Source organism: Heterodontus francisci, unplaced genomic scaffold (assembly GCF_036365525.1).
Source record: "Heterodontus francisci isolate sHetFra1 unplaced genomic scaffold, sHetFra1.hap1 HAP1_SCAFFOLD_674, whole genome shotgun sequence".
NCBI lineage: Eukaryota > Metazoa > Chordata > Chondrichthyes > Heterodontiformes > Heterodontidae > Heterodontus > Heterodontus francisci.
The window spans coordinates 413,177-543,747 of NW_027141531.1; the positions used below are offsets into that span (position 1 = coordinate 413,177).

The following is a 130,571-nucleotide window of genomic DNA, read 5'->3' on the forward strand; positions in this document are numbered from 1 at the left end:
TTTATAATGGCCAATTTACCTATCAACCTGCAAGTCTTTTGGCTTGTGGGAGGAAACCGGAGCACCCGGAGAAAACCCACGCAGACACAGGGAGAACTTGCAAACTCCACACAGGCAGGACCCAGAATTGAACCCGGGTCGCTGGAGCTGTGAGGCTGCGGTGCTAACCACTGCGCCACTGATTATTATTGGCAGGACACCCAGCAGAACTTCCCTGCTCGGCTTCAGATATTGCCAGGGCAGCTTTTACATCCATCTGAGAGAACAGATAAGGTGTCACTTTAATGTCTTATCTAAAAATCGCCCTCTGACAGTGCAGCACTCCCTCAGTACTGACCCTCCGACAGTGCAGCACTCCCTCAGTACTGACCCTCCGACAGTGCAGCACTCCCTCAGTACTGACCCTCCGACAGTGCAGCACTCCCTCAGTACTGTTCCTCTGAGGCAGTGAATGATAAGCAAGTACACGGGAGGGCAGGTCGCCACTTGCAGCCGGGATGATAGACACAACTTGCTGCTTGAAAGGCGATTTATGTGTTTATGCCTTGGGCTCTTGGGGCGGACCGTGCAGAGGCTTGTCAGCTTGAGCAGATATGTAATGAGCGGCAACTTGGTGCTGCTCCAGCGGCTGTCCGGAGCTGGCCGTTCAGGCTGGCATAGGGCAGGGCAGGGCAGGGCAGTGCGGGTGCGAGGGCCGAGCTGGTTGCTGCTTTGCTCTCACGCTCAGACAGCCAGTGTCGCCGCAGTTCCGGGGTACCGGCGAGTAGCACACTAGGAGTGCCCTACATTTCCAGCAGAGCGACAACCAATCCCTTTATCGCTTAAAAACATCCAGCTCTCTCTGTGACTCCTATCTACAGTCAGCAGCAGCCCGGCTCTCTGTGTCTGCACCACCACTTTGTACCTGAACTTGGCCATGCCTAGCATCTATCACCTCCTCATTTCAGTGGCACTCGGCATTTTGGGAGTACTGGGCATCATCCTGCTGTGTGCAACGACCCAGGACCTGGAGCATCCTCCTCCATACAAGGTGAGTCTTTCCACTCCCCTTCCTGTCTCACTCAGTGCGAAGAGCCGGACCCCGCCTGGCTCCGGGCTGTGTTTGCAGCTGAGCGTGAGTCGCCCCGGTTTGTGAAATTAATCCCAGCTGCAAGGTTGACAGTTAGCTCAGAGGCAGGGATTCCCTTTTCTTTCAGCTGATCACAGCTCGGAAGGGTCATTACAGTCTCGAATTGAATTGCGAGGAGCCCATCTCGGACAGCCTAGCATTTGCTAAGCCCGCTGTTTACTGAGCTTAGCGTTTATTGAGTTCTGTATTTACGGAGTCTGGGGTTTACTGAGTCGGTGTTTACGGAATCCAATATTTACTGAGTCCGGTATTTACTGAGTCCAGAATTTATTGAATCCTGTATTTACTGAGTCCGGTATTTACTGAGTCCAGAGTTTATTGAATCCTGTATTTACTGAGTCCAGAGTTTATTGAATCCTGTATTTACTGAGTCCAGAATTTATTGAATCCTGTATTTACTGAGTCCAGAGTTTATTGAATCCTGTATTTACTGAGTCCAGAGTTTATTGAATCCTGTATTTACTGAGTCCAGAGTTTATTGAATCCTGTATTTACTGAGTCCAGAATTTATTGAATCCTGTATTTACTGAGTCCGGTATTTACTGAGTCCGGTATTTACTGAGTCCAGAGTTTATTGAATCCTGTATTTACTGAGTCCAGAGTTTATTGAATCCTGTATTTACTGAGTCCAGAGTTTATTGAATCCTGTATTTACTGAGTCCAGAGTTTATTGAATCCTGTATTTACTGAGTCCAGAGTTTATTGAATCCTGTATTTACTGAGTCCAGAGTTTATTGAATCCTGTATTAACTGAGACCGGGGTTTCCGGAATCCGGGGTTTACTAACGCCGGGCTCCGGGATATTCTGTAGGCGTCTCTCAGGGTTCTCGATTCAGGTTGTCAGAAGGATCCAGCTACCGCTCAGATACTCCTGCAAACGAGGAGTCCGAGCAGGAGCTGCGAATTGCTCCTCATCCAGGAAATGTACCAATAAGCCTCATTCTACCAATGAGAGTGGCTGAGTGTTAAGGGTGTGATACAATAAGGCTCACTCCTGTTCTTAATCAGCAGCTATTGAGGTACAGCCCGGTGGGATGATTTGTTCTGAACCATCCCTTGCTCCACACACCTGGCCATGTGTGCCGCCAGGTTTAGCATAGGATCCTCTCTGCTTATTCCAATCATTTCTCTTGCCTCTTCCCCTCTCCCTGAGGATCAGTTACCCAGGCTCCCATCCACTTGCCCAGTGACTCCCAGCCTCATATTTCACTGATCCTCCCTCGGTGCCTGGACTCCCCCTGCTGTTGCTTCACAAAACAAGTCCTTTGCCAAGCTGCGGCAGCTGGCTATCTCCCTGAGGGGGATTGAGAGACAGCAGTCAGTGTACAGATAACCTCCTGAGAGAGACAGGGGACTGAAAGACACTAGTGCAGATTTCCCCATGAGAGAGAGGGACTGAGAGACATCAGTCAGTGTAGCGATATCACCCTGAGAGAGAGAAAGGGATTGAGAGACATCTGTCAGTGTACAGATAACCCACTGAGAGAGACAGGGGACTGAAAGACACTAGTGCAGATTTCCCCATGAGAGAGAGGGACTGAGAGACATCAGTCAGTGTACGGATATAGAGTCATAGAATCATACAGCATAGTAACAGGCCCTTCAGCCCACCGCATTCATGCTGACCATAAGGCCTATCTATACTAATCCCACCTGCCTGCATTAATTCCATATCCCTCTATGCCTTGCTCATTCAAGTACCTGCTCAGATACCTCTTAAATGTTGCAACTGTTCCTGCCTCCACCACCTCCTCTGGCAGCTCATTCCAGATACCCACTATTATCCGTGTGAAAAATTACTCCTTTGACCCCCTTTAAACTTCCTCCATTTCACCTTAAATCTATGCCGTCTAGTTTTAGTAACCCCTACCATGGAAAACAGACATGGGGTGGCACAGTGGTTAGCACCACAGCCTCACAGCTCCAGCTACCTGAGTTCAGTTCTGGGTACTACCTGTGCGGAGTTTGGAAGTTCTCCCTGTGACTGTGTGGGTTTCCGCCAAGTGCTCCGGTTTCCTCCTACAACCAAAGACATACCTTCCTGCATGGATATTGGTCCCCCTCCAGTTTAGATGCAACCTGTCCCTCTTGTACAGGTCAGCTCTGCACCAGAAGAGATCCCAATGATCCAAGTAGCTGAAGCCCTCCCAGCTCTTTAGCCACGCATTCATTTGCCTTATCCTCGTATTCCTACCATCACTAGCACGTGGCACAGGGAATAATCCTGAGATTACAACCCTTGAGGTCCTGCTTTTTAAACTTCTGCCTAACTCCCTAAATTCACTATCTCCCTGAGAGAGACAGGCTGAGAGACAGCAGTCAGTGTGCAAATATCTCCCTGAAAGAGAGGGGATTGAGAGACACCAGTCAGTGTACAGATATCACCCTGAAAGACAGGGGATTGAGAGACACCAGTCAGTGTGCAGCTATCACCCCATGAGAGAGGGGATTGAGAGTCATCAGTCAGTGTACAGCTATCTCCCTGAGAGAGAGGGGACTGAGAGACACCAGTCACTGTACAGATATCACCCTGAATGAGAGGGGATGGAGAGACACCAGTCAGTGTACAGTTTTTCCACCTGTGAGAGAGGGACTGAGAGACATCAGTCAGTGTACAAATATCCCCCGAGAGAGAGGGGACTGAGAGACACCAGTCAGTGTACCGATATCTCCCTGAGAGAGAGGGGACGGACAGACACCAGTCAGTGTACAAATATCCCCCTGAGAGAGATGGGGGATTGAGAGACACCAGTCCGTGTATAGATATCACCCTGAAAGAGAGGGAGCTGAGAGACACCAGTCAGTGTACAGATATCACCCCGAAAGATGGAACTGAGACACCAGTCAGTGTACAGATATCACCCTGAATGAGAGGGGACTGAGAGACACCAGTCAGTGGACAGATATCACCCTGAAAGAGAGGGACTGAGAGACACCAGTCAGTGTACAGATATCTCCCTGAAATTGACGGGCTGAGGGACTGTGGACAGATATCCACCTGAGAGAGACAGACGACTGAGCGACACCTGTCAGTGTACAGATATCTCCCTGAAAGAGAGGGACTGAGAGACACCAGTTGGTGTACAGATATCACCCTGAGAGAGAGACTGAGTGACAGCAGTCAGTGTACAGATATCTCCCTGAAATTGACGGGCTGAGGGACTGTGCACAGATAACCACCTGAGAGAGACAGGCGACTGAGATACACCAGTCAGTGTACAGATATCCACCTGAGAGAAAGGGACTGGGCGACAGCACATAGTGTAAAGATATCCTCTTGAGAGAGACAGGGGATTGAGAGGCACCAGTCAGTGTATCGATATCACTCTGAAAGAGAGGGATTGAGAGACAGTGTAGAGATATCCCCCTGAGAGAGAAAGTGGATTGAGAGACACCAGTCAGTGTACAGATTTCACCCTGAAAGAGAGGGACTGAGTGACATCAGTCAGTGTACAAATGTCCCCTGAGGAGGGACAGGGGAATTGAGATACACCAGTCAGTGTACAGTTATCACCCTGAAGGAGAGGGGACTGAGAGACACCAGTCAGTGTACAGATATCACCCTGAAAGAGAGGGACTGAGAGATAGTGTAGAGATATCCCCCTGAGAGAGACAGTGGATTGAGAGACACAAGTCAGTGTACAGATATCACCCTGAAAGAGAGGGACTGAGAGACACCAGTCAGTGCACAGATATCACCCTGAATGAGATGGGACTGAGAGACACCAGTCAGTGTACAGATGTCACCCTGAATGAAAAGGGACTGAGAGACATCAGTCAGTGTACCGATATCACCCTGAATGAAAGGGGACTGAGAGACACCAGTCAGTGCACAGATATCACCCTGAATGAGATGGGACTGAGAGACACCAATCAGTGTACAGATGTCACCCTGAATGAAAAGGGACTGAGAGACATCAGTCAGTGTACAGATATCACCCTGAAAGAGAGGGGACTGAGAGACACCAATCAGTGTACAGATATCACCCTGAAAGAGAGGGACTGATAGACACCAGTAAGTGTACAGATATCACCCTGAAAGAGAGGGACTGAGAGACACCAGTCAGTGTACAGATATCACCCTGAATGAGAGGGGACTGAGAGACACCAGTCAGTGTAAAGACATCCACCGGAGAGAGAGGGGACTGAGAGACACCATTCAGTGCACAGATATCACCCTGAAAGAGAGGGACTGAGAGACACCAGTCAGTGTACGGCTATCTCCCTGAAAGAGAGGGGAATGAGAGAGACCAGTCAGTGTGCAGCTATCTCCATGAGAGAGAGGGGATTGAGAGACACCAGTCAGTGAACAGATGTCTCCCTGAAAGAGAGGGACTGAGAGACACCAGTCAGTGAACAGATGTCTCCCTGAAAGAGAGGGACTGAGAGACACCAGTCAGTGTACGGCTATCTCCCTGAAAGAGAGGGGATTGAGAGACACCAGTCAGTATGCAGCTATCTCCCTGAGAGAGGGGATTGAGAGACACCAGTCAGTGAACAGATATCACCCTGAATGAGAGGGGACAGGGAGACAACAGTCAGTGTACAGATATCACCCTGAATGAGAGGGACTGAGATGCACCAGTCAGTGAACAGATATCACCCTGAATGAGAGAGGACTGGGAGACACCAGTCAGTGTACAGATATCACCCTGAATGAGAGGGACTGAGAGACACCAGTCAGTGAAAAGATATCACCCTGACAGAGAGGGACTGAGAGATAGTGTAGAGATATCCCCCTGAGAGAGACAGTGGATTGAGAGACACAAGTCAGTGTACAGATATCACCCTGAAAGAGAGGGACTGAGAGACACTAGTCAGTGTACAGATATCACCCTGACAGAGAGGGACTGAGAGATAGTGTAGAGATATCCCCCTGAGAGAGACAGTGGATTGAGAGACACAAGTCAGTGTACAGATATCACCCTGAAAGAGAGGGGCATGAGAGAGACCAGTCAGTGTGCAGATATCTCCCTGAGATAAAGGGGATTGAGAGACACCAGTCAGTGAACAGATGTCTCCCTGAAAGAGAGGGACTGTGAGACACCAGTCAGTGAACAGATGTCTCCCTGAAAGAGAGGGACTGTGAGACACCAGTCAGTGAACAGATGTCTCCCTGAAAGAGAGGGACTGGGAGACACCAGTCAGTGTACAGATATCACCCTGAAAGAGAGGGACTGAGAGACACCAGTCAGTGAACAGATATCACCCTGAATGAGAGGGGACGAGGAGACACCAGTCAGTGAACAGATGTCTCCCTGAAAGAGAGGGACTGAAAGACACCAGTCAGTGAACAGATATCACCCGGAATGAGAGGGGACTGGGAGACACCAGTCAGTGTACAGATATCACCCTGAATGAGAGGGACTGAGAGACACCAGTCAGTGAAAAGATGTCTCCCTGAAAGAGAGGGACTGAGAGACACCAGTCAGTGAAAAGATGTCTCCCTGAAAGAGAGGGACTGAGAGACAACAGTCAGTGAACAGATATCACCCTGAATGAGAGGGGACTGTGAGACACCAGTCAGTGTACAGATGTCACCCTGAATGAGAAGGGACTGAGAGACATCAGTCAGTGTACAGATATCACCCTGAATGAAAGGGGACTGAGAGACACCAGTCAGTGTACAGATATCACCCTGAAAAAGAGGGGACTGAGAGACACCAATCAGTGTACAGATATCACCCTGAAAGAGAGGGACTGAGAGACACCAGTCAGTGTACAGATATCACCCTGAAAGAGAGGGACTGAGAGACACTAGTCAGTGTACAGATATCACCCTGAATGAGAAGGGACTGAGAGACATCAGTCAGTGTACAGATATCACCCTGAATGAAAGGGGACCGAGAGACACCAGTCAGTGTACAGATATCACCCTGAAAGAGAGGGGACTGAGAGACACCAATCAGTGTACAGATATCTCCCTGAAAGTGAGGGACTGAAAGACACCAGTCAGTGAACAGATATCCGCCTGAGAGAAAGGGACTGGGCGACAGCACACAGTGTACAGAAATCACCCTGAAAGAGAGGGACTGAGATGCACCAGTCAGTGTACAGATATCACCCTGAAAGAGAATGACTGAGAGACACCAGTCAGTGTACAGATATCACCCTGAATGAGAAGGGACTGAGAGACATCAGTCAGTGTACAGATATCACCCTGAATGAAAGGGGACTGAGAGACACCAGTCAGTGTACAGATATCACCCTGAAAGAGAGGGACTGAGAGACACCAGTCAGTGAAGAGATATCACCCTGAATGAGAGGGGACTGGGAGACACCAGTCAGTGTACAGATATCACCCTGAATGAGAGGGACTGAGATGCATCAGTCAGTGTACAGATATCACCCTGAAAGAGAGGGACTGAGAGACACCAGTCACTGTACAGATATCACCCTGAATGAGAGGGACTGAGAGACACCAGTCAGTGTACAGATGTCTCCCTGAAAGTGAGGGACTGAAAGACACCAGTCAGCATACAGATATCACCCTGAAAGAGAGTGACTGAGAGACACCAGTCAGTGAACAGATATCACCCTGAATGAGAGGGGACTGTGAGACACCAGTCAGTGAAAAGATGTCTCCCTGAAAGAGAGTGACTGAGAGACACCAGTCAGTGAACAGATATCACCCTGAAAGAGAGGGACTGAGAGACACCAGTCAGTGTACAGATATCACCCTGAATGAGAGGGGACTGAGAGACACCAGTCAGTGTACAGATATCACCCTGAAAGAGAGGGACTGAGAGACACCAGTCAGTGTACAGATATCTCCCTGAAAGTGAGGGACTGAAAGACACCAGTCAGTGTACAGATATCCGCCTGAGAGAAAGGGACTGGGCGACAGCACACAGTGTACAGATATCACCCTGAAAGAGAGGGATTGAGAGACAGTGTAGAGATATCCCCCTGAGAGAGACAGTGGATTGAGAGACACCAGTCAGTGTACAGTTTTCACCCTGAATGAGATGGGACTGAGAGACACCAGTCAGTGTACAGATATCACCCTGAAAGAGAGGGACTGAGAGACACCAGTCAGTGTACAGATATCACCCTGAATGAGAGGGGACTGAGAGACACCAGTCAGTGTACAGATATCACCCTGAAAGAGAGGGACTGAGAGACACCAGTCAGTGAACAGATATCACCCTGAATGAGAGGGGACTGGGAGACACCAGTCAGTGTACAGATATCACCCTGAATGAGAGGGACTGAGATGCACCAGTCAGTGTACAGATATCACCCTGAATGAGAGGGACTGAGAAGCACCAGTCACTGTACAGATATCACCCTGAAAGAGAGGGACTGAGAGACACCAGTCAGTGAACAGATATCACCCTGAATGAGAGGGGACTGGGAGACACCAGTCAGTGTACAGATATCACCCTGATTGAGAGGGGACTGGGAGACACCAGTCAGTGTACAGATATCACCCTGAATGAGAGGGACTGAGATGCACCAGTCAGTGTACAGATATCACCCTGAAAGAGAGGGACTGAGAGACACCAGTCAGTATACAGATATCACCCTGAATGAGAGGGGACTGAGAGACACCAGTCAGTATACAGATATCACCCTGAATGAGAGGGGACTGAGAGACACCAGTCAGTGTACAGATATCACCCTGAAAGAGAGGGACTGAGAGACACCAGTCAGTATACAGATATCACCCTGAATGAGAGGGGACTGAGAGACACCAGTCAGTATACAGATATCACCCTGAATGAGAGGGGACTGAGAGACACCAGTCAGTGTACAGATATCACCCTGAAAGAGAGGGACTGAGAGACACCAGTCAGTGTACAGATATCTCCCTGAAAGTGAGGGACTGAGAGACGCCAGTCACTGTACAGATATCTCCCTGAAAGTGAGGGACTGAAAGACACCAGTCAGTGTACAGCTATCCGCCTGATAGAAAGGGACTGGGCGACAGCACACAGTGTACAGATATCACCCTGAAAGAGAGGGATTGAGAGACAGTGTAGAGATATCCCCCTGAGAGAGACAGTGGATTGAGAGACACCAGTCAGTGTACAGATTTAACCCTGAATGAGATGGGACTGAGAGACACCAGTCAGTGAACAGATGTCTCCCTGAAGGAGAGGGACTGAGAGACACCAGTCAGTGAACAGATATCACCCTGAATGAGAGGGGACTGGGAGACACCAGTCAGTGAACAGATGTCTCCCTGAAAGAGAGGGACTGAGAGACACCAGTCAGTGAACAGATATTAGCCTGAAGGAGAGGGGACTGGGAGACACCAGTCAGTGTACAGATATCACCCTGATTGAGAGGGACTGAGATGCACCAGTCAGTGAACAGATATCACCCTGAATGAGAGGGACTGAGAGACACCAGTCAGTGAAAAGATGTCTCCCTGAAAGAGAGGGACTGAGAGACACCAGTCAGTGAACAGATATCACCCTGAATGAGAGGGGACTGTGAGAGACCAGTCAGTGTACAGATATCACCCTGAATGAGAGGGGACTGGGAGACACCAGTCAGTGTACAGATATCACCCTGAATGAGAGGGGACTGGGAGACACCAGTCAGTGTACAGATATCACCCTGAATGAGAGGGACTGAGATGCACCAGTCAGTGTACAGATATCACCCTGAAAGAGAGGGACTGAGAGACACCAGTCAGTATACAGATATCACCCTGAATGAGAGGGGACTGAGAGACACCAGTCAGTGTACAGATGTCACCCTGAAAGAGAGGGACTGAGAGACACCAGTCACTGTACAGATATCACCCTGAATGAGAGGGGACTGTGAGAGACCAGTCAGTGTACAGATATCACCCTGAATGAGAGGGACTGAGATGCACCAGTCAGTGTACAGATATCACCCTGAAAGCGAGGGACTGAGAGACACCAGTCAGTATACAGATATCACCCTGAATGGGAGGGGACTGAGAGACACCAGTCAGTGAAAAGATATCTCCCTGAAAGTGAGGGACTGAAAGACACCAGTCAGTGTACAGATATCCGCCTGAGAGAAAGGGACTGGGCGACAGCACATAGTGTACAGATATCACCCTGGAAGTCAGGGACTGAGAGACACCAGTCAGTGTTCAGATATCACCCTGAATGAGAGGGACTGAGATGCACCAGTCAGTGTACAGATATCACCCTGAAAGAGAATGACTGAGAGACACCAGTCAGTATACAGATATCACCCTGAATGAGAGTGGACTGAGAGACACCAGTCAGTGTACAGATATCACCCTGAAAGAGAGGGACTGAGAGACACCAGTCACTGCACAGATATCACCCTGAATGAGAGGGGACTGAGAGACACCTGTCAGTGTACAGATATCTCCCTGAAAGAGAGGGACTGAGAGACACCAGTTGGTGTACAGATATCACCCTGAGAGAGAGGGACTGAGAGAAACCAGTTGGTGGACAGATATCACCCTGAGAGAGAGACTGAGCTACACCAGTCAGTGTACAGATATCTCTCTGAAAGAGAGGGACTGATAGACACCAGTCAGTGTACAGATATCACCCTGAAAGAGAGGGACTGGGAGATAGTGTAGAGATATCCCCCTGAAAGAGACAGTGGATTGAGAGACACAAGTCAGTGTACAGATATCACCCTGAAAGAGAGGGACTGAGAGACACCAGTCAGTGAACATATATCACCCTGAATGAGAGGGGACTGAGAGACACCAGTCAGTGTACAGATATCTCCCTGAAAGTGAGGGACTGAGAGACACCAGTCAGTGTACAGATATCTCCCTGAAAGTGAGGGACTGAGAGACACCAGTCAGTGTACAGGTATCACCCTGAAGGAGAGGGGACTGAGAGACACTAGTCAGTGTACAGATATCACCCTGAAAGAGAGGGACTGGGAGATAGTGTAGAGATATCCCCCTGAGAGAGACAGTGGATTGAGAGACACAAGTCAGTGTACAGATATCACCCTGAAAGAGAGGGACTGAGAGACACCAGTCAGTGAACATATATCACCCTGAATGAGAGGGGACTGAGAGACACCAGTCAGTGTACAGATGTCACCCTGAATGAGAAGGGACTGAGAGACATCAGTCAGTGTACAGATATCACCCTGAATGAAAGGGGACTGAGAGACACCAGTCAGTGTACAGATATCACCCTGAAAGAGAGGGGACTGAGAGACACCAATCAGTGTACAGATATCACCCTGAAAGAGAGGGACTGAGAGACACTAGTCAGTGTACAGATATCACCCTGAATGAGAGGGACTGAGATGCACCAGTCAGTGTACAGATATCACCCTGAAAGAGAGGGACTGAGAGACACCAGTCACTGTACAGATATCACCCTGAATGAGATGGGACTGAGAGACACCAGTCAGTGTACAGATATCTCCCTGAAAGAGAGGGACTGAGAGACACCAATCAGTGTACAGATATCCTCTTGAGAGAGACAGGGGATTGAGAGGCACCAGTCAGTGAACAGATATCACCCTGAATGAGAGGGGACTGTGAGACACCAGTCAGTGTACAGATATCACCCTGAATGAGAGGGACTGAGATGCACCAGTCAGTGAACAGATATCACGCTGAAAGAGAGGGACTGAGAGACACCAGTCACTGTACAGATATCACCCTGAATGAGAGGGGACTGAGAGACACCTGTCAGTGTACAGATATCTCCCTGAAAGTGAGGGACTGAAAGACACCAGTCAGTGTACAGATATCACCCTGAAAGAGAGGGATTGAGAGACAGTGTAGAGATATCCCCCGAGAGAGACAGTGGATTGAGAGACACCAGTCAGTGTACAGATTTCACCCTGAAAGCGAGGGACTGAGAGACACCAGTCAGTGCACAGATATCACCCTGAATGAGATGGGACTGAGAGACACCAGTCAGTATACAGATATCACCCTGAATGAGAGGGGACTGAGAGACACCAGTCAGTGTACAGATGTCACCCTGAAAGAGAGGGACTGAGAGACACCAGTCACTGTACAGATATCACCCTGAATGAGAGGGGACTGTGAGAGACCAGTCAGTGTACAGATATCACCCTGAATGAGAGGGACTGAGATGCACCAGTCAGTGTACAGATATCACCCTGAAAGCGAGGGACTGAGAGACACCAGTCAGTATACAGATATCACCCTGAATGGGAGGGGACTGAGAGACACCAGTCAGTGAAAAGATATCTCCCTGAAAGTGAGGGACTGAAAGACACCAGTCAGTGTACAGATATCCGCCTGAGAGAAAGGGACTGGGCGACAGCACATAGTGTACAGATATCACCCTGGAAGTCAGGGACTGAGAGACACCAGTCAGTGTTCAGATATCACCCTGAATGAGAGGGACTGAGATGCACCAGTCAGTGTACAGATATCACCCTGAAAGAGAATGACTGAGAGACACCAGTCAGTATACAGATATCACCCTGAATGAGAGTGGACTGAGAGACACCAGTCAGTGTACAGATATCACCCTGAAAGAGAGGGACTGAGAGACACCAGTCACTGCACAGATATCACCCTGAATGAGAGGGGACTGAGAGACACCTGTCAGTGTACAGATATCTCCCTGAAAGAGAGGGACTGAGAGACACCAGTTGGTGTACAGATATCACCCTGAGAGAGAGACTGAGCTACACCAGTCAGTGTACAGATATCTCTCTGAAAGAGAGGGACTGATAGACACCAGTCAGTGTACAGATATCACCCTGAAAGAGAGGGACTGGGAGATAGTGTAGAGATATCCCCCTGAAAGAGACAGTGGATTGAGAGACACAAGTCAGTGTACAGATATCACCCTGAAAGAGAGGGACTGAGAGACACCAGTCAGTGAACATATATCACCCTGAATGAGAGGGGACTGAGAGACACCAGTCAGTGTACAGATATCTCCCTGAAAGTGAGGGACTGAGAGACACCAGTCAGTGTACAGATATCTCCCTGAAAGTGAGGGACTGAGAGACACCAGTCAGTGTACAGGTATCACCCTGAAGGAGAGGGGACTGAGAGACACTAGTCAGTGTACAGATATCACCCTGAAAGAGAGGGACTGGGAGATAGTGTAGAGATATCCCCCTGAGAGAGACAGTGGATTGAGAGACACAAGTCAGTGTACAGATATCACCCTGAAAGAGAGGGACTGAGAGACACCAGTCAGTGAACATATATCACCCTGAATGAGAGGGGACTGAGAGACACCAGTCAGTGTACAGATGTCACCCTGAATGAGAAGGGACTGAGAGACATCAGTCAGTGTACAGATATCACCCTGAATGAAAGGGGACTGAGAGACACCAGTCAGTGTACAGATATCACCCTGAAAGAGAGGGGACTGAGAGACACCAATCAGTGTACAGATATCACCCTGAAAGAGAGGGACTGAGAGACACTAGTCAGTGTACAGATATCACCCTGAATGAGAGGGACTGAGATGCACCAGTCAGTGTACAGATATCACCCTGAAAGAGAGGGACTGAGAGACACCAGTCACTGTACAGATATCACCCTGAATGAGATGGGACTGAGAGACACCAGTCAGTGTACAGATATCTCCCTGAAAGAGAGGGACTGAGAGACACCAATCAGTGTACAGATATCCTCTTGAGAGAGACAGGGGATTGAGAGGCACCAGTCAGTGAACAGATATCACCCTGAATGAGAGGGGACTGTGAGACACCAGTCAGTGTACAGATATCACCCTGAATGAGAGGGACTGAGATGCACCAGTCAGTGAACAGATATCACGCTGAAAGAGAGGGACTGAGAGACACCAGTCACTGTACAGATATCACCCTGAATGAGAGGGGACTGAGAGACACCTGTCAGTGTACAGATATCTCCCTGAAAGTGAGGGACTGAAAGACACCAGTCAGTGTACAGATATCACCCTGAAAGAGAGGGATTGAGAGACAGTGTAGAGATATCCCCCGAGAGAGACAGTGGATTGAGAGACACCAGTCAGTGTACAGATTTCACCCTGAAAGCGAGGGACTGAGAGACACCAGTCAGTGCACAGATATCACCCTGAATGAGATGGGACTGAGAGACACCAGTCAGTGTACAGATGTCACCCTGAATGAGAAGGGACTGAGAGACATCAGTCAGTGTACAGATATCACCCTGAAAGAGAGGGACTGAGAGACACCAGTCAGTGTACAGATATCACCCTGAAAGAGAGGGGACTGAGAGACACCAATCAGTGTACAGATATCACCCTGAAAGAGAGGGACTGAGAGACATCAGTCAGTGTGCAGACATCCACTGGAGAGAGAGGGGACTGAGAGATGCCAGTCAGTGTACAGATATCAACCCTAGAGAGAGGGGACTGAGAGACACCATTCAGTGTACAGATATCACCCTGAATGAGAGGGGACTGAGAGACACCAGTCAGTGTAAAGACATCCACCGGAGAGAGACGGGACTGAGAGATGCCAGTCAGTGTACAGATATCAACCCTAGAGAGAGGGGACTGAGATACACCAGTCAGTGTACAGATATCACCCTGAAAGAGAGGGACTGAGAGACACCAGTCAGTGTACGGCTATCTCCCTGAAAGAGAGGGGAATGAGATAGACCAGTCAGTGTGCAGCTATATCTCTGAGAGAGAGGGGATTGAGATACACCAGTCAGTGAACAGATATCACCCTGAATGAGAGGGGACTGGGAGACACCAGTCAGTGAACAGATGTCTCCCTGAAAGAGAGGGGACTGGGAGACACAAGTCAGTGTACAGATATCACCCTGAAAGAGAGGGATTGAGACAGTGTAGAGATATCCCCCTGAGAGAGAAAGTGGATTGAGAGACACCAGTCAATGTACAGGTTTCACCCTGAAAGAGAGGGACTGAGAGACATCAGTCAGTGTACAAATGTCCCCTGAGGAGGGACAGGGGAATTGAGATACACCAGTCAGTGTACCGGTATCACCCTGAAAGAGAGGGGACTGAGAGATAGTGTAGAGATATCCCCCTGAGAGAGAAAGTGGATTGAGAGACACCAGTCAGTGTACAGATATCACCCTGAAAGAGAGGGACTGAGAGACAACAGTCAGTGCACAGATATCACCCTGAATGAGATGGGACTGAGAGACACCAGTCAGTGTACAGATGTCACCCTGAATGAGAAGGGACTGAGAGAGGTCAGTCAGTGTACAGATATCACCCTGAATGAAAGGGGACTGAGAGACATCAATCAGTGTACAGATATCACCCTGAAAGAGAGGGACTGAGAGACAACAGTCAGTGCACAGATATCACCCTGAATGAGATGGGACTGAGAGACACCAGTCAGTGTACAGATGTCACCCTGAATGAGAAGGGACTGAGAGACATCAGTCAGTGTACAGATATCACCCTGAATGAAAGGGGACTGAGAGACATCAATCAGTGTACAGATATCACCCTGAAAGAGAGGGACTGAGAGACACCAGTCAGAATACAGATATCACCCTGAATGAGAGGGGACTGAGAGACACCAGTCAGTGGAAAGACTTCCACCGGAGAGAGAGGGGACTGAGAGATGCCAGTCAGTGTACAGATATCAACCCTAGAGAGAGGGGACTGAGAGACATCAATCAGTGTACAGATATCACCCTGAAAGAGAGGGACTGAGAGACACCATTCAGTGGACAGATATCACCCTGAATGAGAGGGGACTGAGAGACACCAGTCAGTGAACAGATGTCTCCCTGAAAGAGAGGGACTGAGAGACACCAGTCAGTGAACAGATATCACCCTGAAAGAGAGGGACTGAGAGACACCAGTCAGTGTACAGATGTCACCCTGAATGAGAAGGGACTGAGAGACATCAGTCAGTGTACAGATATCACCATGAATGAGAGGGGACTGGGAGACACCAGTCAGTGTACAGATATCACCCTGAATGAGAGGGACTGAGAGACACCAGTCAGTGAAAAGATGTCTCCCTGAAAGAGAGGGACTGAGAGACACCAGTCAGTGAACAGATATCACCCTGAATGAGAGGGGACTGTGAGACCCCAGTCAGTGTACACATGTCACCCTGAATGAGAAGGGACTGAGAGACATCAGTCAGTGTACAGATATCACCCTGAATGAAAGGGGACTGAGAGACACCAGTCAGTGTACAGATATCACCCTGAAAGAGAGGGGACTGAGAGACACCAATCAGTGTACAGTTATCACCCTGAAAGAGAGGGACTGAGAGACACCAGTCAGTGTACAGATATCACCCTGAAAGAGAGGGACTGAGAGACACCAGTCAGTGTACAGATATCACCCTGAATGAGAAGGGACTGAGAGACATCAGTCAGTGTACAGATATCACCCTGAATGAAAGGGGACTGAGAGACACCAGTCAGTGTACAGATATCACCCTGAATGAGAGGGGACTGTGAGACATCAGTCAGTGTACAGATATCACCCCGAATGAGAGGGGACTGAGAGACACCAGTCAGTGTGCAGACATCCACTGGAGAGAGAGGGGACTGAGAGATGCCAGTCAGTGTACAGATATCAACCCTAGAGAGAGGGGACTGAGAGACACCATTCAGTGTACAGATATCACCCTGAATGAGAGGGGACTGAGAGACACCAGTCACTGTAAAGACATCCACCGGAGAGAGACGGGACTGAGAGATGCCAGTCAGTGTACAGATATCAACCCTAGAGAGAGGGGACTGAGAGACACCATTCAGTGTACAGGTATCACCCTGAAAGAGAGGGACTGAGAGACACCAGTCAGTGTACGGCTATCTCCCTGAAAGAGAGGGGAATGAGAGAGACCAGTCAGTGTGCAGCTATCTCTCTGAGAGAGAGGGGATTGAGAGACACCAGTCAGTGAACAGATGTCTCCCTGAAAGAGAGGGACTGAGAGACACCAGTCAGTGAACAGATGTCTCACTGAAAGAGAGGGACTGAGAGACACCAGTCAGTGTACAGATATCTCCCTGAAAGAGAGGGGATTGAGAGAAACCAGTCAGTGAACAGATATCACCCTGAATGAGAGGGGACTGGGAGACACCAGTCAGTGTACAGATATCACCCTGAATGAGAGGGACTGAGAGACACCAGTCAGTGAAAAGATGTCTCCCTGAAAGAAAGGGACTGAGAGACACCAGTCAGTGAACAGATATCACCCTGAATGAGAGGGGACTGTGAGACACCAGTCAGTGTACAGATATCACCCCGAATGAGAGGGGACTGAGAGACACCAGTCAGTGTGCAGACATCCACTGGAGAGAGAGGGGACTGAGAGACACCATTCAGTGTACAGACATCACCCTGAAAGAGAGGGACTGAGAGACACCAGTCAGTGTACGGCTATCTCCCTGAAAGAGAGGGGCATGAGAGAGCCCAGTCAGTGTGCAGATATCTCCCTGAAAGAGAGGGGATTGAGAGACACCAGTCAGTGAACAGATATCACCCTGAAAGAGAGGGACTGAGAGACACCAGTCATTGTACAGATATCACCCTGAATGAGAGGGGACTGAGAGACACCAGTCAGTGTACAGATATCACCCTGAAAGAGAGGGACTGAGAGACACCAGTCATTGTACAGATATCACCCTGAATGAGAGGGGACTGAGAGACACCAGTCAGTGTACAGATATCACCCTGAAAGAGAGGGACTGAGAGACACCTGTCAGTGAACAGATGTCTCCCTGAAAGAGAGGGACTGAGAGACAACAGTCAGTGTACAGATGTCACCCTGAATGAGAGGGGACTGAGAGACACCAGTCATTGTACAGATATCACCCTGAATGAGAGGGGACTGAGAGACACCAGTCAGTGTACAGATATCACCTTGAATGAGAGGGACTGAGAGACACCAGTCAGTGAACAGATATCATCCTGAAAGAGAGGGGACTGAGAGACAACAGTCAGTGTACAGATGTCACCCTGAATGAGAGGGGACTGAGAGACACCAGTCAGTGAACAGATATCACCCTGAATGAGAGGGGACTGAGAGACACAAGTCAGTGTACAGATATCACCCTGAAAGAGAGGGACTGAGAGACACCAGTCAGTGTACTGATATCACCCTGAAAGAGAGGGGACTGAGAGACACCAGTCAGTGTACAGATATCACCCTGAAAGTGAGGGACTGAGAGACACCAGTCAGTGAACAGATGTCTCCCTGAAAGAGAGGGGACTGAGAGACACCAGTCAGTGTACAGATATCACCCTGAAAGAGAGGGGACTGAGAGACACCAGTCAGTGTACAGATATCACCCTGAAAGTGAGGGACTGAGAGACACCAGTCAGTGTACAGATATCACCCTGAAAGAGAGGGGACTGAGAGACACCAGTCAGTGTACAGATGTCACCCTGAAAGAGAGGGGACTGAGAGACACCAGTCAGTGTACAGATATCACCCTGAAAGAGAGGGGACTGAGAGACACCAGTCAGTGTACAGATATCACCCTGAAAGAGAGGGACTGAGAGATAGTGTAGAGATATCCCCCTGAGAGAGACAGTGGATTGAGAGACACAAGTCAGTGTACAGATATCACCCTGAAAGAGAGGGGCATGAGAGAGACCAGTCAGTGTGCAGATATCTCCCTGAGAGAGAGGGGATTGAGAGACACCAGTCAGTGAACAGATGTCTCCCTGAAAGAGAGGGATTGTGAGACACTAGTCAGTGAACAGATGTCTCCCTGAAAGAGAGGGACTGGGAGACACCAGTCAGTGTACAGATATCACCCTGAAAGAGAGGGACTGAGAGACACCAGTCAGTGAACAGATGTCTCCCTGAAAGAGAGGGACTGAGAGACACCAGTCAGTGTACAGATGTCACCCTGAATGAGAAGGGACTGAGAGACATCAGTCAGTGTACAGATATCACCATGAATGAGAGGGGACTGGGAGACACCAGTCAGTGTACAGATATCACCCTGAATGAGAGGGACTGAGAGACACCAGTCAGTGTACAGATATCACCCTGAAAGAGAGGGACTGAGAGATACCTGTCAGTGAACAGATTTCTCCCTGAAAGAGAGGGACTGAGAGACACCAGTCAGTGAACAGATGTCTCCCTGAAAGAGAGGGACTGGGAGACACCAGTCAGTGTACAGATATCACCCTGAATGAGAGGGACTGAGAGATAGTGTAGAGATATCCCCCTGAGAGAGACAGTGGATTGAGAGACACAAGTCAGTGTACAGATATCACCCTGAAAGAGAGGGGCATGAGAGAGACCAGTCAGTGTGCAGATATCTCCCTGAGAGAGAGGGGATTGAGAGACACCAGTCAGTGAACAGATGTCTCCCTGAAAGAGAGGGACTGTGAGACACTAGTCAGTGAACAGATGTCTCCCTGAAAGAGAGGGACTGGGAGACACCAGTCAGTGTACAGATATCACCCTGAAAGAGAGGGACTGAGAGACACCAGTCAGTGAACAGATGTCTCCCTGAAAGAGAGGGACTGAGAGACACCAGTCAGTGTACAGATGTCACCCTGAATGAGAAGGGACTGAGAGACATCAGTCAGTGTACAGATATCACCATGAATGAGAGGGGACTGGGAGACACCAGTCAGTGTACAGATATCACCCTGAATGAGGGGGACTGAGAGACACCAGTCAGTGAAAAGATGTCTCCCTGAAAGAGAGGGACTGAGAGACACCAGTCAGTGAACAGATATCACCCTGAATGAGAGGGGACTGTGAGACACCAGTCAGTGTACACATGTCACCCTGAATGAGAAGGGACTGAGAGACATCAGTCAATGTACAGATATCACCCTGAATGAAAGGGGGCTGAGAGACACCAGTCAGTGTACAGATATCACCCTGAAAGAGAGGGGACTGAGAGACACCAATCAGTGTACAGTTATCACCCTGAAAGAGAGGGACTGAGAGACACCAGTCAGTGTACAGATATCACCCTGAAAGAGAGGGACTGAGAGACACCAGTCAGTGTACAGATATCACCCTGAATGAGAAGGGACTGAGAGACATCAGTCAGTGTACAGATATCACCCTGAATGAAAGGGGACTGAGAGACACCAGTCAGTGTACAGATATCACCCTGAAAGAGAGGGGACTGAGAGACACCAATCAGTGTACAGATAACACCCTGAAAGAGAGGGACTGAGAGACACCAGTCAGTGAACAGATATCACCCTGAATGAGAGGGGACTGTGAGACACCAGTCAGTGTACAGATATCACCCTGAATGAGAGGGACTGAGATGCACCAGTCAGTGTACAGATATCACCCTGAAAGAGAGGGACTGAGAGACACCAGTCAGTGTACAGATATCTCCCTGAAAGTGAGGGACTGAAAGACACCAGTCAGTGTACAGATATCCGCCTGAGAGAAAGGGACTGGGCGACAGCACACAGTGTACAGATATCACCCTGAATGAGAGGGACTGAGATGCACCAGTCAGTGTACAGATATCACCCTGAATGAGAGGGACTGAGATGCACCAGTCAGTGTACAGATATCACCCTGAATGAGAGGGACTGAGATGCACCAGTCAGTGTACAGATATCTCCCTGAAAGAGAGGGACTGAGAGACACCAGTTGGTGTACAGATATCACCCTGAGAGAGAGACTGAGTGACAGCAGTCAGTGTACAGATATCTCCGTGAAATTGACGGGCTGAGGGACTGTGTACAGATAACCACCTGAGAGAGACAGGCGACTGAGATACACCAGTCAGTGTACAGATATCCACCTGAGAGAAAGGGACTGGGCGACAGCACACAGTGCACAGATATCACCCTGACAGAGACTGGGGATTGAGAGGCACCAGTCAGTGTTTTGATATCACCCTAAAAGAGAGGGAACTGAGAGACACCAGTCAGTGTACAGATATCACCCTGAATGAGAGGGATTGAGAGACAGTGTAGAGATATCCCCCTGAGAGAGAAAGTGGATTGAGAGACACCAGTCAGTGTACAGATTTCACACAGAAAGAGAGGGACTGAGAGACATCAGTAAGTGTACAAATGTCCCCTGAGGAGGGACAGGGGAATTGAGATACACCAGTCAGTGTACAGGTATCACCCTGAAGGAGAGGGGACTGAGAGACACAAGTCTGTGTACAGATATCACCCTGAAAGAGAGGGACTGAGAGACAGTGTAGAGATATCCCCCTGAGAGAGACAGTGGATTGAGAGACACAAGTCAGTGTACAGATATCACCCTGAAAGAGAGGGACTGAGAGACACCAGTCAGTGTACAGATATCACCCTGAATGAGATGGGACTGAGAGACATCAGTCAGTGTACAGATATCACCCTGAATGAAAGGGGACTGAGAGACACCAGTCAGTGTACAGATATCACCCTGAAAGAGAGGGGACTGAGAGACACCAATCAGTGTACAGATATCACCCTGAAAGAGAGGGACTGAGAGACACCAGTCAGTGTACAGATATCACCCTGAAAGAGAGGGACTGAGAGACACCAGTCAGTGTACAGATACCACCCTGAATGAGAGGGGACTGAGAGACACCAGTCAGTGTAAAGACATCCACCGGAGAGAGAGGGGACTGAGAGATGCCAGTCAGTGTACAGATATCAACCCTAGAGAGAGGGGACTGAGAGACACCATTCAGTGTACAGATATCACCCTGAATGAGAGGGGACTGAGAGACACCAGTCAGTGTAAAGACATCCACCGGAGAGAGAGGGGACTGAGAGATGCCAGTCAGTGTACAGATATCAACCCTAGAGAGAGGGGACTGAGAGACACCATTCAGTGTACAGATATCACCCTGAATGAGAGGGGACTGAGAGACACCAGTCAGTGTACAGATAGCACCCTGAATGAAAGGGGACTGTGAGACACCAGTCAGTGTACAGATATCACCCTGAAAGAGAGGGACTGAGAAACACCAGTCAGTGAACAGAAATCACCCTGAATGAGAGGGACTGAGATGCACCAGTCAGTGTACAGATATCACGCTGAAAGAGAGGGACTGAGAGACACCGGTCAATATACAGATATCACCCTGAAAGAGAGGGACTGAGAGACACCAGTCAGTGTACAGATATCACCCTGAATGAGAGGGACTGAGAGACACCTGTCAGTGTACAGATATCTCCCTGAAAGAGAGGGACTGAGAGAAACCAGTTGGTGGACAGATATCACCCTGAGAGAGAGACTGAGTGACAGGAGTCAGTGTACAGATATCACCCTGAAAGTGAGGGACTGAAAGACACCAGTCAGTGTACAGATATCCACCTGAGAGAAAGGGACTGGGCGACAGCACACAGTGTACAGATATCACCCTGACAGAGACTGGGGATTGAGAGCCACCAGTCAGTGTACAGATAACCTCTTGAGAGAGACAGGGGATTGAGAGGCACCAGTCAGTGTACAGATATCACCCTAAAAGAGAGGGATTGAGAGACAGTGTAGAGATATCCCCCTGAGAGAGAAAGTGGATTGAGAGACACCAGTCAGTGTACAGATTTCACACTGAAAGAGAGGGACTGAGAGACATCAGTCAGTGTACAAATGTCCCCTGAGGAGGGTCAGGGGAATTGAGATACACCAGTCAGTGTACAGGTATCACCCTGAAGGAGAGGGGACTGAGAGACACAAGTCAGTGTACAGATATCACCCTGAAAGAGAGGGACTGAGAGACAGTGTAGAGATATCCCCCTGAGAGAGACAGTGGATTGAGAGACACCAGTCAGTGTACAGATATCACCCTGAAAGAGAGGGACTGAGAAACACCAGTCAGTGAACAGAAATCACCCTGAATGAGAGGGGACTGTGAGACACCAGTCAGTGTACAGATACCACCCTGAATGAGAGGGACTGAGAGACACCAGTCAGTGTACAGATATCACCCTGAAAGAGAGGGACTGAGAGACATCAGTCAGTGTACAGATATCACCCTGAATGAAAGGGGACTGAGAGACACCAGTCAGTGTACAGATATCAACCTGAAAGAGAGGGGACTGAGAGACACCAATCAGAGTACAGATATCACCCTGAAAGAGAGGGACTGAGAGACACCAGTCAGTGAACAGATATCACCCTGAATGAGAGGGGACTGTGAGACACCAGTCAGTGTACAGATATCACCCTGAATGAGAGGGACTGAGATGCACCAGTCAGTGTACAGATATCACCCTGAAAGAGAGGGACTGAGAGACACCAGTCACTGTACAGATATCACCCTGAATGAGAGGGGACTGAGAGACACCAGTCAGTGTACAGATATCTCCCTGAAAGAGAGGGACTGAAAGACACCAGTCAGTGTACAGATATCCGCCTGAGAGAAAGGGACTGGGCGACACCAGTCACTGTACAGATATCACCCTGAATGAGAGGGGACTGAGAGACACCAGTCAGTGTACAGATATCTCCCTGAAAGAGAGGGACTGAAAGACACCAGTCAGTGTACAGATATCCACCTGAGAGAAAGGGACTGGGCGACAGCACACAGTGTACAGATATCACCCTGACAGAGACTGGGGATTGAGAGCCACCAGTCAGTGTACAGATATCCTCTTGAGAGAGACAGGGGATTGAGAGGCACCAGTCAGTGTTTTGATATCACCCTAAAAGAGAGGGAACTGAGAGACACCAGTCAGTGTACAGATATCACCCTGAAAGAGAGGGATTGAGAGACAGTGTAGAGATATCCCCCTGAGAGAGAAAGTGGATTGAGAGACACCAGTCAGTGTACAGATTTCACACAGAAAGAGAGGGACTGAGAGACATCAGTCAGTGTACAAACGTCCCCTGAGGAGGGACAGGGGAATTGAGATACACCAGTCAGTGTACAGGTATCACCCTGAAGGAGAGGGGACTGAGAGACACAAGTCAGTGTACAGATATCACCCTGAAAGAGAGGGACTGAGAGACAGTGTAGAGATATCCCCCTGAGAGAGACAGTGGATTGAGAGATACAAGTCAGTGTACTGATATCACCCTGAAAGAGAGGGACTGAGAGACACCAGTCAGTGCACAGATATCACCCTGAATGAGATGGGACTGAGAGACACCAGTCAGTGTACAGATGTCACCCTGAATGAGAAGGGACTGAGAGACATCAGTCAGTGTACAGATAGCACCCTGAATGAAAGGGGACTGAGAGACACCAGTCAGTGTACAGATATCACCCTGAAAGAGAGGGACTGAGAAACACCAGTCAGTGAACAGAAATCACCCTGAATGAGAGGGCACTGTGAGACACCAGTCAGTGTACAGATATCACGCTGAAAGAGAGGGACTGAGAGACACCAGTCAGTATACAGATATCACCCTGAATGAGAGGGGACTGAGAGACACCAGTCAGTGTACAGATATCACCCGGAAAGAGAGGGACTGAGAGACACCAGTCAGTGAACAGAAATCACCCTGAATGAGAGGGGACTGTGAGACACCAGTCAGTGTACAGATATCACGCTGAAAGAGAGGGACTGAGAGACACCAGTCAGTATACAGATATCACCCTGAATGAGAGGGGACTGAGAGACACCAGTGTACAGATATCACCCGGAAAGAGAGGGACTGAGAGACACCAGTCACTGTACAGATATCACCCTGAATGAGAGGGACTGAGTGACAGCAGTCAGTGTACAGATATCACCCTGAAAGAGAGGGACTGAGAGACACCAGTCAGTGTACAGATATCCACCTGAGAGAAAGGGACTGGGCAACAGCACACAGTGTACAGATATCACCCTGACAGAGACTGGGGATTGAGAGCCACCAGTCAGTGTACAGATATCCTCTTGAGAGAGACAGGGGATTGAGAGGCACCAGTCAGTGTACAGATATCACCCTGAAAGAGAGGGATTGAGAGACAGTGTAGAGATATCCCCCGAGAGAGACAGTGGATTGAGAGACACCAGTCAGGGTACAGATGTCACCCTGAATGAGAAGGGACTGAGAGACATCAGTCAGTGTACAGATATCACCCTGAATGAAAGGGGACTGAGAGACACCAGTCAGTGTACAGATATCACCCTGAAAGAGAGGGGATTGAGAGACACCAGTCAGTGTACAGATATCACCTTGAATGAGAGGGACTGAGATGCACCAATCAGTGTACAGATATCACCCTGAAAGAGAATGACTGAGAGACACCAGTCAGTATACAGATATCACCCTGAAAGAGCGGGGACTGAGAGACACCAGTCAGTGTAAAGACATCCACCGGAGAGAGAGGGGACTGAGAGATGCCAGTCAGTGTACAGATATCAACCCGAGAGAGAGGGGACTGAGAGACACCATTCAGTGTACAGATATCACCCTGAATGAGAGGGGACTGGGAGACACCAGTCAGTGTACAGATATCACCCTGAATGAGAGGGGACTGGGAGACACCAGTCAGTGTACAGATATCACCCTGAAAGAGAGGGACTGAGAGACACCAGTCAGTGAACAGATATCACCCTGAATGAGAGGGGACTGGGAGACACCAGTCAGTGTACAGATATCACCCTGAAAGAGAGGGGACTGAGAGACACCTGTCCGTGTGCAGATAACTCCCTGAAAGAGAGGGACTGAGAGACACCAGTTGGTGTACAGATATCACCCTGAGAGAGAGGGACTGAGAGAAACCAGTTGGTGGACAGATATCACCCTGAGAGAGAGACTGAGTGACAGCAGTCAGTGTACAGATATCTCCCTGAAATTGACGGGCTGAGGGACTGTGTACAGATAACCACCTGAGAGAGACAGGCGACTGAGATACACCAGTCAGTGTACAGATATCTCCCTGAAAGTGAGGGACTGAAAGACACCAGTCAGTGCACAGATATCACCCTGAATGAGATGGGACTGAGAGACACCAGTCAGTGTACAGATGTCACCCTGAATGAGAAGGGACTGAGAGACATCAGTCAGTGTACAGATATCACCCTGAATGAAAGGGGACTGAGAGACACCAGTCAGTGTACAGATGTCACCCTGAATGAGAAGGGACTGAGAGACATCAGTCAGTGTACAGATATCACCCTGAATGAAAGGGGACTGAGAGACATCAGTCAGTGTACAGATATCACCCTGAATGAAAGGGGACTGAGAGACACCAGTCAGTGTACGGCTATCTCCCTGAAAGAGAGGGGAATGAGAGAGACCAGTCAGTGTGCAGCTATCTCCCTGAGAGAGAGGGGATTGAGAGACACCAGTCAGTGTGCAGATATCACCCTGAATGAGATGGGACTGGGAGACACCAGTCAGTGTCACCCTGAATGAGAGGGACTGAGATGCACCAGTCAGTGTACAGATATCACCCTGAAAGAGAGGGACTGAGAGACACCAGTCAGTGAACAGATGTCTCCCTGAAAGAGAGGGACTGAGAGACACCAGTCAGTGTACGGCTATCTCCCTGAGAGAGAGGGGACTGGGAGACACCAGTCAGTGTCACCCTGAATGAGAGGGACTGAGATGCACCAGTCAGTGTACAGATATCACCCTAAAAGAGAGGGGACTGGGAGACACCAGTCAGTGTCACCCTGAATGAGAGGGACTGAGATGCACCAGTCAGTGTACAGATATCACCCTGAAAGAGAGGGACTGAGAGACACCAGTCAGTGAACAGATGTCTCCCTGAAAGAGAGGGGACTGGGAGACACCAGTCAGTGTCCAGATATCACCCTGAAAGAGAGGGATTGAGAGTCAGTGTACAGATATCACCCTGAAAGAGAGGGACTGAGAGACACCAGTCAGTGTACAGGTTTCACCCTGAAAGAGAGGGATTGAGATACACCAGTCAGTGTACAGGTATCACCCTGAAGGAGAGGGGACTGAGAGACACTAGTCAGTGTACAGATATCACCCTGAAAGAGAGGGACTGAGAGATAGTGTAGAGATATCACCCTGAGAGAGAAAGTGGATTGAGAGACACCAGTCAGTGTACAGATATCACCCTGAAAGAGAGGGACTGAGAGACACCAGTCAGTGTACAGATATCACCCTGAAAGAGAGGGACTGAGAGACACCAGTCAGTGTACAGATGTCACCCTGAATGAAAGGGGACTGAGAGACATCAATCAGTGTACAGATATCACTCTGAAAGAGAGGGACTGAGAGACACCAGTCAGTGTACAGATATCACCCTGAAAGAGAGGGACTGAGAGACACCAGTCATTGTACAGATATCACCCTGAATGAGAGGGGACTGAGAGACACCAGTCAGTGTAAAGACATCCACCGGAGAGAGAGGGGACTGAGAGACACCATTCAGTGTACAGATATCACCCTGAATGAGAGGGGACTGAGAGACACCAGTCAGTGTAAAGACATCCACCGGAGAGAGACGGGACTGAGAGATGCCAGTCAGTGTACAGGTATCAACCCTCGAGAGAGGGGACTGAGAGACACCATTCAGTGTACAGATATCACCCTGAAAGAGAGGGACTGAGAGACACCAGTCAGTGTACGGCTATCTCCCTGAAAGAGAGGGGAATGAGAGAGACCAGTCAGTGTGCAGCTATCTCCCTGAGAGAGAGGGGATTGAGAGACACCAGTCAGTGAACAGATGTCTCCCTGAAAGAGAGGGACTGAGAGACACCAGTCAGTGTACAGATGTCTCCCTGAAAGAGAGGGGACTGAGAGACACCAGTCCGTGTACAGATATCACCCTGAAAGAGAGGGGACTGAGAGACACCAGTCAGTGTACAGATATCACCCTGAAAGTGAGGGACTGAGAGACACCAGTCAGTGTACAGATATCACCCTGAAAGAGAGGGGACTGAGAGACACCAGTCAGTGTACAGATGTCACCCTGAAAGAGAGGGGACTGAGAGACACCAGTCAGTGTACAGATATCACCCTGAAAGAGAGGGACTGAGAGACACCAGTCATTGTACAGATATCACCCTGAATGAGACGGGACTGAGAGACACCAGTCAGTGCACAGATATCACCGTGAAAGAGAGGGACTGAGAGATACCTGTCAGTGAACAGATGTCTCCCTGAAAGAGAGGGACTGAGAGACACCAGTCAGTGAACAGATGTCTCCCTGAAAGAGAGGGACTGGGAGACACCAGTCATTGTACAGATATCACCCTGAATGAGAGGGACTGAGAGATAGTGTAGAGATATCCCCCTGAGAGAGACAGTGGATTGAGAGACACAAGTCAGTGTACAGATATCACCCTGAAAGAGAGGGGCATGAGAGAGACCAGTCAGTGTGCAGATATCTCCCTGAGAGAGAGGGGATTGAGAGACACCAGTCAGTGAACAGATGTCTCCCTGAAAGAGAGGGACTGTGAGACACTAGTCAGTGAACAGATGTCTCCCTGAAAGAGAGGGACTGGGAGACACCAGTCAGTGTACAGATATCACCCTGAAAGAGAGGGACTGAGAGACACCAGTCAGTGAACAGATGTCTCCCTGAAAGAGAGGGACTGAGAGACACCAGTCAGTGTACAGATGTCACCCTGAATGAGAAGGGACTGAGAGACATCAGTCAGTGTACAGATATCACCATGAATGAGAGGGGACTGAGAGACACCAGTCAGTGTACAGATATCACCCTGAATGAGAGGGACTGAGAGACACCAGTCAGTGTCCAGATATCACCCTGAAAGAGAGGGACTGAGAGATACCTGTCAGTGAACAGATGTCTCCCTGAAAGAGAGGGACTGAGAGACACCAGTCAGTGAACAGATGTCTCCCTGAAAGAGAGGGACTGGGAGACACCAGTCAGTGTACAGATATCACCCTGAATGAGAGGGACTGAGAGATAGTGTAGAGATATCCCCCTGAGAGAGATAGTGGATTGAGAGACACAAGTCAGTGTACAGATATCACGCTGAAAGAGAGGGACTGAGAGACACCAGTCAGTATACAGATATCACCCTGAATGAGAGGGGACTGAGAGACACCAGTCAGTGTACAGATATCACCCGGAAAGAGAGGGACTGAGAGACATCAGTCAGTGTACAGATATCACCCTGAATGAAAGGGGACTGAGAGACACCAGTCAGTGTACAGATATCACCCTGAATGAGAAGGGACTGAGAGACATCAGTCAGTGTACAGATATCACCCTGAATGAAAGGGGACTGAGAGACACCAGTCAGTGTACAGATATCACCCTGAAAGAGAGGGGATTGAGAGACACCAGTCAGTGTACAGATATCACCTTGAATGAGAGGGACTGAGATGCACCAATCAGTGTACAGATATCACCCTGAAAGAGAATGACTGAGAGACACCAGTCAGTATACAGATATCACCCTGAAAGAGCGGGGACTGAGAGACACCAGTCAGTGTAAAGACATCCACCGGAGAGAGAGGGGACTGAGAGATGCCAGTCAGTATACAGATATCAACCCGAGAGAGAGGGGACTGAGAGACACCATTCAGTGTACAGATATCACCCTGAATGAGAGGGGACTGGGAGACACCAGTCAGTGTACAGATATCACCCTGAATGAGAGGGGACTGGGAGACACCAGTCAGTGTACAGATATCACCCTGAAAGAGAGGGACTGAGAGACACCAGTCAGTGAACAGATATCACCCTGAATGAGAGGGGACTGGGAGACACCAGTCAGTGTACAGATATCACCCTGAAAGAGAGGGGACTGAGAGACACCTGTCCGTGTGCAGATATCTCCCTGAAAGAGAGGGACTGAGAGACACCAGTTGGTGTACAGATATCACCCTGAGAGAGAGGGACTGAGAGAAACCAGTTGGTGGACAGATATCACCCTGAGAGAGAGACTGAGTGACAGCAGTCAGTGTACAGATATCTCCCTGAAATTGACGGGCTGAGGGACTGTGTACAGATAACCACCTGAGAGAGACAGGCGACTGAGATACACCAGTCAGTGTACAGATATCTCCCTGAAAGTGAGGGACTGAAAGACACCAGTCAGTGCACAGATATCACCCTGAATGAGATGGGACTGAGAGACACCAGTCAGTGTACAGATGTCACCCTGAATGAGAAGGGACTGAGAGACACCAGTCAGTGTACAGATGTCACCCTGAATGAGAAGGGACTGAGAGACATCAGTCAGTGTACAGATATCACCCTGAATGAAAGGGGACTGAGAGACACCAGTCAGTGTACAGATGTCACCCTGAATGAGAAGGGACTGAGAGACATCAGTCAGTGTACAGATATCACCCTGAATGAAAGGGGACTGAGAGACACCAGTCAGTGTACGGCTATCTCCCTGAGAGAGAGGGGATTGAGAGACACCAGTCAGTGTGCAGATATCACCCTGAATGAGATGGGACTGGGAGACACCAGTCAGTGTCACCCTGAATGAGAGGGACTGAGATGCACCAGTCAGTGTACAGATATCACCCTGAAAGAGAGGGACTGAGAGACACCAGTCAGTGAACAGATGTCTCCCTGAAAGAGAGGGACTGAGAGACACCAGTCAGTGTACGGCTATCTCCCTGAGAGAGAGGGGACTGGGAGACACCAGTCAGTGTCACCCTGAATGAGAGGGACTGAGATGCACCAGTCAGTGTACAGATATCACCCTGAAAGAGAGGGGACTGGGAGACACCAGTCAGTGTCACCCTGAATGAGAGGGACTGAGATGCACCAGTCAGTGTACAGATATCACCCTGAAAGAGAGGGACTGAGAGACACCAGTCAGTGAACAGATGTCTCCCTGAAAGAGAGGGGACTGGGAGACACCAGTCAGTGTCCAGATATCACCCTGAAAGAGAGGGATTGAGAGTCAGTGTACAGATATCACCCTGAAAGAGAGGGACTGAGAGACACCAGTCAGTGTACAGGTTTCACCCTGAAAGAGAGGGATTGAGAGACATCAGTCAGTGTACAAATGTCCCCTGAGGAGGGACAGGGGAATTGAGATACACCAGTCAGTGTACAGGTATCACCCTGAAGGAGAGGGGACTGAGAGACACTAGTCAGTGTACAGATATCACCCTGAAAGAGAGGGACTGAGAGATAGTGTAGAGATATCACCCTGAGAGAGAAAGTGGATTGAGAGACACCAGTCAGTGTACAGATATCACCCTGAAAGAGAGGGACTGAGAGACACCAGTCAGTGTACAGATATCACCCTGAAAGAGAGGGACTGAGAGACACCAGTCAGTGTACAGATGTCACCCTGAATGAAAGGGGACTGAGAGACATCAATCAGTGTACAGATATCACTCTGAAAGAGAGGGACTGAGAGACACCAGTCAGTGTACAGATATCACCCTGAAAGAGAGGGACTGAGAGACACCAGTCATTGTACAGATATCACCCTGAATGAGAGGGGACTGAGAGACACCAGTCAGTGTAAAGACATCCACCGGAGAGAGAGGGGACTGAGAGACACCATTCAGTGTACAGATATCACCCTGAATGAGAGGGGACTGAGAGACACCAGTCAGTGTAAAGACATCCACCGGAGAGAGACGGGACTGAGAGATGCCAGTCAGTGTACAGGTATCAACCCTCGAGAGAGGGGACTGAGAGACACCATTCAGTGTACAGATATCACCCTGAAAGAGAGGGACTGAGAGACACCAGTCAGTGTACGGCTATCTCCCTGAAAGAGAGGGGAATGAGAGAGACCAGTCAGTGTGCAGCTATCTCCCTGAGAGAGAGGGGATTGAGAGACACCAGTCAGTGAACAGATGTCTCCCTGAAAGAGAGGGACTGAGAGACACCAGTCAGTGTACAGATGTCTCCCTGAAAGAGAGGGGACTGAGAGACACCAGTCCGTGTACAGATATCACCCTGAAAGAGAGGGGACTGAGAGACACCAGTCAGTGTACAGATATCACCCTGAAAGTGAGGGACTGAGAGACACCAGTCAGTGTACAGATATCACCCTGAAAGAGAGGGGACTGAGAGACACCAGTCAGTGTACAGATGTCACCCTGAAAGAGAGGGGACTGAGAGACACCAGTCAGTGTACAGATATCACCCTGAAAGAGAGGGACTGAGAGACACCAGTCATTGTACAGATATCACCCTGAATGAGACGGGACTGAGAGACACCAGTCAGTGAACAGATATCACCGTGAAAGAGAGGGACTGAGAGATACCTGTCAGTGAACAGATGTCTCCCTGAAAGAGAGGGACTGAGAGACACCAGTCAGTGAACAGATGTCTCCCTGAAAGAGAGGGACTGGGAGACACCAGTCATTGTACAGATATCACCCTGAATGAGAGGGACTGAGAGATAGTGTAGAGATATCCCCCTGAGAGAGACAGTGGATTGAGAGACACAAGTCAGTGTACAGATATCACCCTGAAAGAGAGGGGCATGAGAGAGACCAGTCAGTGTGCAGATATCTCCCTGAGAGAGAGGGGATTGAGAGACACCAGTCAGTGAACAGATGTCTCCCTGAAAGAGAGGGACTGTGAGACACTAGTCAGTGAACAGATGTCTCCCTGAAAGAGAGGGACTGGGAGACACCAGTCAGTGTACAGATATCACCCTGAAAGAGAGGGACTGAGAGACACCAGTCAGTGAACAGATGTCTCCCTGAAAGAGAGGGACTGAGAGACACCAGTCAGTGTACAGATGTCACCCTGAATGAGAAGGGACTGAGAGACATCAGTCAGTGTACAGATATCACCCTGAGAGAGAGGGACTGAGAGAAACCAGTTGGTGGACAGATATCACCCTGAGAGAGAGACTGAGTGACAGGAGTCAGTGTACAGATATCTCCGTGAAATTGACGGGATGAGGGACTGTGTACAGATAACCACCTGAGAGAGACAGGCGACTGAGCTACACCAGTCAGTGTACAGATATCCACCTGAGAGAAAGGGACTGGGCGACAGCACACAGTGCACAGATATCCTCTTGAGAGAGAGGGGACTGAGAGACACCATTCAGTGTATAGATTTCTCCCTGCGAGACAGAGCGGGGACTGAGAGACACTAGTCAGTGGACAGATTTCTCCCTGCGAGACAGAGCGGGGACTGAGAGATCGCAGGCTGGGCAACGCCAGTCCGAGCCTGATTTGTGTTAGTGTGGTTATAAGTGGCTGTAAACACAACTGATATACACATTATATCGCAGTGGTGCAGCATCCTCACCTACCAGTGAGTTCTCGTGAACTGGAATGCACTGCCTGAAAGGCAGATGGAAGCAGGTTCAATAGAACTTTCGAAAGAGCATTGGATATATAATTGAAAGAAAAAAATTACCGGACTCTGGGGAAAGAGCAGACGTGGGGGACTAATTGGATCTACCAAAGGGCTGGCACATGCACAATGAGCTGAAGGGCCTCCTTCTGTGCTGTACATTCTGTGCATGCGGATAGCTAAAAATGAAACTTGATTTATAAAAAAATGCAGATATGGAATTGATGTAATGATTATGCTGACCGACAGAAGACACTGACTCTCACTGGGTCCAGTTCAACAGACACTGACTCTCACTGGGTCCAGTTTAACAGACACTGACTCTCACTGGGTACAGTTCAACAGACACTGACTCTCATTGGGTCCAGTTCAACAGACACTGACTCTCACTGGGTCCAGTTCAACAGACACTGACCCTCACTGGGTCCAGTTCAACAGACACTGACTCTCACTGGGTCCAGTTCAACAGACACTGACTCTCACTGGGTCCAGTTCAACAGACACTGACTCTCACTGGGTCCAGTTCAACAGACACTGACTCTCACTGGGTCCAGTTCAACAGACACTGACTCTCACTGGGTCCAGTTCAACAGACACTGACTCTCACTGGGTCCAGTTCAACAGACACTGACTCTCACTGGGTCCAGTTCAACAGACACTGACTCTCACTGGGTCCAGTTCAACAGATACTGACTCTCACTGGGTCCAGTTCAACAGACACTGACTCTCACTGGGTCCAGTTCAACAGACACTGACTCTCACTGGGTCCAGTTCAACAGACACTGACTCTCACTGGGTCCAGTTCAACAGACACTGACTCCCACTGGGTCCAGTTCAACAGACACTGACTCTCACTGGGTACAGTTCAACAGACACTGACTCCCACTGGGTCCAGTTCAACAGACACTGACTCCCACTGGGTCCAGTTCAACAGACACTGACTCCCACTGGGTCCAGTTCAACAGACACTGACTCTCACTGGGTCCAGTTCCACAGACACTGACTCTCACTGGGTCCAGTTCAACAGACACTGACTCTCACTGGGTCCAGTTCAACAGACACTGACTCTCACTGGGTCCAGTTCCACAGACACTGACTCTCACTGGGTAGAGTTCCACAGACACTGACTCTCACTGGGTACAGTTCCACAGACACTGACTCTCACTGGGTACAGTTCCACAGACACTGACTCTCACTGGGTACAGTTCCACAGACACTGACTCTCACTGGGTGCAGTTCCACAGACACTGACTCTCACTGGGTCCAGTTCAACAGACACTGACTCTCACTGGGTCCAGTTCAACAGACACTGACTCTCACTGGGTCCAGTTCAACAGACACTGACTCTCACTGGGTCCAGTTCAACAGACACTGACTCCCACTGGGTCCAGTTCAACAGACACTGACTCTCACTGGGTACAGTTCAAAAGACACTGACTCCCACTGGGTCCAGTTCAACAGACACTGACTCCCACTGGGTCCAGTTCAACAGACACTGACTCTCACTGGGTCCAGTTCAACAGACACTGACTCTCACTGGGTACAGTTCCACAGACACTGACTCTCACTGGGTCCAGTTCAACAGACACTGACTCTCACTGGGTCCAGTTCAACAGACACTGACTCTCACTGGGTCCAGTTCAACAGACACTGACTCTCACTGGGTCCAGTTCCACAGACACTGACTCTCACTGGGTCCAGTTCCACAGACACTGACTCTCACTGGGTACAGTTCCACAGACACTGACTCTCACTGGGTACAGTTCCACAGACACTGACTCTCACTGGGTACAGTTCCACAGACACTGACTCTCACTGGGTGCAGTTCCACAGACACTGACTCTCACTGGGTGCAGTTCCACAGGCACTGACTCTCACTGGGTCCAGTTCAACAGACACTGACTCTCACTGGGTCCAGTTCAACAGACACTGACTCTCACTGGGTCCAGTTCAACAGACACTGACTCTCACTGGGTCCAGTTCAACAGACACTGACTCTCACTGGGTCCAGTTCAACAGACACTGACTCCCACTGGGTCCAGTTCAACAGACACTGACTCTCACTGGGTACAGTTCAACAGACACTGACTCCCACTGGGTCCAGTTCAACAGACACTGACTCCCACTGGGTCCAGTTCAACAGACACTGACTCTCACTGGGTCCAGTTCAACAGACACTGACTCTCACTGGGTACAGTTCCACAGACACTGACTCTCACTGGGTCCAGTTCAACAGACATTGACTCTCACTGGGTCCAGTTCAACAGACACTGACTCTCACTGGGTCCAGTTCAACAGACACTGACTCTCACTGGGTCCAGTTCAACAGACACTGACTCTCACTGGGTCCAGTTCAACAGACACTGACTCTCACTGGGTCCAGTTCAACAGACACTGACTCTCACTGGGTACAGTTCAACAGACACTGACTCCCACTGGGTCCAGTTCAACAGACACTGACTCCCACTGGGTCCAGTTCAACAGACACTGACTCTCACTGGGTCCAGTTCAACAGACACTGACTCTCACTGGGTACAGTTCAACAGACACTGACTCTCACTGGGTACAGTTCAACAGACACTGACTCTCTCTGGTGTACATTTCCACAGGCACTGACTCTCACTGGGTACAGTTCAACAGACACTGACTCTCACTGGGTACAGTTCAACAGACACTGACTCTCACTGGGTGCAGTTCCACAGACACTGACTCTCTCTGGTGTACTGTTCCACAGACACTGACTCTCTCTGGTGTACAGTTCCACAGGCACTGACTCTCACTGGTGTACATTTCCACAGGCACTGACTCTCTCTGGTGTACTGTTCCACAGACACTGACTCTCTCTGGTGTACAGTTCCACAGGCACTGACTCTCACTGGTGTACATTTCCACAGACACTGACTCTCTCTGGTGTACAGTTCCACAGACACTGACTCTCACTGGTGTACATTTCCACAGACACTGACTCTCACTGGTGTACATTTCCACAGACACTGACTCTCTCTGGTGTACAGTTCCACAGACACTGACTCTCTCTGGTGTACTGTTCCACAGACACTGACTCTCTCTGGTGTACTGTTCCACAGACACTGACTCTCTCTGGTGTACAGTTCCACAGGCACTGACTCTCACTGGTGTACATTTCCACAGACACTGACTCTCTCTGGTGTACAGTTCCACAGACACTGACTCTCACTGGTGTACATTTCCACAGACACTGACTCTCACTGGTGTACATTTCCACAGACACTGACTCTCTCTGGTGTACAGTTCCACAGACACTGACTCTCACTGGTGTACATTTCCACAGACACTGACTCTCACTGGTGTACATTTCCACAGACACTGACTCTCTCTGGTGTACAGTTCCACAGACACTGATTCTCACTGCTGTACAGTTTCACAGGCACTGACTCTCACTGGGGTACAGTTCAGAGGCATTATGGGGTAGGGCTAATATGGAGTTAGTTCAAAGATCGACCGTGTACTCATTGAATGGTGGAACAGGCTCAAGGGGCTAAATGGCCTTCTCCTATTTATTTATTTATATTTAGAGATATAGCACTGAAACAGGCCCTTCGGCCCACCGAGTCTGTGCTGACCAACAACCACCCATTTATATTAATCCTACATTAACCCCATATTCTCTACCACATCCCCTCCATTCTCCTACCGACACTAGGGGCAATTTACAATGGCCAAATAACCTACCTACATCTTTGGCTGTGGGAGGAAACCAGAGAACCCGGCAGAAACCCACACGGTCACAGGGAGAACTTGCAAACTCCACACATGCAGTACCCAGAATTGAACTCGGGTCACTAGAGCTGTGAGGCAGCGGTGCTCACCACTGCACCACTCAATGTTTGTACAAATATTATTAGCCTGTACGTTGGGAAAACTCCTCTACTCATTTCCAAAACAGTGCAACGGAATCTTTTACGTTCAGATGAGAGGGCAGATGGGTCCCAGTTTAATGCTCATCCAAAAGACGGTACCTCTGTCAGTGGAGCGCTCCTTCAGTGCTGTCCCTCCGACAGTGCGACCCGCCCTGAGTACTGTCCCTCCGACAGTGCTCCTCTCCCTGAGTACTGACCCTCGGACAGTGCAGCTGTCCTTGAGTACTGTCCCTCTGATAGTGCGCCTCTCCCTGAGTACTGTCCCTCCGACAGTGCTCCTCTCCCTGAGTACTGTCCCTCCAACAGTGTGGCTTTCCCTGAGTACGTTCCCTCTGACAATGCGGCTCTCCCTGAGTACTGTCCCTCCGACAGTGCGGCTTTCCCTGAGTACGTTCCCTCTGACAATGCGGCTCTCCCTGAGTACTGTCCCTCCGACAGTGCGGCTTTCCCTGAGTACGTTCCCTCTGACAATGCGGCTCTCTCTGAGTACTGTCCCTCCGACAGTGCGACCCGCCCTGAGTACTCTCCCTACGACAGTGCGACCCGCCCTGAGTACTCTCCCTACGACAGTGCGACCCGCCCTGAGTACGTTCCCTCTGACAATGCGGCTCTCCCTGAGTACTGTCCCTCCGACAGTGCGGCTTGCCCTGAGTACTGATCCTCCGACAGTGCGGCTTGCCCTGAGTACTGCCCCTCCGACAGTGTGGCTCTCCCTGAGTACTGTCCCTCCGACTGTGTGCCTCTCCCCGAGTACTGATCCTCCGACAGTGCGGCTCTCCCTGAGTACTGTCCCTCCGACTGTGCGGCTCTCCCTGAGTACTGCCCCTCCGACTGTGTGGCTCTCCCTGAGTACTGTCCCTCCGACTGTGTGGCTCTCCCTGAGTACTGTCCCTCCGACTGTGTGGCTCTCCCTGAGTACTGTCCCTCCGACTGTGTGGCTCTCCCTGAGTACTGTCCCTCCGACTGTGTGGCTCTCCCTGAGTACTGTCCCTCCGACTGTGTGGCTCTCCCTGAGTACTGTCCCTCCGACTGTGTGGCTCTCCCTGAGTACTGACCCTCCGACAGTGTGGCTCTCCCTGAGTACTGTCCCTCCGACTGTGTGGCTCTCCCTGAGTACTGTCCCTCCGACTGTGTGGCTCTCCCTGAGTACTGACCCTCCGACAGTGTGGCTCTCCCTGAGTACTGTCCCTCCGACTGTGTGGCTCTCCCTGAGTACTGTCCCTCCGACTGTGTGGCTCTCCCTGAGTACTGTCCCTCCGACTGTGTGGCTCTCCCTGAGTACTGACCCTCCGACAGTGTGGCATGCCCTGAGTACTGTCCCTCCGACTGTGTGCCTCTCCCTGAGTACTGACCCTCCGACAGTGCGGCATGCCCTGAGTACTGTCCCTCCGACTGTGTGCCTCTCCCTGAGTACTGCCCCCCCGACAGTGCGCCTTCCCCTGAGTAGTGTCCCTTCGACAGTGCGACCCGCCCTGACTACTGTCCCTCTGATAGTGCGGCTTTCCCTGAGTACTCTCCCTCCAACAGTGCGGCTTTCCCTGAGTACTCTCCCTCCAACAGTGCGGCTCTCCCTGAGTACTCTCCCTGCGACATTGCTGCTTTCCCTGAGTACTGTCCCTCCGACATTGTGGCGCTCCCTCAGTAGCACCCCTCCGACAGTATGGCATTCCCTCAGTACTGCTCCTCCATTAATGCAGCCTTCTCTCAGTACTGCTCCTCCATCAGTGTAGCACTGGCTCTCTAACAGTGTAGTACTTCCTCTGTACTGCACTGGAGTGTCAGCCTGGTTTTAGACAGCTGGCAGAAACACTACTAAACAGAAAATCACCTCACAAACAATAACATATTAAACTGTCTTTTGTTCTGTGGGAATAGTTGACAGATGTTGTTCACCAAACAACAGATACAGCAGGCCAACATCAGTGCCAGTTATATGGTCTATGCCTTTACTTTATTATGGCATATGATATCTGTGGCCTGAAGATGTGACCAGCAGTAATGGCCATTTACACAGAATTATGTAGAATTATAAAACAGATATAGGCCATTCGGCTGAACTAGTCTATACAAGTAGTTATGCTCCACTCAAGCCACCTCTTGCCTTTCCTTCCCTAATTCTACCAGCATAACTCGATCTATTCCCTTCTCGTTCATGTGTTTATCTTGCCTCCCCTTAAATGCGTCTATTTTATTTGCCTCAACCACTCCCTACGAACATACAAATTAGGGGCAGGAATAGGCCATTCAGCCCCTTTGAGCCTGCTGATCTGATTGCGACCTCAACTCCACTTTCCCGCCAGCCCCCTATACCCTTTGATTCCCTTGTTTGTCAAGTATCTGTCTACCTCTGCCTTAAAAATATTCAATGACTCTGCCTCCACTGCTCTCCGGGTAAGAGAGTTCCAAAGACTCACAAACCTCTGAGAGAAAAAAATTCTCCTCATCTCCGTATTAAATAGGTGACTCTTATTTTTAAACTGTGTTCCCTAGTTCTAGTCTCTTCCACAAGGGGAAACATCCTTTCAACATCCACCCTGTCAAGTTCTCTCAGGATCATATATGTCTCCAACAAGAGAGAATCTAACTATCTCCCCTTGACATTCAATAGTGTTACAATCACTGAATCCCCCACTATCAACATCCTAGGGGTTACCATTGACCAGAAACTGAACTGGAGAAGTCATATAAATACCGTGGCTACAAGAGCAGGTCAGAGGCTAGGAATCCTGAGGCGAGTAACTCACCTCCTGACTCCCCAAAGACTGTCCACCATCTACAAGGCACAAGTCAGGAGTGTAATGGAATACTCTCCACTTGCCTGGATAGGTGCAACTCCATCAACACTCAAGAAGCTCGACACCATCCAGGACAAAGCAGCCCGCTTGATTGGCACCCCATTCACAAACATTCACTCCCTCCACTACCGACGCACAGCGGCAGCAGTGTGTACCATCTACAAGATTCACTGCAGCAATGCACCAAGGCTCCTCAGACAGCACCTTCCAAACCCGTGACCTCTACCAACTAGAAGGACAGGAGCAGCAAATACATAGGAACACCACCACCTGCAAGGTCCCCTCCAAGCCACACACCATCCTGACTTGGAACTATATTGCCGTTCCTTCACTGTCGCTGGGTAAAAATCCTGGAACTCCCTTCCTAATAGCACTGTGGGTATACCTACCCCACATGGACTGCAGCGGTTCAAGAAGGCAGCTCACCACCACCTTCTCAAGGGTAATTAGGGATGGGTAATAAATGCTGGCCTGGGCAGCGACGCCCACATCCCATGAATGAATAAAAAATAAATAAAAATAAGATCAACTCTCATTCTTCTAAACTCCAATGGATACAGACCCAACCTTTCCAACCTTTCTTCATAAAATAACACCCCCCCCCCCCTGTGGAATGAACCTTCTCTGAACTGCCTCTAATGCATTTATAGCCTTTCTTAAATAAGGAGACCAGAACTGTACACAATACTCCAGTTGTGGTCTTACCAATATCCTATATAACTGTAGCAAAACATCCCTACTTTTATAAAAGCCAATTACTGCAGATGCTGGAAATCTGAAATAAAACAAGAAATGCTGGAAATACTCAGCAGGTCTGCCAGCATTTGTGGAGAGAGAAGCAAAGTTAACATTTCAGGTCTGTGACCTTTCATCAGAACTCCCTACTTTTATATTCCATTCCCCTTGCAATAAACAACAATATTCCATCAACCTTACTAATCACTTGCTGTATCTGCATATTAATGTTTTGTGAATCATGTACCAGGACACCCAGATCCCTCTGCACCTCAGAGTTTTGAAATCTCTCTCCATTTAAATGACATGCTGCTTTTCTATTCTTCCTGCCAAAGTGGATAAGTTCACATTTTCCCACATTATACTCCATTTACCAAATTTTTGCCCACTCACTTAACCTATCAATAACCCTTTGCAGACTCCTGATGTCCTCTTCACAACTTACTTGGTAGTAAGTCCCACATTCTCACTACTTTCTAGGTAACAAATTTTCTTCTGAATTCCCTACTTGATTTAAGCTGCCTCCTATACTAAGACATCGAAATATTTTGGCTCTGGATTTCTGTGGGGCTTCTCCCAACCTCTCACCGCGTCTCCAGTGAATCCCCTGAAAAGCAGCAGAACCTGACTGCTGGTGGCTGTGCAAGCCATTTCTACAGCAGTTCTGCTGATTTTCTGTGTAAATGACAAGCAGCAGACTTTCATGCAATCGGGAGTGACCGAGACTCCCTCTTTTTCACTCCTGCTGCTCTGACTGCTGATTGCAAAGTAGTCTCCCCCACGGCAAACTGTACAGGGATGGGATTGGGCTTGGCTGGGATCTAATACACAGACCACTCATAGGATCATAGAATCATGCAGCACGGAAGGAGGCCAATGGGCCCATCGTGCCTGTGCTGGCTCTTTGGTAGGGCTATCCAGTTAGGCCCACTCCCCTGTTCTTTCCCCAAAGGCCTGCAACTTTCTCCTTTTCAAATAGTCCTGCTTTCATCAACCTGGCAACGCAGTGCCTGCCAGATTGTAATAATTCTCTGTCGTAAAAAAATTCTCCTCATCTTGTCCCCAACTCTTTTTTTCCAATTATCTTAATTCTTTATCCTCTGGTTACCAACCCTCCTGTCAGTTGAAACAGTTTCACCCTGTTTACTCTATTAAAACCATTCATAGTTTTTAACATAATAATAAAAGCAAAATATTGCAGATGCTGGAAATCTGAAATTAAAAAGCAGAAAGTGCTGTCATTAACCTGAAACTTCTCTCTCCACAGATGCTGCCTGACCTGCTGAGTATTTCCAGCATTTTCTGTTTATATGTCATAATTTTTAACACCTTGGTTAAATCTTCACATAACCTACTTTGCTGTAGAGAGAATTCCAGCTTCTCCAGTCTCTCCATATCACCCATAAGGAATGACCACTTGACTGCGGGTGATTGGCAGATGGTCCTGTGTTCAGGAGCATGGGGGGAGGGGGTACGGGGAGGGACTGAAGGAAAAATGAATGGAGGAGAAGAATAATGAAATGCTTTAACACTGAGTAGAAGTTCATTTGGGTGGATGTCGCATAACAGATGTAGAGAAGAGATGTTTAATGAACTGGAGCTCATTGTTTGCACAAACAAAGGATTCTTCTGTAACTGTCGAAAAAGCAATGAGTCAAGTGTAGAGCCCAGGGGGCTACGTTGGCTGAAAATCAAATACTGAGCAGCACCCAGCAATCTAACAAGTCAGTAAGGTGGATGTGCAGAGCTGGGGCCAGAGGACCATGGGAACATATGCAACCTGCAGGAACAAATTGGTCTATTTAAGTTAAAGACAGCCTGCCCGTTCTTCCAGGGTTTATTTATTTTTATTTAGAGATACAGCACTGAAACAGGCCCTTCGGCCCACCGAGTCTGTGCTGACCATCAACCACCCATTTATACTAATCCTACATTAATCCCATTACCCTCTCACATCCCCACAATTCCCCTACCACCTACCTATACTAAACTTACTACCAAGTAAGTTTTTATAATGGCCAATTTACCTATCAACCTGCAAATCTTTGGCATGTGGGAGGAAACCGGAGCACCCGGCGGAAACCCACGCAGTCACAGGGAGAACTTGCAAACTCCACACGGGCAGTACCCAGAATCAAACCCAGGTCGCTGGAGCTGTGAGGCTGTGATGCTAAGTACTGCGCCACTGTGCTGCCCAATATAATAAACCACAGTGAATGTACGGGCTAGGGGATTGATGATTTTTTTTTTTATCATTTCACATTCGTTGCTGCAAAAATACCAAATGATCTCTGAACACATCTATACAAAACTGTCCAATCACACCAATACGAACCCATCCAATCAGACCTATACAAAACCATCTGATCACACTTCTGACAGAAAATCTTATTGAACATGAACAAACCATCCAATCAAAACACTAGTGAAGCATCCAATCACACCTGAGTCAAACCATCCAATAAAACCTCGACCAAACCATCCAATCAGAACCCTTATCAAATCATCCATTCACATCTTTACCAAACCATCCAATGGCACCTGAAACAAATCATGCAATCACATTTGAACCAAACTATCGAATAACATTTGTACCAAACCATCCAATCACGCCAGTAGGAAATCATCTGGTTACAGCCCTGCCAAAATACCGGATCAACCACTTACCGGACCATCCAATCAAACCTCTATCAAGCCATCCAATCACAGCTATCCAAAAACATCCAATCACACCTGAACCAAACCATCTAGTGAACCAACCAATCACAACTCCACCAAACCATCCAATTACGTCTGCCCCAAAACATTCAATCACATCTGTATCAACCTATCAAATCGCCTCTCTATCAAACCATCCAATCACACCTCTATAAAACCATCCAATCATATATGTGCCAGAACACCCAATCACACCTCCATCAAATCCTTCAATCACATCTCTACAAAACCATCCAATTACAGCAGTATGAAATCATCTGATCACACTTCTGCCAAAAAATCCAATTGACCACTTACCGAACCCTGTCAAACCATCCAATCAAAATACTGGTAGAGCATCCGATCACAGCTGAATCAAAACATCCAATCACACATATACCAAACACTCTAATTATACCTACCCAAAATATTCAACCACACCTTGACCAAAAATTCAATCACATCTGCACCAGTCCATCCAATCACAATTAAACCAAACCATACAATCACCCCGTGTCAATCCATCCAATCACCCCTGTGACAAACCGTCCAATCACCTCTGTACCAAAGCATCCAATCAAACCTGTACCCATAAAATCACCCCTGTAGCAACCCATCCCATCACCCCTGCACCAAACCATCCAATCACCCCTGTATCAATCCATCCAATCACCCCTGCACCAAACCATCCAATCACCCCTGTATCAATCCATCCAATCACCTCTGTACCAAACCATCCAATCACATCTTTTGGTGACATAACAGGGAAGCTTGATGAAGGGAATGTGATGAATGGTGTCCATATGGATTTTAAGAAAACATATGATAAAATACCACATAAAAGGCTGGTTAACAAAATTGAGGCTCATGGGAAAGGAGGGTCAGTGGATAAAAATTGGCTTAAAGACAGAAAATAGTGAGTCATGGTAAATGATTATTTTCTAGACTGGAGGATGGTTTTCAGTGGTGTTCCCCAAGGGTCAGTGCTAAGACCACTATTTATAAATGACTTGGATCTTGGAATACAGAGTAGAATTTCAAAATTTGCTGATGACATCAAACATGGAGGATTGACAAACAGTGAGGATGATAAGAATCACCTGCAACAAGACATAGATAGGCTAGCAGAATGGGCAGAGAACTGGCAGATGGAATTTAATACAGAGAAGTGTGAGGTGATGCATTTTGGCAAAAGGGATAGGATGAGACAATATAGACTTAATGGCCCAGTTCTAAAGCGTGTGCTTGAACAGAAGGACCTGGGGGTGCATGTGCATTGATCTTTGAAGGTAGCAGGACATATTGAGAGAGTGGTTAGCAAAGCATATGGGATCTTGGGCTTCATAAGTAGAGGCATTGAGTACAAAAGGAGGGAAGTTATGCTGAACCTTTATAAAGTTCTGGTTCGGCCCTAACTGGAGTATTGCATCCAGTTCTAGTCACCACTCTTTAAGAAGGATGTGAGGGTCCTTGAGAGGGTGCAGAGGAGATTTAGCAGAATGAGGGATTTTAGCTACAAGGTAGGTGGGAGAAGCTGGGGTTGTTCTTGTTGGAGCAAAGGAGACTGTGGGGAGGTTTGATACAGGGATACAAGATTATGACAAGCTTAGAGAAGGTAGGCAAGGAAAATCTGTTCCCATTAACTGATGGTACAAGCACCTGGGTACACCGATTGCAGGTATTGGGCAATGGATGGTAATGACCTGGAAGCCATTGCCCGCAAGGGTGGTGGAAGCGGAGACAATCAAATATTTCAAAAGGAAATTGGATTGGTACTTGAAGGAAGTAAGCTTGCAGGGTTAATAGAATCGAACGGAGGAGTGGGACTGAATGGATTGTTCTGCAGAGAGCCAGCATGGACTCGATGGGCCAAATGGCCTCTTTCGGTGCTGTAAGTGATTCTATGACTCTGTCACACCTATATCAAAACATCCATTCACTCACACTTGTACCAAACCATCCAGACACAACTTCACCAAACCATCCAATCAGACCAGAACCAAACCATCCAAACGCACCTCTACCTAACCATTCATTCACCCCTCTATCAAACCATCCAATCACATGTGACCCAAACCATCCAATCACAACTCTACCAAACCATCCAGTCACACCTGGACCCAACATAAGAACAAAAAAAATAGGAGCAGGAGGAGGCCATTCGGCCCCTCAAGCCTGCTCCACCATTCAATAACATCAACTCACTTTCTTGCCTGCCCCCCCATAACCCTTTACTCTCTTGTAGATCAAAAATCTGTTTAGCTCAACTTGAATATATTCAATGACCCTGTCTTCAGTGCTTTAGGAGAAGAGAATTCCAAAGATTAACGACCCCTCTGAGAGAAGAAAGTCCTCCTCATCTCTGCCTTAAATGGGAGACCCCTTATTCTGAAACTTTGCCTCCTAGTTCTAGATTCCCCCTTGAGCAAAAACATCCTCTCAGCACCTACCCTGTCAAGCCCCCTCAGAGTCTTATATGTTTCACAAGAACACACAAGAAACAGGAGCAGGAGTAGGCCATTCAGCCCTTCGAGCCTGCTCCGCCATTCATTGAGATCATGGCTAATCTTCTACTTCAACACCATTTTCAATAAGATCACCTCTCATTCTTCTAAACCCCAAAGAATATAGGCCCAACCTGCTCAAACCTTTCTCATAAGACAACTCCTACATCCCAGGAATCAACCTGGTGAACGTTCTCTGAACTGCCTCAAATGGGGAGGTGGTGGCGTAGTGGTAATGACCACTAGACTAGTAACACAGAGACCCAGGCTTATGCTCTGGGGACATGGGTTCGAATCCCACCATGGTAGATGATGGAATTTGAATTCAATTGATAAATCTGGAATTAAAAAGCAAGTCTAGTGGTGACCATGAAACCATTGTCGATTGTTGTAAAAATCCATCTGGTTCACTAATGTCCTTTAGGGAAGGAAATCTGCTGTCCTTACCTGGTCTGGCCTACATGTGACTCCAGACCCACAGCAATGTGGTTGACTCTTAAATGCCCTCTGAATTGGTCTAGCAAGCCATTCAGTTCAAGGGCAATTAGGGATGGGCAATAAATGCTGGCATAATCAGTGACGCCCACATCCCATGAACAAAAAAAATGCAAGTATATCCCTCCTTGAATAAGGAGGCCAAAACTGTACACACTACTCAAGGTGTGGTCTTGACAACACCCAATACCGTTGTAGCAAGACCTCCCTATTCTTATACTCCATCACCCTTGCAATAAATTCTATCTGCCTTCCTAATTACTTGCTGTATCTGCATGCTAACTTTTGTGATTCATGTATGAAAACACCTAGATTCCTCTGCTTTTTTAAATTTCCAAAATATACTTTACTCATAAAAATCTGTAAAAATTACATTCCCAAACAGTTTAAAACAGCATCAAGTCAAAGAATACAGACAGTGCAAAGGTGATCAGTTACCTTCTATACAATCATGAGTTGCCTAGATTCCTCTGTATTACAGCATTCTGCAGTATCTCTCCATGTAAGTAATATTTTACTTTACTATTCTACCAAAGTGGATAACCTCACAATTTCCCACATTTTACTCCATCTGCCTAATTTCTGCCCATTCACATAACATCCCTTTGCAGTCTCTGTGTATTCCTCACAACTTGCTTTACTACCTATCTTTGTACTGTCAGCAAATTTGGCTACTGTACACTCTGTCTCTTGATCCAAGTCATTAATATAGATCGTAAATAGTTGCAGCCCCAGCACTGATCCCTGTGGCACCCCACTAGTTACAGTTTGTCAACCTGAAAATGCCACATTTATCCTGACTCTCTATTTCCTGTTAGTTAGCCAATCCCCTATCCATGCTAATATATTACTCCCCACCATGAGCTCTTGTGTAGTAACCTTTTATGTGGCACCTTATCAAATGCCTTTTGGAAATCCAAATACACTGCATCTACTGGTTCCCCTTTACCCACCCTGCTTGTTACATCCTCAAAGAACTCCAATAAATTTGTCAAACACGATTTCCCTTTCACAAAACTATCCAATCACACCTCTACCAAACCATCCATTCACAAATGTAATAAACCATCCAATCACATGTGTCCCAAACATCCAGTCACACGTGTGTCAAACCACCCATTCAGACCTGTATCAATCCATTGCGGCCTGACTATACTCAGAGCCAGCACTTGCAGACCATGGCTGTAGCATAATCTAGTCCTGAGCGTCAGCAAAAGCTTCAATGCACACAGCTCAGTCTCAGACCCAGGAAATAAAGAAGGACTTGCATTTTTATAGCACCTTTCACATCCTCAGGACGAAACAGCCAATGAAGTACTTTTTGAAGTGTAGTCACAGCTGTAGGACAGATGGCAACAAATATGCGTACAGCAAGATCCCACAAAACAGCAATGTTGTAATGACTAAAATAATCTATTTTTCGTGATGTTGGTTGAGGAATAAATATTGACCAGGGCACTGGGGAGAATGTCTCTGCACTTCTTCAAATGGTGCCTTGGAACTCTTTACATCCACCTCAGAGGGCAGACGCTTCCTCGCTTGAGCATCTCATCTGAAAGACGGCACCTCTGACAGTGCAGCACTCACTCAGTACTGTACTAGGGTGTCGGCCTGGGCTTAATGCTGAATTCTCTGGAGTGGGTCCTGAAGCCACAACCTGTCTGACAGGTGAGAGTGCCACTCACTGAGCCACAGCTGGTATAAACACTAGAGTAGGATTTATCCAGCACAATATTACATTTGCTTTATTTATTTATACCTGCTTTTTCTAAATTTGTATATTACAAAGATGTTCTGAAGCATATTCCTTGTTTTCTGTTCCGACAGTATGGCATTGTCATTGATGCTGGTTCCTCTCGCACGACCCTGTTTATTTACAAATGGCCGGCTGGGAAAGAGAATGACACTGGCATTGTGAGTGAGCACAACAACTGCCACGTGAACGGTAAGGGACAATATGTAATCCTGGAGCAGCTGGAATCTTAGCCTAACAGGGCAGTGTCCTGAGCCCTGATCCTCAGCACAGGCCTTCAACACACAAAACCTTCTCTAATCTATCCCAGGCCCAATAATACCAGTGAGATTACCACAGACTCCATAACCAGGGACATGGGCTCAGGCCTACAGCAGGGAAGGGCCACAGATGGGTTACAATTTACACAGAAAGTGGTGAGCACTGTGCGAGAGAAGAGGGTGCGGATTTTTGTAGGTGGGGAGAAATGAGGCAGGTTCAAAGGGAATGAGGGTGAACTAGTTGAGCAGTTTGTCAGTGGAATGGGGAAAGGGAGATGGGGGTAGGTCCTGAGGTGTGGTGTTAGCTGGCACTGTCAGGGAGTCCAATCTACAACTGGGGCAGGGTTAGTGTAGAGGGAGCTTTACTCTGTACCTAACCCGATTTCTTTTCTTTTCTTTGTTTTATTTGTTGAGGGGGCCTTTATTCCTCAGGTGCCCCTTATATACATTCTATAAAATAACTTTACTAAAATCAAATAAATAAAACAAAACTTAAATTAAAATGCCCTTCCTGGCATCGATGGTGCACTCCAGCCTCTGCGCTGCCCATCAGTCGCGGAAGACCTCAAGTGTTCCGGCAGACACCACATGCACCTTCTCCAGGGACACCCGGGCACGAATGTAACCTCAGAAGAGGGGCAGGCAATCAGGGTGGACGGACCCCCCCCCCCCACCCCCACAACGGCCCACAGCCTGGACCTGTGAATTGCCACGTTGGCCAGGCCCAGGAGCAGATGGACGAGGAGAACCTGCTCCCAGCCCACACCCCTCCGAACTGGGTGTCCAAAGTTCAGGAACATGGGGCTGAAGTACAGCCAAAACTTGAGGAGCAGCCCATTTAAATACTCAAAGAGGGACTGCAACCTCGCACACTCCATCTATACATGGAACACGGACTTGTCCAGGCCGCAAGAATTACAGGCGGCCTGGGAGTCCGTGGACCTACTTAAAAGTTATTGCATGGGACTGCCCTGTGCAACACCCTCCACCCCGATGTAATGGAGGAGGACTCCCATGTAGAGAGACCTCCAGTGAGGATTCCTCTCGCCGTCAGATGGCAACACGGACTGCCACGGTGTGTCCGGGCAGCTGACAAGGGCGAGGAAGTGGAGAGTGTGCAAGAGCCGCCCGTACAGGAAACACATCCGCACTGTGTGGAATGGCATGGAGGGCGTTTCAGAGAGGCAGCTCGGGTTGTGTGGAACCAGCTCCCGAGGAGGGTTTCAGGGCCTGGGTCCGATGAGCAGTTCTGGCTGAGTGGGAGTCAACTCGGCTAGGAGCACTCCACACTCCCGAGCCCCCTCGTCGCCCGCAGTGAGGGGTGTCCTGGGGGCTTCGACTACTCCTCTGCCCCTCGGTCCGTCCCCTGAGCCAGCCGCCCGGACAGCCAAGGTGCTCTCCTCCACCGAAGGGGGAGCGCCCTGACTGGAGGCTACCATGCTCCAGACTCTGAATAGATTCCGGTAAAAGACAGGCAGCTCCCTCAGAGAGGCGCGGCTAACGTTCTCCACTGGGAGCTGTGTGTCGTCTTGAAGGCAGTGCCCCGGCGGAAAAAATACATCGCCAGCGCACACCATCTGGGGGGATGCTTGACGTATGGGGTCCGAAGGCGGAAAGTAGCAGCCTGGGTGCGGACACATGCCAACGACTGGCCGCCCTCCTCAATCAGGAGACTCAGGACCACGACAGAGACCCAGTGATTCCTCTTGCCCCAGAAGAAATCGATGAGCTTCTTCTGGATCTTACTGGCAAATGCAGGGGGTGGTACCACAGCATCGAGGCCACCAGTTGGTTTATGACCAGCGCTTGGCCCCTGTAGGAAAGCACTTGGAGCAGTCCAGTCCAGCGCCCGAGCCGAGTGCTGACTTTCGCCTCCAACTCCTGCTAAGGTGGACTCCCAGATAGAGGAGGTGCCTGGTGTTCCACACAAAAGGTATTAACTCCTCCAGCAGGGAGTCCACCCGCCACTGACCCACCAGGATTCCGGAACATTTCTTCCAATTGATCCTCGCGAAGGATGCAGCAGAAAAGGTCTGTTGGCACTCGCGCATCCGCCACAAGTCAACAGGATCTGTGACCGTGAAGAGTATGTCATCGATGTAAGCCAAGAAGTTGACCCGCATGTCCGGCCCATGCAGAGCCAAACCCGCCAACCTCCTGCAAAGCAGACACAGGAATGGCTCCACGCAGATGGTATATAATTGGCCGGACATGGGGCATCCCTGACGCACTCCTCTCCCAAAGCAAACGGGTGCCATCAAGGACCTGTTAACTTTGACAAGACACTCTGCTGCAGCGAATAAAAATCGAACCCGGGCCACAAAATACGGCCCGAGTCCGAAGTGCGCAGAGTCCCGAAAAGATATTCGTGATCCACCCTGTCGAACGTCTTCTCTTGATCGACGCAGACAGACCAGTCCTCTGGGATAGATGGATCAGGTCCCGGACCAGGTGGATGCTGTGCTGTATCGACTGGACTGGGATCGTGTAGGATTGGTCGGGGTGGATCATGTGGGCCAGCACGGATCCCAGGTGGGTAGACATTGCCCGGGCAAAGATCTTATAATCCGTACTGAGGAGGGAGACCGGATGCCAGTTCTTAAGCAGTAGGAGATCACCCCTCTTCGGCAGTAAGATGATGACCGTCCTACGCCATGAAGGCGCATCTCCCCAGTCGCCAGGCTTTCCCCAGGACCCGCGCGTAATTGCCCTCCAGGACGTCCCAGAACTCCACGTCAGCCCATCCAGCCCCGGGGATTTGCCCCTTGAGAGCTGGTGGAGGGCACTGGTCAGCTCCGCTAATGTGAGTGGAGCCTCCAATCCTTCGGCGCCCTCCAGGCTGACCTGCGGCAGGTCCTCCCACAAAACCCTGCGCGCGTCCTCCCTGGACGAATCTGGAGAGAACAACATGCTGTAATAGGTACGGACCAAAAGGCCCATTCCCTTCGGATGCGTGAAGGAGGATCTGTTGTCGGCCAGCAGCTCAACGAGCTGCTTACTGATCCCCTGCCATTTTTCCAGCGAGTAGAAGAAGGGTGAAGCGCGGTCCAAATCTTGCAGGATCTGGATCCACGACCTCACGTACGCGTGAGCTGCAGATCCCTCAGTGCGCCCTTCTTCTCTTTGTACACCTGCCACAGGGCCAGGTCCACGACGGCCTGACCGAGATGGGACTCCAGGTCAAGCATCTCCCTCTCCAGGCGCCCAATCTCGGCTTCCCGCCTCTTGGTCAACCCCTTTGTGTACTCCTGACAGAAGACACAGATGTGAATCTTGCCCACATCCCACCATAGCCTCAAGGAGGGGAAGCCCCCCTGCTTCCTTCTCCAGTTGGCCCAGAATCGACGAAATCCAGTCCCGGAATCGCTCGTCCTCCAGCAGCCGGTTGTTAAAGTGCCAGTACGCGGACCCCGCCCACGTGCAGAGTGGAGTGAACTCTGCCCACACCAGGTGGTGGTCTGAGCACGGCGCCAGCCACATGTAGGCTGCCGAGACGCAAGAGACGTACCCCTGCAAAAAGTAGAGGCGGTCGATTCGAGACCCTTCTCCTCCTGACCACCATGTGAAGATGCTGGAGTCGGGATGGAGATTCTGCCAGCCGTCCACCAAGTCGAGAGAGCTGATCAGTTCCTTCAACTTCTCCTCCGACGCTTGGCCATGCTGGGGACCGGAACGATCCCTCACCTCGAGGGTACAGTTAAAATCCCCCCCTCCCCGAGGATGGTGCACTCGCTGCTATTGATAGAGCTCAAGCGAGCGGACACTTCTTTAAAAGGCATGCTTGCAACGTGCCGGGCTTGCGCGGGTACACGTTCACAAAGTGGAGCGCCATGGTACCCAGGCGAATGGCAAGGTGGATCAAGCAGCCCGGCACTAGCTCCTTGGCCCCCAAGATCTCTGGCTGAAAAGTTGGGGCCAACAAGATAGTCACCCCACTAGAAATAAGGATTAGGTGACTCATGTAGACCCCGCCCTGACACACCAGGAGCCAGGTGGCTTCATCTCCCAGAACGGTGTGGGTTTCCTGCAGAAAGCTCACTGCATATCTCCCTTCCCTGAGGACTGAGAGATTGTGAAATCTGTGGAGAGACCCCCTGCTGCCGTTGTTGTTGAGGCTGGCTATGGTTATCTTCATGTCAAAGGTTCTTAAAAACCATCACCAACACCTCATTGTGAGGAAGGAGCGGAAGTGCACCTCATCTTCCACTACCCCAGCAACCCATTGAGGAACGCTTTAAACCGGCATCTCTCAACCAGTTTCATGCCTGTGCCCTTCCCAGTCTTCTTGAGGGTAGCACGGACGGACTGGATAATCAGTGCCAAACTCGACCACTTGCCGAGGGCCAGCTGAACTTTATTGCAGCAACCCCTGCATGCCACAAGGAAGTCCTGGAGTTCTCTGGTGGGGATGAGAGGAGACACGTTGGGAGGCACGAGGGAGTCCACCGCCTCACTAGCAATGGATTAAAGGTCGTCCTTTGTACCCCACATCGAGTCTCCATCCTCCTCCGGGTCGTCACTGCCAGCAGCCGACACACCCACCACACACCGAGGGGCAGATGTCCCGGCCGCGCCAGCTGGTCCCGCTTCCTTCACGATCGCGCCCCCAGGATCGATGGCGGAGGAGTCCTCTCTGGGTTCATCCATTGGACTGGAGCCTTTGGCGCCAACGGTTCAGGACCCTCCTCCACCTCCATCCCCAGGCCAGTGAGCAGCCCAGGGGAGACGGTAGTTGCTAAGTCGAGAAATCCATCCGGAGCCGGGACCAGAGGTGGAGAGAGGAGGCCATCTCCTGCCCTGCCAGCGCCCGCAGGCCCAGCAGACGGGAAACTACGCAAATTGGCCTCAGGGTCGGGTACATCAGGGCGGCAGCATCAGGCTGCTGGGAGGGTTGCCCCTCACAAGACTTGCCCCCACCCAGGACACCCGACCTAGTGGCAGATGGAATATTTTCTCCTGGTGGGTCCACAGGCTCCCCCACCACGGGCGGGCCCCCCACCTCGGGAGTTGCCAAGATTACAGGGGCATCTCCCCCCCTCCATTCTGAGGGATGGAGGGTTCCTGCCCAGGGCTCGAGGCCCTCATGGTGTTAGCGGCAGGGGGAGCCCAAGGACCTGCGCTAGGAGATGGACCCTGTAGTTCAGGGCTTTCTTCAAAGGAGGGGCGCATCCTCCTCTTGTTCTGGGAGGGACACGGTGGCTCAGAGACCTCCATATTGGTAGAGGTCTCTGCTTCTACCACCGCACCCCCCTGCCCAGATCCCTTGTGCCCGAGCTCAGCCATGGGACAGGTAGGCTCCCCTGGATTGGGCCTAGGGATAAGCTCAGGCTCAAGTTGTTCTGTGTCCAGGGGGTGTGCCTTTGTCTCCCCCTCTCCACCGGAGTCCATGAAAACCACGGCCTCCAGAACTGACTGAGCGGCACCTGTTACAGGTGTTGGGGGAGTAGGGGGGAGGTGCAGCGACACCACCCTGAGCCGCTGAGGTGGAGTTGGTGGCCCAGAGGTTGGGGCAGCTCTTATGAACATGCCCCATCCCCTTACAGGCATGGCACTGCACCCCGTCCGAGGTCCAGCAAACACGGTAGGCTGCACCTGGAACCCTACACTAAATTGGCCCTCTGTGACCTCCTCCCGTGCCAGCTGCATAAATAACTGGAGCGAAAGGAGTACACATGTCGGAGGTTGCTTTCCTGAAGACCGAGCGGGACTGGGGTGATCTCCGACTTCACCTCCCTCAGATAGTGCAGGTGGGGGAGGAGGCGCTCACCGGGAATGAAGGACGGGAAGTTGGATAACACTACTCGCTGCACAGTGGCCCTCAAAGGGTCCACTGGCAGGAAAGTCCCACCCACTGTGAGCCCCTTACTCAGGGCCAGGGACACTGCCCGCTCGGTCTTCAGGAAAAATACTGCTTTCCTGTACATTTTTGAGGCTGCAACAAAGGCCAAAGGGCCAACAACCATTGCCTCTACGCATGCCTCAATTGTCATATTTGGGTGGGCATAACTCTTCATCCCAAGCTTCGTTGTCAAAAGTTTGAAAGGTGACAGGGCAACAGGAACAGCCGCAGCAGCTGCTGCTGCAGCATAGGATGGCCCTGCCACCGGATAGGACTGGGAAGCCATGGGGCAGAAGAGTTACACCCGCTGTGTGTTGAGAGAGAGAAGGGAGAAACAATTATCAAATATAACAATAACTTGATGGTGTAAGGAGTCAGAGGCAAAGGGGAAGAGGCTGAGGGAGAGGAAAGTCAGGAGGCAGCTGTAAAATGACAGAGCAGTCTTATCACTGGTCTTTCGGTTGGAGGGGGGTGTCATCTTCACCTGAAACAGCTGAAGCTGTCCAGGCACACACTTTTCCAGATGTTATCAAACAACAGTAAAGTCTCCTCACCTGGGCAGCTCCCACTGTCCCAGGCCAAGTGGTAACAACACAGGAGCCCCCTACTGAAACAGGCAGCCCCAACCTGGGTCTTCTTCCTTCCTCTTCTTCCTCCCTCCAACAATCAAATACAAAAAGACTGCAATGTTAAACCAAACTCACAGAAGAGCTTTCAGTTCCTTTGTCTTCCTGTTCCTTTTCCTTGTTGACAAAATAAGTGGAAAAATCTTCCTTTCAGTCTCTGTCTCTGTCTCTCTCTCCCTGCAGCAGTTGCACTGGCACAGTCTCCAGTCTCCAGCCTCCAGCTTCCAACACGCAGCCCACAGTCAGCTGAACCTCATGGACCACTGAGCAGTCCTCAATCAGGCAGCAGAGAACCTCATGCTGTACCTGTCCTGGGAGTGTTTGATGGGACAGTGTAGAGGGTGCTTTACTCTGTATCTAACCTGTGCGGGACCTGTCCTGGGAGTGTTTTTACATGAAGAGTCCTTGCCTGCTGTAAGCCATTAATCCACCTCATAGGAAGAGCAATGTGAGGCTCTGAATCAACGTCTGGTACATACTGAGTTAATATGAGCTAGGTTGGTAGGACGGTCAATTGGGTTCAGCACCCCTGTACTGAGGGGTGGAAAGTCATGCTGGATCAAGATGTTTTGTGATGCCATCCATTGTGGAATAGCCTGTGACCTATGAAAGCTGGCCATTTTGGCAAGGCACTGGAGGGCAACTGGCTGTCCTTCTGTGGATGATGGTGGGGGCGGGAGGTAACTAGTGCACACTCCAGGGTTACAAACCACAAATGTACTGATGCCATGTTCAATATCGGTCTATAGGTCCTGGAATCTCAAGTTATGCAGCAGATCTGCCAGCTGCTGGGAAGAGTCTGAAGCCCTGCCTTGATAAGACTATGAAAGACATTCCCTCAGAGCGACATGCTGAGACCCCCCTCTACCTTGGTGCTACGGCTGGGATGCGCTTGTTGAAGTAAGTAACACCTCTGTGCTCTCCACCAATCACCAAAGGGCCTTACACTCTCTCCGCCAATCACCAGAGGGCCCTAGCCTCTCTCCACCAATCACCAAAGGGCCTTACACTCTCTCTGCCAATCACCAGAGGGCCCCAGCCTCTCTCCACCAATCACCAAAGGCCTGTACACGCTCTGCACAAGGTCTCATGGAAAATTAAGCATGGAGGTGATGCAATCCCCAAAATGCCAGTAGTATCCCGGGAATTGCATGGAACACAAATCAGATCTGGTTTACTCAATGACTGTTCAGTGGTATAGTGGTTATGTTACTGGACGAGTTACTGGACTAATGATCCAGAAGACATGAGTTTATCATCCCACCACAGAAGCTGAGGAATTCCATTAATTAAATAAAATCTGGACTTTAAACCTAGTCTCAGAAATGGTGACCATGAAAATGCCGGATTGTCATAAAAACCCATCTGATTCACTAATGTCCTTTAGGGAAGGAAATCTCTTGCCCTTGTCTGCTCTGGCCTACAGATGACTCCAGACCCACGGCAATGTTGATTCTTGACTGTCCTCTGAAATGACCTAGCAAGCCACTCAATTGTATTCAAGAAGGCAATTTACCATCACCTTCTCAAGGGCAATAAATGCTGGTCTTGCCAGTAACACTCGCATCCTATGAACAAATAAAAGAAGCTGTGGGGTGGACACTGACTAGATTTGGTGCTTCACAATATTCCTCCCCCCCACCCCCTCCACTGTACCGATGCCCTTTTTGTCTTTCTAATGCCCGTGCACAGCTAACAGCAGATTCGTCACCTCTTGGTAGTGAGAACATGGGTGTGGGCCATCCTCTTGAACTGCAAGTAACAGGTTTGATACATGAGTGGCTTGCTAGGCCATTTCAAGTTCCATGTGCCAATGGTGACTTGTTTTCTTTTTTGAGATTGACTTACGACCGTGTTGATGAGATCCCCACCAGCTGTGGGATGCTTGCCAGGGAAGGCGAAGCAGACAATGTCTGGGGCACCTTTTCCAGCCCCATCCTCATTCTAGGGAGGTGAGCAGTGTGGTTCTGTAAAGGGCTGCTCAGTCACTCAGGGGGCTGCTGAGTTCCACGACTGCTTCCTTCGAGTGAAAAATGACCCTTAGGCCTGAGCTGCCTCTGTGCAAGTTCACGGCTACAGCTCCCAGTGAATCCACACCTGCTGCTACATTGCTTGTCCATCACCACAGGACTTGTGATAGATGGATAATGAATGACAGATAAAGAAAGACGATGAACATGGCTTGTTCATAAATTGGATTTTAGTGCAGGAGAGTTGCTCACTTTCTCGTCCTGACCTATCTTGGTCCAGTGGCAAGATGAGTCTAGACGGCAAAAGGATACAAAGGAAAGAGACAGAGAAGAGAAGAGGAAGGAGAGAAAGAAAGGAGGGAGATGAGAGGGCAGAACAAGAGGGGAAAAAAGAGGGAAAGAATGTGGGAGGATGAGAGAGGTAAAAGGGTGAGAGAGAGGGAAAGAAAACTGGGAAAAAAGAGAGAGAAGATGAGAAAGTAGCAGAGAATGGATAATAAGAGGAAGATGGGGGAGAGCAAGAAACATTGAGACTTGAGGATGAGGAGTCACCGTGTTGAATTTCTGTCGGACACTCCAGATGGGAGAGTCACTGGTGTGTTTCATTCAGTAACTGTTGGGACCACGTTGCAGCAGGTGAACACTGAAGACAGGCCACATAGAGACTGGACCAGAAATTGTAGCCAAGGTTCCAGCTACAAAACCAACTCCAAAAAGGCTGCCAAATGCTTTAATGTCTGAGACCAAGCTAACCATGACCTCCTCTATACTGGGCCGCATGGGCAAGGCTCTAAGAGTTGACCACATACTGTGGGACTGGAGTCACATGTGGGCCCAGACCAGGGAGGGATGGTAAGCCCCCATCCCTGAAGGACATGAGTGAGCCGATAAGGAGTTTACAAGAATTCAGCCTTGTAACACTCACTTCTGAGTCAGAAAGCCATGGAGTCAGGTGGAAGGCTGATTGGGGCCATCGAGGGGAGGCCTGGGGGTTAAAATCCCTCGGGGCAGTAGGGGGGTAGTGGGTGAGGGGGTATGGATAGCTTCCTGCTCACCTCGCACCTCCCCCCCCAGCGACACCATCCTGTTATTCCTTAACATCGCCCTACCACCCCTCCATAATCTCTGAGTTGTCAGCCCAGTCCCACCACACTAAGCTGCCATAAACCCTGTCTTTGTCTGTCTGCAGTCTGACTGATCCTGAGGCTACCAATGGGGTCCTTGCTGCCATCGCCACCACCATGAAATCCTACAAGTTCAACTACCAAGGAGCGAAAATCCTGTCGGGTAACGAGGAGGGGGTTTTTGGATGGGTCACGGCCAACTACCTGCTGGAGAACTTCATAAAGGTAAGGTAGTACGTAGCATGAATGGGCCAGAGAGAGAGGTCAGTACAAACCCAAGTATCTGGTACAATCAAAACCCTGAAAGGCTTCCTTCTCCTGCATTCTCTTGAATGCACTGTCCCTGGCTATGGAATAAGCGTCCAACAGTGGACCCCATGGTCTGATCAGGGAGGACCCCTGTGGTCTGATCAGGGAGGACCCCTGTGGTCTGATCAGGGAGGACCTCCGTGGTCTGATCAGGCAGGGCCCTTGTGGTCTGATCAGGGAGGACCCCCGTGGTCTGATCAGGGAGGACCCCCGTGGTCTGATCAGGGAGGACCCCCGTGGTCTGATCAGGGAGGACCCCCGTGGTCTGATCAGGGAGGACCTCCGTGGTCTGATCAGGGAGGACCTCCGTGGTCTGATCAGGGAGGACCTCCGTGGTCTGATCAGGGAGGACCCCCGTGGTCTGATCAGGGAGGACCCCCGTGGTCTGATCAGGGAGGACCCCCGTGGTCTGATCAGGGAGGACCTCCGTGGTCTGATCAGGGAGGACCTCCGTGGTCTGATCAGGGAGGACCCCCGTGGTCTGATCAGGGTGGACCCCCATGGTCTGATCAGGGTGGACCCCCATGGTCTGATCAGGGAGGACCCCCATGGTCTGATCAGGGAGTATATACACAGTCTGATCAGGGAGGACCCCCTAGTGTGATCTGAATGTGATGACTTGACTTACCTTGGGCACCCTTGTGAGCTCATTGAACTCTGTCTTGCACAAAGTGCCAGATCCAGGACTGGTGCAGGCCTCACTGTCTGCCTCTGCCATCTCCCTCCACACAATCCACATCACACACCTGGGAGGCTTCCTGCCCCCAGAGCCTGGCCATCTTGCTCTTCGGGCCTTGACTTCCACCACAAGGGCCTCCAGGGATGTGTATGAGAATCTGGACCCTTCCTGCCACTAACCCCTTACTCCCAACCCTGCCACAGGACCCCAACCACACCACACACAACCCACCACTCCCAAACCTCCCCTATCCCACACCACCACCAGAAAGCTGCTGCTGCGGCCCTTAAAATGGCTGCAGCTTTTTAAAAAGTGATATCAACAGCGTAACTGAATCGGGGCAATATTATTGCTCTGAACCCACTGTGTAGAAAATGGATGTTCCAGGTTGGGGAGATTGGAGCAAGTTAGAGATGGATTCAGTGGGGTTCTTGCTCCATCAATAACCAGCTAATTGAGGGGCCCCAGAATGAGAAACATACCCAGCACAGAAATTACTACTGTTAGTTCCATGATTTTCTCCCTATAAATATCAGGTTTAAAATGAATCCTTTTCTCCTGATAATCTCATGGGCTGTGTTTCTGTTTGGTTTTGTGTTTGTACTTCAGCCAAATTGGATTTTTTCTATGGTTTCTACAAGTTAGTACACTGCGATTCCTGCAGATCTGGATCTTGAAAGCAGCAGCCTCACAATCTGAAGCAAGTAGGGAATGCCAACTCCGGTTGGGAATATTCCTGGAAGCTTCATCAAATGACCTCTTGCCTCCAAGTGCCCCAGCCAGTCGAGCAGCCTTTTGTTTTCCCATCTAATTTTTAGAATTAATAAACAAAAGTGTTCAAAGAAAATGAAACACGCCTGTTTTGTAAAATGTCCTTGTGCTTTTTCTCCTGGGATTTCTCGAAAACAATGTCTGGGCCCGCCTCCAATCCTGCCTCAGCTCATCTGCTGCTGAAGCCCTCACTCATGCCTCTGTCACCTCTAGACTTGACCACTCCAATGCCCTCCTGGCTGGTCTCCCACATTCTCCCCTCCGTAAACTTGAGATCATTTAAAACTCTGCTGCTTGTGTCCTAACACACCAAGTCCCGTTCACCTATCACCCCTGTGCTTGCTGACCGACACTGGCTCTGGATAAACGACATCTTGATTTTAAAATTCTCATCCTCATTTTCAAAGTTGTCTGTGATGTCGCTCTTCCCTATCTCTGTAATCTCCTCCAGCCCCACAACCCTCTGAGATATCGGCACTCCTCTAATTCTGGCCTCTTGCACATCCCTGATTTTAATTGCTCCAACATATTAGTGACTATGCCTTCAGCTGCCAAGGCCCTAAGCTCTGAAATTCCCTCCCTACACCTCTCTGCTTCTCTATCTCTCCTTTAAGATGCTCCTTAAAATCTACATCTTTGACCAAGCTTTTGGTCATCTGTCTTAACATTTTTAAAATTAATACAAACAGAAAATGCTGGAAATACACAATGCTGATGTTCTGATGTAAGGTCACAGACCTGAAACTTTGACTCTGTGTCTCTTTCTTCAGATGCTGCCCGACCTGCTGAGTATTTCCAGCACTTACTGTTTTTAAATTTCACATTTACAGCCACTGCAATAGTTTGCTTTTGTGTTCATATTTCCTTATGTGGTTCGGTATCTGATTTTGTTTGATAACACTCCTGTGAAGTGGCTTGGGACATCTTTACTACATTAAAGGCGCCAAATAAGTACAGATTGTTATGTCATAGCTTGCTGAATCCAGGGTGATCCTGGTTGGTTGGCAACTCGAGAAGCAACATGAAGAGCTAGAGCTGATCAAAGTCCAGTCACGCTCTATGCAGCAGGAGTTACTGGATAGTGATCAGGAACAGGAACCCTGCATTTGATTTCCCCCTATCTCAAAACCAAGGGTACTGAGGCCAATTGTAGCACCCGACCTGTTACCCCGGCTGAGATCTGCTTATGAACCAGCAGAGCTGGAATCAAAGCTGGGGCTTGCTCGTCTCACAGGATTACTCTGTATGTTTGGAATTCAACGGCAGAAATAAATAAATATATTTGCATATTAACAATGTTGGGTGGTTGTCACATCCCTTCAAAAGCTTTTAAGTACGGAGAACCTGGTTTCGGGCCAGCTTTGGCATGTTTACTTTAAAAGCAGCAGGAGGCAGAGGGAAAGACCAGAGCTGGATTTCACCCTCAGGAAACTCAGCTCTTTATTTATTTTGAGATACAGCACTGAAACAGGCCCTTCGGCCCACTGAGTCTGTGCTGACCATCAACCACCCATTTATACTAATCCTACACTAATCCCATATTCCTACCACATCCTGCAGGTACAGTTATTGTTATTGTGGGTAAAGTTACTCTCACTGCAGGTGCAGTTATTGTTACTGTGGGGAGAGTTACTCTTACTGCAGGTGCAGTTATTGTTACTGTGGGGAGAGTTACTCTTACTGCAGGTGCAGTTATTGTTACTGTGGGTAGAGTTACTCTTACTGCAGGTGCAGTTATTGTTACTGCAGGTGCAGTTATTGTTACTGTGGGTAGAGTTACTGTTACTGCAGGTGCAGTTATTGTTACTGTGGGTAGAGTTACTGTTACTGCAGGTGCAGTTATTGTTACTGTGGGTAGAGTTACTCTTACTGCAGGTCCAGTTATTGTTACTGTGGGTAGAGTTACTGTTACTGCAGGTGCAGTTATTGTTACTGTGGGTAGAGTTACTCTTACTGCAGGTGCAGTTATTGTTACTGTGAGTAGAGTTACTCTTACTGCAGGTGCAGTTATTACTGTGGGTAGAGTTACTGTTACTGCAGTTGCAGTTATTGTTATTGTGGGTAGAGTTACTCTTACTGCAGGTGCAGTTATTGTTACTGTGGGTAGAGTTACTGTTACTGCAGGTGCAGTTATTACTGTGGGTAGAGTTACTGTTACTGCAGGTGCAGTTATTGTTACTGTGGGTAGAGTTACTCTTACTGCAGGTGCAGTTATTGTTACTGTGGGTAGAGTTACTGTTACTGCAGGTGCAGTTATTGATACTGTGGGTAGAGTTACTCTTACTGCAGATGCAGTTATTGATACTGTGGGTAGAGTTACTGTTACTACAGGTGCAGTTATTGTTACTGTGGGTAGAGTTACTGTTACTGCAGGTCCAGTTATTGTTACTGTGGGTAGAGTTACTCTTACTGCAGGTGCAGTTATTGTTACTGTGGGTACAGTTACTGTTACTGCAGCTGCAGTTATTGTTACTGTGGGTAGAGTTACTCTTACTGCAGGTGAAAGTTATTGTTACTGTGGGTAGAGTTACTGTTACTGCAGGTGCAGTTATTGTTACTGTGGGTAGAGTTACTCTTACTGCAGGTGCAGTTATTGTTACTGTGGGTAGAGTTACTCTTACTGCAGGTGCAGTTATTGTTACTGTGGGTAGAGTTACTGTTACTGCAGGTGCAGTTATTGATACTGTGGGTAGAGTTACTGTTACTGCAGGTGCAGTTATTGTTACTGTGGGTAGAGTTACTCTTACTGCAGGTGCAGTTATTGATACTGTGGGTAGAGTTACTTTTACTGCAGGTGCAGTTATTGATACTGTGGGTAGAGTTACTGTTACTGCAGGTGCAGTTATTGTTACTGTGGGTAGAGTTACTCTTACTGCAGGTGCAGTTATTGTTACTGTGGGTAGAGTTACTGTTACTGCAGGTGCAGTTATTGTTACTGTGGGTACAGTTACTGTTACTGCAGGTGCAGTTATTGTTACTGTGGGTAGAGTTACTCTTACTGCAGGTGCAGTTATTGTTACTGTGGGTAGAGTTACTCTTACTGCAGGTACAGTTATTGTTACTGTGGGTAGAGTTACTGTTACTGCAGGTGCAGTTATTGTTACTGTGGGAAGAGTTACTCTTACTGCAGGTACAGTTATTGTTACTGTGGGTAGAGTTACTGTTACTGCAGGTCCAGTTATTGTTACTGTGGGTAGAGTTACTGTTGCTGCAGGTGCAGTTATGATTCCTGTGGGTAGAGTTACTCTTACTGCAGGTGCAGTTATTGTTACTGTGGGTACTGAAAGATTATTAACACAGCTTTATTAAGACTACTTTTGCAGTATATAGTAAATTGGGAAAATGTCGAACTACGGCACAATATAAATAGATGCCAAGGTAGAAGAATCATGGGAAATGTTATAAAAACAAGAAATGCTGGAAATACTCAGCAGGTCTGGCAGCATCTGTGGAGACAGAAGCAGAGTTAATGTTTCCGATCAGTGACTCTTCTTCATGGCAAATGATGTCAGGCTTTAAAATACTTGCAGCAGCTAAAAAGCTAAGTCCTTGTAGCAAGTTCAAAATTGCTTGTGTAAGCTAAAAGAGCAGACTTGCTGGAGACTATCTGAGATAAGAGATCACAGGATGTAGCAGCTCAAAATCAGAGGAAGCAGAACAGTGGTGAATATGGAGAACCTTACGTGATCATGTTCAGGCTAATACAGATAATGTGGAATGTATATGATTGGTGAAAAGCATGCACAATACATGACCACCATGGGGATGAGCACAATTGGGCACTGGAAGGGGTGAATTGGATAAGAGCCAGGATTAAAGAGACCCTCCCAATCCAGCCCACACAGCAGTGAAAAACCAGACACCTGAAGACAAGAGATGAGAGAGACAGAGAAAAAGAGAAAAAAATTTGAGGACCAAAGACTAAAGCGGCAGGAGGATGTATGCACTCTTCCGTCCAGACTTAATATGGGTTAATATCCCATAAGGTTCCTCTCCCAAGACACATGTTGGCCAGACTCCAGATCCTTCCTTTCTCTCAAAAAGTTTTCACAACTTAGTCACATCCTGCCATGGTCACCAGCTATAATTCTGTAAAGGTTTGTCCCCGTTACTCACGCAGGAACTCATGTGGCAACAAGGTTCAGTTGTGAAACTACTTTATTGAGACAAAGTCAGAACAAGTTTGTTAACTTTTATGCAAATCACCCGTACAAGCGATCCCAGCATGAGGCTCCCACCATACATGGGAGGGATCATTTACCATTTAAAACTATATTTCTAGCCCAGCTACAAGCACTGGTGAAGAAGGCTATGGGTATAACCACCCACCTGGAGTGACAGTGGGCTGAGTTAATTGTGATTGTCCAACACGCACATGAGGCACCCCAAAGGCTGTGCCTCTAAACAAAGCTACAATCGTGAAGGACCTAAATGGTATCCTGGGAGGGGACAAGGAGGACCAGTATAACAGGACATATTGTTAGGGACTGTCTGTTACCCACGCCATGCTACTCCCCACCAACCCAACCTGAAACCATCCTGGGTCGAGCAAACGTTCGTCCGACTGCTTGCTCTGATAACCATGGCAAATTCCATGGGGGAGGACAAAGGAAGGCAGCTGGTTTGTGGCGCCTTTCAGGCAACCTCATCTGCACCGCCCACAGTGGGTTTCTTTTCCTTGGCGGCCTCACCCCTGGAGAGCCTCTCTACCCAATGAGGAAAGTCAACCCCCTCCAAATAGTCGGTATTGGGGTTCTGACATGATAGTGACTGGTGACCTGTGATCCCAGTCGTTTTAAAAGGGGGCTGATGACAGATTATGCTAATAGACACAGGATCGGCAGTCACTGTCACACACAGCTCATGCCCCAAAAGCCACACTGGCAGGAAGGGATTATTTGCTGCTTATGAGCTTTGATGGGACTTCCTTTGGGAAGCTTAGGCTGGGAACTCTCGTCACCTGTTTCCATGACCACCTCAGATGGGAGGGGGATTTTGGGAATTGACGCACTGAACCAGTATGGGACAATAATTGACTAGAATCACAATTGCTTCTGGTTGACTTCCTCAGCCGATGGAAAAGGGATTGCTGTCCAGATCTCGAATGCTCACTCGGTCTTGGCAATTAAAAAGTCATTGACCTATGATGCTCAGAGACATGAGGACACCAGGGTAGTGGGATTAATCTAGAAACATCTCTTAGCGTTCGCCACTGATGAGCATGATTATGGTTGAAGGGCAGGGAAGGAATCCATAAATGGGCACAACACCCATTTGCTAAACAATATCTCATTCCCAGGGAAAGCCTTCCCTTCATTAGAGACACCATTCAGTCCCTTCTCCAGCAGGGTGCTGTTAGGCTGGGTACTTTCACGACCAGTTTACCTATTTGGCCTCGAAAGAAACTGGACAGCAATTGGAGGTTAACCATTGACGACCACAAGCTTAACTCTAATGCCAGCCTGCTCTCCAGTCTTGAGGGAAACGCCAACACCTCTATCACAAATACCGACCGGGTCCAAGTACTTTTCTAGATTGGATATTTCCAATGGGTTTGAAGTATCCTGGTCAGAAAGGTGAATCAATACAAGTTTGCATTTACTTTTGAAGATCAAAGCTATACTTGTACATGTTTGCCACAGGGATTTCACAATGCCCCGACTATTTTCCATATATGTATGGTGAGGGCACTCCAAGGATTTTCGGGACCAGATTGTTTATTTCAGTATGTGGGAGATCTGCTTCTGGCCACCAACCACCTTGGACGAACATTTATCCCTCCTCGATTAGTTACTGCCCACTACTGATTCAAGCAGCCCTTCAGGTCAACCAGCACCACAGCCAGTTGCTGAAGGAACAAGGCACTTACCTGGGAGTGTCGAGAAGAACATAAGAACAAAAGAATTAGAAGCAGGAGTAGACCCTTCAGCCTCACAAGCCTGCTCGCCATTCAATAAGATCATGGCTGATCTGATTGTGGCCTTAACTCCACTTTCCTGTCTACCCCCCATAACCCTTGATGCCCTTGTAGATCAAAAATCTGTCTCACTCAGCCTTGAGTATATTCCATGATCCAGCCTCCACTGCTCGCTGGGGAAGAGAATTCCAAACACTAACAACCCTCTGAGAGAAGAAATTCCTCCTCCTGTCTGTCTTAACTGGGAGACCGCTTATTTGAAACTGTGGCCCTAGATTTCCCTCATGAGGGGAAATGTCCTCTCAGCAGCTACCCTGTCAAGTCCCCTCAGAATCTTATACATTTCAATCTTCTAAACTCCAATGAGTATAGACCCAACCTGCTCAACCTTTCCTCAAAAGACAAATCCATCATCCCAAGAATCAGCATCGTGAACCTTCTCTGAACTGCTTCCAATGCAAGTATGTCCCTCCTTAAATAAGATGACCAAAGCTGTACACAGTACTCTAGGTGGAGTCTCACCAATGCCCTGTACAGTTGTAGCAAGACTTCCCTACTTTTATACTCCATCCCCTTTGCAATAAAGGCCAACATTCCATTTTCTTTCCCAATTACTTGCTCTACCTGCTTGCTGACTTTTTGTGATTCGTGTATGAATACACCCAGGTCCCTCTGTACCACAGCATTTGGCAGTCTCTCTCCATATAAATAATATTCTGCTTTTCTATTCTTACTGCCAAAGTGGACAACTTCACATTTTCCCACATTATACTCCATCTGCCAAATTTTCCTCACATGCTTTCCTGCCAATCTTTGTATTGTCTGCAAATTTGGCTACAATATACTCGTTCCCTTCATCCAAGTTATTAATATAGATCGTAAATAGTTGAGGCCTCAGCATTGATCCCTGTGGCACCCCACTAGTTACAGTTATATCCTAAAAATAATCAATTTATCCTGACTCTCTATTTCCTATTAGTTAAACAATCCTCTATTCATGCTAATATATCGCCCTCAACACAATGAGCTCTTATCTGGTGTAATAACCTTTATATGGCACCTTATCAAATGCCTTTTGGAAATCCAAATACGCTACAGCTACTTTATCCTGCTTAGACATCCTCAAAACCTCTAATAAATTAGTCAAACATGATTTCCCTTTCATAAAACTATGTTGTCTCTGCCTGATTGTATTATGATTTTCTTGATGTCCTGTTACTACCTCTTTCATAATGGATTCTAACATTTTCCCAACAACAGATGTTAGGCTAACTAGCCAATAGGTTCCTGTTTTCTGTCTCCCTCCTTTCTTGAATAGAGGTGTTACATTTGCGGATTTCCAATCTGCTGCGACCTTTCCAGGATCTAGGGAATTTTGGCAGATAGCAACTATTGCATCCACAATTTCTGCCACCACCTCATTTAAAATCCTCGGATGCAGGCCATCAGGTCCAGGGAACTTGTCAGCCTTTAGTCCTATTAGCATTCCCATTACTTTTTCTCCAGTGATTGTGATTGCTTGAAGTTCCTCCCTCCCTTTTGCCTGCTGATTTTCTACTGTTCTTAGGATACTTTTTTTGTCTTCTGCTGTGAAGACGGATGCAAAATATTTTTTCAAAGCCTCTGCCATTTCCTATTTCCCATTATTAATTCCCCAGTCTCACCCTCTAAGAGACCAATGCTCACTTTAACTACTCTTTTCCTTTTTATATATTTGTCTTTTACTCTGTTTTTATATTTCTCGCTAGTTTTCTCTCATACCCTAATTTCTCCCTCTTTTTTTTGTCACCCTCTGCTGGTTTCTAAGATTTTCCCAATCTTCTGGCCTACCACTAATTTTTGCAATATTGTACGCCTTTTCTTTCAATTTGATACCACCCTTAACTTCCTTAGTTAGCGACAGATGATGCATCCTTCTGGTAGAATCTTTCTTCCTCAATGGAATATATCTTTGTTGGTAGTTATGAAATATCTCCTTAAATGTCTGCCACTGCTCCTCTACCATCTTACCTTTTAACATATTTTCCCAGTCCACTTTAGCTGTCTTCAAACCTTTGTAATTGCCTTTATTTAAGTTTAAGACACTAGTTATGGACTCACGTTTCTCACCCTCAAACTAAGTGTGAAATTCTATCATGTTATGATCACTCTTGCCTAGAGGATCCTTTATTATGATGTATTGAAGTAATCCTGTCTCATTAAACATTACCAGGTCTGAATTAGCCTGGTCCCTGCTAGGTTCTAGAACATATTGTTCTAAGAAACTGTCCTGAATACAATTTATGAATTCATCCTCCAGGCCATCTTTGCCAATTTGATTTGTCCAATCGATGTGAAGATTAAAATCACGCGGGATTATTGCCATACTTTTCTTGCAAACCCCCAATATTTCTTGATGCATACTGTGTTTGCTGTTTCTTATCCGCACCCAAACTGATTCTATATGTTGATCTTCTGAACCAAGATCATTTCTCACTATTGTACTGATCTCATCCTTTATTAACAGAGCTACACCACCTCCTTTTCCTTTCTTCCTGTCCCTCCAAAATGTTAAATATCCTTCAGTATTCAGGTCCCTGCCTTGGTCACCTTGCTACCATGTCTCTGTAATGGCTATCATTTCGTTCTCAGTTATTTCTATGTGTCCTATCAATTCATCCATCTTCTTATGAATGCTGTGAGCATTTAGATCAAGAGGCTTTAATATTTTTCTTACTCTGACCTTATTTGCTGGTGCACTCTTATGTTTGTACACTCTGTCCCTTCCTGTCACACTCTGGTTGTCATTATCCATATCATTACCCTGCACTATTGCCTTGTCCTTTCTCTTTAACTTTCCAAATCACCACTCCCCCTACCCGCCCCCCCCACCCCACATGAATCCTCGCCTCCACTATTTAGTTTAAAGCTCTCTCCACAGCCCGAGTTATATGACTCGCCAGAACACTATTTCCAGTGCGGTTCAGGTGAGGGCTGTCCCAATGGTACAGCTCCCTCTTTCCCCAGTACTGGTGCCAGTGCCCTATGAATCGAAACTCACTTCCCACACCAATCTTTGAGCACATTCAGCTCTCTAATCTTATTTATCCTATGTCAATATACCTCTCATTGGCTGGGAAGACTCTGGACAGCCAAAAGGGGGATGCTATACAACAATTGCTTCTCCTGGTGTCCAAAATGGCACTCCGCTCATTTCTGGGATTGGTAGTGTATCGGAGGAACTTCATTCTGGGATTTGCCAAAGTGGCAAAATTGCTCTACAAACTGTTAAAAAAGGGATGATGATATCCGCCCTGTCTGGTCAGAATTCCACAGTGATGCAGTAACAAACTTAAAGCAGCTGTCATGCAGGCAACCTGCCTTGTTGCACTGGACCCGACTCAACCCTTTCACCTTGAGGTAGGTGCAACCGACCAGAATGTTACTGTTATTCTCCGTCAGAAATGGGCAGACGGATGGCAAACGATAGCCCCTCGGATTCAGAGATGCACTGAAAGAACTTACACCCCTTTGTCAACGGCACTTATTTGCGACACTTTACTTAGATTATTAGCCGAGCAAAGCTTAATCTTACATTCTCCTCATTCACCATTGAACCTGTTAATGAAGCCTAGGGATTCACTGACCTCTCCACAATGGACCAGAAAACTGTCTCTCGCACTGTTACAGAGAGATATCAACATCACGCTGCGACAGACCATGCTGCATAACACTGAATAAACTTGTCTGATTTTGTCTCAGTAAAGTGCCTGTGGGTAGGTTACCGATACTAAGGGTACAGTTAGTGTGGGTACAGTTCCCGTTACTGCAGTATAGTTACTGTTACTGCTGGTACAGTTAGCATGTACAGTTAGTGTCACTGGGTACAGTTATTACCACAGATACAGTTATTGTTACTGTGGGTACAGTTACTGTTACTGTGGGTACAGTTATTGTTACTGTGGGTACAATTCCTATTAGTTACTATTAGTCCTAGTTCAGTTACAGTACAGTGAAGGTGCACTACTATGAGTACAGTTACAGTCGCTGTGAGTACAGTTACCGTTACTGTGGGTACGGTTATTGTTACTGTGGGTATAGATACTGTTACTGACAGCTAGATGGTCTTAAATTTATCTCTCGCAGCATGAACGATGACTGGATAGCCTCAGAGACCTTGTGCACTCTACCACCCTAGAACATCTGGGACCCTCCACCCATAAGCACCAGGACTGGTTTGATAAAAACAATGAGGAGATTCAGACTCTAGTGGATGAGAAACACCATCTCGTTAGTGTCCACCAAAACAACCATTCATCTGCTTCAAAGAAAGCTGCTTCAACAACATAAGAACATAAGAAATAGGAGCAGGAGTAGACCATTTGGCCCATCGAGCCTGCTCCACCATTCAATACGATCATGGCTGATCTTTGGCTTCAACCCCACTTGTCTGCCTGTTTCCTATCTCCCTTGTTTCCCGAGGGACCAAAAATCTTTCTAGCTCAGCCTTTAATATATTCAACGATGAAGCATCCACTACCCTCTGGGGTAGAGAATTCCAAAGATTCACAGCCCTTTGAGTGAAGAAATTTCTCCTCATCTCAATCCTAAATGATTGTCCCCTTATCCTGAGGCTGTGCCCCCATGTTCTAGATTCCCCAGCCAGGGAAGCAACCTCTCAGTGTCTACCCTGTCAAGCCCCTTCAGAATCTTATATGTTTCAATGAGATCACCTCTCATTCTTCTAAACTCCAGAGAATATAGACCCAGTTTACTCAGCCTCTCATCATAGAACAACCTTCTCATTCCAGGGTTCAATCTAGTGAACCTTTCCTGTACAGCCTCCAAGGCAAGTATATTCTTTCTTAAATATGGAGACCAAAACTGCACACAGTACTCTGGATGTGGTCTTACCAAAGCCCTGTACAATTGTAGCCATACTTCTTTATTCCTGTACTCCAATCCCCTTGTAATAAAGGCCAACATGCCATTGGCCTTCCTAATTGCTTGCTGTACCTGCATGCTAACTTTTTGTGTTCATTGTACAAATACAACCAAGAGCCTCTGAACTTCAACATTTACAAGTTTCACACCTTTTAAAAGATATTCTGCTTTTCTATTGTTACTGCCAACTGAATAACCTCACACTTGCCCACATTATACTCCATCTGCCACCTTGTTGCTCACTCACTTAATCTGTCTATATCTCTTTTAGCCTCTTTGTGTCCTCCTCATAGCTTGAAAATGCCCTGTTTATCCCCACTCTCTGTTTCCTGTCCATTAACCAATCCTCTATCCATGCTAATATATTACCCCCAACTCCATGAGTCCTTAACTTCTGTATTAACCTTGTGTGTGGCACCTTATCGAAAACCTTTTGGAAATCCAAGTATACTACATCTACTGGTTCCCCTTTATCTGTCTAGTAAGCTACATCTTCAAAAAACTTTAATAAATTTGTCAAACATGACTTCCCTTTCGTTCAACCATGCTGACTTTGTCTGATCATACTATGATAATCTAAGTGCATTGTTAAGACTTCTTTAATAATAGACTCCAGTACTTTCCCGACAACTGATGTCAGGCTCACTGGCCTGTAGTTCCCTTTTTTCTCTCTTCTTCCTTTCTTGAATGGCAGTGTTACATTTGCTAACTTCCAATCTGCTGGGGACTGTTCCAGAATCTAGGGAATTTTGGAAAATCATAACCAGTGCATCCACTCTGTGGCTGTCTCTTTTAGAATCCTAGGATGTAGGCTATCAGATCCCAGGGATTAGATATATTTTATTCCCTCAAACTTCTCCAATACTTTTTCTCTGCTGATATTAATTTCCTTAATTTCCTCCCTTTTTTTTTAGCCTTTATTTCTAATATGTAACTTGTGGCTTCTATTGTAAAGGCAGACACAAAATATTTGTTCAATGTCTCTACCATCCTTATTCCCCATAATAATTTCTCCTGTCACTGCTTCTAAGGGACCAATGTTTACTTTAGCTACTCTCTTCCTCTTTATATACTTGTAACAGCTCTAACAGTCCTGGCTACTTTACTTTCATTCTAGTTTTTTACCTTTTTGTCAACTTTTTGGTGGCCCTTTGCAGGATTCTAAAAGACTCCCAGTCCTCAGACCAACTGCTATTCTTTGCAACATTTTAAGCCTCTCCTTTTAATCAAATACTATCCTTAACTTTGTTCGTAAGCCACAGCTGAATCTTTCTTGCTGAGTTTTTGTTTTTTAATGGAATATATTTTTGTTGAACAATCTGAATTGTTTCTTTAAATGTCTCCCACTGTTGATTTACCAGCATAACTTTTGGTTTATTTACCCAATCAACCTTAGCCAGCTCTTCCCTCATACCTATATAACTGGCTTTGTTTAAGTTTAGGATTCTTGTTTGTGAATGGAGTATGTCATTTAAAACTTAATATGGAATTCAGTTGTATTACGATCACTAGTTCCCAGCAGAGCTTTTACTATGAGATTATTAATTAACTCTGCCTCATTACACAATACTAGATCTAAAATCGCCTTAACCCTAATCAATTCCACAATGTATTGCTCCAGGAAACTGTCACAAAAGCATTCTACATACTCATCTTCCAGACCACCTTTGCCAATTTGATTGGTCCAGTCTATATGAAGATTAAAGTCACCCACAATTATTACATTGCCTTTGTTACAAGCTCCAGTAATTTCTTGCTTAATGCTCTGTCCAACAGTATAAGTACTGTTAGGGGGCTGAAACTACTCCCAACAGCATTTTCTGATCCTTTCTATTCCTAATTTTCACCCATACTGATTCTACTTCCTGATCTTCTGAGCCAAGATCCTTTCTCACTAATCTCCTTATGTCATATTTTACTATCAGGATTACCCCTCCTCCTTTTCCATTCTGCCTGTCTTTTTGAAATGTTGTGTACCCTGGAAATCTTATTTCCCAAACTTGGTCACCTTGTAACCATGTATTTCTATTTGTGTCACTAGTTCAGCTACCTTTTTGCAGATGCTTCGCACATTCAGATAAAGAGACTTTAATTTTATTTTCTTTCTACTTTTTTCCGAATGGACCTTAGCTGCTGATGCATGATTACCATTAGACTCTCTGTCTCTTCTTGCCCCACTCTTCTTGTCTTCACCCACATCGGTACACCGTTCTATTGCCTTGACATTTCTCTTTGGATCTCTAATTTTCCCTTTGCCTGACTTCCACACCACCCCCCACTCTCACCCCATTAGTTTAAAACCCTATCCATGGCCCATTCACCAGGACGCTGGTCCAAGCTCGGTTTAAGTAGAGCCCATCCCAATGAAAAAGCTCTCTCTTTCCTGAGTACTGGTGCCAGTGCCCCATGAATTGAAACCCCTTCCTCCCACACCACTCTTTGAGCCATGCGTTTAATTCTCTAATCTATTTGATCCTATGCTAATTAGCGCGTGGCTCAGGTAACAATCCAGAGATTGTTTGAAGTTTGAACTTTTGGAGTTCTGTGTTTTAATTTGGACCCTAACTCATCAATCTCCCTCAGCAGAACATCATTCCTAGTTCTACCTATTTCATTGGTTCCTACGTGGACCATGACAACTGGATCCTGCCCCTCCTACTCCAAGATCATCTCCAGCCACGAGGAGATGTCCTTAACCCTGGCACTTTGGCACTCCAAGTCGAGGCTACAGAGTATAGCATCTATTCCCCTCACTATACTGTCTCCCAGCACTACCGCATTCCTTTTCACTCCCCCCATTTGAATGGCTTCTTGCACCATGATGCCAGGGTCAGTTTGCTCATTCACCCTGCAGTCCTTGTTCTCAACCATACAGGTAGCAAGCTGCCTCATACCTGTTAGTCAAAGTCAAGAGCCGAGCCTCCTCCATCACTACATCCTGGATCCCACATACCTGCCTGATTCGCAGTCCTCCTGTCACTGACCAACTCTAAAGTTCTACTTAACCTAAGGGGTGTGACTGCCTCCTGGAATAAAGTGTCCAGGTAACCCTCCCCCTGCCTGATGCTCTGCAATGTCGGCAACTCTGACTCCAACTCAGCAACTCTGAGCCAAAGTTGATCCTGCTGCAGATACTTCCCACAGATATGGTTATTTGGGGCTGCAATAAATTCCACAGAGTCCACCACGTTGCAGTCACAGCACACCACCAGCCTTGCCATGTCTGTCTAACCTTATTTATTTAATGAGTCAATTTGTTATTAATTTAGTTAGCTAAAGTAATGGCAAGTTACAGTCTCCTCACTTGCAGCCAAAAGAAGAACACTCACCAGCTACTGGAGGTTAACGAAAGTATAAAATGCAGGACTTCCTCCTCCTCTGCTCCGAATTCCCACATATGGCAAATAGCACTGGGTTCATGACACTCTATCTTCAGATCACTCTGTGCTTCCTCACTTTTCACATCCATAAAATCATCCAGTCAAAGCTTAGAGAGATGCAGGATCACTGGCTAAGCAAAAAGACAGAAGAAATACAATTATACACAGGCAGAAACAATACTGAATGTTCTGAAGACAATCTGCAGTCCTCAGGATTCCAGAAATGCTCCTCTTCTCACACTGATTACAGTCAAGCCCAAAATCCTGGAGAGATGGGCAGAACATTTTAACAATGTTCTAAATGGGGCCTCAACAGTCAATGATGAGACAATTGCCCACTTGCCCCAAATTGAAGTCAACACATTACTTGCTGACATCCCCAACAAAGCTGAGATCATGAAAGCAGTCAGTCTCCTGTCAAGTGGCAAGGCACCAGGGTCAGATGCAATATCAGGTGAAATATACTTTGACAAACTCAGCAAACAGTTCCAGATAATGTGGAGCAAGGAAGCCATTCCTCGGGAATTCAAAGATGCATCATTTGTCCATCTTTATGATGGACAACCATTGAGAATCTCCCTACTGTGCATTGCTGTGAAAATACTTGCAAGAGTCCTGCTAAACCATTTGACACTACATCTAGAACAGAACCTTCTACCAGAGAGTCAATATGGTTTCAGAAAAGGTTGTGGTATGGTTGACATGGTGTTTCCTGCAGGAGAAATGCCAAGAGCAGAACTACAATTTGTACTCAATATTTGTTGATCTGACTAAAGTCTTTGGCACAGTTAGTCGTGAGGGCCAATGGAAGATTACGGCAAAATTTGGCTGTCCATAAAATGTCATCATTATGGTACAACAATTCCATGACAGCATGCTTACTCGAGTCCTGGATGGTGGACAGTCTTCTGATGCCTTCCCAGTGACAAATGGGGCTGTGTGTTGGCTCCTAACCTGTTCAGCTAGATGTTCTCTGTCATACTTTCTGTTAATGAAAGTGCCATTCACATTAGATACTGCACAGATGGCAAAATCTTCAATTTGAAGAGATGGCAAGCCAAAATCAAAGTGCATGAAGCTGTGGTTTGTGACTTCCTTTTCGCTGGTGACTGTTCCCTAAATGCCTGTTCAGAACAAGAGATGCAACATAGCATGTATCGCTTCTCATCTGCATGTGATAACTTGGGTCTCACCATCAGCACCAAAAAGACTGAAGTCATGTAGCAAGCTGCCCCACGAAAGCAGTATGTGAAGCCAACTATTCCAGTCAATGATCAAAGGCTTGAAGCAGTCGACAATTTTACCGACCTTGGCAGCACCCTCTCCAGAGCAGTTCACATTGACGACAAAGTAATGATGCCAGAATAAGGCCAGCAATGCCTTTGGCAAGCTATGAGAAACTGTCTGGGAGTGAGGAGGAATTAATCTCACAACAAAAGTGAAGGTATACAGAGCGGTTGTCCTTCCCATTCTCTTGTATGCTTGTGAAGCCTGGACAGTTCACTGCAGACACACAAACAAGCTACACCACTTACACATGACCTGCTTGCAGAGACTACTCAAGATGAAATGGCAAGACATGCTTCCTAATACTAAGATTTTCTCCCTGACCAACATGCCTAGCATCCACACTCTGCTGAAGGGAGCTCAGATAAATGGGCAGCACATGTTGCCAGAATGCCTGAAAGACATTTGCCAAAAAAATCTCTTCTAATTGAAGGGAAACATTCACACAAAGGCCAGAAAAAGTGCTTCAAGGTCTCATTGAAGAGTTTCAGCCGCCCTTGAGATGTGGTAGAACCTCACACAAGATCGCTCTATATAGAGCAGTCTCGTTAGCAAAGGCACCACCTCCTATGAACGGATCAGAATCACACTGGCTAACAGGAGATGTAAGCTTCACAAGTCCAGAGCCGCAAGCACCACTTCCGCACCAACAATACACGTGTGTCCAACATGCAACAGAACTTTTCGTGCTCAAGTTGGACTGATTAGTCATCTTCGAACACATGATATCTGAAACTTAACTCAATGAGTTCTAATTGATGTTATGTTCAGCTTCGACTATGAAGGACGAGCACAAACAGTAATGACTACTGCGGGTACAGTTACTGTTAACGCGGGTACAATCATTGTTACTGTGGGTACAGTTGGAACAGTTATTGTTACTGTGGGAGACAGCAGCGTAGTGGTAATGTCACTGGACTATTGATCCAGAGCTCTGAGGACATGGCAGATGGTGAAATTTGAATTCAATTAATAAATCTGGAATTAAAAAGCTTGTCCAGTGGTGACCATGAAACCATTGTTGATTGTTGTAAAAACCCATCTGGTTCACTAATGTCCATTAGGGAAGGAAATCTGCCGTCCTTACAGCAATGTGGTTGACTCTTAAATGGCCTAGCAAGCCACTCAGTTGCATCAACTGCTACAAAGTCTAAGAAAAGGAATGAAACTGGACGGACCACCCGGCATCAACCTAGGCACCGGAAACGACAACAGCACACACAACCCTGTCGACCCTGCAAAGTCGTCCTTATTACCATCTGGGGGCTTATGCCAAAGTTGGGAGAGCTGTCCCACAGACTAGTCAAGCAACAGCCTGACATAGTCATACTCATGGAATCATACCTTACAGACAATGTCCCAGACACTGCAATCACCATCCCCGGGTACATCCTGTCCCACCGGCAGGACAGACCCACCAGATGGTGGCAGCACAGTGGTGTACAGTCGGGAGGGAGTTGCCCTTGGAGTCCTCAACATTGACTCCGGACCTATGAATTTTCATGGCACCAGGTCAAATATGGGCAAGGAAATCTCCTGCTGATTACCACCTACTGCCTCTACTCCCTCGGTGATGAATCAGTGCTTCTCCATGTTGAACATCAATTGGAAGAAGCACTGAGGGTGGCAAGGGCACAGAATGTACTCTGGGTGGGGGACTTCAATGTCCATCACCAAGAGTGGCTCGGTAGCACCACTACTGACCGAACTGGCTGAGTCCTAAAGGAAATAGCTGCTAGACTGAGTCTGTAGCAGGTGGTGAGGGAACCAACAAGAGGGAAAAACATATTGACCTCATCCTCAGCAACCTACCTGGCACAGATGCATCTGTCCATGATGGTATTGGTAGAAGTGACCACCGCACAGTCCTCGTGGAGACAAAATCCCGTCATCACATTGAGGATACCCACCATCGTGTTGTGTGGCACTATCACCGTGCTAAATGGGATAGATTTTGAATAGATATAGCAACTCAACACTAGGCATCCTAGAAGCAGCAGCAGAATTGTATTCAACAACAATCTGTAACCTTATGGCCCGGCATATCCGCCACTCTACCATTACCATCAAGCTGGGGGAACCAACCCTGCTTCAATGAAGAGTGTAGGGGGGCATACCAGGAGCAGCACCAGGCATACCTAAAAATGAGGCTTCAGCCTGGTGAAGCAAAAACATATGACTACTTACATGCCAAACAGCGAAAGCAGCATGCAATAGACAGGGTTAAGCGATCCCACAACGAACGGATCAGATACAAACTCTGCAGTCCTGCCACAACCATTCGTGAATGGTGGTGGATAATTAAACAATTGACAAGAAGAGGAGGAGGCTCCACAAATATCCCCATCCTCAATTATGGGGGAGCCCAGCACATCAGTGCAAAAATCAAGGCTGAAGGATTTGCATCCATCGTCAGTCAGAAATACTGAGCGGATGATCCATCTCGGCCTCCTCCTGAAGTCCCCAGCATCACAGCTGCCAGTCTTCAGCTAATTCAATTCACTCCACGTGATATCAAGAAACGACTGAAGGCACTGGATACTGCAAAGGCTATGGGCCCTGACAATATTCTGATAACAGTACTGAAGACCTGTGCTCCAGAATTAGCTGCGCCCCTAGCCAAGCTGTTCCAGTTCAGCTACAACACTGGCATCTACCCAGCAATGTGGAAAATTGGCCAGTTATGTTCTGTGCACAAAAAGCAGGACAAGTCCAACCCGGCCAATTACTGCCCTATCAGACTACTCCCAATCATCAGTAAAGTGATGGAAGGTGTCATTGACAGTGCTATCAATCGGCACTTGCTCAGCAACAACCTGCTCACTGACAGTCAGTTTGGGTTCTGTCAGGGCCATTCAGCTCCTGACCTCATTACAATCTTGGTCCAAATATGGACAAAAGAGCTGAACTCCAAAGATGAGGTGAGAGTTACTGCCCTTAACATCAAGACAGTATTTGAATGAATATGGCATCAAGGAGCCTCAGCAAAACTGGAGTCAATGGGAATCAGGGGGAAAACTCTCCATTGGTTGGAGTCATACCTAGCGCAAAGGAAGATGGTTGTGGTTGTTGGGGGTCAATCATCTCAGTCCCAGGACATCACAGCAGAAGTTCCTCAGGGTAGTGTCCTAGGCCCAACCATCTTCAGCTGCTTCATCAATGACCTTCTTTCCATCATAAGGCCAGAAGTGGGGATGTTTACTGATGATTGCACAATGTTCAGCATCATTTATGACTCCTCAAATACTGAAGCAGTCCGTGTAGAAATGCAGCAAAACCTGGACAACATCCAGGCTTGGGCTGATAAGTGGCGAGTAACATTAGCACCACACAAGTGCCAGGCAATGACCATCTCCAACAAGAGAGAATCAAACCATCTCCCCTTGATAATCAATGCATTACGATCACTGAATCCCCCATATCAACATTCTGGGGGTTACCATTGACCAGAAACTGAACTGGGCCAGCCACATAAATGCTGTGGCTACAAGAGCAGGTCAGAGGTTAGGAATTCTGTGGTGAGTTACTCACCTCCTGTCTCCCCAATGCCTGTTCACCATTTTCAAGTCAGGACTGTGATGCCTGATTGGGTGCAGTTCCAACAGCACTCAGAAAGCTTGACACCATCCAGGACAAAGCAGCCCACTTGATTGGTACCCTATCCACCACCTTCAACATTCACTCCCTTCACCACAGTGGCAGTAGTGTGTACCATCTACAAGATGCACTGCAGAAATTCACCAAGGTACCTTCCAAGCCCATGACCTCTACCACCTAGAAGGACAAGGGCAGCAGATGCATGGGGCCACCACCACCTGCAAGTTCCCCTCCAAGTCAAACACCATCCTGACTTGGAATTATATCACCGTTCCTTCACTGTTGCTGGGTCAAAATCCTGGAACTCTCTTCCTAATTGCACTGTTAGTGTACCTACACCTGCAGTGGTTCAAGAAGGCAGCTAACCACCACCTTCTCAAAAGCAAATAGGGATGGGCAATAAATGCTGGCCTGGCCAGTGATGCCCACATCCCATGAAGAAATAAAAAAAAAATCACTGTTACTGTGGGTACAGGAAATTTTACTGCGGGCACAGTTACTGTTACTGTGAATACATTCCTGTTACTGTGGTACAGGTCTGTTAGTCTGAGTACTGTTAATGATGCTGTGGGTAAAGTTATTGTTACTGTTGATAGAGTTAGTTTTAGTGTGGGTCCAGTTACTGTTACTGGGGGTACAGTTACTGTTACTGTGGGCCCAAGTACTGTTACTGGGGTTACAGTTACTATTACTGTGGGTGCAGGTACTGTTACTGTGGATACAATTACTGTTGCTCTGTGTACAGTTGTTGTTACTGTCTGTACAGTTATTGTTACTGCGGGTACAGTTGGCGTTGCTGTGTGTACAGTTATTGTTACAGCAGCTACAGTTACTGTTACTGTGGATACAGACATGGTTAGTGTGAGTACAGTTACTGTTACTGTGGATACAGGCACGGTTAGTGTGAGTACAGTTACTGTTACTGTGGGTACAGTTACTGTTATTGCAGGTAACATTACTGTAAGTACAGTTATTGTTCCTGTGAGTACACTTACTATTACTGTGGGTACTGTTACTGCTACTGTGGGTACAGCTATTCTTGTTGTAAGTACAGTTACCAATTACTGTGGGTACACTTAGTGCTACAGTAGGTACAATTATTCTTGCTGTGGGTACAGTTACTGTTACTGCGGGCACACTTATGGTTACTGTGGGTACACTTACTGTTACTATGGGTACTGTTACTTTGGGTATTCTTACTGCAGGTACAGTTATTGTTGCTGTGGTACACCTATTGTTACTGTGGGTACAGGTACTGTTACTGTGGATACAGTTAATGTTACTGCAGGTACAGTTATTGTTGCTGTGAGTACACCTATTGTTACTGTGGATACAGTTAATGTTACTGCGGGTACAGTTACTGTTACTGTGAATACAGTTATTGTTACTGTCTGTATAGTTACTGTTATTGAGAGTACTATTAGTATTACTGTGGGTACAGGTACTGTTACTGTGGTTACAGTTACTGGGGGTACAGTTACTGTTACTGTGTATACTGTTACTGGGGGTCTTCTTTGGCCTCCTTATCTCGAGAGACAATGGGTAAGCGCCTGGAGTGGCTATAAAGGCCAATTCTAGAGTGACAGGCTCTTCCACAGATGCTGCAGAAAAATTTGTTTGTCGGGGCCGTTACACAGTTGGCTCTCCCCTTGCGCTTTTGTCTTTTTTCCTGCCAACTGCTAAGTCTCTTCGACTCGCCACACTTTAGCCCCGCCTTTATGACTGCCCGACAGTTACTGTTACTGTGGGTACTATTACTGATACTGCGGGTACAGTTATTACTGCAGGTACAGTTACTGTTACTGCAGATACACTTACTATTACTATGGGTATTGTTACTGTGGGTACACTTACAGTTGCTGTGGATAGTGTTACTGTTACTATGGGTACAGTTATTGTTACTGTGACTACCATTACAGTTATTACAGGTACAGTTTTTGCTACTGCAGGTCCATTTACTGTTTCTTTGGTACAGTTACTGCTACTGTGTGTACAGCTCCTGTTACTGTGTGTACAGTTCCTGTTGCCATGGGTAGTTATTGCTACTGTGTGTACAGTTCCAGTTACTATGGGTAGTTATTGCTACTGTGTGTACAGTTCCAGTTACTGTGGGTAATTATTGCTACTGTGTGTACAGTTCCAGTTACTATGGGTAGTTATTGCTACTGTGTGTACAGTTCCAGTTACTGTGGGTAGTTATTGCTACTGTGTGTACAGTTCCAGTTACTATGGGTAGTTATTGCTACTGTGTGTACAGTTCCAGTTACTGTGGGTAGTTATTGCTACTGTGTGTACAGTTCCTGTTGCCATGGGTAGTTATTGCTACTGTGTGTACAGTTCCAGTTACTGTGGGTAATTATTGCTACTGTGTGTACAGTTCCTGTTACTGTGGGTAGTTATTGCTACAGTGTGTACAGTTCCTGTTGCCATGGGTAGTTATTGCTACTGTGTGTACAGTTCCAGTTACTATGGGTAGTTATTGCTACTGTGTGTACAGTTCCAGTTACTATGGGTAGTTATTGCTACTGTGTGTACAGTTCCTGTTACTGTGGGTAGTTATTGCTACTGTGTGTACAGTTCCAGTTACAATGGGTAGTTATTGCTACTGTGTGTACAGTTCCAGTTACAATGGGTAGTTATTGCTACTGTGTGTACAGTTCCAGTTACTATGGGTAGTTATTGCTACTGTATGTACAGTTCCTGTTACTGTGTGTACAGTTCCTGTTGCCATGGGTAGTTATTGCTACTGTGTGTACAGTTCCAGTTACTGTGGGTAGTTATTGCTACTGTATGTACAGTTCCTGTTACTGTGGGTAGTTATTGCCACAGTGTGTACAGTTCCTGTTACTGTGGGTAGTTATTGCTACTGTGTGTACAGTTCCTGTTACTGTGGGTAGTTATTGCGACAGTGTGGACAGTTCCAGTTACTGTGGGTAGTTATTGCTACTGTGTGTACAGTTCCAGTTACTGTGGGTAGTTATTGCTACTGTGTGTACAGTTCCTGTTACTGTGGGTAGTTATTGCTACTGTGTGTACAGTTCCTGTTACTGTGGATACATTTACTGTTGCTGTGGGTACAGTTATTTTTACTATGGGTAAAGATATTCTTACTGTGGGTACACTTATTGTTACTTTGAATGCAGTTATTGTTACCTGTCTCTACCTGTCAGAGCCGAAGTGTGATGTCACAGGAAAAGAAGTGGTGATTGGTGGGTATCTCCTCTGTAAACCGTGGCGCGGAGTCAACTCCCCCTTGGCCCCTTTCTTCCCAGCACCCACTTGATCCTGGCCGTCACGTGGGACCAAGTCCTCTTAATTCAGGCTCAGGCTGGGTTTTTGGGATATCGGGTTACAGGAGAGCCACCCTCCAGCTTAATCCACAGCTACAGTTAATGGCTCCGTACAAAGAGGAGGAAACTCAGTCCTTTCTTTAACTATCAATTTACTTTATTCACTTTGTTGTACAATGTAAGAATAAGGCTTATACACTTAGTTAGGCAAAAGCATGCAACTCAAACTGAGTTATACAGTTAATAACAAAGCTAGCTAGAATTGATAAGCACACCCACTAGGTTCCTCTGACCTTTCCCTGACCTAGTCACAGAAAACAAAGGATAATACCCGGAAAAGGGAGAGTTGACGCTGGCCAGGCGTTCCGTTCTCTCTCTCTCTCTTACGTCATCACCGCGTTGCTCACGCAGGGTCTTCCACTTCCATGATGGTTGATCTCTGGAGTTTATCACTGGCTATATGCCCAAAAAGCTCTATTCTTATTCTCCTTCTTATCTCTCCAGAACTGAGCTGTCTCTGTCCGGTTGGTTTAAGCCTGCTCACCTCGTTCGTATCTTCTCCTAATTGGCCCAGGCCCAAAGACCTCGGTATCACACCATGTCCAAATAAGGCCCTTTTCCTGTGTCCTCTCCTTTGTCTTGTCACATAAATTAATTAGTTCAAACTGGTTTTTACCAGCACAGGCCAGCGTCTGAGCTCCAGGTTACTACAGGTCACAAACAATTCCAGCAGTTTGTAACTGATTCTGTCTTTCTTACAGCCCCTGGCCAACATCTCCCCCCTCATGATCCAAAGATACTTATCTTAGGATCATCAAGTTTCCCTTCTCTGCGAACCATTCCTGAGAACGTCATTGTCCCCCAATGGGTGTGCAATACTGTTACATATAAAAAGATACGTTATAAAACTTAGTATATACAGTTGTGTTTTTTTTTCTTTTACAGTTTTTGTTTATATTCTTTTTGTTTCATTATAGCCCCGTCATCCAATCTTCGCAAAAGTTCATTTTTCCACCTTCTAAGCTGATATACATTGAATACAACAATTATTAGCGCACATAGAATCACTATGACAGCAATATGTGATACAATTCTGACCCATGGATGTATTTGAACATTAGATCCCCAATTCCATAACTTACTCCAAAACCCTGGGTTACGCAACAGTTCATTTGCCTTGTCGGCATGAGTTCTAATTGTTTTAGTGTGTTTATTCCATTGATGAATTATCTGTTTTGCCTCTTCTGCTATTTTGCCCAATCTGCTTAGTTTATTTAGAGATACAGCACTGAAAGAGGCCCTTCGGCCCACCGAGTCTGTGCCGACCATCAACCACCCATTTATACTAATCCGACACTAATCCCATATCCCTACCACATCCCCACCTGTCCCTATATTTCCCTACCACCGACCTATACTAGGGGCAATTTATAATGGCCAATTTACCTATCAACCTGCAAGTCTTTGGCATGTGGGAGGAAACTGGAGCACCCGGAGGAAACCCACACAGACACAGGGAGAACTTGCAAACTCCACACAGGCAGTACCCAGAATTGAACCCAGGTCGCTGGAGCTGTGAGGCTGCGGTGCTAACCACTGCGCCACTGTGCCGCCCTCACTGTGGGATGGGTGGTAATTCGGTGGCAATATATTCCCGTACCTCTTGATCTGTATCAGTACGTTGGACCGTAAGATTCTCCTTTATCACTATCCTCGTTATTGGCTTCGGCAGTACTTGTCCACCAACAACCAAGTCCGAGGTTACATTGTGAATGGCTACATTGTGTCCCTCCAGAGGGCACTGTTTCCATCCCTTGTTGTAGTTCATAGCAGCCGTGGCTATGTAATACGTTTGCCCCACAAGGGCATATTGTAAAAAGGTCTGGTTATTAACAGGCAGAATGGACAATGAACAATTTTCATATGTGCTGAGCCCGGAATTTGTAAGTTTCTGTCTGTTGTCTCTTCCGGACAGGCCCAGTGATTTCCCCCCTTGATGACATTTTGACAAATCTACCCCTTTCTCAACACCATCCATTACAATGGCATGAGATGGTGGGTTACTTAAAGATATCCAAATACCCTCTTGGTACTTGCTCGCATTATGGACTCTCTTTAAAGGGTAGGTCAAATTGCTTCCGTGTCGGGGAATATGAGACACTGCCCCAACATAGTATCTTCCTCTATCCTCGTCACAGGTACCTAACACTCTGTTCGTTAAGGTCAAACTTCTGTTCCCTCCGGTATACCCAATGTTTTTCCCGCGCACACCAACCCATCCACTCCCGCATAATACAAATTTAAATCTTCTCGCTTTCCTTTGTTGGTTCGAACTATTTTGATCTGCCAAGCAAAGTTGTTTCTGGCCACGGCATAGTCCTCCTGCGTCGACACTGCTTCTGGCACGTTCATTCGTCATGACAGCTCCGATGCGGGTTCACCCATAGTTCCAAATATGGTTAATCCAATAGCAATGAAATGTATCACCCTCTTCATTGTGGGCTGGACCTGTAATATACAAGTGTAATTTCTGCTCTTATTTACAATTTCTTTCTGATCCTATTTTAAGTTCAGTCTCTCCATACACTGAGCCAGACTGTCTATATCTTGTTCCCAATTTGTTACTGATTCTAACCATCCATTTCTTCTAGTCCACTTACTTCCCCTGTTTTCTTTATTTTTCTTTTGTTTTTTCCCTCGATTTCTCTCTGTATGTGGACGTACAACATCAGGTTGTCTTTCAAACACCTCCACTTGGATCCGCAGTTGATCTTGCTCTTGATCTCCCTGACCTCCGATTGAAACATCGGTAACATCAAGCATCACATGCCAACTGTGATTATCTTGTTTTTCTCCTATTAACTTTAACTGATTAATGTGATACCAGCCACTCTTATCTGGTGCCGTCAATACTTTGTATACAGATCGACTAGCTTTATCTACTATCTCATAGGGACCGCTGAACTTTGGACTCAAGAATGAGATGGGCTGGTATATTCTGATCATTACCCTTTGTCCGGGGTCCAACTCTATCGGGCTGGCTTTCGCATCGAAATAAGCCTTGCTTTGCTGGCTCTTCTTTCCTTGTTGGTGAGCTGCTACATAATTTGCTTCTCTCACTGATTCTACTAGCTGTTGCACCCATTTTTCTGATATAATACTGTCCACCTCGGGTTCGGACAAGTCCAAACCTACCAACCCCTCCATTCCTCTCATGTCCCTTCCCGTCATGAGTTTATAGGGAGTATAACCTGTTGATGAAGCTGCGGTATTCCTGATTACCATCAACACATAGGGCAGAACAACCTGCCAGGTTGTCTTGTGCTGCTGTACCATTTTAGCTATCATGTTTTTCAATGTCCGATTCATCCTTTCCACAATTCCACGAGACTGTGGTCTATAGGGTATGTGGAATCTCTGTTTAACCCCAAAGAGGGTCATTACATTTTGCATTACTTGGGCTGTAAAATGTGTTCCCTGATCTGATTTTATGCTTCGGGGTAAACCCCACCGAGTGAATACCCTTTCTAACAGAATTTTCACGGTGATTTTGGCTGTATTTGTTCTGGTTGGGAAAACGTCCACCCATTTGGTAAACGTATCTACTATTACTAGAATGTATTTAAACCCTCCTGGAGTGGGGGGTAAGGGTCCTACATAGTCTATCTGTAAATTAGTCCAAGGCCCTTCTACTGGTCTAGTATGTCGGAGGGCCCCTTTCTTGACATTCCTATCGGGGTTGTGTTGTGCACAGATCAAACAATTCTTGACGTAATGTTCCACGTCACCTTTCATTCCAGGCCACCAGCACACCTCCTTTATCCTTTCCAGGGTACTCTCTGTCCCTTTCTGTCCCCATAAGTCATGGTACCAGTGGATTATTTGGTTTCGTCCCCCCTCTGGCACAACGAATTTTCCTTCACATAAAACCACTCCGTCCTGAATATAGACCCCCTTGTACTCTTTGTATGTGTCTGACTCTACTCCTTCTATCAGTTTTTTCAATTCTCCATCTTTATTCTGCTCCTCTGTTAAATCCATGACATTAACCAGTTTCCCTTTCTGTTCCCCAATGTCCTCAATCGGTGGCTGCCATTCCTGCCCACTAACAGCACCTTGTTTGGCTAGCTCATCCGCTTTCCTGTTCCCTTCCGGAGTAAGTTTTGAATGAGCTTTTACCTTCGTGATCCCATATCCTTTACCCGGTGCTCCTTCAAAGATGTATCTTAATAATGGAGCCGATGGAAGGGGCTTCCCATCCGCTGAGACAAAACCTCTCGCCTCCCGTAAGGGCAAATGTTCCGTGAGGCTATTACAGACATACATGCTATCAGAATATATAACTGATCCAGGTGGGAAGTATTCTGGGTGGCCAACCACATATGCGACGGCTGCTAATTCTGCTGCCTGCGTGCTCATGGTTTTAGGCAATTTTAAGGCTGCGCTAAATTTTTCCTGACCGTGTTCGTCTTCTACATATATCCCGCACCCAGTCCTCCTCTCGTCATCCTGTACTGATGAGGAACCATCCACAGAAATTTTTAAGTGGGGTTCTTCTTTTTCCTTTGCATCTTTGCTTTCGGTCTCCGTTGCTTTCTCCAATCCACTCCTACTCCCTCCTTTCTGTTTTGATACAAATGGTCCCTTGGGATCATTTGCTATCATGATTTGACACTCATGTTTCTCTCCTTGATACACTAGATTGTCTGCCAACATAGTGGTAGTTTTTACTCCTTTCAGGCTTATGTTTCTTCCTTGCAACAATAGTGTCCACCTAACAATTCGGTTCTGACTTACTGACCCGTCTTTGATCCTACCGTCTAATAGTAACTGTACGGGGGTATGTTCTGTCAATATTGTAAGTGGGTTTAGTCCCACTATGTAAGTAAAATACTGTACTGCCCAAAAAACTGCTAACAAATGTTTCTCGCACGTCGTATACCCCTTGAAACACTGCCCAGATGCGGGCCGCAAACGCGACAGGGTGTTCACCTTTTCTTTGATAGCATTTCGTTAGCGCCTCCACTGGGTCCCCTCTGTTAGCACCCATGACGTTTAATACTTGTTCTTTTAAAGCCTCATTTGTGCCTCTACCGAGTTTTTGCTCCTCCGGTAGGGCGGAGTGTATGTGTGGGTGTAGGCACATTATAATTAATTTTCTTTCTTCAGCATCATCTAAGCCATGTATTCCTCTCTGTTGACTGACCGCTTGGAACAGCTCCCTAGGATCATCCCCGGGTGCGCACGTCCCAATATCTTTCGCAATATCCCTCAAATTGCTGTCCCCCCATTGGGGTGGAATATGTCATACACGGGCCAGCTGCCACCTGACCACCTGCCCCTATCGCTGCCCTAGTGGTCACAAGGGGGGCCATGGGGGCCGATGACTCCTTTGGCTCTGGCTCATATGCTGGCGGAGGATCCTCGGGTAGAGGGTCTCCATCATCATGGCCATATCTAGCCGCTTTGTCTGCTAACTCATTCCAATCTATGCCCCCATCACCATTCTCCTCACTGCCTTCGGGTACAAAAGCACAGATTATACCTCTCTGCATGGCTAGCTGCTCTTGCAGTCTCGCTATGTATTTTTGACACTTTGTGTGATCACCTGAATTACTTCTGTTTTCCTGAGCTGCTCTCTGAATCACATTCATAGCAGTTTTTAAATCACTACATTGCTGTTTCCATCCTTCCACCTCAGCTTTAGCTGCTTGGGCTTCTCCTTCTCGCCTACTTTTTTCCCTAACTAGTTTCTCACACTGTAACTGATATTGGTTCATATGCATCAAATCTGCACTTCTCTGTCCCTGCAAATTAGTTACTTTTTCACTAAGGCGGGCTGCCTCCCCACGGAGTTTTTTATTCTCTTCCTCTAGTCTGTTCTGCTCATTTTTAGCCTGCTGTTGGCATTCTATCCATTCCTCAAGTAAACAGCCAATAGGTACTGACTTCTGTATTTTTAAAAATTTCCCAGCTGACATCTTTGCTTGTGCAATCTTCAAAAGGACTTCTCCTACGGGATTTCCCTTGTCGCTAGTGTGACCGGCATACTCTCAGTATTGCGGCCACTTCGCTATTACGTATTTTTGGAGGAATTTAGGGGATGTGCGAGGCAAGTTCTTTACACAGAGGGTGGTGAGTGCCTGGAACTTGTTGCCGGGGGAGGTGGTGGAAGCAGGTACCATAGAGACGTTTAAGAGGCATCTTGACAAATACATGAATAGGATGGGATTAGAGGGATACGGACCCCGGAAGTGCAGAAGGTTTTACTTTAGGCAGGCATCAAGATTGGCGCAGGCTTGGAGGGCCAAATGGCCTGTTCCTGTGCTGTACTGTTCTTTGTTCTTTGTTCTTTGTTTGAATCCCTTCCAATCAAAACAATCCGAGTCTCCAGGGCTTGGAGATTCCCTTTGTTTCGACATCTTATGTTAGTAGTTACAAATTAACCCCTAAGTTCCTGTTCTCTCTGTACTTTGCCAATTCGGTTCAGCTCGAGTCTCCTGCTGATTCAACGGAGAGATTTATCCTCGAGTCCACCCAGGGACGCCAATTATGTAAACCGTGGCCCCTTTCTTCCCAGCACCCACTTGATCCTGGCCGTCACGTGGGACCAAGTCCTCTTAATTCAGGCTCAGGCTGGGTTTTTGGGATATCGGGTTACAGGAGAGCCACCCTCCAGCTTAATCCACAGCTACAGTTAATGGCTTCGTACAAAGAGGAGGAAACTCAGTCCTTTCTTTAACTATCAATTTACTTTATTCACGTTGTTGTACAATGTAAGAATAAGGCTTATACACTTAGTTAGGCAAGAGCATGCAACTCAAACTGAGTTATACAGTTAATAACAAAGCTAGCTAGAATTGATAAGCACACCCACTAGGTTCCTCTGACCTTTCCCTGACCTAGTCACAGAAAACAAAGGATAATACCCGAAATAGGGAGAGTTGACACTGGCCAGGCATTCTGTTTTCTCTCTCTCTCTCTTACGTCATCGCCGTGTTGCTCACGCAGGGTTTTCCACTTCCACGATTGTTGATCTCCGGAGTTTATTGCTGGCTCTATGCCCAAAAAGCTCTATTCTTATTCTCCTTCTTATCTCTCCAGAACTGAGCTGTCTCTTTCCGGTTGGCTTAAGCCTGCTCACCTCATTCGTATCTTCTCCTAATTGGCCCAGGCCCAAAGACCCCGGTATCACACCGTGTCCAAATAAGGCCCTTTTCCTGTGTCCTCTTCTTTGCCTTGTCACATAAATTAATTAGTTCAAACTGGTTTTTACCAGCCCAGGCCAGCGTCTGAGCTCCAGGTTACTACAGGTCACAAACAATTCCAGCAGTTTGTAACTGATTCTGTATTTCTTGTAGCCCCTGGCCAACACTTCCGTGTCTCTTTTTGGCCAAGTGGTTTAAATCAAGAGATGTTATTACAGCTGAAGCTTACAGTTAAAAAATGCACTTTTAAAGTATTTAACATCCAAATTAATTAACTAAATAGAATAGAGATGGCCAGGCAGGCGATGTGTTACAGCTGTAGTATGTGGGAGCTGGTGCGATCCGCGATGGCCACATCTACAGCAAGTGTTGGCTGCTCGAGGACCTTTGGCTCAGAGTTGATGAGCTGGAGTCTGAGCTGCAGACACTGTGACACATCAGGGAGGGGGAGAGTTACCTGGACACTGGGTTTCAGGAGAGAGTCACACCCCTTAGATTAATTACGTCAAATTTGGACCGTAGTCAGGGATGGAAGGGTGTGACTGTGAGTGAGGCAGGTATGGGGATCCAGAATTTAACTTTGGAGGAGCCTCAGCCAGTGCCCTTATCCGATAGGTACAAGGTTCTTGTTCCCAGTGTGGACAAGGGCACAGACTGCAGTGAGGATGAGTGAACTGACCACAGCACCGTGGTTCAGATCGCCATTCATGTGGGGGGAGAAAAGAGAAATGTAGAGGTAATAGGAGATAGCATAGTTAGGGGTATAGATACTGTTCTCTGCAGTAAAGACAGGGAGTCCCGAAGGCTGTGTTGCCTACCTGATGCCAAGGTTAAGGACATCTCTTCTGGGCTGGAGAGGAACTTGGAGTGGGAGGGGAAGGATGCAATTGTCGTGGTCCACGTAGGTACCAACGACATAGGTAGGACGAGGAAAGTAGTTCTGCTGAGGGACTATGAGCAGCTTGGGCTAAATTAAAAAGCAGAACCACAGAGGTAATAATCTCTGGATTACTACCTGAGCCGTGTGCAAATTGGTGTAGGGTAAATAAGATTAGAGAGGTAAATGCGTGGCTCAAAGATTGTTGTGGGAGAAATGGGTTCTAATTCATGGGGCACTGGCACCAGTTCTGGGGAAGGAGAGAGCTGTTCCGTTGGGACGGGCTTCATTTGAACCATGCTGGGACCAGTGAGGTGGCGAATCGTATAACTAGGGTTGTAGATAGGACTTTAAACTAATTAGTGCGAGGGAGGGTTCAATTGAAGGGAAGTTTAAAAAATCAAAAAGAAACGAGAGAGCAGAGGTGCAGGGTAGTGAAGAGGTGAACGGTAATCAAAGTGTGACAGGAAGGGGCAGAAAATATAAGCAGAAGAGTGCAATAGAAATTAGAACCAGAATGAGTAATAATGGTAAAAAGTCAAAGCTTAAGGCTCTTTATCTGAATGCACGCAGCATTTGCTACAAGATAGATGAGTGGATGACACAAATAGAAATAAATGAATATGACTTGATAGCTATTACAGAGACGTGGTTGCAGGGTGACCAAGACTGGGAACTCAATATTCAAGGGTATTCGACATTCCAGAAAAATAGGCAAAAAGGAAAAGGAGGTGGGGTAGCTTTGTTAATAAAGGAAGGTATCAGTGCAGTAGTGAGTAGTGATATAGGTGAAATAGATCGTGATGTGGAATCAGTTTGGCTGGAAATAAGGAATAACAAGGGGAAGAAGTCATGGGTGGGAGTCGTCTATAGGCCGTCAAAGAATTGCCTCACTGTAGGACAAAGTATAAATCGGGAAATAGTGGATGCCTGTAAGAAGGGCACTACAATTGTCATGGGTGATTTTAATTTGCATATTGACCGGACAAATCAGATTGGCAGAGGTAACATGGAAGACGAATTTGCAGAGTGCATCAGGAATTGTTACTTAGAGCAATACGTTGCAGAACCTGCCCAGCAACAGGCTATTTTAGATCTAGTAATGTGTAATGAGGTAGGATTAATAAGAGATATCGTAGTTAAGGATCCTCTAGGGGGAAGCGATCACAACATGGGAGAATTTCAAATTCAGTTTGAGGGCGAGTAACTCTGGTCTCAAACCAGTGTCTTCAACTTAAACAAGGGCAATTACCAAGGTATGAAGAAAGAGTTGTCTAAAGCGGGCTGGGAAGATAGACTAAGGGGAAGGTCAGTGGATGAGCAGTGGCAGACATTTAAGCAGATATTTCAAAATTCTCAGCAAAAATGTATTCTAGTCAATAAAAAGGACTGGATGAGAAGGATGAACCACCCGTGGTTAACAAAGGCGGTCAAGGAGAGTATCCAATCAAAAACTAGGGCATACAAAGCGGCGAAAACTAGTGATAGGCCAGAGGATTGGGAATTTTTTAGGAACCAGCAGCGGATGACTAAAAAGCTATGAAAGAGGGAGAAAATTGATTATGAAAGTAAATTGGCAAGAAATATAAAAACAAACAGCAAGAGCTTCTACGGGTATTTAAAAAGAAAGAGAGTAGCTAAAGTGAGCATGGGACTCTTGGAGGATGTGACTGGAGAATTGATAATGGGGAACAGGGAAATGGCAGATAATTTAAACCAATATTTTGCATCGGTCTTCACGGTGGAGCACACTATAAACATCCCACAGATATCAGATAAGCAAGGAGCTAATGGGAGGAAAGATCTTGTAACACTCTCTATCACGAGGGACAAAGTATTAGACAAACTAATGGGACTAAATGCAGACAAGTCACCAGGACCTGATGGCCTACATCCAAGGGTTTTAAAGGAAGTGGCTGCAGAGATAGTGGAGGCATTGGTCGAAATATTCCAGAACTCACTGGATTCTGGGAGGGTTCCTGTGGATTGGAAAACTGCTAATGTGATGCCCCTGTTCAGGAAGGGAGGGAGACAAAAAGCAAGAAACTATAGGCCAGTCAGCCTAACATCGGTCATTGGGAAAATGCTAGAGTCCGTTATGAAGGAAGAAATAACAGGACATTTAGAAAAGCTTAACACAATCAAACAGAGTCAACATGGTTTTGGTTTTGTGAAAGGGAAATCATGTTTGGCAAATTTGCTAGAGTTCTTTGAGAGTATAACAAGCAGAGTTGATAAAGGGGAACCGGTAGATGTAATGTATTTAGATTTCCAGAAGGCATTCGATAAGGTGCCACATAAAACATTATTGAGCAAGATAGGAGCTCACGGTATTGGGGGTAATGTATTAGCATGGATTAGCAGAGAGTCCGGATTAATGGGTATTTTTCAGGTTGGAAAGACGTAACTAGTGGAGTGCCACAAGGATCAGTCCTAGGGCCTCAATTATTTACTATCTATATTCATGACTTGGAGGAGGGGCAGAGTGTAATATATCCAAATTTGCTGATGATTCAAAAATAGGTGGGAGGGCATGTTGTGATGAGGACATAAGGAATCTGCAAGGGGATATAGATAGGTTGAGTGAGTGGGCAAAAACTTGGCAGATGGAGTTTAATGTAGGAAAGTGTGAGGTCATGCACTTTGGTAGGAAGAATCAAAAGGCAGACTATTATTTAAATGGAGAGAGACTCCAGAAAAGTGCAGCACAGAGGGATCTGGGTGTTCTTGTGCATGAAACACAAAAAGTTAGCATGCAGGTGCAGCAAGTAATTAAGAAGGCAAATGGAATTTTGGCCTTTATTACCAGGGGTTGGAGTTTAAAATTAGGGAAGTCTTGTTACAACTGTACAGAGTGTTGGTGAGGCCGCACCTGGAGTACTGTGTACAGTTTTGGTCCCCGTATTTAAGAAAGGATATACTGGCATTGGAGGCAGTTCAAAAGAGATTCACTAGGCTGATTCTTGGGATGAAGGAGTTGACTTATCGAGAACGGTTAAACAGGTTAGTCCTTTATTCATTAGAGTTTAGAAGAATGAGGGGGCGATCTTATTGAAACGTACAAGATTCTGAGGGGGCTTGACAGGGTAGATGTCGAGAAGATGTTTCCACTAGTGGGGGAATCTCGAACTAGAGGACATAGTTATAGAATAAGGGGACACTCATTTAAAACTGAGATGCAAAGGAATTTCTTCTCTCAGAGGGCAGTGAATGTCTGGAATTCTCTACCCCAGAGAGTTGTGAAGGCTAGATCAGTGAAAGTATTTAAAGAGGAGATAGATAGATTTTTGAAATATCGGGGAGTTGAGGGCTATGAGGAGCTAGGAGCTGGGACAGAACAGCCATGATCTTATTGAATGGCGGAGCAGGCTTGAGGGGCCAAATGGCCTACTCCTGCTCCTATTTCTTATGTTCTTATGTTATTGCTACTGTTATTGTGGGTACAGTTCCTGTTACTATATGAAAAGTTCCTGTTACTTTGAGCACAGTTATTATTACTATGGGTAGTCATTGTTACTTTGGGAACTGTTACTTTGGGCACAGTTACCATTACTGTGAGTACAGTTATTGTTACTGTGGGTACAGTTACTGTTACAGTGCATACAATTACTTTTTGGGGGTACAGTTATTGTTACTGTGAGTACTGTTACTGTTACTACGTGTACAGATACTGTTACTGTGAATACAATGACTGTTACTATGTGTACAGTTATTGCTACTGTCCCCATAGTTACTGTCACTTGTGTACAGTTACTGTTACTGTGGGTACAGTTATTGTTTCTGTGGGTACAGTTCCTGTTACGGTGGGTACAGTTATTGTTTCTGTGGGTCCAGCTCCTGTTACTGTGGGTACAGTTATTGTTTCTGTGGGTACAGCTCCTGTTACTGTGGGTACAGTTATTGTTTCTGTGGGTACAGCTCCTGTTACTGTGGGTACAGTTATTGTTTCTGTGGGTACAGCTCCTGTTACTGTGGGTACAGTTTTTGTTTCTGTGGGTACAGTTCCTGTTACTGTGGGTGCAGTTATTGTTTCTGTGGATACAGCTCCTGTTACTGTGGGTACAATTATTGTTTCTGTGGGTACAGTTATTGTTTCTGTGGGTACAGCTCCTGTTACTGTGGGTACAGTTATTGTTTCTATGGGTACAGCTCCTGTTACTGTGGGTACAGTTATTGTTTCTGTGGGTACAGCTCCTGTTACTGTGGGTACAGTTTTTGTTTCTGTGGGTACAGCTCCTGTTACTGTGGGTACAGTTATTGTTTCTGTGGGTACAGCTCCTGTTACTGTGGGTACAGTTATTGTTTCTGTGGGTACAGTTCCTGTTACTGTGGGTGCAGTTATTGTTTCTGTGGATACAGTTATTGTTTCTGTGGGTTCAGCTACTGTTACTGTGGATACTGTTATTGTTACTGTGGGTATGGTTACTGTTGTTGTGGGTACAGTTACTGTTACTGCAGGTGCAGTTATTATGACTGTGGGTCCAGTTACTGTTATCCTGGAATAAAAGCAAAATACTGCGGATGCTGGAAATCTGAAACAAAAACAAGAAATGCTGGATTCACTCAGCAGGTCTGGCAGCATCTGTGGAAAGAGAAGCAGAGTTAATGTTTCGGGTCAGTGACCCTTCTTCGGAACCGGAACTGTTATCCTGGGTTCAGTTACTGTTGCTGTGGGCACACTTATTGTTACTATGGGTACAGTTACTCTTATTCTGGGTACCTTTTCTGTTACTGGGTGTACATTTACTGTTACTGTGAGTACAGTTAGTGTTGCTGCGGATACACTTGTTATTACTGCGGGTACAGTTACTCTTTCTGTGTGTGCAGTTATTATTACTAGGGTCCAGTTACTGTTGGTACAGTTACTGTTACTGTGGGTACATTTCCCATTACTGTGGGTACAGTTGTTGTTCCTCAGGGTCTAGCAGTAATAATCTAATGCCCTGACCTCTTGTGAAGTCTTGGAGCTGAAAGTTTTGATTTCTTTTTAACATGAGAATTCGCTTTCATGGATTTGTGCCGGTGACGGAGTGGAAGTTACTCAAAGGCACACGCACCCCCAGAGCAAATGGTGCAAGAAATGCAGCACGAATGACAGTGCTAACAAAATACTGCTTGGCAATAAAGCTGAAGCAGCTGCTTTGTGCTGGTGGAATGGGGCCACTTTGGATGGAAGCAGATAGTCTCAGAGTAAATGAAAGGAAGAGACACTTCGACATGACAAATGAGCGTGAAGGAAAGGTTTCAGGTAACCAGAAGTGCTCTTTTATGTTATAGCATTTACCTCTGCCCACCGACTCTCCCAACTATTTCACTCTACCTCATTTCAGCAGTCTCCACTCGCTTACACATTCCACCCACCTCCCTCCCATCCTCCCCCCCCCCCCCCACCACCCTCCACTTTTAATCAACGTCACGTCTCCACTTCCTGTGCCCTATCCCCCTCCGCAAGCTGGGGAAATGGGGTTGAGGCATATGGTGAGAGGGTGGGTAGGTGGGATTGAGGAATATGGTGAGAGTGTGGGTGGGTGGAGTTGCTGCATGATACCAAGGTGGTTTTGCTATCTGTAACAGATCTTTCCTGTTCCTACAAATTCTTATCTTCCACTTTTAACTCCCATATGGAGATGAGGTATTGAAGGACGGGACACTTGCCAGATGTTGTTGACGACAGACCCTACAGTACCAACAGCCAACAGACTGAGTAAGACAAACACCTTGAGAATGATGTTCCCCTTCCTTTACAGTACGGAGTGGTTGGAAGATGGATTAAGCCAGTGAAAAGTACCGTGGGTGCAATGGACCTTGGAGGGGCATCAACACAGATCTCCTTCGTGCCCAGAGGGAAGATAGAAAACCCTGAAAATGAAGTCTCTCTGCGTCTATATGGCAATTACTATTCCGTGTACACTCACAGCTACCTTTGTTATGGCAGAGACCAGGTTATGAAGAAAGTCTTCTCAAAAATGATGAATGTAAGAGGCCATACTTTCTGTTGAATGTTTTCATGTAATTTGCTCAGTGCAACTGAGGGATGTGGTGAGAGGATGGGTAGGTGGGATTGAGGGATATGATGAGAGGGTGGATAGGTGGAGTTGACGGATAGGGTGAGAGAGTGGGTAGGTGGGCTTGAGGGATATGGTGAGAGGCTGGGTAGGTGGGATTGAGGGATATGGTGAGGGTGGGGAGGTGGGATTAAGGGATAAGGTGAGAGGGTAGGTAGGTGGGGTTGAGGGATATAGAGAGAGTGGGTAGGTGGGAATGAGGGATACGGGGAGGGTGGGTAGGTGGATTGAGGGACATGGTGAGAGGGTGGATAGGTGGGATTGAGGGAGTTTGATATTATAGTTGGAATCTAACTAGGCCTCAGTCCTTCTGTTTCTCCCACAGGCCCAAGGTTACAACAGTACTATTATCAACCCATGCATGCCCAAGGGCTACAACACCTTGTACACACAGAGCTTTATCTACGACAGCCCGTGTACTGTTCGTGAAAGGCCAGCAGATTACTCAGCCCAAAACAATATAACCTTCATTGGCTCTTCGAAACCAGCTGAGTGCCTTGAGATTGTCAACACCATCTTCAACTTCGATTTCTGCTCCCACAACAGCTGTGCCTTCAACAATATATATCAGCCAGAGACTACCGGCAACTTTTTGGTAAGTGGACGAGGTTTTACTCAAATAACCTTCCATTTCTCATGTAACTCCAGGCAGCTGAGACATGAGGTGGCCCATGGAACATGGGAGCAATTATCCAAACTCCAGTCTCTTAGCTCAGCCAACCCTTTCACCCGTTGCCTGGTTACCCTTCCATCCTGTAGCCAAGACAGAGCTCTGTGCATTTTCCCAACTCAGAATAGCAGGTGTCTGTCACTCCCTGTACCCCAACATACTGAGCTCACCTCATGATGCTGCCCATTATTGTGAAGGAATCTTCACCAACAGCCTGTCCCCTGTTCAAAGGCTTTGCTCCTCCCAAATCTGGACGTGTCCTCGTTCCCGGTTCCCACTGCACCTTGGATTGATGGCCGTTCGTTCAGTCACTAGACCTGCCCTCTGGCATTCCCACCGATCACTGCTTCCTTCCTGTCTTCTCTGTTCCCTTCAGGACCATCCTACAGCCCATCCTGAATCATTACCATCGCTGAATCCCCCACTATCAACATGCTAGGGGCTATCATTGACCGAAAACTGAACTGGAGTAGCCATATAAATACCGTGGCTACAAGAGCAGGTCAGAGGCGAGGAATCCTGAGGCGAGTAACTCACCTCCTGACTCCCCAAAGCTTGTCCACAATCTACAAGGCACAAGTCAGGAGTGTGATGGAATACTCTCCACTTGCCTGGATGGGTGCAGCTCCAACAACACTCAAGAAGCTCGACACCATCCAGGACAAAGCAGCCCGCTTGATTGGCACCCCATCTACAAACATTCACTCCCTCCACCACCGATGCACAGTGGCAGCAGTGTGTACCATCTACAAGATGCACTGCAGCAATGCACCAAGGCTCCTTAGACAGCACCTTCCAAACCCGCGACCTCTACCAACTAGAAGGACAAGGGCAGCAAATACATGGGAACACCACCACCTGCAAGTTCCCCTCCAAGTCACACACCATCCTGACTTGGAACTATATCGCCGTTCCTTCACAGTCGCAGGGTCAAAATCCTGGAACTCCTTTCCTAACAGCACTGTGGGTCTACCTACCCCACATGGACTGCAGCAGTTCAAGAAGGCAGCTCACCACCACCTTCTCAAGGGCAATTAGGGATGGGTAATAAATGCTGGCCTGGCCAGCGATGCCCACATCCATGAATGAATAAAAAGAAAAATCCTTCACCCAGGATTGCCAACCCTCCAGGATTCTGCTGGAGCTTCCAGAAATTAAAAATGAATCTTTTGGATACTGTTCCCAGGAACCCTGGAGCAAAATCATAGAGTCATAGAGTTATATAGCACAGAAACAGGCCCTTCAGCCTGTTGTGTCCGTGCCGGCCATCAAGCACCTATCTATTCTAATCCCATTTTCCAGCACTTGGCCCGTATCCTTGTATGCTATGGCGTTTCAAGTGCTCATCTAAATACTTCTTAAATGTTGCGAGGGTTCCTGCCTCTACCACCTCTTCAGGCAGTGTATTCCAGATTCCAACCACCCTCTGAGTGAAATTTTTTTTCCTTAAATCCCCTCTAAACCTTCTGCTCCTTACCTTAAATCTATGCTACCTAGTTATTGACATCTCCGCTAAGGGAAAAAAGTTTCTTCCTATTCACCCTATCTATGCCCCTCATAATTTTGTATACCTCAATCAGGTCTCCCCTCAGCCTTCTCTGCTCTAAGGAAAACAACCCTAGCCTATCCAGTCTCTCTTCATAGCTGAAATGCTCCAGCCCAGGCAACATCCTGGTGAATCTCCTCTGCACCCTCTCCAGTGCAATCACATCCTTCCTATAGTGTGGTGATCAGAACTGTACACAGTACTGCAGCTGTGGCCTAACGAGCATTTTATACAGCTCCATCATAACCTCCCTGCTCTTATATTCTATGCATCGGCTAACAAAGGCAAGTATCCCATATGCCTTCATAACCACCTTATCTACCTGTGCTGCTGCCTTCAGTGATCTATGGACAAGTACACCAAGGTCCCTCTGACCCTGTGTACTTCCTAGGGTCCTACCATCCCTTGCCTTATTAGTCCTCCCAAAATGCATCACATCACACTTCTCATGATTAAACTCCATTTGCCACAGCTCCGCCCATCTTACCAGCCCATCTATATCGTCCTGTAATCTAAGGCTTTCCTCTTCACTATTTACGACACCACCAATTTTCATGTCATCTGTGAACTTACTGATCATACCTCCTGTATTCACATCTAAATCATTAATGTACACTACAAACAGCAAGGGTCCCAGCACCGATCCCTGCAGTACACCACTGGTCACAGACTTCCACTCTCAAAAACAACCCTCAACCATCACACTCTGCCTCCTGCCACTAAGCCAATTTGCCAAATTGCCCTGGATCCCATGGGCTCTTACCTTCTTAACCAATCTCCCATGTGGGACCTTATCAAAAGCCTTACTGAAGTCCATGTAGACTACATCAACTGCTTTACCCTCATCTACACATCTAGTCACCGTCTTGAAAAATTCAATCAAGTTAGTTAGACATGATCTCCCCCTGACAAAGCCATGCTGACTATCCCTGATTAATCCCTGCCTCTGCAAGTGGAGATTAATCCTGTCCCTCAGAATATTTTCCAATAATTTCCCTATCACTGAAGTCAGACTCACTGGCCTGTAATTACCTGGTTTATCCCTGCTGGCGGCACAGTGGCGCAGTGGTTAGCACCGCAGCCTCACAGCTCCAGCGACCCGGGTTCAATTCCGGGTACTGCCTGTGTGGAGTTTGCAAGTTCTCCCTGTGTCTGCGTGGGTTTCCTCCGGGTGCTCCAGTTTCCCCCCACAGCCAAAGACTTGCAGGTTGGTAGGTAAATTGGCCATTACAAATTGTCCCTAGTATAGGTCGGTGGTAGGGAAATATAGGGACAGGTGGGGATGTGGTAGGAATATGGGATTAGTGTAGGATTAGTATAAATGGGTGGTTGATGGTCGGCACAGACTCGAAGGGCCTGTTTCAGTGCTGTATCTCTAAACTAAACTAAACTACCCTTCTTGAATATTTATTAATCATTTATTAATTGTCCAGATGTGTGATGTTAAACTGAGGTCCCTTCTACCCTCTCAGGTGGATGTAAAAGATTCCATGGCACCATTCCAAAGAAGTGCAGTGACATTCTCCCCATTGTGCTGTAAAATATTTATCCCTCAATCAACATCACAAAAACAGATTACTGATCATTATCACATTGCGGTTTGTGGGAGCTTGCTGTGCACAAATTGGCTGCTGTATTCCCACATTACAACACTGACTACACTTCAGAAATACTGTATTGGTTGTAAAGCATTTGAGACATTGGTGGTCCTGAAAGACATTGTAGAAATGCAAGTCTGTCATTCGTTTATAAAAATATTTGAAGTGGGAAAGACAGTTTGACAATCGGGAGAGAGGAGCGATCGAGGGAGAGAGGGATCAGAGCCAGAAGGATTGGAAGAGATAGGGATCTGGAGAGTTAGAGGGATTGAGAGAGAGAGGCAGTGAGAGAGGAGAATTGGGAGAGAAATGGATTGGGAGAGAACAAGAGATCAGGAGAGGGGAATTGGGTCAGAGAGAGATCAGGAGAGAGTGAGGGATTTGGAGAGGGGGCATCAGGAGAGAGAAGGATCAGGAGAGAGGATGATCAAGGTAGGAGATCAGAAGAGAGCAGGATTTGGAGAGAGAGTGAGTTTTGGGGAAAGGGGGGATCAGGAGGGAGCAGTATCAGAAGAGAAGATGATCTGGATGGAGGAAGATTGGGACAGAGTGGGATCAGGATCTGGAGAGGGTTCAGGAGAGAGAGAGGGTTTAGGAGGGAGAGGAATCAGGAGAGAGGGTTCAGGAGAGAGTGACGGTTTAGGAGGGAGACGAATCAGGGGAGAGGGCCAGGAGAGAGTGAGGGTTTAGGAGGGAGGAATCGGGAGACAGGGGGTTCAGGAGAGAGAGAGAGTTCAGGAGAGAGAGAGTTCAGGAGTGAGAGGGTTCAGGAGAGAGACAAATCAGAGAGAGAGGGTTCAGGAGAGAGAGGAATCAGGAGGGAGAGGGTTTAAGAGAGATGAATCAGGAGAGAGAGGGTTCAGGAGAGAGAGGGTTCAGGAGAGAGAGGGTTCAGGAGAGAGAGGGTTCAGGAGAGAGAGGAATCAGGAGAGAGGGTTCAGGAGAGAGTGAGGGTTTAGGAGGGAGACGAATCAGGGGAGAGGGTCCAGGAGAGTGTGAGGGTTTAGGAGGGAGGAATCTAAAGAGAGGGTTGAGGAGAGAGTGAGGGTTTTGGAGGGAGAGGAATCAGGGGAGAGGGTTCAGGAGAGAGTGAGGGTTTAGGAGGGAGACGAATCAGGGGAGAGGGTCCAGGAGAGAGTAAGGGTTTAGGAGGGAGGAATCAGGAGACAGGGGGTTCAGGAGAGAGAGAGTTCGGGTGAGAGAGAGTTCAGGAGAGAGAGGGTTCAGGAGAGAGACAAATCAGAGAGAGAGGGTTCAGGAGAGAGGAATCAGGAGGGAGAGGGTTTAAGAGAGAGGAATCAGGAGAGAGAGGGTTCAGGAGAGAGAGGAATCAGGAGAGAGGGTTCAGGAGAGAGTGAGGGTTTCGGAGGGAGGAATCTGGAGAGAGGGTTCAGGAGAGAGTGAGGGTTTCGGAGGCAGAGGAATCAGGGGTGAGGGTTCAGGAGAGTGTGAGGGTTTAGGAGGGAGGAATCTGGAGAGAGGGTTCAGGAGAGAGTGAGGGTTTCGGAGGCAGAGGAATCAGGGGAGAGGGTTCAGGAGAGAGTGAGGGTTTAGGAGGGAGGAATCAGGAGACAGGGGGTTCAGGAGAGAGTTCAGGAGATTGTGAGTTCAGGAGTGAGAGGGTTCAGGAGAGAGACAAATCAGAGAGGGTTCAGGAGGGAGAGGAATCAGGAGGGAGAGGGTTCAGGAGAGAGAGAGTTCAGGAGAGAGAGGAATCAGGAGAGAGGGTTCAGGAGAGGGAGGAATCTGGAGAGAGAGGGTTCAGGGGAGTGTGAGGGTTTAGGAGGGAGGAATCTAAAGAGAGGGTTCAGGAGAGAGTGAGGGTTTCAGAGGGAGAGGAATCAGGGGAGAGGGTCCAGGAGAGAGTAAGAGTTTAGGAGGGAGGAATCAGGAGACAGGGGGTTCAGGAGAGAGAGAGTTCGGGTGAGAGAGAGTTCAGGAGAGAGAGGGTTCAGGAGAGAGACAAATCAGAGAGGAATCAGGAGGGAGAGGGTTTAAGAGAGAGGAATCAGGAGAGAGAGGGTTCAGGAGAGAGAGGAATCAGGAGAGAGGGTTCAGGAGAGAGTGAGGGTTTCGGAGGGAGGAATCTGGAGAGAGGGTTCAGGAGAGAGTGAGGGTTTCGGAGGCAGAGGAATCAGGGGTGAGGGTTCAGGAGAGAGTGAGGGTTTAGGAGGGAGGAATCTGGAGAGAGGGTTCAGGAGAGAGTGAGGGTTTAGGAGGGAGACGAATCAGGGGAGAGGGTCCAGGAGAGAGTAAGGGTTTAGGAGGGAGGAATCAGGAGACAGGGGGTTCAGGAGAGAGAGAGTTCAGGAGAGAGAGGGTTCAGGAGAGAGACAAATCAGAGAGAGAGGGTTCAGGAGAGAGGAATCAGGAGGGAGAGGGTTTAAGAGAGAGGAATCAGGAGAGAGAGGGTTCAGGAGAGAGACGAATCAGGGGAGAGGGTCCAGGAGAGAGTGAGGGTTTAGGAGGGAGGAATCAGCAGAGAGAGGGTTCAGGAGAGTGTGAGGGTTTAGGAGGGAGGAATCTGGAGAGAGAGGGTTCAGGAGAGTGTGAGGGTTTAGGAGGGAGGAATCTGGAGAGAGGGTTCAGGAGAGAGTGAGGGTTTTGGAGGCAGAGGAATCAGGGGAGAGGGTTCAGGAGAGAGTGAGGGTTTAGGAGGGAGAGGAATTAGGGGAGAGGGTTCAGGAGAGAGTGAGGGTTTAGGAGGGAGGAATCAGGAGAGAGAGGGTTCAGGAGAGTGTGAGGGTTTAGGAGGGAGGAATCTGGAGAGAGACGGTTCAGGAGAGTGTGAGGGTTTAGGAGGGAGAGGAATCAGGGGAGAGGGTTCAGGAGAGAGTGAGGGTTTGGGAGGTAGAGGAATCAGGGGAGAGGGGGTTCAGGAGAGAGAGGGTTCAGGAGAGAGACAAATCAGAGAGAGAGGGTTCAGGAGAGTGTGAGGGTTTAGGAGGGAGGAATCTGGAGAGAGGGGGTTCAGGAGAGAGAGAGTTCAGGAGAGAGAGGGTTCAGGAGAGAGACAAATCAGGGACAGTTTTGGTCCCTTTACTTGAGGAGGGATGTAGTTGCATGGGAGGCAGTTCAGAGGAGGTTCACTAGATTGATTCCAGAGATGAGGAGTTTGTCTTATGAAGAGAGATTGAGCAGTTTATGCCTTTACTCTCTAGAGTTTAGAAGAACGAGAGGAGATCTAATTGAGGTATGTAAGCTGATTAAGGGGATTGACAAAGTAGAAGTAAAGAGGATGTCTCCTCTTGTGGGGCAAACTAGAATTAGAGGTCATAGTTTTAGGATAAGGGGTAGCAGATTTAAAACAGAGATGAAGAGAAATTACTTCTCTCAAAGGGTCTTGAGTCTGTGGAATTCACTACCCTAGAGTGCAGAGGATGCTGGGGCATTGAGTAAATTTAAGGAGGAGATAGACAGATTTTTAATTAGTAATGGGTTGAAGGTTTATGGAGAATGGGCAGGAAAATGGAGTTGAGGCTGAGATGAGATCAGCCATGATCATATTGAATGGCGGAGCAGGCTTGAGAGGCTGAATTGCCTACTCCTGCTCCTAGTTTTTATGTTCTTATGTTCTCTCTGTCCCACTCAATCTCTGTCCCTCTCTTTCCCCCACCCTGCCTCTGTTCCTCCCTCTTTCTCTCCCTCTCTCTCTCTGTCCCCCCCTCCCTCTCTCTGTCTTTCTGACAGTTGCAGGGAGCATAGCAGCTGTGTGGCTGGTCAGTATTTTTTCAAACATCATGCTTTCAGTTTCACAGCTGACAGGTGCTGACATCAGGAACCGAGGTTTCCCAACTTCAGACAGATTTGAAGTTTTCCTGCAGCCTTTTAAAAAAAGTCGGAAAACTCAAGTCTGTCCGAAGTTGGGAAACTGCTGTCTCCATTGTCAGCACTTGTCAGCTATGAAACTGACAGTGCGATGTTTAAAAAGCTGGTCTGAAAGAAGAAGACAATGGAAAATTTCTCATTTTTGAAATACATCAGCGGGCCGGATGGAAAGCTTTGTGGGCCAGATCCTGGCCCATGGCTGGGCTGTATGTTGGACAATCCCGGTGTAGAGGGAGCTTTACTCTGTACTTAACCCATTTTTTTTATTGTGAAATTACCTTTTAATCTCTTTTTCATATTGTAGATGGTATAAGAAAGATGTTCTTAAGACTCATTCTTGCCATATTTAAAGATACACTGTATCTAACCCCATGCTGTACCTGTCCTGGGAGTGTTTAATGGGGACAGTGCAGACGGAGCTATACTCTGTATCTAACCCATTTTTTTTGATGGGGCAGTGTAGAGGGAGCTTTACTCAGTATCTAACCCCGTGCTGTACCTGTCCTGGGAGTGTTTGATGGGACAGTGTAGAGGGAGCTTTTCTCTGTATCTAACCCATGCTGAATGTGACTCTCACAGGGCCTGTGTGTGTAGAATTCTGTCTCCAGCATGTCCCGCTTTTCAATGAAAACAGTCGTGTGCACTTTGTTCAATCCCATTTATGGACTTCCTTCTGTTACAGCAGAGATTTTATAAATCTACCTGTGCTGCTAATTACAGTTAATCGGATAATGTCACCTCTTTCTCTCCAGGCCTTTGCAGCATTCTATTACACAATGAACTTTCTGCAGAATACTTTAAATGAGAGTATTACATCACAAAGTGAGCTGAAGAATGCAGCTGATACCATTTGTGCAATGGACTTCAAACAGGTGATTGTTAATAACAGAGGCACTAACAGAGAACATCATGTGGCTCTGTGTCTCTCCTATCATTCCCCCCTTTCCAGACTACCCCCCTCTCTCCCCAATCCCTCTCCCACTCCCAATGCCACTCTCTCCTAATCCCTCTCTCACCCAATCCCTTTCTCTGTCCTCAATCCCTCTGTCTCCTCAATCCCTCTCTCTCCCCAAAATCTCTCTCTCCCAAACACCCTCTCTCTCCCAATCCCTCTCTCTCCCCAACCCCTCTCTCATTCCCCAATCCCTCTCTCTCCCATACACCCCCTCTCTCCCCTATCCCCCTCTCTCTCTCAATCCCTCTCTCTCCCAAAGCCCCTTTCTCTTGCCAAATCCTTCTCTCGCTCCCCAATCCCTCCCTCTCTCCCAATTCCTCTCTTTCCCAAACCCCCTTTCTCTTGCCCAATCCCTTCTCTCCCCTATCCCCCTCTCTCTCCTCAATCCCTCTCTCTCCCCAAAATCTCTCTCTCCCAAACACCCTCTCTCTCCCAATCCCTCTCTCTCCCCAACCCCTCTCTCATTCCCCAATCCCTCTCTCTCCCATACACCCCCTCTCTCCCCTATCCCCCTCTCTCTCTCAATCCCTCTCTCTCCCAAAGCCCCTTTCTCTCTCAATCCCTCTCTCTCCCAAAGCCCCTTTCTCTTGCCAAATCCTTCTCTCGCTCCCCAATCCCTCCCTCTCTCCCAATTCCTCTCTTTCCCAAACCCCCTTTCTCTTGCCCAATCCCTTCTCTCCCCCAATCCCCCTCTCTCAAACCACCCTCTCCCAGTCCTTCTCTCCTGAGCATCCCTCTTTCCCAATCCCCAAATCCCCTCTCTTTCTCAGTCGCTTGCCTTTCTGATCAACCCCACTCTCCAGATCACTCTCTCTCCTGAGCCCTTCTCTGTCTCTCTCTCTCAATCCCTCTTTCTCTCCCAATCACACCCTTCTCTCTCTCCCAATCACCCCTCTCTCTTCTCCAACTGTCTGTTTCTCTCGATCACACCCTCCCTCTCCAAATCACATCTCCCCTGCCACCAAACCTCTCCCAGGACCTTATCCTAGGGCCGTTGCCAGTGAGCTGCCTGGGGAGGCTCAGCAGGTGCCCGCTGTTCACTGACCTCATGAAAACGAAGCTTGAGGCTTAATATCAGGTGTGTCTCAGATCTATCTGCTCCGGGGCTGGGATTGTTCCCTGTGTCCCACAAAGCCCCCTCCCAATCCCTCTCTCTCCCGAAGCCTTTCTTTCTCTTGAACACAAGAGTTTTGGGAGAGAGAGAAGTTTCAGGAGAGAGAGGGTGATCCGGAGAGTGGGGTAGATTAAGAGAGAAAACAATTGGGAGAGAGAGAGGGTTTGGGAGAGAGAGGAGGATTGGGAGAGAGAGATATGGGTGGAGAGAGAGGAGGAATTGGGGGAGAGAGAGAGAGGAGGATTGGGGGAGAGAGAGAGAGAGGTATGGGGGGAGAGAGGAGGAATTGGGGGAGAGAGAGGAGGATTGGGGGAGACAGAGGGCGTTTGGGAGAGAAAGAAAGGGTGTTATTGGGGAGAGAGGGGGGTTTGGAAGAGAGGGAGAGGAGGATTGGGAGAGAGAGGTATAGGGGGAGAGAGAGGAGGAACTGGGGGAGAGAGAGGAGGATTGGGGGAGAGAGGGGTGTTTGGGAGAGAGAGAGGAGGATTGGTAGAGAGAGGTATGGGGGGAGAGAGAGGAGGATTGGGGGAGAGAGAGGGGGTTTGGGAGAGAGAGAGAGGAGGATTGGGAGGGAGAGGTATGGGGGGAGAGAGAGGAGGAATTGGGGGAGAGAGAGGAGGATTGGGGGAGAGAGAGGGGGTTTGGGAGAGAGAGGAGGATTGGGAGAGAGAGGAGGATTGGGAGAGAGAGGTATGGGGGGGAGAGAGAGGAGGAATTGGGGGAGAGAGAGGAGGATTGGGGGAGAGAGGGGTGTTTGGGAGAGAGAGAGGAGGATTGGGCGAGAGAGGGGTGTTTGGGAGAGAGAGAGGAGGATTGGGGGAGAGAGGGGTGTTTGGGAGAGAGAGAGGAGGATTGGGCGAGAGAGGGGTGTTTGGGAGAGAGAGAGGAGGATTGGGGGAGAGAGGGGTGTTTGGGAGAGAGAGAGGAAGATTGGGCGAGAGAGGGGTGTTTGGGAGAGAGAGAGGAGGATTGGGGGAGAGAGGGGTGTTTGGGAGAGAGAGAGGAGGATTGGGAGAGAGAGGTATAGGGGGAGAGAGAGGAGGAATTGGGGGAGAGAGAGGAGGATAGGGGGAGAGAGAGGAGGAATTGGGGGAGAGAGAGGAGGATTGGGGGAGAGAGGGGTGTTTGGGAGGGAGAGAGGAGTGTTTGGGAGAGAGAGAGGAGGATTGGGCGAGAGAGGGGTGTTTGGGAGAGAGAGAGGAGGATTGGGGGAGAGAGGGCTGTTTGGGAGAGAGAGAGGAGGATTGGGTGAGAGAGGGGTGTTTGGGAGAGAGAGGAGGAATTGGGGGAGAGAGAGGAGGATTGGGGGAGAGAGGGGTGTTTGGGAGAGAGAGAGGAGGATTGGGAGAGAGAGGTATGGGGGGAGAGAGAGGTGGATTGGGGGAGAGAGAGGGGGTTTGGGAGAGAGAGAGAGGTATGGGGGGAGAGAGAGGAGGAATTGGGGGAGAGAGAGGAGGATTGGGTGAGAGAGGGGGTTCGGGTGAGAGAAGGATTGGGAGATCAGCATAGACTGATTGCTATGTCTGCTCCTTTAAAATGGTCAGTTGTTTTGGTACAGGGATGATTCTAACTGTGTTCCTTTCTATCGACGTAGCTGAAGGAGAAAGCACCATCTGAGAGAGAGAGCAGACTGGTGGATTATTGCACAAGTTCCTACTACATCTACACCCTGACAACCAGAGGGTACAAGTTCAACAAACAAACATTTAAAAATATCGTATTCCAGAAAAAGGTTTGAGTCTGACCTCTGACATCACTGCTGCTGGCCTGTTCGGTCTCTTGATTCCCTCTCTCTCTCCGTTTGTGTCAATCTCGCTCTCTGCCTAACTGAATCTCTGTGTCTTTTTACATTGATTATGTTCATGTCTTCCTCTATCCTTTCTCCTTTCTTCCTCTCCCTGCTCCTCTGCCTTTCTTTATCTTTCTCCATCTGTCTGTCTCTCTCATTCTGTCTGGTTCTCCCATGTTGTGTCTCACTGTCTCCCTCTCTTTTTGAGTACCTATTTCTGTCTGTCTTTCCCTACTGCCTCTCACACTCTCTTGCTCACTGAGCTTCTCTCTCAGTCTCTCAATCTCTTACACTTTTCCTATTTCACCCTGTCTCTATCTTTTTGTCTTGCTGTCACCCTGACTTTGTCTCTCTCTCTCTCTCTGTCTCTCGCTGTGTCTATCTGTTTCTGTCTTTCTGACCCTCTCTCAGCCCTACCCCCTCACTCTGATTTGCTGCCCTCACTGCCCTGTTCAGCCTCTGACCACCCTTCTCATTTTGCCCTTTTTCAGGTTGCGGACACCAACATTGGGTGGGCTCTTGGTTACATGCTCAATCTTACCAACATGATACCAGCTGAAGATCCTTCTTCCTGGAAAGTACAGATGCTCGGTCCCTGGGCAGTCCTCATCGTCATCTGCATCCTGGTGGTTGTGGCAGGAGTCCTGGTCTTAGTTTTGTCCTCCCACTCAGTGAAGAATAACTCGGTGTTGTAGTCTGTGGAGCAATCCCTGGGCTGGAATCTCCATAGTTGACTAACCCCAGCCTCAGTAGTGGCACTCCTCAATCAGACTGGAGGATTGTAACCCTTCACACAGTGCCTCATACTAACTGCAAGAGATCCCGTAACAAAATCCCTCACTCCCACCCCACTTACCTCTTGCTCCACCTCCACTTACCCCAGCCCCTCATTCTGACCCCACTTACCCCTCACTCCACTCCCATGTACCTCAGCCTCTTACTCCTACTGCCAACTTAGTCCTCATGTTTGAAAATTAACCCAGGATTCAGCACAGTTCCAGTACTGGGCAATGCTCAGGCTCCTGATTTCAATAGCAGGAGTCCTGAGGCAGCATTCAAAGCAGATTTAATGACAATTCGTGCAACCAAGGGCACTCGACAAAACTCAGTTCCATATCTCTCAAACCTGCCTCCCCACCTCCTCACCATATCCCTCAATCCCACCCACCCACATTCTCACCATATCCCTCAAATCTACCTCCCCACCTCCTCACCATATCCCTCAATCCCACCCACCCACCTCCTCACCATATCCCTCAATCCGATCCACCCACCTCCTCACCATATCCCTCCATTCCACCCACCCACCTCCTCACCATATCCCTCAATCCCACCCACCCACCTCCTCACCATATCCCTCAATCCCACCCACCCACCTCCTCACCATATCCCTCAATCCGATCCACCCACCTTCTCACCATATCCCTCAAATCTAACTCTCCACCTCCTCACCATATCTCTCAAACCTGCCTCCCCACCTCCTCACCATATCCCTCAATCCCACCCACCCACCTCCTCACCATATCCCTCAATCCGATCCACCCACCTTCTCACCATATCCCTCAAATCTAACTCTCCACCTCCTCACCATATCCCTCAAACCTACCTCCCCACCTCCTCACCATATCCCTCAATCCCACCCACCCACATTCTCACCATATCCCTCAAACCTACCTCCTCACCATATCCCTCAAATCTACCTACCTACCTCCTCACCATATCCCTCAAATCTACCTACCTACCTTCTCACCATATCTCTCAAACCTACCTACCTACCTTCTCACCAGATCTCTCAATCCCATCCACCCACCTCCTCACCATATCCCTCAAATCTACCTCCTCACCATATCTCTCAAACCTACCTCCCCACCTCCTCACCATATCCCTCAATCCCACCCACCCACCTTCTCACCAGATCCCTCAAATCTGCCTACCCACCTCCTCACCATATCCCTCAATCCCACCCACCTCCTCACCATATCCCTCAATCTCACCCATCTCCTCACATATCCCTCAATTCCACCTACCCACCCTCTCACCAATTCCCTCAATCCCACCCACCCTCTCACCCTATCCCTCAATCTCACCCACCCTCTCACCGTATCCCTCAATCCCATTCATAAATGGAAGAGGTCGATCATCTCAAAGCCCAACCAGGATCCTGGTCTGCTACAGACTCCCACCTGGTGCTGTTACATCAAATGATTAGATTTCCATTTCTTGGGTTTTTTGTTCTTGATGTCTCTCCAGTCTGTTGCTCACCATCTCCCCTCTGTGGAGCCTTGGTCACCTCTCCTCCCAAGACCCCTCCCACCGTGACCACTGTAGAGGAACAGGTGAAAGAGGTGCCCTCAGCTTCTGCCAGTTGGAGATGATTCTGGCTGGTACAGCATGTGTGTGTGTGTGTGTGTGTGCGTGTGTGCGTGTGTGTGCGTGCGTGCATGTGTGTGTTTTGTGCGTGTGTGTGCGTGCGTGTGTGCGTGTGTTTGTTGTGCTTGTGTGTGCGTGCGTGTGCGTGCGTGTGTGTGCGCGTGTGTGTGCGCGTGTGTGTGCGCGTGTGTGTGCGCGTGTGTGTGCGCGTGTGTGTGCGCGTGTGTGTGCGCGTGCGTGTGTGTGCATGCGTGTGTGCGTGTGTTTGTTGTGTGTGTGTGTGTGTGTGTGTGTGTGTGTGTGTGTGTGTGTGTGTGTGTGTGCAGAGCCTGGGGCACTGATTGCAATGTTTCAAACAGAACCTTCACTGGGATTCTAATTTCGATGTGTTGTGCACGGTTTGAACCATGAATGACCAGCTGGCTATGGCCCTTGGCATCCATCGTAAAACTTTAACTTAGAAGGTGCAGCAGGCGATGCCACCCATTGCCGGTAGCTCTAGTAAAGTGTCACGGTGTCAGGGAGCTGCGGGGCCTCCAGCAATGGACAGCTTGAGTCCTTCCATTCACAGTAGGTCCTGGGCTCTGCCTTTCCAATCTCAAACACTGACCCAATCCCCAAACCAGATGGTTGAAGGACATTTAACACAAAGGGGACCATTGTCCAAATGTGTCTCAGCCCTTTAATGAAAGGCAATGTTAAGAAACTGGACCATTGCCATCAGTTCTTATTCTTGGACATGAGAGACAGACACCCAGTGTTCTGAGGAAGGTAGCCCAACTGGTTAAAACCCAGTTTCCCAACATTTCTTTAAAAAGGCTGACCACCCATATGAACATCACACGTAGACACAGCCTCACTCAGCAGTTCCGCCTGGGTCTGATTCTGGGCTGGTTAAAGGTCCAGCTGTTCTTCCTCATTGGGTTTGGGGGCTTTAATGCTCTGTTTGTGAGATGTGCCCTGTTTGTAATCCTTCTCATGAAACCCCAGGGAGCACAAGGTTAGTTGGTCACACAGCCCGTGGGTGAAAATCTCATACAGAACCAGGACTGAACCAGCCGTGAACATATTAAGGTAGTATATTGGTTATGTTAATGGGCTTATAATCCAGAGGCCTGGCATAATGACTTGGTGACATGAGTTCAAATTCTACTATAGCACTTGGTGAATTTAAATTCAGTTAATTAAATTAATAAAAAGCTAGTCACAGTGGTGGTGACCATGAAACTATTGTTTTGGTGTGAAAATCCATCTGGTTCACTAATGTCCTTTAGGGAAGGAAATCTGCTGTCCTTACCTGGTCTGGCCTACATGTCACTCCAGACGAACAGCAATGTGGGTGACTCTTAACTGCCCTCTGTAATAAGCCACTCAGTTGCATTCAAGAAGGCAGCCCACCACCTTCTGAAGGGCAATTAGGGATGGGCAATAAATGCTGGCCTTGCCAACAATGCCAACACCCCGTGAATGAATAGAAAAATATTCTGTAGCACCTTTCCCAATCTCAGGATGTCCCAAAGCACATTACAGCCAATGAAGTACTTCTGAAGTATAGTCATTATTGTAATGTAGGTAATGTGACCATCAGTTGGTACACAGCAAGCTCCCACAAACAGCAATGAGGCAAATGGAAATATAATGGCTGGAATTTTACCTTAGGCAGACGGGACTCTGCCACCAACGTAAAAGTCGGTGACGAACCTGCTTCTGCCTAGCCAACAGATCTGTCTCGCATTTTACGGGTCCCCAGGCTTTAATTGTCCCGAGGTGGGACTTCCACCCGCTTGAAGGAGGAAGACCCGTCTCATTGAGCTGCCGGTCAATCAACGGGCCGGCAGGTCTTAGTCCCAATAGTGCCACCGGGAGTGGTGGCCACTTCTGGGACTGCAGCCCAGCCGACAACATGGAGCCAGGACTGCAGGTAAGTTTGGCATGGCCAGACCAGACGTGCCCTGGTGAGGCTAGGGTGATTGTTTGTGGGGAGGGGGTCATTTTGGGTCCTAGGGGTGGGTTGGCAGGCGGGGGTGGCCCTCAATCAGGCACCCCTGCCCGATTATCATGGCACCCCCGGGGCGCAGAAAGGTCAGCAGCTGTCTCTGGGTGGCCTTTAACGTCCCCAGCACGCCCGCTTGCCATGGGTAAAATATCTGTGGAGGTGGGAGTGGCCACTTAAGGGCCTTGATTGGCCTGGGATGATAGGCCTGTTTTTTGCACCCCCCCACCCCCCCGCCAACGACTGCCGTAAAGTTGGCTGGAAGCAGAAACAGGTCGGGAAGGCCTCCTGGAGCCTCTTGCTCAATTTTACGCTGCCCCCACTCCACCATCTGGCTCGCTGGGGTGGCATAAAATTCCGGCCGATCTGTTACAGTGATATTAGTTGAGGGATAAATATTGAGCAGGACTCTGGGGAAAGTCCCGCAGATTAGTGCCATGGGATCTTTTACATCCACCTGAGAAGGCAGACAGGGCCTCAGTTTAACATCTCAGCCAAAAGATGACCTCTCCAACAGTGCAGCACTCCTTCAGTACTGCACTGGATGGTTAGCCTAGATTCTGCATTCAAGTCTCTGCAGTGAGACTTGAACTCCAACCTTCTAACTCAGAGGCAAGGGCACTGATCACTGAGCCAATACTGACACTGCAATAGTCAGTTCAGTGGGTAGTACTCTTGTCTCTCAGTTAGAAAGTCATGGGTTCAAGTCCCACCCAACAGACTTGAGTTCATAATTCAGAGTGAGACTCCACTACTGAGTGAGTGCTTCAGTGTCAGAAGTTTGTCTTTCCAAACTTTTGTTGCCTCCAAAACAGTGTGATATGTGAGACTCGCAATCCTGATGCCTGTTTTGGATGATGTCTGAGCTAAATGTCCTAATTACCATTCTACAACTTTACAAGTTAATCCTTCTTCAGCAGAACCTGATCTCGCTGCCGTGCTGTGGTGGCATTCTGCCCAATGGCAGGTTCTCCGCTCTTTTTCTCCACCCGGAAAAGATGAGCATGACTAGAGAAATTGGTATATGAGGTGGTTTCCTTATAGCAGTAATGTACTATAAATTAAGTGTCTGGGATGTTACACTGCTATTTCTTAAAGGAACACTCCAGGCCAGAGTGTTGATGTGAACAGCACAGCACTGATGTGCCAACACACAGTGCTTCCTGGGCCTGGGTCTCAGTCATGGGACACACTCTCCCAGCCCAGGCCAGGCTCCACAAATCACAGGGGGCTCCATCTCGCAGCTTGATTGAAAACTGCAGAAACACTGCTCAGATCCCGCTGGATCCCAGTGACAGCAAACGATAAAACAAGACAATCCCATACCGAGAATGCAGTTTGAAGCATTCCCATAGGAATGCCCCTTGTATTACCCTCCCCCAATCCAGCATTTTCAATCTGTGACTCCCAGGATGATAGAAGGCGAAGAAGATGGACCTTGATTTTATGTTTAGCCGTTCCCATGCTGTTATCCTACGCCCACCCCTCCCCCTCCACTCTGCCCTCTGTCCCCAGAGAGCCGCTCACAGAAAGGACAGCTTGAGCTGTGTGCTGATTTCTTTCTGCACAGGCATTGTAATGATGAAGACCATCTCGGGTGACCCTGCAGCTCATGAAATCCCTTGTACTCAGTCACTGTTTGTCAAAGTTACAGGCCATGTCTTGAATAAATAATTTTTTTATACTTTATGAATGTGAGGTTCCTTTCTCTTTTATTCTAAAGCATAGGAGGTTCTGATCAGTTGAACATAGGGGTTAACCTGTGTTGGGAACAGGAGTTGTGAGGGGCAGGGGGGAATAAAGTGTGTCACCTGGGGCCCTGGGTTGGGAGCAGGGGGCATGGATTGAAAGGGCCTTTCCTCCTTTCAGACTCTTGGAGGGGAATTTTAACTCCCCAAAACAGGTGCGTTTTGGTCACTTAAAAGGTGAAGTTATTTAAAATCTCAATCACTCCCACTTCCAGGTTTAACAGAAGTGGGACTCTCACTTAAGTATTGAGGCTGCTTGCCTCAAGTTTAACCTGTCTTCCAGCTGCAATTCTTGCCAGCCTCAGGAATCCAGGAATGTCTTTCCAGCACTGCTTGTGGGCCAAGAGGACCAGGAGTGCTTGACCCCCAAACCCCTCACCAGTCTCCCCCAGGACTGCAATCCTCCATCCTCCCCAAGTTTGGAGCTCCCCTCAGAAGACACCCCATGAAAAAATAGCAAAAGATTCTGTAGTACCTTTCCCAATCTCAGGATGTCCTAAAGCACATTACAGCCAAGGAAGTACTTCTGAAGTATAGTCATTATTGTAATGTAGGAAATGTGACCATCAGTTGGTGCACAGCAAGCTCCCACAAACAGCAATGAAACATATGAAAAGATAATGGCTGGAATTTTACCTTAGGCGGATGGGACTCCGACACCGACGTAAATGTCGGGGGCGAACCCGCTTCTGCCTAGCCTGGGGATCTGTCCCAGACTTTACAGGTCCCCGGGCTTTAGTTGTCCCAAGGTGGGACTTCCACCCGCTTGAAGGAGGAAGTCCCGCCTCATTGAGCTGCCGGTCAATCATCGGGCCAGCAGCTCATAATCCCAGAAGTGCCACTGGGAGCGGTGGCCACTTCTGGGACTGCAGCCCAGCCGACGACATGGAGCCAGGACTGCAGGTAAGTTGGGCATGCCTCACCAGGGAGATCGGTTGTGCCCTGGTGAGGCTAGGGTGGAAGTTTGGGGTGGAGTGTGGGGGGGAGCCTCTTGGCTCCCAGGGGTGGGTTGGGAGGCAGGGACTGCTTCAGTATCTGAGGAGTCGTGAAAGGTGCTGAACATTGTGCAATCATCAGCGAACATCCCCACTTCTGACCTTATGATGGAAGGTCATTGATGAAGCAGCTGAAGATGGTTGGGCCCAGGACACTACCCTGAGGAACTCCTGCAGTGATGTCCTGGAGCTGAGATGATTGACCTCCAACAACCACAAACATCTTCCTTTGCGCTAGGTATGACTTCAACCAGAGGAGAGTTTCCCCCTGATTCCCATTGACTCCAGTTTTGCTAGGGTTCCTTGATGCCATACTCGGTGAAATGTTGCCTTGATGTCAAGGGCAGTCACTCTCACCTCACCTCTTGAGTTCAGCTCTTTTGTCCATGTTTGAACCAAGGCTATAAGAGGTCAGGAGCTGAGTGGCCCTGGCAGAACCCAAACTGAGTGTCACTGAGCAGGTTATTGCTAAGCAAGTGCCGCTTGATAGCACTGTTGATGACACCTTCCATCACATTACTGATGATTGAGAGCAGATTGATGGGGCGGTAATTGGCTGGGTTGGACTTTTCCTGCTTTTTGTGGACAGGACATACCTGGGCAATTTTCCACATTGCTGGGCAGATGCCAGTCTTGTAGCTGTACTGGAACAGCTTGACTAGGGGCACAGCAAGCTCTGGAGCACAGGTCTTCAGTACTATTGCCGGATTGTTGTCAGGGCCCATAGCTTTTGCAGTATCCAGTGCCTTCAGTCATATCTTGATATCACGCGGAGTGAATCAAATTGGCTGAAGTCTGGCATCTGTGATGCTGGAAAATTCAGGAGGGGGCCAAGATGGATCATCAACTCGGCACTTCTGGCTGAAGATTGTTGCAAATGCTTCAGCCTTATCTTTTGCACTGATGTGCTGGGATCCCCCATCATTGAGGATGGGGATATTTGTGGAGCCACCTCCTCCAATTAGTTGTTTAATTGTCCACCACCATTCACGGCTGGATATGATAGGACTGCAGAGCTTAGATCTGATCCGTTGGTTATGGGATCGCTCAGGTCTGTCTATCACGTGCTGCTTACACAGTTTGGCATGCAAGCAGTCTTGTGTTGTCGCTTCACCAGGTTGACACCTCATTTTGAGGTATGCCTGGTGCTGCTCCTGGCATGCCCTCCTGCACTCTTCATTGAACCAGGGTTGGTCTCCTGGCTTGATGGTAATGGTAGAGTGGGGGATATGCTGGGCGATGAGGTTACAGATTGTGGTTGAGTACAATTCTGCTGCTGCTGATGGCCCACAGCGCCTCATGGATGCCCAGATTTGCATTGATAGGTCTATTCAAAATCTATCCCATTTAGCACGGTGATAGTGCCACACAATACAATGGAGGGTATCCTCAATGTGAAGGCGGGACTTCGTCTCCACAAGGACTGTGCGGTGGTCACTCCTACCAATACTGTCATGGACAGATGCATCTGCCGCAGGCAGATTGGTGAGGATGAGGTCAAGTATGTTTTTCCCTTTTGTTGGTTCCCTCACCACCTGCTGCCGACCCAGTCTAGCACATATGTCCTTTAGGACTTGGCCAGTCAGTAGTGGTGCTACCGAGCCACTCTTGGTGATGGACATTGAAGTTCCATTATGACACGACTGCTCAAGACAAAGCCCCAATCAAAATATATGATTCTGATTGCGCTGGGAGCAACGCACTGTCAATTCAGTCCCATCACTCAACAGATTCCCTAACATATCACTTTAAACTATCCAGATTGAAGAAAATCACAGCCGAATTGAACCATCTATTAACCCCTGAATGAGGCGAAACAAACTAGGTGTCTTTAGATCAACAAATTAACTGTTTATTAGAAAAAAACAACATTCTTAAACACTACTGAGATAACAACATTTAAAATAGAAAAATTAGTGTCCTTGCAGATCTACACTTCCCAATGAACAATCCTCTGATTAAAGTCCACTCGCAGTCTTCTCGGGTCCAATGAGGAAAGGAAAACAGTTGACATCCAAAGCTTCAAACTTCTCTTTCTTCCAGCGATGACCACAGCAGATCATCAACTTACAACTACTTTCAATAGAATCAATCTGGCTTTAGAATTTTTTGGAATAAACGACAGTCACAGTTTAAATTCCCTTCCTTCAGTTTAAATTAACAAATTCACTTCATGTTGGCCCACCTGTCAGTGTGTTAGAACAGTCTGTCTCAGATAAAAAGCCAGTTTAAAAGTTAATCGCAACATTGCATATTGATTCTCAGTCTCTGAGTGGCTGTATCCAAGGCAACCAGGATGCATCTTCTGAAACTGGTTAGTTCCCCCTCTGTATGGTTGTATCCAACAGCAACCAAAATTCACCTTCTCGGTAACTCCTGAGGCCTGCTTGTTCTTAAAGCAGTACTGATCCTTCGCCGTCTTAAAGACACACCGCATATTTCCCAGAAAATAAAGACAGGATCATGATACCACTTAAACAGAAATTTTATTCAGCAGTGGAATGGCTGGAATCTGCAGTGAAAACAAAGTGCAAGAAACAGGGACACAGGCAGGACAGCATCAGTGGAGGGGCACAAAGGTTCAGAATTAGGATTGAGTAATGGAGGGAAATTTCAACTTGCGGGGGGGCAGAACATGTAGTTAGGGAAAGCTTGGGTTGTTCTCCCTGGAGCAAAGGAGGTTGAAAGGAAATTTAATAGAGATGTACAAGTTTATGACAGGTTTAGATAATTAGACAAAGAACAGATGTTCCCATTAGTTGATGGCATGAGGACTAGGAGACATAGATTTAGGATTTTGGGCAAGAGATGCACGGGGGATGTGAGGGAGAACATTTTTATGCAGCGAATGGTAATGACCTGGAACTTGTTGCCTAAGAGGGTGGTGGAAGCAGAGACGATCAACGATTTAAAAAGGAAATTGGATGCATACTTGAGGGAAATAAACTTACAGGGCTGCGGGAATAGAGCAGGGGAATGGGACTGACTGGATTCCTCTACAGAGAGCTGACATGAACTCGATCGGCCTTTGTGCCATTATGACTCTATGATGTTAAATGGTTCACTGTTCTACCTGCTGCTGCAGAATCTCCAAGGAAATGGTGAGATACCAGCTGGTTCACACTGGGGAGAGACCATTCATCTGCACAACATACTTACTGATATGTCAGCGAGCTCACACTTGACTGCAATGGTCCCATTCTGCTCATGATACTGCTGTTAATCACATCCAGGACTCCAGGAATGACCCTTGTGGATTGGAGCAGTCGGGATATGTTGATGCTGTTGTTAAGAATACCTAGGACTTGACTTAAATGTTTTTAAAAGCAAAATACTGTGGATGCTGGAAATCTGAAATAAAAACAAGAAATGCTGGAACCACTCATCAGGTCTGGCAGCATCTATGGAAAGAGAAGCAGAATTAACGTTTCGGGTCAGTTCCAAAGAAGGGTCACAATGAAAAATGTTACAATTTGCACTAGTAAGTGTCAGTGAGAAGCAGATAGATTAAAAAGTCAACTTGCCGCTAACCTCGGTATGATATTTAATGAAATTTCAAGTGAGTAAAAACAAGTTACTGCATCTTTTGATTCAAATGTGTGAATGCTGGAAGCTTCCACAAATGAAATTAATGTCCTTGTGCAGCTTGTGTTCTGCAGAACTGCCAGTCGTTAACTCTTTGTTGTCTGGCCTTAATGTTGAAAGCACGAGTCTGTTACTTGTTCTGTTTTTACACGTGTATATTTTGTGGGAGCCTTGAGTCATGTTTTGGTTGTGAACTAATTGAACCTGTATGTTCCTTGGCATCGGGACAGGGAATTTAACACAGATTTTGGTACTTTTAATTCATAACCCATTACAGAAATCAATTTTCTAAGTTGTTTGGAATTGAATGAGTGTGAAAAGTGATTGTTGGGTGTATTCAAAGAACAAAACAAAGAACAGTACAACACAGGAACAGGCCATTCGGCCCTCCAAGCCTGCGCCGATCTTGATGCCTGCCTAAACTAAAATCTTCTGCACTTCCGAGGACCGTATCCCTTTATTCCCATCCTATTCATGTATTTGTCAAGATGCCTCTTAAACGTCTCTATGGTACCTGCTTCCACCACCTCCCCCGGCAGCAAGTTCCAGGCACTCACCACCCTCTGTGTAAAGAACTTGCCTCGCACATCCCCTCTAAACTTTGCCCCTCTCACCTTAAACCTATGTCCCCTAGTAACTGACTCTTCCACCCTGGGAAAAAGCTTCTGACTATCCACTCTGTCCATGCTGCTCATAACTTTGTAAACCTCTATCATGTCGCCCCTCCACCTCCGTCGTTCCAGTGAAAACAATCCGAGTTTATCCAACCTCTCCTCATAGCTAATGCACTCCAGACCAGGCAACATCCTGGTAAACCTCTTCTGCACCCTCTCCAAACTCTCCACGTCCTTCTGGTAGTGTAGCGACCAGAATTGCACGCAATATTCTAAGTGTGGCCTAACTAAAGTTCTGTACAGCTGCAGCATGACTTGCCAATTTTTATACTCTATGCCCCCGACCGATGAAGGCAAGTATGCCGTATGCCTTCTTAACTACCTTATCCACCTGCGTTGCCACTTTCAGTGACCTGTGGACCTGTATGCCAGATCTCTCTGCCTGTCAATACTCCTAAGGGTTCTGCCATTTACTGTATACTTCCCACCTGCATTAGACCTTCCAAAATGCATTACCTCACATTTGTCCGGATTAAACTCCATCTGCCATTTCTCCGCCCAAGTCTCCAACCGATCTATATCCTGCTGTATCCTCTGACAATCCTCAACACTATCTGCAACTCCACCAACCTATGTGTCGTTCGCAAACTTACTAATCAGACCACCTACATTTTCCTTCAAATCATCTATATATACTACAGAGAGCAAAGGTCCCAGCACTGATCCCTGCGGAACACCACTAGTCACATCCCTCCATTCAGAAAATCACCCTTCCACTGCTACCCTCTGTCTTCTATGACAGAGCCAGTTCTGTATCCATCTTGTCAGCTCACCTCTGATCCCGTGTGACTTCACCTTTTGTACCAGTCTGCCATGAGGGACCTTGTCAAGGTTTTACTGAAGTCCATATAGATAACATACACTGCCCTTCCTTCATCAATCATCTTTGTCACTTCCTCAAAAAACTCAATCAAAATAGTGAGACACGATCTCCCCTTCACAAAACCAAGCGTGCCTCTCGCTAATAAGTTCGTTGTTTCCAAATGGGAGTAAATCCTGTCCCGAAGAATCCTCTCTAATAGTTTCCCTACCACTGATGTAAGGCTCACCGGCCTATAATTTCCTGGATCATCCTTACTACCCTTCTTAAACAAAGGAACAACATTGGCAATTCTCCAGTCCTCTGGGACCTCACCTGTAGCCAATGAGGATGCAAAGATTTCTGTCAAGGCCCCATCAATTTCTACCTTTGCCTCCCTTAGTATTCTGGGGTAGATCCCATCAGGCCCTGGGGACTTATCTACCTTAATGCTTTGCAAGACACCCAACACCTCCTTCTTTTTGATAATGAGATATTCATTTCAATTTAACATAGTGCACCCAGGAATGGGATATAAAATTAAATTATATTTTAAGTTAAAGTTTTATTTTATTTTAAAAGTTGGTTTTGCAACTGTGAAAAGGCAATGAACAATTTTATAAGAGATAAGCTTCAGCCTTGAAAACGTCATAGAGTACTGAAACAGGCCCTTCAGCCCACCAAATCTGAGCTGACCAACAACCATCCATTTATACTAATCCTACATTAATCCCATATTCCCTACTACATCCCCACCATTCTCCTACCTCATCTACCTACACTCGGGGCAATTTACAATGGCCAATTTACCTATCAACCTGCAAGTCTCTGGCTGTGGGAAGAAACCAGAACACCTGGTGGAAACCCACGCAGTCACAGGGAGAGCTTGCAAACTCCACACAGGCAGTACCCAGAACTGAACTTGGGTGCGAACCACTGTGCCATCATGCTGCCCCTCTGGCAGATGTCTGGCAGAAATCCAATTTGATGTTTAAAACACTGCTTTAATTGGAGTTCCAGTTTAAAGTCTGTTTTTTTTTGCGCTTTAAATTAAAGACAAGTTTTACTGACTGTTTTAAGTAGCAAATGTCAGGAATTGGATATTGGTTTAATGGGAGAGAAGGATAAACAAAGGAGATATAGGAAAGATGCTGTCTGGTTAAAGTTTGTTTAAGAAGCTGGTGTTAAATCTTTTGTTTTAAGAATGTTAAATAACTTTTTCTTTAGTTTTTGGTTTTATTACAGTCATTTGAAAAGGCGCCCGAAGAAAGAACAAGAAAAATGATGTGATTTGCCTATCTTTAAAAAAAGCACGTGCTATTCTGTTCTGTGTGTAGTTAATAAGTATTATAAGTTAATAAGTCTGAGTTAGGTTTATACTATTAAGGTTAATTGACCTGTTAAGTTGACAAACTAGAAATTTCATTTGTGGCCACAATGAACTTTCAAGTTTATTATGTCAAGGTTTGGAGGAGTCTTCAGTTCCGGACATAAGACTCGTTCATATAAAATTGGCAGTTTTGATTTTTAAATATTTATTGCAGTGAATTGGAATTTGGAATCATCTTTGTTATAAAAAAATCCTGGCATTTGAGATCTCTTACAAAAGATGCTAAAAGTTTGGAAACAATTGCAGTTTACTCTAAAATGCTGTCTTTCCTGATGGAGATGCTTCCCTTTGAAGTAGATAAAGTTACTAATGGTTTTGTTGTTAGCACCTCAGCCTCACAGCTCCAGCGGCCTGGGTTCAATTCTGGGTACTGCCTGTGTGGAGTTTGCAAGTTCTCCCTGTGTCTGCATGGGATTTCGCCGGGTACTCCGGTTTCCTCCCACCACCAAAAGACTTGCAGGTTAATAGGTAAATTGGCCATTATAAATTGCCCCTAGTATAGGTAGGTGATAGGGGAATAGAGGGACAGATGGAGATAGAACATAGAACATAGAGCAGTACAGCACAGTACAGGCCCTTCAGCCCACGATGTTGTGCCGAACCTTTAACCTACTCTAAGATCAAACTACCTACCTACCCTTCATTCTACTATCATCCATGTACCTATCCAAGAGTCGCTTAAATGTCCCTAATGTATCTGCTTCTACTACCACCGCTGGCAGCGCATTCCACGCACCCACCACTCTCTGTGTAAAGAACCTACCTCTGACATCTCCCCGAAACCTTCCTCCAATCACCTTACAATTATGCCCCCTGGTGATAGCCCTTTCCACCCTGGGAAAAAGTCTCTGACTATCCACTCTATCTATGCCTCTCATCATCTTGTACCCCTCTATCAAGTCACCTCTCATCCTTCTTCGCTCCAATGAGAAAAGCCCGAGCTCCCTCAATATTTCTTCATAAGACATGCCCTCCAGTCCAGGCAGCATCCTGGTAAATCTCTTCTGCACCCTCTCTAAAGCTTCCACATCCTTCCTACAATGAGGCGACCAGAACTGAACACAATATTCCAAGTGTGGTCTAACCAGGGCCTTATAGAGCTGCAGCATAACCTCGCGGCTCTTAAACTCAATCCCCCTGTTAATGAAAGCCAACACACCATACACCTTCTTAACAACCCTATCAACTTGGGTGGCAACTTTGAGTGATCTATGGACATGGACCCCAAGATCCCTCTGTTCCTCCACACTACCAAGAACCCTGTCTTTAAGCCTGTATTCTGCATTCAAATTCGACTTTCCAAAATGAATCACTTCACACTTTTCCAGGTTGAACTCCATCTGCCACTTCTCAGCCCAGCTCTGCATCCTGTCAATGTCCCGTTGCAACCTACAACAGCCTTCCACACTATCCACAACTCCAGCAATCTTCATGTCATTGGCAAACTTGCTAACCCAGCCTTCCACTTCCTCATCCAAGTCATTTATAAAAATCACAAAGAGCAGAGGTCCCAGAACAGACCCCTGCGGAACACCACTGGTCACCAAGCTCCATGCTGAATACTTTCCATCTACTACCACCCTCTGACTTCTATGGGCCAGCCAATTTTGTATCCAGACATTCCAGATGTGTTAGGAATATAGGATTAGTATAAATGGGTGGTTGATGGTCGGCACAGACTCGGTGGGTCGAAGGGCCTGTTTCAGCGCTGTATCGCTAAATTAAAAAAAATAAAAAACCCTAAGGATACCAAAAGGATTGGAAAAAAACTGTTTAAAATGGAGAGTAGTTCTTTTCCATCAGAAAAAAAAGGTTACGTAAGGTGACGCAGCTGAGAAGGTTTTGCTCTGTCCCCATTGGAAAAAACAAACCACGTTGCAGCTTTTGCTTTTCCATTTAATCCACCACACAATTTTTGCATTGCTGAGAGTAAAAATTTATATAGATTGCACATTATTAAATCTTAAATTTCTAAATTGACATATATAATTGACAAATTAACCCATTGGGCTCTGGGGCAGAGCCACAATGGATTCTTTCTGTTTTTTTAAAGCAGGTGTTGGTAGGTTCCAAGGCCACATGAGAACTGATGTCACAGCAAGAGAGTGCAGCATTGGGAGGATACTCGTACTCACCAGGCTTAGAGACCACTAAACTTCTCCTTGGTGCCTGGCAGTTTGACATAATTGGAAAAGGGGGCCAGTCTTCCCATCCCGAGTTAAATTAGGCACAACAGAATTGGCGTAGTCAGCAGGATTAATGCCATGGAAGAAATTAAACAGAGTTTAAGAAGGTATTTTGAAAAATACGAAACTAACATTCGAGTTTTACCTGAGGACTTGCAACGGATCAAGAAACAGTTAGCTAAACTCACCAGACATTTGTCAAAGTCATTCAGAAAGCCAAGGGAACCGGGCGAAAGATTGAAATGATTAGAGTAACACACTGGTGGGATGATATTTTGAATTGGGATACCAACATGCAGATACATCCATGGATAAGAATTGTTTCGCACATTGTGATTATTGGTATGATTGTGATTTTGATGTATCAAATGTATAATCTGATTATGTTTAAACGTTGGAAAGTTGAAATGGAAAGGAAGTTGGAAATGGATTGGTATGTGCGAAAACGGGAACGTATGATAGATATAAACAAATGTATCTTGACATGGACTTGAATATCTGCTGTCGCGATATGGGGTATGATCAGGGCTCCTTTATGATCTAATTCGCTAATGGATCAAAGCGGGGACTGTAGCCGGATGGCTAACAGCTAAAACTGTGCAAGGCATGAAGGGAAAAGTTGCCAGCTTTACACAAGGACAAGGAGCTGTGAATTAGCTGAAGTAATTGTTTTCCAGCCTGTTAGGCAGTGTGTGGTAAGACATTTTCGATGAGACTGTCAGATGCTGTGGTGGTAAGGTTACAGGTAAGAAGGAAGGCCAGCAGATGCATGTTGTTTTGGAGCTAAGCAGACAGATGACTCCAGGCCCTGAGTCTACATGACGAAGAACATTCTCGATGCTGAGAGAAACTGGATAAAAAGGGGAGGCCTGAAGCCCCAAAAGGAAGAAGACCAATAGGACCATCGCAAAGGGGAACCAGGTCAGGATTCAGTGAAGAGAACCCATTGGAGGGAGACTGATCACCTTGCCTCACAACGGGCAGTATTTAAGTCCAAGCCCTGGGTCTTGTGATTTATTTGTAACAAGTAACAAGTAGTTTAACAAGTGAAGTAACGAGTAGCTAAGTGATTTAAGAATCAATAAACGTGTTTATACAAAATATCTCGTAGAGGTTTCTTTTGTCCGCCATGTCAGTTGACACCCTGGTTTGAGGGTCAACAATATTAGATTCTGAGGGGTCTTGACAGGGTGGATGTGGAAAGGATGTTTCCCCTTGTGGGAGAATCTAGTACCAGGGATCACTGTTTAAAACTAAGGTGTCGCCCATTTAAGACAGAGATGAGGAGAATTTTTTTCTTTCAGAGGATCTTGAGTCTTTGGAATTCTCTTCCTCAAAAGACAGTGGAAGCAGAGTCTTTGAACATTTTTAAGGCAGAGGTAGATAGATTCTTGATAAGCAAGAGGGTGAAAGGTTATAAGAGTAGGCGGGAATGTGGAGTTGAGGTTACAATCAGATCAGTCATGATCTTGTTGAATGGTAGAGCAGACTCGAGGGGCTGAGTGGCCTACTCCTGCTCCTAATTCATGTGTTCGTATGTAGCATCTTTAAAATGCCCCAGGGTACTTCACAGGAGCATGAGAAAGCAACATTTGACACCGAACCACATAAGGAGATATTAGAACAAATGACAAAAACCATGGTAAAAGAGGTCAGTTTTAATGAGTGTGTTAGAGGAGGAAAGCGAGATAAGAGAGGCGGAGAGGTTTAGGAAGGTAATTCTAGAGATTAGTGCCCAGGCAGCTGAACGTGCAGCCGTCAATGGTGTAGTGATTAAAATCGGGGATGATGAAAAGACCAGAATTAGAACAGCACAGATATCTCGGAGGTTGTGGGGCTGGAGGAAATTACAGAGAAAGGAAGGGGTGAGGCCATGTCAGGATTTGAAAACAAAGATGAGAAGTTTAAAGTCAAGGCATTGCTTAACTGGGAGCCAATGTAGGTCAGCGAGCACAGGGGAGAATGATGAAAGGGATTTGGTGGCAGTAGGTTAATGGTTGACAGAGTTTTGGATGGCAGTAGAATATGGAAGGTTAGCCAGCAGTGTAATAGTCAAGTCTAGATGGAACAAAGTCCAGACAAAACAAAGACGCACACACACACAATGGTTGCCCGGGAGACAGTAGTGCCAGCATTTAATAAAAACAGAAAATGTTGGAAATACTCAGCGGGTCTGGAAGCATTTCTAAAAAGAGAAACAGAATTAACATTTCAGGTCGATGAATCTTCAACAGAACAGGCATTAGTGCCAAACTTTATGTTGGTTTGACTGCCAATTCTCCACTGGCTGCTCCAAGGATTTTCTGTACAATGTCAATGAAAGGCAAACAAACTTTGACCCCTGGCTGACCACACAAGTCAGGCCTATTGATATTCACTGCTCGAATTAGGATCAGAGAGCTAACCCAGAACCAAGAAATGGTTGTAAAAAGGCAGCTCGGATTTACAGCTTGAATTGAGATACTAATCAAGCTGGGAAATGCGAGGAAAGTGCCGTGGATTCCTCCACTCCCTCATTCTCTGGTGTGATTTCCAGGACAGCCTTTCCATGTCTGGTGGATGCCGATAAATGAGTCAGTAATGAAAGTTGTGGTTACATCTTGGAGGTTAAATTGGATAACAGCTGAAAATAGGCACAAGGTTTGAGATGTACGATTAACGCACGCCCATTCAGTGTAACGAAGGCAGTGTGCCAACTTTCTGCTGCCTGCTCATTATCATGATTACTGTGTTCACTTAGTGCTCCCGAGTCTGTTTATTGGCTACGTGCATCAGCAGAGGCCCAATATTGTGAGTGCTTAGCACTTTGCAAAACCAGCCTGCTCTACTTAAAGGGAAGGTGCATTATGGCTGAGACAGATGCTGGAATTCATTCTACAAGTGACTCTGTTCTGGGAAAGAGTAAAGAATGGTTAACCATAGGAGAGCACAAGCACACAGCTTTTCAGAGGCTGTACTGGGGTTCTTGGTGGAATGGAGGAGGGATGTCCTGTATCCTCAGAGGGAACAGGAGGCCCTCCAGACACACAATGGGAAGGCAGTGGGAACAGATAACTGCAGAGCTCAATGCCAGAGGTGCAGCCCCTAGGACCTGGATGCAGTTCTGGGAGAAGTTTAATAATCTTGCACAAGTGGTCAAGGTCAGTGAATGCATCTTTAAATATCCTACCAACTGCACCACTAACCTCAGCCACTGCTCAGTTCTCCCATTGCTCAGCTCCCAACAATCTCTATCAATCAGGACAAATAATTAACATTCATAAGCTTCATCTCACCCTCACACACTTAACACTGCTGCAAGCCTCAAACCCACAGCTTGCACACACTGGCAGCTGTTCAACCATGACAACCTCATTACCCAAACAGATTGTACAACACGCACTGACACACTTCTCTCTCTCTTGTGGGAGAAGGTGATGCACAACCAGAGGCACCAAGGCAGCAGGAACTAACCAGAGGGGGCAGGGCAGACCTGCATGTTCTAACCCCCATGCAGGAGACAGTGCTGGTCATTTATGGGAATGACCATTATTGAGGCTGTAGCCACCAGCAGGGCTGAAATGATCAATGATGAGGGTATCCACAGACTGAATCCTCCTTCTCACATCCCACTTCTCCCTCATCCCACACTCTCTTCTGACTGAGAAGCTGCTGATGGTGTAAACATAAACTTCTTATTCTCCGCTCTCTGCTCACCATAACCCAACCCTTGGCCCTTTGTCCTTTCAGTTACCCAAGGACTGTGAGCGGCCCAGGCAGTGGTGGAAGTGAAAGAAGACAGTGAAGCTGAAGACACAATGTCACTTGATTTCACTGTCACACCCACGAGCTCAGATACTGACCCTGCGCGTAATTTAGAGGACAGGAGAGAGGCGGGATCAGTATGTGGTGAGACGCTGAGCACGTGCACTGCAGTCAGGGCAGGGGGAAAGCATAGTGCAGCTCACTAGCTCTGCTGTAGAGAACTCAGATGAGGACATGGATGGGCCAGGCTATGGAAGAAGCTGATGGGTGTAAATACCCAAATGCTTGGTATACTGGGAAGCTTGTGTTCAAAATCAAGGAGCATGGAGGAGTTCAGCACCAACTTGGCACAGGGCTTTGCACAGAACTTGGAGCCCATCTTTCCAACATGGAAAGGGTAACTACCTCCAACAGCACACCAGTGGAACCAGCAATAATGCAGCTTCTGATGGTCATGTCTCAGCTTTCAATGCAGCACAAACAGAATCCACCCAATGTCTGAGTGCTACAGTGGATGCTTAGTCTGCTGACATGCAATCACAGTTTGTTGACATGAAGCTCAGACTGTTGCTTTCATGGCTCTAGATATCAGTGTGCAATGGGTTTCCAGGGTGCCACAGCACCACAGCAATCTGCTCTCCAACTAGGATTGCAGAGGCACCGCCCTGGGTCAGTGGCAGTGGATCCATGGAGCATGAAGCTGCTGTCCTCCCACCCCTGCCACTCCACCAGTGCCCTTGCTGTTGCCTGTCAGCCAGACCAGACTACTGCAGCCCAAGCCAAGATGGTGCAGTTTGAAGCCAAGTCTTGTAGGGTCAGGGCTGCTCCAGGTCATCCTGCAAGGCCATCTGCAGCCTCCTCAATAAAAGGTCAGCAGCCTTCCACCAGTCATACTGCAGCCACTGGGGAAACACCTTGTAGGACCGCTAGGGCAGGCAAAGGTACATGCAAGAGGCACTAAGGGAATGCACAAAGGTGATTATTTTATCTTTGTATGTAATATAGCATAATTTAATTTATAAATTTAGATTGGAATTTTGTATAGCCTTTTATTTCTGCATTTTGGGAAAGAGGACGATATGATGGTGTTATGAGTGTTTCTATTTTTTGTTAAAATTTGAGAAATTATATTTCAAAACTGAAAAGGGATTCCATAGATACTGGAATTTTTTTTTTAAAGGTTACTGGAAGGTTTGAATTGTAAAGAGTTACTGAAAGGCACCAGTTTTCAAATAAAATCCCAATTACTTTCCGCCAAAAAGCCTTCCCCCCAAAAAACTGTCTCTGAATATCCACTCCCCTGAAAAAATCTTCCAGCAAATAACCCCTCCCCCAAAAAACCCCAACCCCGATAAAACCCTTCCACAAATAAGCCCTCGCAGAATAAACCTCACCTGAATAAACCCCTCCCTGAATAAAACCTCCCCCGAATAAAGCCCTCGAATAAACCCTTTCTGAATAAACCCCTCCGAATAAACCCCCCAAATAAACCCCTCCCTGAATAAACCCCTCGAATAAACCCTTTCTGAATAAACCCCCCTGAATAAACCCCTCCCTGAATAAAACCCTGAAAAAGCCCTTTCCGAACAAACCTTCTCCAAATAAAACTGGCTGAAAAAACCCTCTGCGAATAAAATCCCCCGGATAAACCATCTCTAAATAAAACCCCCCGAATAAACCCTCTCCGAATAAACCCTCACCGAAAAAAACCTCCCCCGAATAAACACCCCCCCGAATAAACCCTCCCCGAATAAACCCTTCCCGAATAAACCCTCCCCCGAATAAACACCCCCCCGAATAAACCCTCCTCCAAATAAACCTTCTCTGAATAATCCCTCCCCCAAATAAACCCTCACCAAATGAATTATCTCCCAAATAAAGCCCCCTCCTGAATAAACCCTCCTCCGAGTAAACCCCCGAATAAACCCACTCCGAATAAACCCTCCCCCAAAACCCCCCCCGAAAAAACGCTCCCCCGAATACACCCCTCCTCTGAATAAACTCGCTCCGAATAAATCCCTCCTCCAAATAAACTCTCTCCTCCGATAAACCCTCCCCGAATAAAACATCCCCGAAATTACCCTCCCCGAATCAACCCTCTCCATGTAAACCCACTCTGAGTAAACACTCTTTTCTGATAAACTATCTCCGAATAAACCCTCTCCGAAAAAACGCTCTCAGCATAAACCCCTCCTCCAAAAAAACCCTCTCCGAATAAACCCCTCCTCCGAATAAACCCTCTATGAATAAACTCCTCCTCCAAATAAACCCTTCCCCGAAATAACCTTCTGCAAAATAAACCATCTCCAAATAAACCCCCCTCCGAATAAACATTTGCCGAATAAAACCTCTCAGAATAGACCCTCCCCGAATAAATGCTCTCCGAATGTACCCCTCCCCAAATAAACACTCTCCACATAAAGTCCTCCTCCGAATAAACCCTCCCCCGAATAAACCCTCTCCGAATAAAACCCTCTCCGAATAAAACCCTCTCCGAATGAACCCTCTCCGAATAAACCCTCTCCGAATAAAACCCTCTCTGAATAAAACCCTCTCCGAATAAAACCCTCTCCGAGTAAAATCCTCTCCGAATGAACCCTCTCCGAATAAAACCCTCTCCGAATAAACGGTCTCCAAATAAAACCCTCTCCGAATAAACGGTCTCCAAATAAACGGTCTCCAAATATACCCTCTCCGAATAAAACCCTCTCCGAATAAACTCTCTCCGAATAAACCCTCCTGAAATAAACCCTCCTCTGAATAAACCCGCTCCAAGTAAACTATTCCCTGAATAAACCATCCCCAAATTAACCCCCCTTAAATAAACCCCCTCCCGAATAAACCATCTCCGAATATACCCTCCCCAAATAAACCATCTCTGAATAAATCCTCCCTGAAAAAATGGTCCCCGAATAAACCCTCTCCGAATCAAACCCTCTCCGAATCAAACCCTCTCCGAATGAACCCTCTCCGAATCAAACCCTCTCCGAATGAACCCTCTCCGAATAAACCCTCTCCGAATGAACGCTCTCCGAATCAAACCCTCTCCGAATAAACCCTCTCCGAATGAACCCTCTCCGAATGAACCCTCTCCGAATCAAACCCTCTCCGAATGAACGCTCTCCGAATCAAACCCTCTCCAAATAAACCCCTCCTCTGAATAAACCCTCTATGAATAAACCCTCTCCAAATAGACCCTCCCTGAATAAATGCTCTCCGAATGAACCCCTCCCCAAATAAACCCACCCCTGAATAAACCTCTCCGAATAAACTCTCTCTGAATTAACCCCTCCTCTGAATAAACCCTCTCCAAATAAACCCTCTCCGAATAAACACTCTCCGAATAAACACTCTCCGAATGAACACTCTCCGAATGAACACTCTTCGAATAAACACTTTCTGAATAAACCCTCTCCGAATAACTCCTCTCTGATTGAACCCTCCCCAAATGAACCCTCTCCGAATAAACCCTCTCCGAAGAAACACTCCCCGAATAAACACTCC

The 130,571-nt window shown here is 47.5% G+C and overlaps 1 protein-coding gene across 1 annotated transcript; it reads left to right on the forward strand.

Moving 5' to 3' along the window:
- Positions 1–562: 562 nt before the first annotated feature.
- On the forward strand, positions 563–113,635 carry LOC137363990 (ectonucleoside triphosphate diphosphohydrolase 2-like). The gene is made up of 9 exons (XM_068027486.1): positions 563–1,030; positions 48,036–48,153; positions 55,436–55,586; positions 57,846–58,005; positions 95,766–95,993; positions 96,409–96,678; positions 104,478–104,597; positions 107,389–107,526; positions 108,075–113,635. Exons 1-9 carry the CDS (start codon positions 917–919, stop codon positions 108,276–108,278), a joined length of 1,503 nt encoding a protein of 500 aa, XP_067883587.1. The 5' UTR covers positions 563–916; the 3' UTR covers positions 108,279–113,635.
- Positions 113,636–130,571: the final 16,936 nt, after the last annotated feature.

Coding starts and splice junctions, on each gene's coding strand:
- LOC137363990 (XM_068027486.1), top strand. CDS start 917: ATGCCTAGCATCTATCACCTCCTCATTTCAGTGGCACTCGGCATTTTG. Junction 95,994..96,408: donor TCTTCTCAAAAATGATGAAT/GTAAGAGGCCAT, acceptor TTTCTCCCACAG/GCCCAAGGTTACAACAGTAC. Junction 96,679..104,477: donor AGACTACCGGCAACTTTTTG/GTAAGTGGACGA, acceptor CTTTCTCTCCAG/GCCTTTGCAGCATTCTATTA.